We start from the raw sequence: 128,470 nt of genomic DNA, 5'->3' as shown, positions 1-128,470 counted from the left end.
CCCATCCAACTAATGCCCTATTTCCCTACTCCCTCTTGCCTCAAAGCTTCTTGAAAAGCTAGTATATGCACACCTATCCCATTTCCTTACGTTAAACTCCCTCCTAGACTGACTGCAATCTGGATTTTGTCCCCATCACTCCACAGAGACAGCAATCGTTAAGGTTACCAATGACCTACTTACAGCAAAATCAAAACGGCCACTTCTCTCTGCTTATCCTCATTGATCTGTCCACAGCCTTTGATACTGTTGACCATCCTCTTTTGCTCCAAACCCTCCAATCCTTCGGCATTTGTGACACAGCCCTCTCGTGGGTTCTCTTCCTACCTTTCAAACCGTACCTTTAATGTAACCTTGTCTGGGGCCTCCTCTACCCCATCACCACTTTCTGTTGAGGGAGGTACCGCAAGGCTTTGTCCTCGGTCCCCTTCTCTTAATTCACACATCATCATGTCCCATGGGTTCCAATATCATTTGTATGCTGACAACACCAAAATCTACTTCTCAGCACCAGACCTATCTCCTTCCTTGCTAACCCGTGTCACTAACTGTCTTTTTCACAACTCTTCCTGGATGTCCTCTCACTACCTCAAGCTAAATCTCTCCAAAACTGAGCTCCTTATTTTCCCCCCTTCTTCCAAAATCTCCACCCCCAATCTCTCTATAACTGTCGACAACTCCATCATTACCCCTACCCCACATGCCTGATATCTTGGGGTCACACTTGACTCAGATCTTTTACTCCTCACATTCAATCATTAGCTAAATCCTGCCACTTCCACCTTAAAAACATCTCTAAAATTAGACATTTCCTTACACAAGACACAACTAAGTCTTTAATCCACATGCCTGTTTTATGTGACTTGCTTTACGTGACCAAGGCCTAACTGAGGGGCCGAAAAGTTATGTTTTCTTAACTATTAAATGGTGATATTTATAATCTCTTGTGCTGGTTGTCACTGTTTGGGATGTTGAGGATTGACACCAGATCCTATCCTACAACATTGTCTACTGTTTGGATTTTGTTTGGTGAGTGCTGATCTTTTGTATATATTTTATATATATATATATATATATATATATATATATATATATAAATATATATATATATATATATATATATATATATATATATATATATATATATATATATATAAAAAAGAAAGAAACAAAGGCAGGGCGCATCCCCTCTAAGTGTAATATGTAAGTAACAAACAGGTTTATTATAAAAAACAATTTCACACTCACAAAATCAAACCTCAAACGTGTGAGGTATGTAAAAGTACTGGGAGAACAGCTTTTGGGTCTCTCAAGGCAAATGTGCTGCAGTATCTCAAGTACAGCTCACTCGGTCCGGAGGTCAGATGTAAAATCCTCACTAGTGATCTCCAATCACAGATTTCCAGAGGCTCCTCAAGTCCCAATGTATACCCCAGATTGATTCGAAAGTTCCATATAAATACAGCAAACAGTTTATGGAAAAAACAAACAAAGAAAATTAGCGTATAGCTACCACCACGCTCAGTCCTCAAACAGCTGTAGCGCAAGTTCAAAGCCGGCTAACTTGCGAGTGCTGAAACGGCTGACAAAGGATATCAAGAGAATGAAGCAAATTAGATAATAGAAGTAAATTGTAAAGTTGTTTTAAATTATATTCTCTATCTGAATCATGAACAAATATCTTTGGATTTATGTCCCTTTAACTTAAACTTAACTCAAATGGCCATACAATTGAAAACCGTTATCAAAAATGGATGGAACATTACATACACACACCTAACTGTATGTATTGCAGATATCTCTGTTAATTTACTTTATTTATTTATTGATAGAGGCTCTCAGGACAGGACTTATTCAGCCTCTTGGGGTTACATTTTGTACCCTGGGACCACCCTCACTGATGAGAGTGAAAAAAAACATTTTTGTAGTTTGGGTGAGAAAGAAACGGTTTAAATGAGTGTTTGTTTAGTAATTACTATGCTATGAAGCTGACACTGGTCTCAAAGTTTCCTATAGGAAGAAAAAAAATTGTACATTGTTTTGCAGAAGGAAAAGTGTTTGAATACATTACTCTGTGTAATTTACTCATAGGGGCCGATTTATCAAGCTCCGAATGGAGCCTTATGCCCCTGTTTCTGCGCGACGCCGGAAACAGCAGTTATGTAGCAACGTTCTAAAGGCCGCTGCTCTATGACTTGTCCGCCTGCTCTGAGGCAGCAGACAGAAATCAACCCGATCCTATACGATCGGGCTGATTGACACCCCCTGCAAGCATCCGATTGGCTGCAAATTTGCAGGGGGCGGCATTGCACCAGCAGTTCACAAGAACTGCTGGTGCAATGATAAATGCCGACAGCGTATGCTGACGGCATTTAGCAATGTGCAGCGGACATGATAGGCTACTTCGCACATTGTTAAATATGCCCCAATGTATTCAAACACTTTTCCTTCTGCAAAACAATCAATGTGCGATTTTTTCTTCCTACAGGAAACTTTGAGACCAGTGTCAGCTTCATAGCATAGTAATTTACTCTGAGATAGTGAGATGGATATTCCCAGTTTCCAGACCCTAATATTTTTTTTTACGCTCTGGAAGCCAGAGAAAGGCTGTTTGCACTGTCAGCAGTGCACAAAACTACTAACTTACAGTGAGACTCCATGAGTGTTTAGTGATTGCTATGCTATGAAGCTGACACTGGTCTCAAAGTTTCCTATAGAAAAAAAAATTGCACATTGTTTTGCAGAAGGAAAAGTGTTTGAATACATTACTCTGTGTAATTTACTCAGAGACACTCAGAGTAATGTATTCAAACACTTTTCCTTCTGCAAAACAATGTGCGATTTTTTATTCCTACAGGAAACTTTGAGACCAGGCAGTTACATACTGACTGTCTGTAATCTACAGCATAGAACTACTAACTGTAAAAGTTGCAGAGAGAGTCAGACAGCACCAATTTTCTTGGTCACATGACTCACTACTCAGCAGGCTGCAGACAGGCGACGGCACTCAGGGGCAGGCAGGCGACAGGCTCCGACAGCAGGTACTCTCTGAGGCCGAGGGAGGCAGCTGTGATTACGTGACATGGGCGTGGCGTGAGTGCGATGTCGCCCCAAACAACCCACAATCAATCAGACAGCAAACCATTACCAAACGTAAGTGGTCTGCCTGCATGCGCCGAGTGACTGGACTGGAGTCAGGGTGGGAGGGACAGGGACGAGTGACGACTCTGTCTTACTTAGGGTTGCCAGGTGTCTGGTATTAGACCGGAGTGTCCGGTATTTCAGGCTACTGCCCGGTAATTTTATTTTAAAAAAAACGGACATAGCCTTAGGTAGTTTGCTTTTAATTTTTTTGTTTATTTTTTTTGGCTTATGAACTTTTTAAAATGTATTTATACTTTTTACTTGTAAGGACTATTAGTCTTTATTTAGCCCCCATGGCAGTGACAGGCAGCCGCCCACAGCCCGTGTCCACTTGTTTTCTACTGACTGTCTACAGGCTCAGGCTCCGCTCAGCTGATCGGAGATCCTGATTTGCGGTGCCCCTGCGCTGTGGGTGCTGCCTGCCGCTGTAGTGACTCTCAGACTGTAGGACGTCACGTGATCACGCACGTTGCGTCACAACACCAAGAAGATCCGCGGGCTGCGCTGACACTGTCTACTGACTCCAATCTGTCTATGCTGCAGACAGTGCTGTTGGTGCCATAATTGCCATGCTTGAAGGGAGTATAGTCACAATGAGGTATGTGTGTATTCGGATCCAGCCAGGCTATCCCTATAACATATTGTGAAGTTGCAAGTGACAGCAAATAATTGACAATATAATATATACACACTGTGTATGCATATATATATCTATATATATATACTGTGTGTGTATATATATATATATATATATATATATACACACACACTGTATATATATATATATATATATATATATATATATATATATATATACTGTGTGTGTGTGTGTGTGTGTGTGTATATATATATATATATATATATATACACACAGTATATATATACTGTCTATGTATATATATATATATATATATATATATATACTGTGTGTATATATATATATACAGGGAGTGCAGAATTATTAGGCAAATGAGTATTTTGACCACATCATCCTCTTTATGCATGTTGTCTTACTCCAAGCTGTATAGGCTCGAAAGCCTACTACCAATTAAGCATATTAGGTGATGTGCATCTCTGTAATGAGAAGGGGTGTGGTCTAATGACATCAACACCCTATATCAGGTGTGCATAATTATTAGGAAACTTCCTTTCCTTTGGCAAAATGGGTCAAAAGAAGGACTTGACAGGCTCAGAAAAGTAAAAAATAGTGAGATATCTTGCAGAGGGATGCAGCACTCTTAAAATTGCAAAGCTTCTGAAGCGTGATCATCGAACAATCAAGCGTTTCATTCAAAATAGTCAACAGGGTCGCAAGAAGCGTGTGGAAAAACCAAGGCGCAAAATAACTGAGAAAAGTCAAGCGTGCAGTTGCCAAGATGCCACTTGCCACCAGTTTGGCCATATTTCAGAGCTGCAACATCACTGGAGTGCCCAAAAGCACAAGGTGTGCAATACTCAGAGACATGGCCAAGGTAAGAAAGGCTGAAAGACGACCACCACTGAACAAGACACACAAGCTGAAACGTCAAGACTGGGCCAAGAAATATCTCAAGACTGATTTTTTTAAGGTTTTATGGACTGATGAAATGAGAGTGAGTCTTGATGGGCCAGATGGATGGGCCCGTGGCTGGATTGGTAAAGGGCAGAGAGCTCCAGTCCGACTCAGACGCCAGCAAGGTGGAGGTGGAGTACTGGTTTGGGCTGGTATCATCAAAGATGAGCTTGTGGGGCCTTTTCGGGTTGAGGATGGAGTCATGCTCAACTCCCAGTCCTACTGCCAGTTTCTGGAAGACACCTTCTTCAAGCAGTGGTACAGGAAGAAGTCTGCATCCTTCAAGAAAAACATGATTTTCATGCAGGACAATGCTCCATCACACGCGTTCAAGTACTCCACAGCGTGGCTGTCAAGAAAGGGTATAAAAGAAGAAAATCTAATGACATGGCCTCCTTGTTCACCTGATTTGAACCCCATTGAGAACCTGTGGTCCATCATCAAATGTGAGATTTACAAGGAGGGAAAACAGTACACCTCTCTGAACAGTGTCTGGGAGGCTGTGGTTGCTGCTGCACGCAATGTTGATGGTGAACAGATCAAAACACTGACAGAATCCATGGATGGCAGGCTTTTGAGTGTCCTTGCAAAGAAACGTGGCTATATTGGTCACTGATTTGTTTTTGTTTTGTTTTTGAATGTCAGAAATGTATATTTGTGAATGTTGAGATGTTATATTGGTTTCACTGGTAAAAATAAATAATTGAAATGGGTATATATTTGTTTTTTGTTAAGTTGCCTAATAATTATGCACAGTAATAGTCACCTGCACACACAGATATCCCCCTAAAATAGCTAAAACTAAAAACAAACTAAAAACTACTTCCAAAAATATTCAGCTTTGATATTAATGAGTTTTTTGGGTTCATTGAGAACATGGTTGTTGTTCAATAATAAAATTAATCCTCAAAAATACAACTTGCCTAATAATTCTGCACTCCCTGTATATATATATATATAAAAATCTCAAATAAATGTATGTGTGCCCCCCCCTCCCATTATCTGCTGGCTGTCCAGTATTTTTTTGAAGGACAGCTGGCAACCCTAGTCTTACTTACTTGCTAAGTAAGGTAGTCGCTCCTCGGCTCGACCCACCTGCCCGCCCCCTCCCCAAAACGGGCATAACTAAGTCTAAAGTAAAGTGTATAACAGCTCTGAGCTTCAACAGCCGCCCAGTCAGCCCTAGAGCGACTTGAGCCTGGCTGTGTACTACTACTTCTACAGTGTACTGGTCTGCACCGCCTGCTGATTCAATCTACAGACAGACAGTCAGCAACAGCAATCAGCAAAGTCATAAAAATAAAAAAAGTTCAAAGTCAAAAAAAAAAAAAAAAAAAAAAAAAAAAAAACCACTCTACAGTCAGCGCCATGGCTTCCCTACTGCAATGCGTAGGCACATGCCTACTGTGCCTAATGGCAAATACGGCCCTGGCTCCGTGATGTCGTCATGGAGTAGTGGAAGAGGACTCCAGTGGCAACCTGTGAAGCTCTGGTGAACTCCATGCCCAAGAGGGTTAAGGCAGTGAAGGAAAATAATGGTGGCCACACAAAATATTGACACTTTGGGCCCAATTTGGACATTTCCACTTAGGGGTGTACTTACTTTTGTTGCCAATGGTTTAGCTATTAATGGCTGTGTGTTGAGTTATTTTGAGGGTACAGCAAATTTACACTGTTATACAGGCTGTACACTCACTACTTTACATTATAGCAAAGTGTCATTTCTTCAGTGTTGTCACATGAAAAGATATAATAAAATATTTACAAAAATGTGAGGAGTGTACTCAGTTTTGTGAGATACTGTGTATGTGTGTGTGTGTGTGTGTATATATATATATGATAGCTGTTTAAATTCATCAAGAATGTTCAAATATCTGCACAATCACATGCCTGAAAAATACCTAGCTCCTAGATTTTCAACATTTTTCGAGCACATGTTTAGCATATATGTGAGTTTTCATTTTCTGTTAGGAGCTGTGTGATATTTTTGTACTGTTCCTTCATCACAAGCTCTGCTGTAACAGTAGTAGAAGAAAATTAGAGGGGTGTGTGACTCCATTTAAAAAAGGGTCATTTCCTTTTTTACATGAGGGGTCTTATATCACTCTAATTATATCACAAGGGGAGATAGGGATTCTGTATTAGCCAGGGGCAGACTGAGACCAATCATGGCCCAGGGCAAAAATTAGGGAAGGGCCCCAAACTGTCTCACACTGACCCAAATGTATAAAAATGTATGCAAATGAACATGGTAGCTTCCCTGCCCTGCGCTTCAGGCCCTCCAACCTCCAGGACCCCCAACGTCAAGGACCAGAGACAGGGCCCCCAACCTCCAGGGCTAGATCCCATACTCCATGGCCCTCAGCGACAGACTCCCGACAGGTCCCCCCCCCCCACTTTAGGACCCCCAGAAACAAACCCTACATCCAGGCACAAGGCCCCCATACTGTGGCTTGGGCCCCCACTAAACCCACACTTAACTGCTTAGTAACTGATAGGGCAGCTGTAAGCCCCAACTTAAGCAGCACACCAGGAGCCATGGGATTGCCATTTGTGGGCCCCCTGACATGCTGGCCCCTCAGTGCCTGGCTGATCAGTCCGCTGGTAATAGCCCTCTTTATCCACCACTAGAAATGACCTGGTTTCTGGTTGGGTACATTTTTTAATGGTGATCCACCGCATGCTAGGAAGCAGGTGACCCCTCATTTGAAGAGATCATTCTCTCCTTTAAAATTAGAGGGGTCACATGCAGTGTTCCCTCTAAGGCCAGTTTTGTGAGCGCCCCAGCAGTGAAACTGCTAATAAGGGAACCACACCTTGCAGTCTGCATTGCGTAGTGTTTTCTAATTGCTCTAATTAACTGTTTCACTGCTGGACCGCTCACAAAACTGGCCTTAGAGGGAACACTGGTCACATGATCCTTAAGCACAAGATCTATCACTCTTAAACATTTTCTAAGCATGGGAATATTAGTTTATTGTTGGTATTATTATAATTAAATATAATATATTATTATTATTAATTAAATAGACATAATACCTTTTTAAAATACCCTCTATTAGATGCAAGATATAAACATAATTGCAGGCTTTGTTTCTGTGACCTGAACCTATATAACAATCACAAGTCAGATAATAAATTTGAGCACATAGCAGTTTTAATATTGTTGCATAACCACAAACAACTTTACAATCAAATTTTTGTAATATCTTAAAAGGACCGTAAACACCTATTGTTTTTATGTAAAATTGTGTTTTGTCCCACACTCCCTAGAGAAGCCAAAAAGCTAATTCTTTAACTTAGGGTTTTTAAACTACTGCAAATTGCCTATAACAGCTATGTGATTTGCAGCAATTGCAGGTTACATATTTACTTTTTGGCCTTTATAGGGATAAGCACAATTTTACAAATAAAAAAGGAGGTGTTTAAAGGGACATGAAACCCCCCAAAAATATTTCATGATTCAGATAGAGCATGTAATTGTAAACAACTTTCTAATTTACGTCTGTAATCTAAATTGCTTTGTTCTCTTGGTATCCTTTGTTGAAAAGCATATATATATATATATATATATATATATATATATATATATATATATATATATATATATGTAGTCTCAAGAGCTGGGGGCTAGCTGCTGATTGGTGGCTTTAAATATATGTCTGTTCTCATTGACTTAATTATTGTGTTCAGCCATCTCCCAGTAGTGCATTGCTGCTCCTTCAATAAAGGATACCAAGAGGATTGATAAAAGAAATGCATTGAAAAGTTGCTTAGAAATACACGCTCCTCCTGAATCATGAAAGAAATATTTTGGGTTTCACGTCACTTTAATGTCCTTTTAAGGTCTTTTAGTTAAGGATTTAAATAGTAAAATAGTAAAAGAGTGTAATATAGCAGGATACAGAGAGTTTGGTTACATTGTTTTGCATAAAGCAATCTCAGCAGTAAGGTTATGTACTGAAGCGTCTCCTCATGATGGGAATTCACTCTGTATTGCTAGGTTTGTGGTCGGAACTTCATTTCAGACACCTTCAATGAGTAATTGCTCGGTTTGAGAGATGACCAGTTGACGCCCTCTCCCTTTTGGTTGTTCTCGCCTTCTAGATACAGCCCATTCAGGTTGGAATCATGACATGCCTCGTACCACCAAGCACCATTGTATCTCACTGCACAATTGGTGTTTGAGCCTTTGTCATTGTCCTTGTCTTTAGTGGTAAATGCCATGTTATTGTGCCACTTAAATAACGAGTCACCTGTGGTAGAAAAAGTGTATTTGAGTAACAGAGCAAGAGGATACAACAAGATCAAATACAACAGGTACTGAAGGTACAAGGACATTAGGGGCACATTACCAAATATAGCTTAAAGGGACAGTAGACACCTTGTGATTTTAATATAAATGTTTACATAAACTACTTTGCTGAACACTTTGTTATTTATTTTGCCCCAATTTCGTGTAGTTTAGCTCTGGAAATTGTGACTTTTTTATTCTCAGAACTGCAAAAAATACACACTGCAGATTCCTCAAAGATAACCCTGCTACATATCTGTTCCTAATGGGCTTTAGCAGATAACAACAAAACAATGCCTTGTTTCCTGCAAACTCAAACCCAAAGTGGCTTCTCCCAAGTGGTGGGTGAAGTTTGGCTATAGAAAAACAATTGCAGCAAACAATCGCAGCAAACAATCACCTAGATTACGAGTTTTGCGCTAAACAGGGTGCGAAAATAACGGCAAAAAAATTTGCGTTATTGCACTCTCCATAGCGCTGTCATTACAAGTTACACAAAAACCTCCTTGTGCTGTGCAATATGGTGCGATAAGCTCCATACCGCACAAAAGCCAAGGGCTGAGTTTACATGCTCGTGCACGTTTTCCCCCATAGACACCAATGGGGAGAAAGTGTTTGAAAAAAACTAACACCTACAATCGCAGAATGGAGATCGCTGTAAAGCAACCTCATTGATGTCTATGGGGAAAATAAAGTTACATTAAAACCTAACACCCTAACATAAACCCCAAGTCTAAATACCCCTAATCTGCCACCCGACATCACAGACGCTAAACATATTAACCCCTAATCCGCCGCTCCCCAACATCGCTGACAATAAATACAATTGTTAACCCCTTATCTGGTGTTTCCTGACATTGCCGACGCTAAATAAACATATTAACCCCTAATTCGCCAGTCCCCGACATTGCTGACACTAAATAAACCTATTAACCCCTAAACTGACAGCCCCCCCCCACATCATAACTAATAAACTAAACATATTGTTATGGTATCACCAGATATCAAGGGTTAATACCAGATGAAAGATGTCCTGAATATGGGATCAGCAACACACAACCCAGCTAATTCCCCCTTCAAACATGAGACCAGGCTCCACATTGAAGTTAAAAACAGAATGCACTTTATTGAGGGCTATATGCCCAGTATTTATGCAGGTCTGAGACCAGATGGGGGGTTGGAAGAGTATTTTACATTAGATAGAGGGAAGACGCCCTTTGACATGATACAATAGAATTACATTACTTAACCAAATAAACAATTTAAACACAAGAAAACAATGGAGTCCTTCTTATCACCTGGAAGTCTGCTCTCTCTCTGGAGATGATTAAACAATGTGAATGTTTATCACATAAACCTAATTACAGTACACAATAGATGCTGCCAAAAAACCTGTCTTTAGAAAATAGCTTCTCAAAGCTGAACAAAGTTAACCCTTCCAGTACTGACAGAGGGGTCTGTCACACGGCTCCCTCCTGGTGGGACACTCCGGCAGACCCGGCTTGACCCTTTGGTGGGTCAACTTGGGGATGACCGGACTAGGAGGTGGTAGGCATGTCAGTTTGCCAGGACAATCCATCTGTATTCCCATTATGAGAGAGAATTCCTGTCCATATAAATAAGGGTTCAACTTCTTCAGTGCCCAGACTAGGGCTAAACAGTCCTTCAAAATCTCATCGGCTTCTTTACGAGTTTTTTGTACCTGCTCTTTATAGGTATCCACAAGCCCTTCATGCTGATGTAGGTTGCCCTTGAGCTGCTGCACCTCACTATGAGCCAGCGTCAGCTTCTCCTCCAGTGTCGCTAAGTTTGTCTTGAATGTTTCATGTTCCACTCTCAAGCTGGTGTTTTCTGCAGTCTGTCGGTGCAGCTTGTCTAGCAGAGATTCCCGTTCTAAACGCGCTTTTTCCTCTGCGCTCCTCTTCTCTCCCACTAGCACTGTTACGTGATTGTTTAACGTGACCATTTCATCCTCTACTTGACTTTTCTCCTTCATCAGCGCATTGTAACGGGACTTCCACGTATCAATGGCGGATAGAGATTTACTGAGCTCAGCGTCCTGGGGCTCAGCAGCAGGTGGGTCAGTCTCTGTGGCACGGATCTGGGCACGGGTAGTCACAGGGTTAACATCGGCGGGACACATGGGAGCGTAGGCAGAAACAAGGGGGGCCAAGTCATTTCCAAGGAGAACATCAGCTGGTAAGTCCTTCATGACCCCCACATTCACATGTCTAGAGCCCACTCCCCAATCCAAATGTACCCGGGCAACAGGTAGGCGGAACACAGCGCCCCCTGCTACCCTCACAACCACAGTGTCTCCAGTGTGCTGTTTCTCAGACACCAAGTTCTTTTGAAGCAAGGTCATGGTAGCACCAGTATCCCGTAGACCACTGACCTCCTTCCCATTCACTTTAACCAGTTGCCGGTTATTCCGGTGGGCGGCTTGCACGGGGTCTGCTTCATGTAGGATGCCCCAGCATTCTTGCTCCTCTACGTAGTGGGCCGCAGGCTGAGGGTTACGTGGGATTCCGCCGGCGGGTCTTCTCCAGGACTGTGCTTGGTTCGCTGCGTTTAGGGGACACTCTGGTCTTTTGTGCCCAAGTTGCTTACATCCAAAGCACCGAATAGGTTGTGAGTAGCCCCGTGAATTGAACCAGGCTCTCTGAGGATAGTTCATGGCTGGAGGCCGTGTGGTAGAGCGGTGCGCCGGGGGTTGGTAACTGGTAGCTGCTGGGGTGACAGTGGGTCGGTACTCCACTCTGGCAGGGGGCTTAGTGGTAGCAGTGTCCAGTTTGCGGGCATCCGTATACTCATCTGCCAAGCGAGCTGCTTCATGCAGGGTGGAGGGTTTACGGTCCCGAACCCACTCTCGAACTCCTGCGGGTAACTTGTCGAAGCAATGTTCCAACAGGAATAGCTGCAGCACCTCTTCCCCAGATACAGCTTGGCACCCCGCTATCCAGTGAGCTGCTGTGCGGTGCACCTTACATGCCCACTCAACGTAGGAATCTCCAGCTAGCTTAACAGTGTCTCTGAACCGTCTCCTGTATGCCTCCGGTGTAATCGCATACCTGCAGAGCAGAGCCTCTTTTACAGCATTATAATCCCCGACTTCCTCATCTGGAATGGCCCGAAAAGCCTCGCTGGCCCGGCCGGATAATTTTCCGGATAATATCATGACCCAGTCCTCTGCGGTTACCTTGTGTAGTGCACATTGCCTGTCAAAATCCGCAAGGTACCCATCAATCTCTCCTTCTGTTTCCAGGAAGTTTTTAAAAGCTGCAAAATTTACTTTTCTCTTTTCCACTGGGGTTGCTGTGACTTGGGCTGCTGCAGCGCCGCTTTGGTGAAGTAGGTTGGCCTCCACAGCTGCTATGACCCGGTCGATAATTTCGGCAGATGGGTTGGGGCCATAATGTGCCAGTCTTATTTTAACCGCCTGATCAAAGCTTGCTTCTTCGGGGGTTCTGTCTGATATGCTGGGCCCATTGGTTCCTTCGGTCCCTGGTACTCCTTCCATCTTCGTCAGTATTGTAATAATCCCCCTCTTCCTGAGGTTACTGGCTTGTGTAGTTGCTCTTCTGGGCGATGAGGATCATCCCGTCGCTTGCCACCAATTGTTATGGTATCAACAGATATCAAGGGTTAATACCAGATGAAAGATGTCCTGAATATGGGATCAGCAACACACAACCCAGCTAATTCCCCCCTCAAACATGAGACCAGGCTCCACATTGAAGGTAAAAACAGAATGCACTTTATTGAGGGCTATATGCCCAGTATTTATGCAGGTCTGAGACCAGATGGGGGGTTGGAAGAGTATTTTACATTAGATAGAGGGAAGACGCCCTTTGACATGATACAATAGAATTACATTACTTAACCAAATAAACAATTTAAACACAAGAAAACAATGGAGTCCTTCTTATCACCTGGAAGTCTGCTCTCTCTCTGGAGATGATTAAACAATGTGAATGTTTATCACATAAACCTAATTACAGTACACAATAGATGCTGCCAAAAAACCTGTCTTTAGAAAATAGCTTCTCAAAGCTGAACAAAGTTAACCCTTCCAGTACTGACAGAGGGGTCTGTCACACGGCTCCCTCCTGGTGGGACACTCCGGCAGACCCGGCTTGACCCTTTGGTGGGTCAACTTGGGGATGACCGGACTAGGAGGTGGTAGGCATGTCAGTTTGCCAGGACAATCCATCTGTATTCCCATTATGAGAGAGAATTCCTGTCCATATAAATAAGGGTTCAACTTCTTCAGTGCCCAGACTAGGGCTAAACAGTCCTTCAAAATCTCATCGGCTTCTTTACGAGTTTTTTGTACCTGCTCTTTATAGGTATCCACAAGCCCTTCATGCTGATGTAGGTTGCCCTTGAGCTGCTGCACCTCAATATGAGCCAGCGTCAGCTTCTCCTCCAGTGTCGCTAAGTTTGTCTTGAATGTTTCATGTTCCACTCTCAAGCTGGTGTTTTCTGCAGTCTGTCGGTGCAGCTTGTCTAGCAGAGATTCCCGTTCTAAACGCGCTTTTTCCTCTGCGCTCCTCTTCTCTCCCACTAGCACTGTTACGTGATTGTTTAACGTGACCATTTCATCCTCTACTTGACTTTTCTCCTTCATCAGCGCATTGTAACGGGACTTCCACGTATCAATGGCGGATAGAGATTTACTGAGCTCAGCGTCCTGGGGCTCAGCAGCAGGTGGGTCAGTCTCTGTGGCACGGATCTGGGCACGGGTAGTCACAGGGTTAACATCGGCGGGACCCATGGGAGCGTAGGCAGAAACAAGGGGGGCCAAGTCATTTCCAAGGAGAACATCAGCTGGTAAGTCCTTCATGACCCCCACATTCACATGTCTAGAGCCCACTCCCCAATCCAAATGTACCCGGGCAACAGGTAGGCGGAACACAGCGCCCCCTGCTACCCTCACAACCACAGTGTCTCCAGTGTGCTGTTTCTCAGACACCAAGTTCTTTTGAAGCAAGGTCATGGTAGCACCAGTATCCCGTAGACCACTGACCTCCTTCCCATTCACTTTAACCAGTTGCCGGTTATTCCGGTGGGCAGCTTGCACGGGGTCTGCTTCATGTAGGATGCCCCAGCATTCTTGCTCCTCTACGTAGTGGGCCGCAGGCTGAGGGTTACGTGGGATTCCGCCGGCGGGTCTTCTCCAGGACTGTGCTTGGTTCGCTGCGTTTAGGGGACACTCTGGTCTTTTGTGCCCAAGTTGCTTACATCCAAAGCACCGAATAGGTTGTGAGTAGCCCCGTGAATTGAACCAGGCTCTCTGAGGATAGTTCATGGCTGGAGGCCGTGTGGTAGAGCGGTGCGCCGGGGGTTGGTAACTGGTAGCTGCTGGGGTGACTGTGGGTCGGTACTCCACTCTGGCAGGGGGCTTAGTGGTAGCAGTGTCCAGTTTGCGGGCATCCGTATACTCATCTGCCAAGCGAGCTGCTTCATGCAGGGTGGAGGGTTTACGGTCCCGAACCCACTCTCGAACTCCTGCGGGTAACTTGTCGAAGCAATGTTCCAACAGGAATAGCTGCAGCACCTCTTCCCCAGATACAGCTTGGCACCCCGCTATCCAGTGAGCTGCTGTGCGGTGCACCTTACATGCCCACTCAACGTAGGAATCTCCAGCTAGCTTAACAGTGTCTCTGAACCGTCTCCTGTATGCCTCCGGTGTAATCGCATACCTGCAGAGCAGAGCCTCTTTTACAGCATTATAATCCCCGACTTCCTCATCTGGAATGGCCCGAAAAGCCTCGCTGGCCCGGCCGGATAATTTTCCGGATAATATCATGACCCAGTCCTCTGCGGTTACCTTGTGTAGTGCACATTGCCTGTCAAAATCCGCAAGGTACCCATCAATCTCTCCTTCTGTTTCCAGGAAGTTTTTAAAAGCTGCAAAATTTACTTTTCTCTTTTCCACTGGGGTTGCTGTGACTTGGGCTGCTGCAGCGCCGCTTTGGTGAAGTAGGTTGGCCTCCACAGCTGCTATGACCCAGTCGATAATTTCGGCAGATGGGTTGGGGCCATAATGTGCCAGTCTTATTTTAACCGCCTGATCAAAGCTTGCTTCTTCGGGGGTTCTGTCTGATATGCTGGGCCCATTGGTTCCTTCGGTCCCTGGTACTCCTTCCATCTTCGTCAGTATTGTAATAATCCCCCTCTTCCTGAGGTTACTGGCTTGTGTAGTTGCTCTTCTGGGCGATGAGGATCATCCCATCGCTTGCCACCAATTGTTATGGTATCACCAGATATCAAGGCTTAATACCAGATGAAAGATGTCCTGAATATGGGATCAGCAACACACAACCCAGCTAATTCCCCCCCTCAAACATGAGACCAGTCTCCACATTGAAGGTAAAAACAGAATGCACTTTATTGAGGGCTATATGCCCAGTATTTATGCAGGTCTGAGACCAGATGGGGGGTTGGAAGAGTATTTTACATTAGATAGAGGGAAGACGCCCTTTGACATGATACAATAGAATTACATTACTTAACCAAATAAACAATTTAAACACAAGAAAACAATGGAGTCCTTCTTATCACCTGGAAGTCTGCTCTCTCTCTGGAGATGATTAAACAATGTGAATGTTTATCACATAAACCTAATTACAGTACACAATAGATGCTGCCAAAAAACCTGTCTTTAGAAAATAGCTTCTCAAAGCTGAACAAAGTTAACCCTTCCAGTACTGACAGAGGGGTCTGTCACACGGCTCCCTCCTGGTGGGACACTCCGGCAGACCCGGCTTGACCCTTTGGTGGGTCAACTTGGGGATGACCGGACTAGGAGGTGGTAGGCATGTCAGTTTGCCAGGACAATCCATCTGTATTCCCATTATGAGAGAGAATTCCTGTCCATATAAATAAGGGTTCAACTTCTTCAGTGCCCAGACTAGGGCTAAACAGTCCTTCAAAATCTCATCGGCTTCTTTACGAGTTTTTTGTACCTGCTCTTTATAGGTATCCACAAGCCCTTCATGCTGATGTAGGTTGCCCTTGAGCTGCTGCACCTCACTATGAGCCAGCGTCAGCTTCTCCTCCAGTGTCGCTAAGTTTGTCTTGAATGTTTCATGTTCCACTCTCAAGCTGGTGTTTTCTGCAGTCTGTCGGTGCAGCTTGTCTAGCAGAGATTCCCGTTCTAAACGCGCTTTTTCCTCTGCGCTCCTCTTCTCTCCCACTAGCACTGTTACGTGATTGTTTAACGTGACCATTTCATCCTCTACTTGACTTTTCTCCTTCATCAGCGCATTGTAACGGGACTTCCACGTATCAATGGCGGATAGAGATTTACTGAGCTCAGCGTCCTGGGGCTCAGCAGCAGGTGGGTCAGTCTCTGTGGCACGGATCTGGGCACGGGTAGTCACAGGGTTAACATCGGCGGGACCCATGGGAGCGTAGGCAGAAACAAGGGGGGCCAAGTCATTTCCAAGGAGAACATCAGCTGGTAAGTCCTTCATGACCCCCACATTCACATGTCTAGAGCCCACTCCCCAATCCAAATGTACCCGGGCAACAGGTAGGTGGAACACAGCGCCCCCTGCTACCCTCACAGCCACAGTGTCTCCAGTGTGCTGTTTCTCAGACACCAAGTTCTTTTGAAGCAAGGTCATGGTAGCACCAGTATCCCGTAGACCACTGACCTCCTTCCCATTCACTTTAACCAGTTGCCGGTTATTCCGGTGGGCAGCTTGCACGGGGTCTGCTTCATGTAGGATGCCCCAGCATTCTTGCTCCTCTACGTAGTGGGCCGCAGGCTGAGGGTTACGTGGGATTCCGCCGGCGGGTCTTCTCCAGGACTGTGCTTGGTTCGCTGCGTTTAGGGGACACTCTGGTCTTTTGTGCCCAAGTTGCTTACATCCAAAGCACCGAATAGGTTGTGAGTAGCCCCGTGAATTGAACCAGGCTCTCTGAGGATAGTTCATGGCTGGAGGCCGTGTGGTAGAGCGGTGCGCCGGGGGTTGGTAACTGGTAGCTGCTGGGGTGACTGTGGGTCGGTACTCCACTCTGGCAGGGGGCTTAGTGGTAGCAGTGTCCAGTTTGCGGGCATCCGTATACTCATCTGCCAAGCGAGCTGCTTCATGCAGGGTGGAGGGTTTACGGTCCCGAACCCACTCTCGAACTCCTGCGGGTAACTTGTCGAAGCAATGTTCCAACAGGAATAGCTGCAGCACCTCTTCCCCAGATACAGCTTGGCACCCCGCTATCCAGTGAGCTGCTGTGCGGTGCACCTTACATGCCCACTCAACGTAGGAATCTCCAGCTAGCTTAACAGTGTCTCTGAACCGTCTCCTGTATGCCTCCGGTGTAATCGCATACCTGCAGAGCAGAGCCTCTTTTACAGCATTATAATCCCCGACTTCCTCATCTGGAATGGCCCGAAAAGCCTCGCTGGCCCGGCCGGATAATTTTCCGGATAATATCATGACCCAGTCCTCTGCGGTTACCTTGTGTAGTGCACATTGCCTGTCAAAATCCGCAAGGTACCCATCAATCTCTCCTTCTGTTTCCAGGAAGTTTTTAAAAGCTGCAAAATTTACTTTTCTCTTTTCCACTGGGGTTGCTGTGACTTGGGCTGCTGCAGCGCCGCTTTGGTGAAGTAGGTTGGCCTCCACAGCTGCTATGACCCGGTCGATAATTTCGGCAGATGGGTTGGGGCCATAATGTGCCAGTCTTATTTTAACCGCCTGATCAAAGCTTGCTTCTTCGGGGGTTCTGTCTGATATGCTGGGCCCATTGGTTCCTTCGGTCCCTGGTACTCCTTCCATCTTCGTCAGTATTGTAATAATCCCCCTCTTCCTGAGGTTACTGGCTTGTGTAGTTGCTCTTCTGGGCGATGAGGATCATCCCGTCGCTTGCCACCAATTGTTATGGTATCACCAGATATCAAGGGTTAATACCAGATGAAAGATGTCCTGAATATGGGATCAGCAACACACAACCCAGCTAATTCCCCCCTCAAACATGAGACCAGGCTCCACATTGAAGGTAAAAACAGAATGCACTTTATTGAGGGCTATATGCCCAGTATTTATGCAGGTCTGAGACCAGATGGGGGGTTGGAAGAGTATTTTACATTAGATAGAGGGAAGACGCCCTTTGACATGATACAATAGAATTACATTACTTAACCAAATAAACAATTTAAACACAAGAAAACAATGGAGTCCTTCTTATCACCTGGAAGTCTGCTCTCTCTCTGGAGGTGATTAAACAATGTGAATGTTTATCACATAAACCTAATTACAGTACACAATAGATGCTGCCAGAAAACCTGTCTTTTGAAAATACCTTCTCAAAGCTGAACAAAGTTAACCCTTCCAGTACTGACAGAGGGGTCTGTCACACATATTAACCCCTAAACCGATGCCCCCCCACATCGCAAAACACTAAATTAAACTATTAACCCCTAAACCTAACACCCCCCTAAATTAAAATTAAAATATAACTATATTTAAATAAATACAAACTAACCTGTGAAATAAAAAAAAACTAAAATTATACTATAAATTAACCTAACATTACTATTCTAATAAAATAAAATACCAATTAAAAAACCTAAATTACAAATGGAAAAAAATACCTGAACACCCTTTAAAGGGCAATAAAAGAGCTGAATGCTCTTTTAAGGGCAATGCCCATACAAATGCCCCTTTAGGGGCAATGGGTATCTTAGGTTTTTTTTTAGACTTAGGTTTTTTTATTTTGGGGGTTGGTTGGGTGGTGGGTTTTACTGTTGGGGGGACTTTCTATTTTTTTCTAGGTAAAATAGCTGTTTAACTTAGGGCAATGCCCTACAAATTGCCCTTTATTTTCTGTTTTTTTTTTAATTTTTATAGGGCTATTAGATTAGGTATAATTGTGTTATTTTTGATAATTTAGTTTATTATTTTTTTAATCTTAGAGTTTTTTATTTTTCGTAATTTTAGTGTTTATTATTTTTTGTAATCTTAGATTTTTAAATTTTTTGTAATTTAGGTTTTCAATTGTTTCATAGTTTTAGTTTTTTTTTAAATTTGTAATTTAGTTTTTTTTAATTGGTAGTTTATTAGTTACAATGTGGGGGGCTGGAGGTTTAGGGCTTAATATTTTATTATAGTGTTGGCGATGTGGGGGGCCGGCGGTTTAGGGGTTCATAGGTTTATTTAGTGTCAGCGATGTTGGGGGTTGCGGATTAGGGGTTAATAGGTTTATTTAATAGTCGCAATGTGGGTGGTCGGCAGATTAGAGGTTAATACGTTTAATATAGTGTTTGCGATGCGGGAGTGTGGCGGTTTAGGGTCTAATATGTAGTTTTTGGGTGTTATTGTAGTTTGTAACATTTTAATTATGAGTTTTGTGCAAAATCCATAACTACCGGTCTCAGATGGCGTAATGGCTCGTATCAGTATAGGCTGTAAGGCAAGCATTTTAGCCGGACCGCACAACCTGTAATATGGCACTATGGAAAATCCCGCACTCAAACGTCATTTTTTGAGTGCAGAATGGACGTTGTGTTACAGGCTAAAATGCTTACGGTATAGCTATACCGCTGCGACTCGGAATATGCGTTTCCGGCAATTCCAGCGCAATGGACAATTTTTCAGTGGTAATAGCCGTACCGCAACACTTGTAATCTAGCCAAATGTTAATTTATTTTTAAAATGTTTAGACTTGGCTGATATGTTATTAAACAGTACATCTTACACATTCTTTACGCCTAAGACATTTTTTTACATTGGAAATATTTATGCAAACTCTATTTATAATATAGTCCAAAACAAGTCTAATGTTAAACAAGTATATACGTTGTTTTTTTGTTGTTTTTTTATAAATCATTATACCATACAAGTGATGGGATTATTAGTGAAAATAATTAAATTCAGCAAAACTAATGTACTAATGTATACTATCTTCATAACTAGGGAACTTGTAAGTTTTCCCCTGATGAATGAAATAAGCTACATTGTCAATAGCCTCCAACCTTGAAGCGTCCTGAATATTGCACAGGGTTCTAAAACCTTAATAGGGAATTTTGCCTCCTGAGGATACCAAACTCCTTATTCCTTCTGAGACCCTCAGATAGCCCCCAATCCTGAAAAAAAATTGCATCTGTAGAGATTACAGGCCAAGAAGTATGAACAAAAGAAACCCCCTGCATAAAGAGCTAATAGTCAGACACCAAGGGGCCGATTTATCATGTGTCGGGCATACGCTGTCAGCATTTATCATTGCACAAGCATTTTCAAATGCTTGTGCAATATTTCCCCCTGCACATTCGCTAGCAGCTGCTAGCAGGGGGTGTCAATCATCCGGATTGTATCCAATCTTAAAACCGCTACTTCTTATCTTATGTCTCAGGGGAACCTGAAACTACGGGAGTAGATTGTAACATCCGCTGCTTGATAAATCTAACCCCAAGACAGAAACAGTCCTCAGAAACAACTCAGTATAATCCCTGCATCATTGGCAAAAGATACAAAGAAACATAGAATTTGACAACAGAATAGAACCAAAAAGGCACCAAGGCATCATGTCTACCCATATTACAAGGTACTTTTTTCTTAGGATAGCCTTATGCACGTCCCAGGCAATTTTTTTATTCTTTTACAGTCTATGGGGTAGATTTATTAAGCAGCGGTTGCTGCTTTCTACGCCCATCATTTCAGGCTCACCCAATTGGCCACCAGTGAGCAGTGGGCGGCATTACCCAAGCATTTCACTGGAAATGCTTGTGCAATGATAAATGCCAACATTGTAAGACCGCTGCTCCCCTAACTTCTCTGCCACCTTTTAGGTGGCATACTGAAATCATCCCGATCCAATCGGGATGATTGACAGCCCCTGCTAGTGGACAATTGACCGCCAGTGAACAGGGTGCAGCATTGTCTGCTCGACCTTTAATAAATCTACCCCTTTGTGTTTACCACCTGTATTGGAAATTTATTCAATGAATCCACTACCTTTTCTGTAAAAAAAAATGCTTCCTCACATTTCTCCTGAATCTGCTACCCTCTAACATAAGATTGTGACCCCTTGTTTTGGCATTTCTTTTTTTTATGGAAAATGCTTTCAGCTGCCACTTTAATATGTCCCTTCATATATTTGAAGAACGGAAGAGGGCTCATATGGAAGCTAGAAAATGGAATAGCATCTAAGGCTACAATCAGAGGCGTAACTAGAAACTTCAGGGTGCCGGTGCAAGAATCTATGAAGCCCCCCCCAAAAAAAAATAATGATTTTGATACACACACAGGCACTGGGTATTTTTACCAATGTGCGAGCGGACATGATACAAAGTAGCGTATCATGTCTGCTGCACATTGCGGGAAATCGATAAATGCCGACAGCATACGCTATCAGCATGTATCATTGCAACAGCAGTTCAATGCTGCCCCCTGCAGATTTGCAGCTAATCAGCTGCTAGAAGGGGGTGTCAATCAACCCAATCGTATTCGATCAGGTAGATTTCTGTCCGCAGCCTCAGAGCAGGCGGACAAGTTATGGAGCAGCGGTCTTTAGACCACTGCTTCATAACTTCTTCATAACTTCTGTTTCCGGCGAGCCTTCCATACGGAACTTGAAAAATATGCCCCACAGTCTCCTACACAAACACATATACACTCTCTCACACACACACAAAGACACACACAGACAATTGCTTACACGCACAGAAGTAACCCACTAAAACACCCCCTAAGTTACCCCAAATCATTTTGGTCATTTTAACTTCCATTTCCCTTTAGTAATATCATTTTGTTATGCATTAGATGGTAGGCTCAACTAAAAGTCCTCAAAACCAATGGTCCATTAAAAAATGTATTGGGATACTCTAAAAAAAAAAAAAAAAAGCCAAAATGACCAGTTTTGGATTTTATCAACTGCTTTTAGCTGTTTTCAGCCCTTAAATGTGTTAATTTTGGGTTGTGATCACTTTGAACAGGGCTGCCACATGATACTAATAAGGGCATTTATCTGAAATGGTGTATTGTTTTTGTGCCCATAAACAATAGACATTAAAATATACACTTCACCAGCAATTATTTGGCTGATAATTTTTAAAATTTTGGATGTCAAACATAAAATCAATTCCTTTTGTCCTCCAAGCAAACCTGAAATAGGTCAATTTTCCAACTTTGTCATGTCTGACAAATTTTAAATAAATATATATATATATATATATATATATATATATATATATATATAATATTGTCAGAGTATATGAGTATTATGATGAATATTACATATGTATACATATATATGTATATATATATATATATTTTTATATATTTTATACACTGTATGTATTAGATGAGACCTCAGGATTAATTGAACATGAATTTGTTGAACACAGCTTCTAATCCACTGTGGTTCCCAACCCCCTACCAGATGGGTTTAGCTGGGTGAATACATGTTTATCAGGATTGAAAATCAGCATAGCTTTTGAAGCACAAACCCACTGCTGTGTAAAACACTCAAACAAATTTTTCTAAAGGAACTATAACTCAGTGACCCTATTCAATTGACTATACAGGGAGTGCAGAATTATTAGGCAAATGAGTATTTTGACCACATCATCCTCTTTATGCATGTTGTCTTACTCCAAGCTGTATAGGCTCGAAAGCCTACTACCAATTAAGCATATTAGGTGATGTGCATCTCTGTAATGAGAAGGGGTGTGGTCTAATGACATCAACACCCTATATCAGGTGTGCATAATTATTAGGCAACTTCCTTTCCTTTGGCAAAATGGGTCAAAAGAAGGACTTGACAGGCTCAGAAAAGTCAAAAATAGTGAGATATCTTGCAGAGGGATGCAGCACTCTTAAAATTGCAAAGCTTCTGAAGCGTGATCATCGAACAATCAAGCGTTTCATTCAAAATAGTCAACAGGGTCGCAAGAAGCGTGTGGAAAAACCAAGGCGCAAAATAACTGCCCATGAACTGAGAAAAGTCAAGCGTGCAGCTGCCAAGATGCCACTTGCCACCAGTTTGGCCATATTTCAAAGCTGCAACATCACTGGAGTGCCCAAAAGCACAAGGTGTGCAATACTCAGAGACATGGCCAAGGTAAGAAAGGCTGAAAGACGACCACCACTGAACAAGACACACAAGCTGAAACGTCAAGACTGGGCCAAGAAATATCTCAAGACTGATTTTTCTAAGGTTTTATGGACTGATGAAATGAGAGTGAGTCTTGATGGGCCAGATGGATGGGCCTGTGGCTGGATTGGTAAAGGGCAGAGAGCTCCAGTCCGACTCAGACGCCAGCAAGGTGGAGGTGGAGTACTGGTTTGGGCTGGTATCATCAAAGATGAGCTTGTGGGGCCTTTTCGGGTTGAGGATGGAGTCAAGCTCAACTCCCAGTCCTACTGCCAGTTTCTGGAAGACATCTTCTTCAAGCAGTGGTACAGGAAGAAGTCTGCATCCTTCAAGAAAAACATGATTTTCATGCAGGACAATGCTCCGTCACACGCGTCCAAGTACTCCACAGCGTGGCTGGCAAGAAAGGGTATAAAAGAAGAAACTCTAATGACATGGCCTCCTTGTTCACCTGATCTGAACCCCATTGAGAACCTGTGGTCCATCATCAAATGTGAGATTTACAAGGAGGGAAAACAGTACACCTCTCTGAACAGTGTCTGGGAGGCTGTGGTTGCTGCTGCACGCAATGTTGATGGTGAACAGATCAAAACACTGACAGAATCCATGGATGGCAGGCTTTGAGTGTCCTTGCAAAGAAAGGTGGCTATATTGGTCACTGATTTGTTTTTGTTTTGTTTTTGAATGTCAGAAATGTATATTTGTGAATGTTGAGATGTTATATTGGTTTCACTGGTAAAAATAAATAATTGAAATGGGTATATATTTGTTTTTTGTTAAGTTGCCTAATAATTATGCACAGTAATAGTCACCTGCACACACAGATATCCCCCTAAAATAGCTATAACTAAAAACAAACTAAAAACTACTTCCAAAACTATTCAGCTTTGATATTAATGAGTTTTTTGGGTTCATTGAGAACATGGTTGTTGTTCAATAATAAAATTAATCCTCAAAAATACAACTTGCCTAATAATTCTGCACTCCCTGTATATGCAGAGTTTTATAACTCCAAGACATTTGGTGATGAGAGAAAAGAATGTGTTCAAGGACCCCTTTGAAATTTGTCGCCTAGATCCTAGACATATTGCAGACATGCAGCTGGGGAGGAGCAGTGTGGGTTGAAGAATTAACATTTACAACCCCTGTGTAACTCAACTAGAATTAAATACATTTTGCAAAGGGAACAATGCCAGTTTTCCATGTATGTTTAAAATAATTCAAATAACCAATATATGTATATATAACGTGCTTTCCTGTTTTCCAGGTGGAACTAAGAGATGACACACACAGGACGATACATAGGATGCAATAAGTCATATCATATGAATGTGAAATAAATGTTTATAAAGTTTTAAATACATCCCTTGAAATATAGTGAGATGGATATATGGAAGTTACTTTGATGTGATATGACTATGCAATATTGACAGCTGATATTGAAATAAAAATTTTCTGTTAGGCTAAATAAAATATAATATGTTTAATACAAAAAATTGCCGGTCTCTAGCCTTTGATAACTAAGGTGAATCAGCCTCGCCACAAATACGCTGCGTAATTCCAGCGTATTTGAGGTTGACGGCTTGATAACTAAGGCCCCAATATGTTTAATACGAAAAATTGAATAGTTAGCAATATAAATTATTCAATATAAATAATGTTAGACACATGTTTCATATCAAAATGACCAGAGAGGTAATGTGATCTTACCCTTCTGTGATTGGTATTGCGAACTTATTAATATGAAGAAAATTATGGTAGTTATTACACATTTTAAAGAAAGATGTTTAAATGTATAGCTGTATTTGTTTGTCATGCTGCATTTGTTTTGTGCTGTCTGTTTGTAATACTGCCACCCGATGGACAAGGTACGGTGTTGCGACACAGGTATTACAGCCAGGAGACAATTGATTGTTGCAAGGATGCATCTCCTTAGCAACGCACACTCACAAGGTGAACCAATAGCAGGGACAAGGTTTCGAAGGGCCGCCCATTTTCCACACCTATGATTACACTATAAAGTTGTATGCAGGAGAGGGTAGAGGACACTGGCTGCTGAGTTTGTAACTGACTGAAACTGTTTGCGTGGGACACCGTCAAACTATAAAACAAAGTGGGCCATACTTCTCCTTTTCCATTGCAATTATACTTATTTTATATGAGGTGGGACAAGTCTTGAAGCTGAATATCATTTTGGTAATGTATTAAGAGATTGCTATAGAAATTAAATTTAAGAGCACTCAGTATTTTAACTGTGCTCATAATCTGATATAAGGCTAAGTTTGTATCTTGCATGCTAAATAATTCATCTGTGTAAAATATAGGATATATATATAGTTATCTTAGAATTGGTCTTAATTATAAGCAATTGTTCCAATCTTTTTAAGCACTGTTTAGAATCGTGCCAGTCTGAATGTTTAGTGGTTTATATTTAGCCTCATTGTGTTAACTGAATGAAATTCAATTGTGAGTAAGGCTGATTTTTAAAGATAAATTTGCATGAGCTTTGCATAGCATATTTTAAATAGTTTTTGTTTTAACGCATATAATATGGACTCATAATCTATTACAAATATTTATGTATCAACATGTTCATAGTTATTTACTAATAATAAAGAATTCAGATATTTAGATTAATTTTATTGTCTTAGCAAATGTATGTTTGACTGCGGGTTTAGTTTAAAGAAAGATTGTTAAATACATCAGTTATAACCCTGCTATATATTAACATATTATTTGGAAAGTACTGCTAGGATTCTTATAAATATACTGACATATTAAATGGAGGCACGGCTGAGATATTATAAATAATTATCATATTGATATAGTATATTTGTGGTAAATAGAAATTATTATAGAAGAGAATTTTTTTTCATATTTTGAATTGATATTTTGAAAATATAAAAGTTTTTTTTTTAAAATTGAAATATTGATTTTTGTGTTCAAGATTTATATTAATATTTTGAAATATTATTAAAAATTAATTTTTGAAAAATTGTTAAAAGTATTAATTTTTCATATTTTAAAAATTCATTAAAATATAAATTTTTCATATTTCAAAAATAATCAAAAATATAAATTTTTCATATTTCAAAATTCATAAAAATATTAATTTTTCATATTTCAAAATTAATCAAAAATATTAATTTTTCATATTTCAAAATTCATAAAAATATAGATTTTTCATATTTCAAGATTAATAAAAATATTAATTTTGTCATATTTCAAAACTGATGTTGATATTTTGAAGATATCATTTTTTTTCTTTCTCTCTCTCTTATTGGTCAAAATTGTATTAGCATTTTATCTTATTAAGTACAACACTCAAATAACGATGTCTTCAGCAAAAAGTAATGCTAGCGTTTCTGTGCAAGATGAAATTGTGTTCTCCCCAAGGTCCTCCGTCAATGAAGTGATTCAGAAAAAAACGCTCAAATTAGACGCCATGAATCACATCATGACTAGACTTGATATTGGGGACAATGTCTCCAGGTATATTAATGAGTGTAAAGATAAGGCCAAAGATTTAGTTAAAGATATGTGGTTTGAAGATGGGGAATTATACCAAATGTTACTGCAACTTAATAGATGCACGGAACTTAGGGGGCGTGATGAATTAATTTTCGAAACTTGGCCGATCCTAATGTATTTGAGCTGTGAGATGTCTAACCAAATGGCAGGACAGAACAGACAATTAGGCTGGCTAAGGGATGAAAATAATTCATTACGAGAATTTCAAGATGCCTTTATTCAGGCAAAGACAGAGGTTTTCCATGCTAGCCAAAAGGCTTCTGACTTAGATAAATATAGGAATTAATGGCTGATTTTAAAACTTTCGAAGAAGAATATAAAAAGTGCCAAGATGAAAATAAAACTTTAAAAGCTAGATATCATGAGGCTGAAAAAGCATACGAGCAGGCAATAAATAAATTACAGAGACAAATTAGCAGCTATAAGGACTGGGACAGAAATGAGTTTCAAGATCCCAGGCGGGAGGATAGACAAAGATACCCAAACTATAGCCCTAATTCAGGCCCAGAGGTAACTTTTTCCCCTAGGCAACTACATAACTCTGGGAGACCAGAAAAGTGTTACGCTTCAGATGAAGGGCACTCTAGCTCAAACAATAAGTCCCCAGTAAGATCCAGTGATGTACCAAATAAAGTGTATGACACCCCCACAATAATTAAATTCCTAAAGAATACAATACGCCCATTTTCTAAAGGGGGGGCCACTTCCATAATTGACAACTTAGAGGCCTTTGAAAACGCATTATCTATAATGAGTGTTACAAGTGAGCAGTTAAAAATTGAATTTCTACCCTGGGTATTTGAAAGTAAGCATCACAAATTCTTTGCTTCACTAAAGGATATGAATATTCGTTCCTGGAGTGAAACAAAACGACAATGCAGAAAAGAATTCGGACAACATCACACTAAAATGGCAGCGAGAATAGCTGTATATGGTTTAAAATGTAGTGCGAATCAAAGTCCAATCGAATTCCTTTCTATATTGAAGAATGCGCACAGCATGGCTGAAGATGATCCCATATTTGAAGGTTCAGAGTTTGTGAATATATTTTTTGAAGCGCTACCCACACCCATCAAAATCAACTTAGCTAGAGATTTTGAGGAGAACTGTTCATTGGAATGGCTGATCAAAGAGAGTGCGAAATTATACTCTAGCAGTCCAGTGAACAGGGGGATAAAAGGGAGAAAAAGCCCAATCCTAAAATAGTGGCCGAAACTAGGGTGTCAACATGCCCATGATGCCCCCACGTCTGGTCATCATGGTGCCAAACTCACGTATGAAATATTGCGTGATTATGCTTTTTGGCCACACATGTTGAAAGATGTTCAAACCTACTGTCAAGGTTGTTTAATCTGTCCACAGTTCCAAATCACTGCGCCAACGCAAAGAGCGCCATTGCAGAAGAGGGGGATGGTAATGCCATGGTCAGATATACAAATTGATTTTATTGGTCCAGTAACAAGGTCATCAAGAGGTAACAAATACATGTTAACAGTGACATGCCTGTTCACTAAATGGGTAGAGTGCATCAGTGCGCCTAACAATAGTGCTGAAACATGCGCAGCATTGCTCATCAACCATGTGTTTTCCAGATTTGGTTTGCCCCAAAGAATCGAATCAGATCGGGGAACACAATTCACTAGCAATGTGATGACCAAAATATGGAAAATACTAGGAGTTAAAAGAAAGCTCCATATTGCTTATAGAGCTGCCTCAAGTAGTGGTGTAGAGCGTTACAACCAGTCCATTGTTAAAATCCTCAAAAAGTTTGTGAGTGAAACGGGTAAAGACTGGGATGTAAAACTACCTCTAGTCTTAATGGCATTAAGAGCAACTCCAAGTAATGCTACCAAGATGTCACCTTTTGAACTGATGACTGGTAGAAGAATGGTTCTACCTCAGCATCTACTGTACCGTACATCAGACCAAAACTTGATAAACGCTGCCAATACACATCAATATGTGGAGAACCTAAGAAAGCACCTGCAGATGGACTTCCGGTGGGAGGAGCAACGGGAGAGCAGCAAGAAATGTGAGCTCTGCTAACATCTTTAACAAACCTAACATTTAGCTGCTTTCCCTCACTCCCACGCAACTCCATTGTGGAATCCTGCCTTGGGGACATCACCAAGCTCGGATATCGACCTGGCACGACAGCGTGAGGGCGCAGAAACTGCCCTGACCACGGAGGCTGAACCGGAGGAGAACGGACCTGCAGGCGCCATCTTGGCTGCCTCGCGACGACACACATCACATAAGCTGGCGAATACCAAGAAAGAAAAAGTCACCCACATCACGCATCAAGCTCTTGCCGTACTTACACATATCCTGACAAGACCCTCAGGAGAAACACAGCTACTGCCTAATACATGCTGCGGGAGTTGGAGACTAAGAGAGGGTAACGTAACTCAGCACCTGCACCCACCAAGCACACCCGCATAGCCAGACATCACCCTTAACTTAACAAACCTTTATTAAGACTGTATCCTCATGTAACTACACTCACTCAAAGGGGAAAAGGAGACAAGCTACCCCGCATACAGTGATGTCTGTTGGGAAGGATGAGGGCCATGTTGGTGAAAGACTGTGACATACTATGATTTAAACCGGGCTTGCTATTTTTTGTACTCCTCCTCCCCTAACCGCCGGCTTATGTGAGGGGCCTGCTCTGTGGCCACGCTTAGCCTCAATAGCCACAGTGCTGCAACGCTTGAAAAGGCTCTGCCCTGCAGCTGTTAAGTTTATCAAGGTTTCATACATACAAGGCTGAATTGAATACACATCACTGAGGGCAACATAGGGCCGAAAGCCAGACGGACAGCGCATGCATAAATACTACAGCAGTTTTCATAAAACCACTAACAAAATGGCGTCAAAGAATAAGACCGCCGACAGGCGCACTAAACATTATGCAGAGGTACACTCTTTACCCTTGGCTCCTTCCGACTCTGAGGACCTACCTAACCAAGACACACACCCCATTGTGGCCCAGATTTCGGCCTTGTTTCTACCTAAAATTGAACAGCTACAAATGGGAGTGGAATTGCTCTCTACAGACTTTAAACAATTCTCCAGAAGGCTGACACACGTAGAACATAGAGTCTCTGAACATGAAGATCGACATAGAGAAATATCAAACTCTGTATCTAACCTCCAGAAGCAAAACTCGCAGGAATAATTTGCGAGTGGTGGGACTACCAGAGTTGGTACAGAGCGCCTCCCTGCTTCATTTTGCAGAAAACCAGCTGCCACAACTGCTTAAAATACCCGACTCGGCACGGCCATGTTTTGCCGAAAGAGCGCACAGAGTGGGACAGCCGAGATCAGAGCAGCAAAACAGAGAAACACCACGACACGTCCTTATCAAGTACCTAAACTTCAAAGATAAGGTGGAACTCCTCAGAGCATACCGCAAGATGGGCCCTATCCCTTTCGAAGGGAAAAGATTGCTCATATTTCAGGACTATTCAACAGAGGTCACCAGGAGGTGAAGGGAATTCTCACCCTACTGTCAGAGGCTAATTGAAAAGGGAAGGACGGTTGCTTTGCTGTTTCCAGCCAAGCTACGATTACAGACATCAGGAGTTCTGTGAGAGCCATGATCGCATTTCGTATAAGGGTTCCTTCACCTTCAGTCAGTTAATATCTTCCTGTAGGGGAGGGGAGTTTTAGTTTAAGTCTGAGTTTGAGTTAGAGTATAATTTTGAGTCTAAGCTTAGGCTAGGACCAGTTTCAAAAATTAAAGGAAAAACAGTGGGCAAATGCTATCTATCTTACTTAGCTATGACCATATTGTTGATTGTGATGACTGTTATTATTGTTGTATTTGTTGTATTTGTTTTTTTACTCTTGTTTTGTTCCGATATTTTGCAGTCCTTGTCACATACAGTGAACACAGAGAAAAGTTTCTGACCATGTCTCCGAGCCACGGCAGGAAGGAGCTACGGACAGAGGGATACACCGACAGGGAAGTGAGATGGCTCCTCTTACCTAGCCCAGAATCACGTCAGGATCAGGTACCCAACACTCATACACTACACTCTAGATCTCCCGGGTTCTATAATTGGATAACATACAAGGTTTATCTCTTACACACAAGGGTTCATAATGACTAACACAAAAGCAAACATAACAACATGGAATGTGGGAGGGATCACCTCCCCTATTAAAAGAAAGTGTATTCTAAAGTTACTTAGGCAAAAGGGAACAGACATTGCAATATTGACAGAGACACATCTTAATGCTGATGAACATCCCAAGCTAAAACAGGGTTGGGTACAGGAGGTCATTAGCTCATCTTTTCCAGGGAGTCGGGCCAGAGGAATAGCTATTCTGTTTAAGAAAGGACTAGCTTACAAAATAGCACAAAGAGAGGTAGATGCTGAAGGTCGCTATGTGATATTACATCTAGACTTAGGAGACATATCCTTTGCTTTAGTGGGAGTGTATGGCCCGATAAGTAAAAAAGAACCCTTTTGGACAAAGCTACAGGCACAACTTTTGAAGTCCATGCACCTTCCTATAATAATTGGGGGAGATTTCATCATAGCACCACATGTCCCGCTCGATAGGTTTAAAAACCCAGACCATGCTACGACTAAAGTAACGGTTAACACTAACTCTAACAGGGAGACAAGAACACTCAAGAAGTTCCAGAAGGGGCTAGGTGTAGTGGACATTTGGCGCTTGCGCAACCCAGAGGCAAGGGACTACACCTGTATATCTCCCTCTAAACACACTCTATCCCGAATAGATTACTTCCTAGTCACCAAAACCCTAACCACTTATATTACGGAGGTGATAAATGATGTAGTCACTCTCTCGGACCATGCCCCAGTTAAACTCACGGTTAATACTAAAAAAGATTTGCCAAGAGACAATAGATGGTTTTTCCCCAACTATCTGTCCAAAGACCCCAATCTTCTAAATTACCTTATTGGGGAATGGAATGCATATCGCAATATCAATACACAGCACTTATCGAACCCTCTGCTGTTCTGGGAAACAGCAAAGGCAGTGCTGAGAGGGGTGATTTCAAACTACGCTGCAGGTATTAGGAAGAGAGGCAGGGCACGCAAAGAACTTATGTTCAAGCAGTTGATGAACGCACAGAACAAATACCTTAGAACCCCTAACATGGAGAATAGAAATGCCTTTAGACTCCTCAAGGCAACCAGAGATAGTCTACTACTACAAAACACGCTAAAAGCTAACACTAAATTACAGGCTAAGTTTTACCGGTTCGGGAACAAGACCAGTAGATCGCTTGCACTTCTGACTAAACTGACTCAACCCCCTAATGTTATACAGGCTATTAGGAAAGCAGACAAAATACACACACGAACTGACGAGATACAAAAAATATTCACGGACTATTATACAACACTATACAGCCCACAAGAAATAGAGTGCACTAAGGTTCAGACATTTCTATAAACACTACATCTACCTAAACTTACGGAGGAACAATCACAGGTATTAAATGCCCCCGTTTCAGTCACTGAAGTGAGTAGAGCCATACAAGACCTACCGTCAAGCAAGAACCCTGGCCCTGATGGTATGCCAGCAGAGTTCTATAAACTATTAAGAGCTGAAATATCAGATACATTAGCACTCCTATATAACTCCATTCTGACAGGACAGACTACACCCAATAGCAACTTCACTGAAGCCCAGATTAGCATAATATTAAAACCAGGGAGGGACCCACTAGCACCAGAGTCTTATCGTCCGATTTCATTATTGAATACGGACTACAAGCTCCTAACAAAAATTTTAGCAAACAGACTGAGTTCGGTTATGCCATCTTTAATCAACGAAGACCAAACGGGCTTCATACAGGGAAGGTCCTCTGTAAAAAACATTAGAAAGGTTCAACTGGTTCTATCCTACTATTGGAAACACAGAAAAAACCACACCTCACTCCCGGATACTAAAGCATGCATGATTGCCCTTGACGCCGAAAAGGCATTCGATAAAGTAATTTGGGAATACCTTTTTTTAGCCTTAAAAAAATTTGGTATAGCAGGCAGCTACTTGCAAGCAGTACAAAGCTTATATCAAAACCCTATGGCTGCTGTTATTATTAATGGCAGAGTTGCCCCCCCATTTAGACTCTACAGAGGCACGAGACAGGGATGCCCGCTTTCGCCGCTCCTATTCGACTTGGCGATAGAACCCCTCGCCCAAGCAATTCGAGAAACAACTCAGGGACTGAGGATAGGGAGCTCGATCATTCACCTTTCTTTATACGCAGATGATATGATTCTGTTCATCCCAGAACCAAGACAGAATCTCCCCAAGGTTCTTACTCTCATTCACAAGTTTGGTACATTCTCTGGTTACCTTCTCAACCAGGATAAGTCAGAGTTGATATGGCTAACTTCACAAGGTCTCAGAGACCCCCTAGATTATGATTTTAAGGTAGTTCCTAATGACTTCAAATACCTGGGAATAAAACTCTCCCCGAACCCCCATAACTGGTACGAGATCAACTATGCCCCCCTCATTAAAAAATTAGTGAGTCAGTTGGAGGGCTGGAGGGGTTTACCCCTGTCACTTTCAGGTAGAATAAACCTCATTAAAATGATTACCTTCCCCAAATTGTTATACGTCTTCCAGATGCTGCCAGCCATGTTAAGAAAAACAGACTTGAAGCTGATAAACACTAAAATACTAAACTTTATTTGGGTGGGAAAGAAACATCGAATAAGCTCCCAAAAATTATCCTGCTCTGTGTCATATGGCGGACTTGGTCTGCCGAACCTCATGCTCTACAATTGGGCGGCTGTCTCCAAGATAGCAATAGATTGGCTGAGCCAAAAAGACCATTTCACTTTTAAAAACTTAGAGGAAGAATTAGTAGCACCTTACTCATTGTCAGTACTACCACATTTGACTAGGCAACAGGTTCAACAACATGTAGGAGACCTGCTTCCAATGACCGAGCCCTTACGCACATGGAGGGCGCTGTGTAATTGGCTCAAGATCCCACAAACATGTACTAGATACCTACCACTATTAGGAAATCCCAACTTCATAGCAGGTCTCACTACACAGCCTTTTAGGGACTGGCGACAACAGGGATTACTAACTATTCAACACTTTTTAGGCGATGCAGATAATGTGATAAAAAGTTTTAGAGCCCTGCAAGCTCAATACTCCCTACCCAACACACATCACTACGCCTACCTTCAGGCGAGGCATTACATCACCAGCATAATCCAAAAAGGGGAGACTTTAAAAAAAACACGACCCATTGAGCAGATGGTCTCACTATTTTCACAAGGGATATTCTCGATCTCCCCAATATACAGAATGCTACTAGAGCCCAACAACACACAAACCTTAGAATGTATTGCACAATCATGGGCCTCCTCTCTAGAAATACCAATTGACAATAAGACAATCCAGTTGTAAGAGTTTGGATTTCCACTGGCGCTTATAAATTAAGCTAGGATTTATGCTACCATTATATGTGTAACTTATCTAAGTGAAATATTATAAGTGATTCTGATTTGTATCAGGTGTAAAAACAAAAGTATCTAAGTGTCTCAGACAACGGATATTTAGGATTTAAGTCCTATGTGTTGACTGGTATAATTTTTTTTTTTTTTTTTTTATGTTTTGAAAAGAATAATATTACTAAATCTGTAATTACAGATGATGTGGATAGTGTTCGTGAATAGATTATGAGGAGTAAATAAGTGTAAGTGAAGCTAGTGACAATCCAATTTACAGTGATAAGAAATGGATATAACTATATCCAAAAAATAAAGAAAGATATAGAAGTGTTAAAACTATTTTATTAAACTAAATTATCTGTCAACAATAAAACTTTAGGATTAACTAAAAGATATATGGCAAATAAAACAAATAAAAGCAAATAAAACAAGGGACGTCTCCCTATGAACTTGTTTCAGTAAGTCGAGTAACTTGACAGTATATGGTCTCTGAATATAACTTGATAAACAAAAAATGCCACCTTGGGATTAAAGCAAGCTGTAAGGTACCTTACAAATGTCTGTTGGGAATCGTGTAAGTGCCGATGTTCTGTGAGCTTCCTTCTCAGTTTTGTTCCTTCGCGGCTTAACGTGAGATAACAAACAAGCCTCCGTTCCTGATTGGTGGTTAGGGGGTCACACCTCTCTTAGGATAGGCTGTGACTGTGCACGCTGGATGTTTAGTGTGTTCAGATGTAATTGATCTTTTTCAAGATGTTTGAACTGCAGCTGTAAAAAACTTTTTTTCTTCTGCACTTTGATGTGCAGTGTTGGGGATCCACTGTTAGAAAGAAAAGCTGTGCTCCACTTTCTCGCTGATCAGATCCTTGGTCCTCCTTGTGGTTTTGGCTCCTAAATCATGAAAATTAGAGAGTCCACTTGAGGGGCTGGATCGCAGCTTCTTGGAGTTTGTAAGACTTTCTTAAAAGGTGGTTGTAGAAAAGTGGTAGTAGAAAAGTCTGGAGTAAAATCTACGCGTTTCACCCTCTGGGGGCTTTATCAAGATGTTGGGTCTTGATAAAGCCCCCAGAGGGTGAAACGCGTAGATTTTACTCCAGACTTTTCTACTACCACTTTTCTACAACCACGTTTAAAGAAAGTCTTACAAACTCCAAGAAGCTGCGATCCAGCCCCTCAAGTGGACTCTCTAATTTTCATGATTTAGGAGCCAAAACCACAAGGAGGACCAAGGATCTGATCAGCGAGAAAGTGGAGCACAGCTTTTCTTTCTAACAGTGGATCCCCAACACTGCACATCAAAGTGCAGAAGAAAAAAAGTTTTTTACAGCTGCAGTTCAAACATCTTGAAAAAGATCAATTACATCTGAACACGCTAAACATCCAGCGTGCACAGTCACAGCCTATCCTAAGAGAGGTGTGACCCCCTAACCACCAATCAGGAACGGAGGCTTGTTTGTTATCTTACGTTAAGCCGCGAAGGAACAAAACTGAGAAGGAAGCTCACAGAACATCGGCACTTACACGATTCCCAACAGACATTTGTAAGGTACCTTACAGCTTGCTTTAATCCCAAGGTGGCATTTTTTGTTTATCAAGTTATATTCAGAGACCATATACTGTCAAGTTACTCGACTTACTGAAACAAGTTCATAGGGAGACGTCCCTTGTTTTATTTGCTTTTATTTGTTTTATTTGCCATATATCTTTTAGTTAATCCTAAAGTTTTATTGTTGACAGATAATTTAGTTTAATAAAATAGTTTTAACACTTCTATATCTTTCTTTATTTTTTGGATATAGTTATATCCATTTCTTATCACTGTAAATTGGATCGTCACTAGCTTCACTTACACTTATTTACTCCTCATAATCTATTCACGAACACTATCCACATCATCTGTAATTACAGATTTAGTAATATTATTCTTTTCAAAACATAAAAAAAAAAAAAAAAATTTATACCAGTCAACACATAGGACTTAAATCCTAAATATCCGTTGTCTGAGACACTTAGATACTTTTGTTTTTACACCTGATACAAATCAGAATCACTTATAATATTTCACTTAGATAAGTTACACATATAATGGTAGCATAAATCCTAGCTTAATTTATAAGCACCAGTGGAAATCCAAACTCTTACAATTGTTCTCAACCTAAACTACTGAGGAGGAGTAGTTTCCCCCATCCACCAGGCATACAGGATTTTTTAGTAAGCGCCAACCCTCTATTCACTATATCAATAAGTCAATCCAGACCAGCATAGAAACACTAAGACATAGCACCCTCTCACAGGACCTACGGGATTCACACCTGCGACTTCTACACAAGACTTACATCACGACGAAAATGTTTCAGAAGTGGGCACCACATATAGAGAACATCTGCCCCAAATGTCAAAAATATAACCCAGACCTATCCCACCTGACGTGGCGTTGTCCACGATTAGTACGATATTGGCATTCCATAGCCTACTGGCTTAAAAGTAACTATAAAATCCAACTAGACATTAATGATTAAACTATATTACTGCTAAACTTACCTAAGGGAATGAAACATCTTAGAAAAATGATATGTACTGCCATCTTATTGGCAAGGAGACTAGTTTTTGGAACATGGAATTCAGGGTCTATCCCAACTATCACACAACTTAAAAAATCCCTTCTCCATCAGCTTACAGTGGAATTACATGACTCGGTAAGCGACATGACACTCAGAACCCAAACCTTTATGAGAAAGTGGGAGGGCTATATACAAACTATGCCTACACAGTTGCAAACTCAGCTCCTCTATCCACTGAGAAACACAGAGTATATACTTAATGCAAGATTAAGAGGTGAATGGAACTTAAACTTTGAATGACACCTTTTAAAAAAGGGGTAGGTTTGAAATATGAAATATGATACAGTCTCTTACTATTTCTATTTGTATCACTGCATATCTCTAAACTATGTGTGAGTGATTTGCTTTCTATCGGAATTTTGGTTAATTGTTTGTTTAGTTTAATAGTTAAGTTGATTGTTTTAAAAGGTTTGATATAAAAAAAAAGGAAAAGATCTCGGAGAGACTTTATGAAGGACATTGAAAAATGTCCTTAAATTCAAGGACTCCACGAAATATACCAAAGCTCCAGATAGTCTGTTTATCCCTGATGTTTGGGGATTCTCTGTATTGATATGGTATGTTTATTTCTTGTATGTAAACCTCTGAGATGATAAATAAAATTATTTAAAAAAAAAGAAAGCACCTGCAATATGCCTTTGCATTTGCTCAAAGGAATTTAGAAAGAGCTGCAACTGCCACTAAAACCTATTATGATCTCAAAACGTCCAAAAAGGAATATGAAATAAATGATAAAGTTTATCTTTATAACTTTGGAAGAGATCAGGTTAGGGAGAAGAAATGTATTCCCTCATGGAAAGGTCCTTTCGTCATTACTGACAAAATATCTCCAGTGGCCTATAAAATAAGGATCCCCAAAAATGAAAGTTTCATAGATAAATGGGTCCATATCAATCAGCTGCGGGCATGTCATCCCAGATCCCAACTACAAGTCATAGAGGGAGAATGAAGTGTCATATCCCCAAATGCACTAAAGAAATACTGTAGTTTAAAGATGCCTAACTGATGAGGACAAGGGCTCAAAAATGACGAACCTTCTCCATAGAAGACTGTCTATAAGGCGTACGGTTGATCCTCATCAAATACCACTGACTTTAAGCCAATTCAAATACATGTGTCCTACATCTATTTGAAGTTGGAAGGGGGATTTATGTCAGAGTATATGAGTATTATGATGAATATTACATATGTATACATATATATGTATGTATATATATATATATATATATATATATTTTTTTTATACACTGTATATATTAGATGAGACCTCAGGATTAATGATGGGTTTAGCTGGGTGAATACACGTTTATCAGGATTGAAAATCAGCATAGCTTTTGAAGCACAAACCCCCTGCTGTGTAAAACAGTCAAACAAATTTTTCTAAAGGAACTATAACTCAGTGACCCTATTCAATTGACAATATATGCAGAGTTTTATAACTCCAAGACATTTGGTGATGAGAGAAAAGAATGTGTTCAAGGACCCCTTTGGAATTTGTCACCTAGATCCTAGACGTATTGCAGACATGCAGCTGGGGAGGAGCAGTGTGGGTTGAAGAATTAACATTTACAACCCCTGTGTAACTCAACTAGAATTAAATACATTTTGCAAAGGGAACAATGCCAGTTTTCCATGTATGTTTAAAATAATTCAAATAACCAATATATGTATATATAACATGCTTTCCTGTTTTCCAGGTGGAACTAAGAGATGACACACACAGGACGATACATAGGATGAAATAAGTCATATCATATGAATGTGAAATAAATGTTTATAAAGTTTTAAATACATCCCTTGAAATATAGTGAGATGGATATATGGAAGTTACTTTGATGTGATATGACTATATGACTAGCCCTTAATTAGACACAATTATATGAGATGAGCAAGGTGCTCATTACCATACTACCGTGAAGTTCCAAGAAGTTTGCTGGTGTATAGTTGCGGCGAGGAGAACACTGCCTGTGAGAGAGCAAGCTGGTTGGCTCAGATAACCAGTCCGTGTCCACAAGCACATTGGTGTGCTCAGCCAAAGTGTGAGTACTCTGGATTAGAGTGTGCTGCATGTGTGGGGTCTTTGAGCTGTTGATACACACAATGGTCGTTCCTTTCTATTTGTAATCTTTACAGATCATTCGATTAACATCGGAAGAGAGGATTATTTCCGCTGCGATTTGGAGACCGAATTCACCAATTTGAATTTGTTGTGGACTCCTGGTGACCCAATAGACTATTTGTGATAATTTGGACTATCTCACTATGCAATTTTATTAATGAGATGCCACTTTCTATTATTATTATTATTTCACCTTCCAATTGCACTTAGTTTTTTGTATTTATCTATTTCACTTTTTATTTTTGCTTATTTGCTCCACGGTGGTTATTAGACACATTAGCACTAAATAAAATATAATGGGGGGTAGTTATCAACGCGTCTACTTTTCCTGCCTTCGCCGGCCCAATACGCCCACCTAAGCTCGCCTCACATCGCTGCCACGGACCTGCAAAAATTCGCCTAAGTTATCAAAAAAGCTGTCAAAAAGCCACGCACCAAGTACAGGGCGATGAGCAGCGGACTGTGAGAGTTATCACTCATCCGATCTCGCTGCTCTTCGGCTTTTTTACAGCTTTCTTGCTAGCCTGTCACTAAGCACCCACACTAAACTACACTGTTCTACCCCCTATACCGGCGCCCCCGGAGCCCCCTGCAACTAAATAAAGTTAGTAACCCCTAAACCGCCGCTCCTAAACCCCGCCGCAACTCTTATAAATGTATTAACCCCTAAACCGCCGCTCCCGGACATTGCCGCAACCTACATTATACCTAGTAACCCCTATCCTGCCCCCCCTATACCGTTGCCCTCTATAATAAAGTTATTAACCCCTATCCTGCTGATCCCGCACCTCGCCGCAACTAAATAAATAGTTTAACTCCTAAACCGCCGCTCCCTGACCCCGTCGCAACTATAATATATGTATTAACCCCTAAACCGCTGCTCCCGGACCCCGCTGCAACCTATATTAAATTTATTAACCGCTATCCTGCCCCCCCCTACACCGTCACCACCTATAATACATTTATTAACCCCTATCCTGCCCCCCACTACACCGCTGCCACTGTAATAAAATTATTAACCCCTAAACCTAAGTCTTACACTAACCCTAACACCCCCCTAACTTAAATATTAATTAAATAAATCTAAATAATATTTCTATTATGAACTAAATTAATCCTATTTAAAACTAAATACTTACCTTTAAAATAAACCCTAATATAGCTACAATATAAATAATAATTATATTGTAGCTATGTTAGGATTTAGTTTTATTTTACAGGCAAATTTCAATTTATTTTAACTAGGTACAATAGCTAGTAAATAGTTATTAACTATTTAATAGCTTACCTAGCTAAAATAAAGAGAAATTAACCTGTAAAATAAAAACTAACCTAAGTTACAATTACACCTAACACTACACTATACTTTAATAAATTATTCCTATTTAAAACTAAATACTTACCTGTAAAATAAACCCTAAGATAGCTACAATATAATTAATAATTACATTGTAGCTAGCTTAGGATTTATAATTATTTTACAGGTAACTTTGTATTTATTTTAGCTAGTTAGAATAGTTATTAAATAGTTATTAACTATTTAATAACTACCTAGCTAAAAGAAATACAAAATTACCTGTAAAATAAATCCTAACCTAAGTTACAATTAAACCTAACACTACACTATCATTACATTAATTAAATAAATTAACTACAAATAACTACAATTAAATACAATTACATAAACTAACTAAAGTGCAAAAAATAAAAAAAGCTAAGTTACAAAAAATAAAAAAAATAAGTTACAAACATTTTAAAAATATTACAACAATTTTAAGCTACTTACACCTAATCTAAGCCCCCTAATAAAATAACAAAGCCCCCCAAAATAAAAAAATGCCCTACCCTATTCTAAATTAAAAAAGTTCAAAGCTCTTTTACCTTACCAGCCCTTAAAAGGGCCTTTCGTGGGGCATGCCCCAAAGAATTCAGCTCTTTTGCCTGTAAAAGAAAAATACAACCCCCCCAACATTAAAACCCACCACCCACATACCCCTAATCTAACCCCTTAAAATATCCTAACACTAATCCCCTGAAGATCATCCTACCTTGAGTCGTCTTCACTCAGCCGAGCAGCGATGGAACTGAAGAGGAGATCCTGAGCGGCAGAATTTATCCTCCAAGGGGCGCTGAAGAAATCTTCCATCCGATGAAGTGATCCTCCAGTCGGCGCTGAAGAAGTCTTCCATCCGGGCGATGTCATCTTCCAAGCGGCGCTGAAGAAGTCTTCTATCCGGGCGATATCATCTTCCAAGCGGGGTCTTCAATCTTCATCCCACCGACACGGAACATCCTTCTTTCCCGATGGACTACCGACGAATGTAGGCTCCTTTAAGGGACGTCATCCAAGATGGCGTCCCTTCAATTCTGTTTGGCTGATAGGATTCTATCAGTCAATCGGAATTAAGGTAGGAAAAATCTGATTGGCTGATTGAATCAGCCAATCAGATTGAAGTTCGATCCGATTGGCTGATCCAATCAGATTGAGCTCGAATTCTATTGGCTGATCCGATCAGCCAATAGAATGCGAGCTCAATCTGATTGGCTGATTCAATCAGTCAATCAGATTTTTCCTACCTTAATTCCGATTGGCTGATAGAATCCTATCAGCCAATCGGAATTGAAGGGACCCCATCTTGGATGATGTCCCTTAAAGGAGCCTTCATTCGTCTGTAGTCCGTCGGGAAAGAAGGATGTTCCGCGTCAGCGGGATGAAGATTGAAGATTGAAGACCCCGCTTGGAAGATGACATCGCCCGGATAGAAGACTTCTTCAGCGCCGCTTGGAAGATGACATCGCCCGGATGGAAGACTTCTTCAGTGCCGACTGGAGGATCACTTTATCGGATGGAAGATTTCTTCAGCGCCCCTTGGAGGATCACTTCTGCCGCTCCGGATCTCCTCTTCGGTTCCATCGCTGCTCATCTGAGTGAAGACGACTCAAGGTAGGATGGTCTTCAGGGGATTAGTGTTAGGTTATTTTAAGGGGGGTTTGGGTTAGATTAGGGGTATGTGGGTGGTGGGTTTTAATGTTGGGGGGGGGTTGTATTTTTCTTTTACCGGCAAAAGAGCAGTTTTCTTTGGGGCATGCCCCACAAAAGGCCCTTTTAAGGGCTGGTAAGGTAAAAGAGCTTTGAACTTTTTAAATGTAGAATAGGGTAGGGAATTTTTTTATTTTGGGGGGCTTTGTTATTTTATTAGGGGGCTTAGATTAGGTGTAATTAGCTTAAAATTGTTGTAATATTTTTTAAATGTTTGTAACTTATTTTTTTTTTGTAACTTAGCTTTTTTTATTTTTTGTACTTTAGTTAGTTTATGTAATTGTATTTAATTGTAGTTATTTGTAGTTAATTTATTTAATTAATTTAATGATAGTGTAGTGTTAGGTTTAATTGTAACTTAGGTTAGGATTTATTTTACAGGTAATTTTGTATTTCTTTTAGCTAGGTAGTTATTAAATAATTAATAACTATTTAATAACTATTCTAACTAGCTAAAATAAATACAAAGTTACCTGTAAAATAAATATAATTCCTAAAATAGCTACAATGTAATTATTAATTACATTGTCGCTATCTTAGGGTTTATTTTACAGGTAAGTATTTAGTTTTGAATAGGAATAATTTATTTAAGTATAGTGTAGTGTTAGGTGTAATTGTAACTTAGGTTAGTTTTTATTTTACAGGTAAATTTCTCTTTATTTTAGCTAGGTAGCTATTAAATAGTTAATAACTATTTAATAGCTATTGTACCTAGTTAAAATAAATTGAAAGTTACCTGTAAAATAAAAATAAATCCTAAGATAGCTACAATATAATTATTATTTATATTGTAGCTATATTAGGGTTTATTTTAAAGGTAAGTATTTAGTTTTAAATAGGATTAATTTAGTTAATAATAGAAATATTATTTAGATTTATTTAATTAATATTTAAGTTAGGGGGGTGTTAGGGTTAGTGTTAGACTTACTTTTAGGGGTTAATAAATTTATTACAGTGGCGGCGGTGTAGTGGGGGGCAGGATATGGGTTAATAAGTGTATTATAGGTGGCGACGGTGTAGGGGGGGCAGATTAGGGGTTAATAAATTTAATATAGGTTGCGGCAGGGTCCGGGAGCGGCGGTTTAGGGATTAAACTATTTATTTAGTTGCGGCAAGGTGCGGGATCAGCAGGATAGGGGTTAATAACTTTATTATAGAGTGCGGCGGTATTGGGGGGGCAGTATGGGGTTACTAGGTATAATGTAGGTTGCGGCGGTGTCCGGGAGCGGCGGTTTAGGGGTTAATACATTTATTATAGTTGCGGCGGGCTCAGGGTGCGGCGGTTTAGGGGTTAATATGTATAGAGTAGCTTGCGGTGGGCTCCGGGAGCGGCGGTTTAGGGGGTAATAACTTTATTTAGTTGCGGCAGTGTAGGGGGGGACAGATTAGGGGTGTTTAGACTTGGGGTACATGTGTGATATTCCTTTTAGGTATATCCCCTCCCACCTAATTAACTTTCCTTTATAGGGCAGTAACTTCTAACACTCATTGCCTGAATATTGAAGCTCACTGTTACATTTGCTTCCTTGTGCTTGTCCTACTTGCTAATTCTTGCTACAGCTGATTACCTTGAGGATTTCCTACCTGACTTCGTCTACAGATTCATACGCATCCGGATCTACATCCTCAGCGTTCCGGAAACCAAGCCGCGCACACACAGCTTCTCACCGCCATCGGCGGTCACTGCTTAGTTCTGCTCAGACCGGATCCTGGTGGGGTATTGTATGTTAAACTATCCGGATAATACTTACCTTGCTTTGTATCCACATACTGCCTTACGTACTTGAACTGATTTGCTCCATCACTTTATGCAGCATTGTTATACTTAGCTTCCTTATTCAGTATAAGTTGTGCTATATAAAATCGCATCAAGTTCTGCTTACTACTATCAGCAAGGATTGAAATATCCAAATATCCTATTTCGAGTGTCTGTTTCTGAATTGCTTGGAACTGTATATATTTTAGAATGACTGTGTGTGTGCGTGAAGACAGGTTTTTGACTCAATACTTATGAATTACTTTCTCAATCTGAATATATTAATTCTACCTGACTAAAAGTTATTCCATCTCAGTTAACTCAAACTTATATCTCAATATTTCATAAAAGATTTCAAAAGTAACAATCTCACAGTAACTATTCAGGTAATTTAAACTACCATTACCTGCTTAGTTTACAAAAGAGAAACACATCCCTTATTTATTAAGGGATTTTTTGTTATATTTCTAACCCTTACTACAAAAGTATACCAGTTACTACAACATGTTAGGGGGACAGCTCCCATAGAATCAATGGGATGTCTGGCAGCAGCGAACTTGTACTTTCGCTATGGTCAGATTCCCATTGATTCCTATGGGATCCGCTGCCTCCAGGGCGGCGGATTGAAAACCAGGTACGCTGGGCCGGAAAAGTGCCGAGCGTACCTGCTAGTTTTTTGATAACTAGCAAAAGTAGTCAGATTGTGCCGCACTTGTGTGCGGAACATCTGGAGTGACATAAGAATCGATCTGTGTCGGACTGAGTCCGGCGGATCGAAGCTTACGTCACAAAATTCTACTTTTGCTGGTCTCTAGCCTTTGATAACTAAGGCGAATCAGCCTCGCCACAAATACGCTGCGGAATTCCAGCGTATTTGAGGTTGACGGCTTGATAACTAGGCCCCAATATGTTTAATACGAAAAATTGAATAGTTAGCAATATAAATTATTCAATATAAATAATAGACACATGTTTCATATTAAAATGACCAGAGAGGTAATGTGATCTTACCCGTCTGTGATTGGTATTGCGAACTTATTAATATGAAGAAAATTATGGTAGTTATTACACATTTTAAAGAAAGATGTTTAAATGTATAGCTGTATTTGTTTGTCATGCTGCATTTGTTTTGTGCTGTCTGTTTGTAATACTGCCACCCGATGGACAAGGTACGGTGTTGCAACACAGGTATTACAGCCAGGAGACAATTGATTGTTGCAAGGATGCATCTCCTTAGCAACGCACACTCACAAGGTGAACCAATAGCAGGGACAAGGTTTCGAAGGGCCGCCCATATTCCACACCTATGATTACACTATAAAGTTGTATGCAGGAGAGGGTAGAGGACACTGGCTGCTGAGTTTGTAACTGACTGAAACTGTTTGCGTGGGACACCGTCAAACTATAAAACAAAGTGGGCCATACTTCTCCTTTTTCCATTGCAATTACACTTATTTTATATGAGGTGGGACAAGTCTTGAAGCTGAATATCATTTTGGTAATGTATTAAGAGATTGCTATAGAAATTAAATTTAAGAGCACTCAGTATTTTAACTGTGCTCATAATCTGATATAAGGCTAAGTTTGTATCTTGCATGCTAAATAATTCATCTGTGTAAAATATAGGATATATATATATAGTTATCTTAGAATTGGTCTTAATTATAAGCAATTAAGAATTGTTCCAATCTTTTTAAGCACTGTTTAGAATTGTGCCAGTCTGAATGTTTAGTGGTTTATATTTAGCCTCATTGTGTTAATTGAATGAAATTCAATTGTGAGTAAGGCTGATTTTTAAAGATAAATTTGCATGAGCTTTGCATAGCATATTTTAAATAGTTTTTGTTTTAACGCATATAATATTGACTCATATTCTAATTTTTACAAATATTTATGTATCAACATGTTCATAGTTATTTACTAATAATAAAGATTTCAGATATTTATATTAATTCTATTGTCTTAGCAAATGTATGTTTGACTGCGGGTTTAGTTTAAAGAAAGATTGTTAAATACATCAGTTATAACCCTACCATATACTCACACATTGTTTGGAGAATACTGCTAAGATTCTTATAAATATACTGACAATATATATATAGATATATATAATATATAGATATAATAGATGTAATATTTTAAAATCATGCAAAGTCTAAACTTTTTTGTAAGTTCTGTACAACTAGTAAAATTTTTAAGTGAGGTCAAAGGACCAGAATTTTTTTTTTTTAAATATTTAGGACATAATACATAAACACAATCATACACACATATACACACACACACACACATATACACACACACACACATATACACTCAGACTTACACATACACACACACACACACACATATACACACATATTCAAGCAGACTTACACATACACACACATACATATACACACACACATATTGTCGCGATCGCTCAGCTGATTGCTCTTCCGACTTTTCTCTTTGGCGCTTTTGCGCTATGTTCCGTTGCCTAGCAACTTGGTTGAAGCCGTCCCTCTCTTCTGACGTCAGAATGGCTTCTTATTCCGGCGTCTTCTCTCCTCCGGTGCCTGTTTGTTTTACTTGGTGGCTAAGTGAGTACTGTTTTGAATCTTTGTTATTCTGAACCTTTGCTTGTTTAATCTCGACCCTGGTTAACCCCTACCTGCCTGATTACACCTTGCTGGACATTGCTTGCTTGATTACTCTATTGGTTAACCCCTACCTGCCTGATTACACTTTGCTGGACATTGCTTGCTTGATTACTCTATTGGTTAACCCCTACCTGCCTGATTACATGTTGCTGGACATTGCTTGTTTGATTACTCTATTGGTTAACCCCTACCTGCCTGATTACACGTTGCTGGACATTGCTTGTTTGATTACTCTATTGGTTAACCCCTACCTGCCTGATTACACGTTGCTGGACATTGCTTGCTTGATTACTCTATTGGTTAACCCCTACCTGCCTGATTACACGTTGCTGGACATTGCTTGCTTGATTACTCTATTGGTTAACCCCTACCTGCCTGATTACACGTTGCTGGACATTGCTTGTTTAATTACTCTATTGGTTAACCCCTACCTGCCTGATTACACGTTGCTGGACATTGCTTGCTTGATTACTCTATTGGTTAACCCCTACCTGCCTGATTACACGTTGCTGGACATTGCTTGCTTGATTACTCTATTGGTTAGCCCCTACCTGCCTGATTACACGTTGCTGGACATTGCTTGCTTGATTACTCTATTGGTTAATCCTATCTTCACGAAGTCTCATCACCTGACCCTGCTGTGCCAACTTCCATTCTATTTCAGTGAGTATTTTATACTGTAGCTGTCGTAGGATCAGGTCCTGGTATACACTCACAGTGCTAGGGTGTAATTATCCTCATTCTAGCATTTGGGTCTAACTCTGGACTTTACCTATCCTGACATTACAAACAGGCCATATAATGGACCCTGGTGAGTTATCCAGAGCTGTGGCTCTACAGGGACATTTCTTGGAACCCACTCTGCACACCTGCAATCCCTGGATTCTAAATTGGATCAAATTACTGCTCTTTTGCATAATCTCTCTCCTCCTTCGCAAGTCTCAGCAGCCCCTGTTGTACCTGCGGCCAGTCCTAACCCCGCATATAATCCGCCACAACCTGCAAAACAGTTAATTCCCAGAATTCCACTACCTGATAAATATGACGGCAATCCTGAAGACTGTCAAGGATTCCTTAATCAATGCCGTCTTCACTTCAGAAATAATCCTCTAATGTTTGTTTCCTCCTCTTCCAAGATCACCTTTTTGATTTCTCTTATGAAAGGTAAAGTCTTGGCTTGGATTTCTCCTCTGTTGGAAAAGGATGATCCTTTGCTCAATGATATTGATACTTTTGTATCCATTTTTTCTTCCGTGTTTGATAAACCTGGAAGGTCTGCGGCAGCCGAAGCTGGACTATTAGACTTAAGACAGGGTTCTCTTTCTGTAGCACAATACGCTATAGAATTCCGGACTTTAGCTGCTAAAACTATGTGGAATCATGGGGCCCTGCGTGCAGCCTTCCGCAAAGGTCTTTGTGATCGGTTGAAAGATGAACTTATATATAGGGATCTTCCTGATTCTCTAGAAGAACTTATCAATTTATGTATTAAATTAGATGCTCGCTATTCTGAGCGTCTTCATGAACGAGACCGTAACAGAAGATCCTTAATCAAGCCTACTTTCCGTCCTATGACCCATTCACCTAATCTTCCTGGTCCTAGTTCTTCTGTTTCTGAATCAGTAGAACCCATGGAGGTTGGAGGCATTAAGTTATCTGAAGCTGAACACCTCAGAAGGCGTAATCTTGGACTATGTCTTTACTGTGGTATTAAGGGACATTTGTTGCAGGATTGCCCAACTCGTCCAGTAAAAGCCAGGGCTTAACTCCTGAAAGAGGGACTGAGTTAAGCCAAAAACATTTGTCTACCCTCAATCCTAAACTTTTTGTTCCAGTCAATACCAAGTTCCAAGCTCAAGCACTTATCGATTCCGGAGCTGCAGGAATGTTTATGGATTCTGATTTTGTCAATTCTCTCCGGATTCCTTTACTTTCCAAAAGTCAAGTGATCAAAGTCACTACTGTCAGTGGTCAACCCTTGGGTTCTGGAATCATTCAATATTCTACGATACCACTTCTTATGTCTGTAGGAGTACTCCACTCTGAAACCATCAGTTTTGACATCATCTCCTCTCCTCAGTTTCCTTTGATTTTGGGACTTCCTTGGTTACAACTACATGATCCGTTTTTTTTCCTGGTCTAAGGGGGAACTTGTTGCTTGGGGAACTTCCTGTTTCAAACACTGTCTTCAAAATACTAATAAGCCTTCAAGTACGGTTGTGGCAGTTTTGGACATTCCTGATTCTTTACCAGTTCAATATCATTCTTTTTGTGATGTTTTTTCTAAAAAAGATGCTGAAATACTACCTCCACATCGGACTTTTGATTGTCCCATTGATCTGTTACCTGAAGCACCTCTCCCTAGAGGCAAAACATACCCTCTTTCTCGTCAAGAAAATGTTTCTCTCGAGGAATACATCAAGGATAACTTGGCCCAAGGTTTTATTCATCCTTCATCCTCTCCTGTAGGAGCAGGTTTTTTCTTTGTTGAAAAGAAAGATGGTGGTCTTCGACCATGCATCGACTACCGTGCTCTTAATAAGATTACAATCAAGAATTGCTATCCCCTTCCTCTTATTCCTGAATTGTTCGATCGTCTCCAAGGTGCTTCCATTTTCACCAAATTGGATCTTCGTGGGGCATACAATTTAGTCAGAATTCGTAAAGGGGATAAGTGGAAGACTGCCATCAACACTAGATTCGAACACTATGATTATTTAGTTATGCCTTTTGGGTTATGCAATGCCCCTGCGGTTTTTCAACATTTTGTTAATGAAATCTTCAGAGACTACCTTAATCAGTTTGTCATAATTTATCTTGATGATATTCTGATATATTCTCGGACGTCACAGGATCATCTTCACCATGTCAAGCTGGTACTCCAGAGATTACGTGAGAATTCTCTTTTTGCCAAACTTGAAAAGTGCTCTTTTCATCAAGACTCTATTCCTTTTTTGGGTTACATCATTTCACAGTCTGGATTTGAGATGGATCCCGATAAACTGTCAGCTATTAAAGATTGGCCTAGACCAACGTCCTTAAAATTTCTTCAGAGATTTCTTGGCTTTGCCAATTACTATCGTAAATTTATAAAGGACTTTGCTAACATCACAGCTCCTCTTACTGCTCTTACAAAGAAGGGCCAGGATTGCAAACTTTGGTCTGATAAAGCCTTACAAGCCTTTGAATCTTTGAAATCAGCATTTACTTCAGCTCCTATTCTTTGTCATCCAGTACCTGATCATCAATTCATCCTGGAAGTGGATGCTTCTTTAATAGCTGCAGGAGCTGTGTTATCTCAACGAAATCCAGTCACTAGTAAAATCCTTCCAGTGGGCTTCTTCTCCAAAAAGTTTAATCCTGCAGAACTGAACTATGACGTTGGCAACAAAGAATTGCTAGCCATTAAGATGGCCTTGGAAGAATGGAGACATTTGCTTGAAGGCACGGTTCAACCATTTCTTATTCTAACGGATCATAAAAATCTTCTGTACCTCCATACTGCTAAACGCCTCAACTCATGTCAAGCCCGATGGGCTTTGTTCTTTTCCAGATTTAATTTTGTTCTTTCTTACATTCCTGGTTCAAAAAACTCCAAAGTGGATGTTTTGTCCAGACAATTTCAGGCTTCTGATTCAGCATTATTGGATTCTGAACCCATTCTCCATCCAGCTCGAGTTCTAGCTCAGTTATCTGCTTTTCCTTTCCAAGCCTTACAGTCTGCTCAAGCCACAATTCCTTCCTCCTATAAATTACCCCCTGGAATCCTATACGTACCTCCTGAACACCGTCTCAAACTTCTTCATTGGGCACATGATAATATTTTGGCAGGACATCCTGGAGTGCGTAATACGTTATGGAGTCTCAAACAACATGTCTGGTGGCCTTCTATGATCAAAGATGTCAAGGATTATGTTGCTGCCTGTAATTCCTGTGCCTTAAATAAGCAGTCTTCTAGTTTACCTTTTGGACTCTTACAACCTCTTCCAGTACCATATTACCCCTGGTCTCATATTTCCATGGACTTTATTACTGATCTTCCTAATTCTGCTGGAAACAAGACCATATGGGTAGTGGCTGACAGGTTTTCCAAAGCAGCCCATTTTGTTCCTTTACCTGGATTGCCGTCTGCCCAGAAACTCGCTGAACTTTTTATACTCCATATTACCAGATTACATGGATTTCCTTTGGACATTGTTTCCGATCGTGGAGTTCAATTTGTCTCAAGATTCTGGAAATCTCTTTGCAAACAATTCGGAGTTACCATTTCCCTATCTACTGCCCATCACCCTCAATCCAACGACCAAACTGAACGAGTAAACCAATCTCTTGAATCCTATCTCAGACACTAAATCGATCATCAGCACTCCAATTGGTCTCAACTTCTTCCTTTAGCTGAACGTGCCTACAATGCTCGCTTCAATTCTTCATTACAGACTTCTCCTTTCAAGGCGGCCTATGGATTCGAACCTAGAACTTTTCCTATGTCTTCTAGTACTTCTGGAGTTCCTGGAGCTGATCGTACTGTGAAGAATCTCTGTAAACACTGGAAGAAGATAAGGGAGATCCTTCTCCTCTCTTCTCAAAAGTAGAAACGCTTTGCTGACCGCAAACGCCGTAAGGCACCTTCTTTCCGCACTGGAGACAAAGTTTGGATTTCTACCAGATTTATTCATCTCAAGCAAACTTATACTAAATTAGGTCCTAAATACATTGGAGTATTTAGGATTGTTTCCAAGGTCTCTTCTTCTGCTTATCGGGTGGCTTTACCTAACAACCTGAAGATTCATCCTGTATTTCACGTATCCCTTCTTAAACCAGTGGTTTCTAATCGATTTTCCACCAAATTTAAAGTCCCTTCGCCGTTTCTGGTGGATGGTACTTCTGAATTCGAGATCAGTCAAATTCTTGATTCTAAGTTGCGGGGCAACCATTTATACTATTTGGTTCATTGGAAGGGATATCCCATTACTGAACGTTCCTGGGAACCTGCTTCCGTGCCTCTGATTTGATCAAACAATTTCACATCCAGATTCCTTCTAAGCATGTTCGAGTCCCCCGGAGGGGTCCTTGAGGAGGGGGCATTGTCGCGATCACTCAGCTGATCGCTCTTCCGACTTTTCTCTTCAGCGCTTTTGCGCTATGTTCCATTGCCTAGCAACTTGGTTGTAGCCGTCCCTCTCTTCTGACGTTAGAATGGCTTCTTATTCCGGCGTCTTCTCTCCTCCGGTGCCTGTTTGTTTTACTCGGTGGCTAAGTGAGTACTATTTTGAAACTTTGTTATTCTGAACCTTTGCTTGTTTACTCTTGACCCTGGTTAACCCCTACCTGCCTGATTACACATTGCTGGACATTGCTTGCTTGATTACTCTATTGGTTAACCCCTACCTGCCTGATTACACGTTGCTGGACATTGCTTGTTTTATTACTCTATTGGTTAACCCCTACCTGCCTGATTACACGTTGCTGGACATTGCTTGCTTGATTACTCTATTGGTTAACCCCTACCTGCCTGATTACACGTTGCTGGACATTGCTTGCTTGATTATTCTATTGGTTAACCCCTACCTGCCTGATTACACGTTGCTGGACATTGCTTGCTTGATTACTCTATTGGTTAATCCTATCTTCACGAAGTCTCATCACCTGACCCTGCTGTGCCAACTTCCATTCTATTTCAGTGAGTATTTTATACTGTAGCTGTCATAGGGTCAGGTCCTGGTATACACTCACAGTGCTAGGGTGTAATTATCCTCATTCTAGCATTTGGGTCTAACTCTGGACTTTACCTATCCTGACACATATACACACACTGCAGAGGTAGGTTGGAACAATGAAGCCCTTGTTGCCGCCTTCTTTCATGGGCTCTCTGATGCGATTAAAGACAAAGTTGCTGCCAGAGATTTACCAGAGGATCTCGAGGCATTGGTGTCTTTTTTGATCCTAATTGACATCAGACTCAGAGAGAGGCCCTCTTTCAAGGAGCGCTTGCGGAATCCTCCTGTTCTGTTGTCTCCTACGTGTTCGTTCCCACCCATGCCTCCCTCTCCTCCCATGCCTCCTGGTCCCGAGTCACCATTTACTGCTGAGCTGATGCAGCTGGGATTCACGCGTCTCTCCCCAGCAGAGAGGGCCTTTAGGAGGAGGGTTGGGCTCTGCCTCTATTGTGGGTTACAGGGTCACCTTTTGAAGTCTTGTCCTACACGGCCGGGAAACTTTCACACCTAAGGTCCTGTCAGGGGCAGACCTTGGGTGGTTTATCCTCATCCCCGGAACCGCTTAAGGAGAAACCTTTGGTCATGGTTGTCCTTTCCTGGGTGGACTCCTCCATAGTCACTCAGGCTCTTGTTGACTCCGGTGCTGCGGGCTATTTCATTGACAGTGCTTTTGTATCAAAGCACTCCATTCCTGTTTTGCCTCGGTCCGTACCGCTTGCCATTGAGGCCATTGATGGCAGGTCCCTTCAGCCCGCACTCGTCACTCACGAAACTGCTCCGTTGTCCATGGCTGTTGGGGCTCTCCATTTTGAAACCCTCCAGTTCCAGGTGATAAACTCTCTGCATTTTCCGGTTGTTCTGGGTTATCCCTGGCTCCAAAAGCACAATCCCAGTCTTGACTGGCCCAGGTCCGCAATGGTCGTGGTCCCCGCATTGTATTTCCACTTGTCTTCGGAAACCAGTTAAAGTCTTGTGCACTTCTTTGGTATCTCAATTGCCAGAGGAGTACCGAGAATTCCTAGACGTGTTTGACAAGGTGCATGCTGGAAAGTTGCCTCCTCACCGGTCTTTCGATTGTGCCATATACCTGCAACCCGGAGCTATTCCTCCTCGGGGCGGGTGTACCCTCTGTCTGTTGCAGAGAATTGTGCTATGGAGGAGTATGTTGCCGATGCTCTGTCACGGGGGATCATCCACAAATCCTGCTCTCCTGCAGGGGCTGGTTTCTTCTTTGTGAAGAAAAAGAGTGGCGAGTTAAGACCATGTATCGATTATAGGGGTCTTAATCGTCATTAAGAATGCTTACCCTATTCCACTTATTACAGAACTCTTTGACTGCCTCAAGGGAGCTACGGTCTTTACTAATCTTGATTTGAGAGGAGCGTACAATCTCGTTAGGATTAAGAAGGGCCACGAATGGAAAACCGCATTTAACACCAGGAGCGGGCATTATGAGTATCTTGTAATGCCCTTTGGCCTATGTAATGCTCCTGCTGTTTTTCAGGAATTTATTAATGATGTCCTACGAGATATGTTGCATACAAAGAGAGAAGCGCTCTACCAGGAACGAACAACAGCTCAGTGGCTTGTTCTATGGCGATTTACCACCCGGAAGCAGCCTCTTTTAGACCAGTGTGCTTTTCACAGAAGAAAACTTTCCTGAAGTATATCAGTCTGATCCCGCCAAGTAAGGTCAGTCCAGCCCCGAAATACCAGGCAATTCTCCTCTGAACAAGGAACATGACAACCCCAGACGATCGTTTCGGCCTTCTATGGGCCTCGTCAGTGAGGTGCAGCCACATTCCTCTAAGCACACTGGGCAAGGAGTCCACGTCTGGTTTCCCCCATCACCCATAGGGAGACTTCCCCAGGGTCATAATAATTTGCATACAAAGAGAGAAGCGCTCTACCAGGAACGAACAACAGCTCAGTGGCTTGTTCTATGGCGATTTACCACCCGGAAGCAGCCTCTTTTAGACCAGTGTGCTTTTCACAGAAGAAAACTTTCCTGAAGTATATCAGTCTGATCCCGCCAAGTAAGGTCAGTCCAGCCCCGAAATACCAGGCAATTCTCCTCTGAACAAGGAACATGACAACCCCAGACGATCGTTTCGGCCTTCTATGGGCCTCGTCAGTGAGGTGCAGCCACATTCCTCTAAGCACACTGGGCAAGGAGTCCACGTCTGGTTTCCCCCATCACCCATAGGGAGACTTCCCCAGGGTCATAATAATTTGCATACAAAGAGAGAAGCGCTCTACCAGGAACGAACAACAGCTCAGTGGCTTGTTCTATGGCGATTTACCACCCGGAAGCAGCCTCTTTTAGACCAGTGTGCTTTTCACAGAAGAAAACTTTCCTGAAGTATATCAGTCTGATCCCGCCAAGTAAGGTCAGTCCAGCCCCGAAATACCAGGCAATTCTCCTCTGAACAAGGAACATGACAACCCCAGACGATCGTTTCGGCCTTCTATGGGCCTCGTCAGTGAGGTGCAGCCACATTCCTCTAAGCACACTGGGCAAGGAGTCCACGTCTGGTTTCCCCCATCACCCATAGGGAGACTTCCCCAGGGTCATAATAATTTGCATACAAAGAGAGAAGCGCTCTACCAGGAACGAACAACAGCTCAGTGGCTTGTTCTATGGCGATTTACCACCCGGAAGCAGCCTCTTTTAGACCAGTGTGCTTTTCACAGAAGAAAACTTTCCTGAAGTATATCAGTCTGATCCCGCCAAGTAAGGTCAGTCCAGCCCCGAAATACCAGGCAATTCTCCTCTGAACAAGGAACATGACAACCCCAGACGATCGTTTCGGCCTTCTATGGGCCTCGTCAGTGAGGTGCAGCCACATTCCTCTAAGCACACTGGGCAAGGAGTCCACGTCTGGTTTCCCCCATCACCCATAGGGAGACTTCCCCAGGGTCATAATAATTTGCATACAAAGAGAGAAGCGCTCTACCAGGAATGAACAACAGCTCAGTGGCTTGTTCTATGGCGATTTACCACCCGGAAGCAGCCTCTTTTAGACCAGTGTGCTTTTCACAGAAGAAAACTTTCCTGAAGTATATCAGTCTGATCCCGCCAAGTAAGGTCAGTCCAGCCCCGAAATACCAGGCAATTCTCCTCTGAACAAGGAACATGACAACCCCAGACGATCGTTTCGGCCTTCTATGGGCCTCGTCAGTGAGGTGCAGCCACATTCCTCTAAGCACACTGGGCAAGGAGTCCACGTCTGGTTTCCCCCATCACCCATAGGGAGACTTCCCCAGGGTCATAATAATTTGCATACAAAGAGAGAAGCGCTCTACCAGGAACGAACAACAGCTCAGTGGCTTGTTCTATGGCGATTTACCACCCGGAAGCAGCCTCTTTTAGACCAGTGTGCTTTTCACAGAAGAAAACTTTCCTGAAGTATATCAGTCTGATCCCGCCAAGTAAGGTCAGTCCAGCCCCGAAATACCAGGCAATTCTCCTCTGAACAAGGAACATGACAACCCCAGACGATCGTTTCGGCCTTCTATGGGCCTCGTCAGTGAGGTGCAGCCACATTCCTCTAAGCACACTGGGCAAGGAGTCCACGTCTGGTTTCCCCCATCACCCATAGGGAGACTTCCCCAGGGTCATAATAATTTGCATACGAGATATGTTGCAACAGTGTGTTGTGGTGTACTTAGACGACATCCTCATGCACTCACGCACACTTGAGGCTCATCGTTCTGATGTTACACTGGTTCTTCAGAGACTACGTGAGACTCGAGAAATGTGAGTTCCATCAGACTCAAGTAACCTTCCTAGGTTATGTTATCTCCATTGCAGGGTTCTCCATGGATCCTGACAAGTTATCCGCAGTTCTGCAGTGGCCTCGCCCAGTTGGTCTTTGGTCTATTCAACGTTTTTTGGGGTTTGCCAATTACTATAGAAAGTTTATTAAAAACTTTTCTTCCTTGGTCAAACCTATCACAGACATGACCCGTAAAGAGAATGATCCACTCCATTGGTCACCTACTGCCATTAAGGCCTTTGATAGTCTTAAAGGGACAGTATACTGTAAAATAGTGTTTCCCTTAATGTGTTTACAATTGCTTTTTTTACCAACTGCAGAGTAAAAAATATATGAAAATTAGATTTTTAAGGTTTATTTGTTTATATTAAAGCTCTGATTTTGTGTTTTGAAGCCACAACCTAATAAAATTGGTTGAGCTTGTAGGTATAATCAGATCTCATTACTGTATCACATTGTGTCCATAAAACAATCACCAGTACTTGGAGAGAACAATTGAAAATCAATATTTTATTACCTTATCTCTGCTATAGCCCACTGGGAGTGTAATTTCTTCTGCTGGCTGTGTTTACAAAGCTTATCTATAGCTTGGACCTGCGGCCACAAACTTTCAGAATAGGTGGGGATACTACATGCTAAATCAACTATTTCAAATGCCAATATAAGGGTAAAGGAGCTACTTGTAAACAATTTAATACACTCCAGCAGGTAAAGTGGATCATTGGGAACAAATTAAAGGGGAGAATTTTTTTTTTTTTTTTGATTTTCAAAAATGTTTTATTGAAACAAAAATGTTATACAAGGTATTCAATAGTATTTTGTAACAATATACATTCATAGTTATTTTAACATTTATATCATCTAAAGTCTCTCAATTTTACCACACTGGTGACACACACTTTCCAAAACAGTGCTTGTTCCATATCTCTGGCAAAGTCTATTGGAGAGAACAACAAGTTAAATGAAATTGATCTAGCAACTTGTATAAATCTCTTTCCCACAATAGGGTAGAGAAAAGGGATTTTTAGACACAGTACATACTTGTTCTAGGAACACAAAGTGCCATTTATCTATAAAGGGGGGAGAAATTTTTTGAGTAAACTGTCCCTTTAAGACTGCCTTTGCTGCCGCTCCAGTTCTGGCTCATCCTAACCCTGTCATGCCTGTCGTTCTTGAGGTTGATGCGTCTGAGACTGGAGTAGGTGCCCTCTTGTCTCAACGCCCCACGCCTGACGGTTCCTTGCATCCGTGTGGTTTCTTCTCTAAGAAATTGTCTCCAGCGGAGTGCAATTATGAAATTGGCGACAGGGAATTACTGGCCATAATTTTGGCACTTAAGGAATGGAGGCATCTTCTCGAGGGAACTAGTGTGCCAGTGCTCATTCTTACTGACCACAAGAATTTAACTTATCTATCTGAAGCAAAACGTTTGTCTCCCCGACAGGCCAGATGGGCGCTATTTTTTGTCTCGGTTTAATTATGTGGTCTCCTACCTGCCTGGTAGTAAGAATGTTAGGGCTGATGCCCTCTCTCGACAATTTTCGCCTCTGTCTAAGGAGGAGTCTGTACCTACTCTTGTTATACCTCCTGACCATATTTTGGCTACCATACGTACTAATTTGACTTCTCCCTTGGGGGAGGAGATCCTGGCTGCACAAACCAATGCACCTCCTGAGAAACCTAGTGGTAAGTGTTTTGTTCCTGAGAATCTTCAAACTAAACTTTTGCACACTTACCACTATCCTAAAGCCGCAGGTCACCCAGGCAAGAACCAAAAGATTTGGTCTGTCACTCGACAATTCTGGTGGCCAGGTCTTTGTTCTGATGTTGCTGCGTATGTTGCCTCCTGCTCAGTTTGTGCACAAAATAAGACCCTCGAGCTCCCTGTTTCCAATGGCAATACTGTTATCCTTATGGTGGTTGACCGTTTTTCTAAAATGTCACATTGCATTCCCTTGATGAAGCTGCCTACCGCTCACGAGCTTGCTTCAATTTTTGCCCGGGAGGTCTTCCGTTTACATGGGTTACCCAAGGAGATAATGTCGGACCGGGGTAGCCAGTTTGTCTCCAGATTTTGGCATTCCTTCTGTGCTCAAATGGGGATCCAGCTTTCCTTCTCCTCGGCATATCACCCTCAATCCAATGGGGCTGCGGAACGGTCTAATCAAGCTCTGGAGCAGTTTCTCCGTTGCTATGTCTCAGATCACCACAATAATTGGTCTGAACTGTTACCTTGGGCAGAGTTTGCTCGTAATAGTGCTATTAAAGCTTCCTCCAAGGGCGAATTATAGGTTTCAACCATCCTTGTTGCCCGATTCATTCATGTCTCAGGGTATTCCGGCTTTGGAGGAGCATCTCCGGGAACTCGGTTCCACGTGGGTGCAGATTCAGGATTGCCTTCATCGTTCTATGCAGCGCCAAAAGTTCCAGGCTGATTGTAGGCATCTGCCCGCACCTTCCTACCAGGTTGGTGAGAGAGTTTGGCTGTCCTCCCACAACTTGAACCTTCGTGTGCCTTCCAATAACTTGGCTCCCCGTTATGTTGGTCCTTTTCGAATACTCCGACGGGTTAATCCTGTGGCCTACGCTCTTGACCTTCCTCCTGCTATGTGCATCTCCAATGTTTTTCATATCTCCCTCTTGAAACCATTGGCTTGTAAGCAGTTTACCACTGTGTTGCCTCGTCCCCGTCCTATCTTTGTTGACAACCATGAGGAGTATGAGGTCAGCAGCATTATTGACTCTCGTATGTCCAGGGGCTGTGTACAGTATTTGGTTCACTGGAGGGGCTACGGTGCGGAGGAACGTTCTTGGGTTCCCTCCTTTGATGTTCATGCTCCCGCCCTCCTCCGTGCCTTCCATGCCTGTTTCCCCAATAAGCCTTTTGTCCTCCCGCGGGGGAGGGGTCGTTGAGGGGGGGGTACTGTCATGGTTTTTCCCTGTTGTGTTTGCCATGCGCTGCTGGCAGCCATTTTACTCACCTCTCTTCCTGACTATGGTGCATTGTGGGGGATGCTGCTCACTTCCTGCACTTCCTTTTATGTCCAGACTGGTGTGCATCATCCATGTGAGACAGGATGCAGTCTCAGAATTGTGATGTCATCACTTATTATTTAAAGGGCCTCTGTTCAGTATGCTTTGCCTTTGCGTTGTCTCAGACCTGTTTGTGAGAGTTCCTGTGTATTACCTTGCTGTATGATGTCCCTCCTGGTTCCTGATCCCTGGCTTGTTCCTGACTTTGCTGTTTTCCTTGTTCCTGATTCCGGCTTGTCTGACTATTTGCTTTGGCTCCTGACTCGGTTCGTCTGACTACCAGCTCTGGTTTTGACTCCTGGCTTGTTATTTTACTTGTGGACTTTTTATTATTTTTTGCTATTAATAGGTGTGATTATTTTTGCACTTCTCGTCTCAGTCTGATTCCTGGCACACTGACAGGCGTCCCTTCAATTCCGATTGGCTGATAGAATACTATCAGCCAATCAGAATTAATGTAGGAAAAATCCTATTGGCTGATGCAATCAGCCAATCGGATTGACCTCACATTCTATTGGCTGTTCCAATCAGCCAATAGAATGCGAGGTCAATCCTATTGGCTGATTGGATCAGCCAATCGGATTGAACTTCTATCCGATTGGCTGATTACATCAGCCAATAGGAATTTTCCTACCTTAATTCCGATTGGCTGATAGGATCCTATCAGCCAATCGGAATTCAAGGGACGCCATCTTGGATGACGTCATTTAAAGGAACCCTTATTCTTCATTAGGACTTCGTTTGAAAAGGGAGTATGTCTCTGCGTCAGCTGAATTGAAGATGGACCCGCTCCTCTCCGGAAGGATGAAGATAGAAGATGCAGCCTGGATGAAGCCTTCTGCCGTCTGGAGGACCTCTTCTGCCCCGATCGGATGAAGACTTCTGCCGTATGGAGGACCACTTGTGCCCGTCTGGATGAAGACGGCTCAAGGTAGGGTGATCTTCAGGGGGTTAGTGTTAGGTTTTTTTAAGGGGGGATTGGGTGGGTTTTAGAGTAGGGGTGTGTGGGTGGTGGGTTGTAATGTTGGGGGGGTATTGTATCTTTTTTTACAGGTAAAAGAGCTGATTACTTTGGGGCAATGCCCCGCAAAAGGCCCTTTTAAGGGCTATTTGTAATTTAGTATAGGGTAGGGAAATTTTATTATTTTGGGGGGCTTTTTTATTTTATTAGGGAGATTAGATTAGGTGTAATTAGTTTAAAATTCTTGTAATTCTTTTTTTTTATCTGTAATTTAGTGGGGGTTTTTTCTTGTAATTTAGTTTTTTTGAATTTAATTGTAATTAATTGTAGGTAGTTTAGGTAATTAGTTTAATGATAGTGTAGTGTTAGGTGTAATTGTAACTTAGGTTAGGATTCATTTTACAGGTAATTTTTAACTTATTTTAGCTAGGTAGTTATTAAATAGTTAATAACTATTTAATAACTATTGTACCTAGTTAAAATAAATACAAAGTTGCCTGTAAAATAAATATAAATCCTAAGATAGCTACAATGTAACTATTAGTTATATTGTAGCTATCTTAGGGTTTATTTTATAGGTAAGTATTTAGTTTTAAATAGGATTAATTTATTTAATTATGTTAAATTAATTTCGTTTAATTTAAATTATATTTAAGTTAGGGGGGTGTTAGGGTTAGGGTTAGACTTAGGTTTAGGGGTTAATAACTTTATTATAGTGGTCGACGACGTTGGCGGTGGCAGATTAGGGGTTAATACATTTAATATAGTTGTGGCGACGTTGGGGGCGGCAGATTAGGGGTTAATAACTATAATGTAGGGTTCGGCGATATTAGGGGCAGCAGATTAGGTGTTCATTAGTATAATGTAGGTGGCGGCAGAGTCCGGAGCGGCAGATTAGGGATTAATAGTATAATGGAGGTGGTGACGATGTCAGGGGCGGCAGATTAGGGGTTAATAAGTGTAAGATTAGGGGTGTTTAGACTCGGGGGTTCATGTTAGGGTGTTAGGTGCAGGCATATTTTTTATTTCCCCATAGGAAACAATGGAGCTGCGTTAGGAGCTGAACGCTGCTTTTTTGCAGGTGTTAGTTTTTCTTCACCCATCTCAGCCCCATTGTTTCGTATGGGGAAATCTCGCACAAGCACGTTTTGACTGCTTACCGCTACCATAAGCAACACTGGTATCGAGGTGAGATGTGGAGCTAAATTTTGCTCAATGCTCACTTTCCTGAGGCTAACGCCGGCTTGCAGAAAACTCGTAATACCAGCGTTGTTTAAAGGGAGCGGTAAGAAAAAAAGGAGCGTTAGCACCGCACAGCCTTACCAACAAAACTCGTAATCTAGGCGAGAGTATTTTACCTCTAAGGAATTGGAGTCAGCAATTGTTAGTCCATACTTTCTAAAAGCACTTTTACATGTAGACTTAAAATTAATCCCTAAGGACTGTAAAAGGTTTAAAGTCGTGTATACAATTATAAGAGCCTGGCAATTATTATGCAAAAAAACGGGTATTGAATTTAATAAATCTAGTTATCTTGAAATTACGGGAAACCCACTTTTCTCACAATGTTTAAGGTTGGAAGTATTTTACAGATGGAAAAGATTGGGTTTGGTATATGCTGTACAAGCAATATAGGATTATCTGAGACAATAAAGTTATTTGAAGATTTAAGGAAAGAGTATAATATACCACCAAAAGATTTATTTGCATATTTACAATTTAGACATTTGTTAACCAAAACTAGGAAAGAACATAAAGTAGACTGGAATTGGAACCAAATAGAATCATGCCTTAGTTTATGCAGATCAGGGAATTATTCTATAAATAAGTGGTAGAGTTGGCTTTTGGATACAGAAGGTAAAGTAATGAGCAAGAATCTCCTTCTCAAGTGGCATCTGAAGGGTTTGTGTCTAGTAGAAGAAGAGATCATTAAAGACAGTATAATAAGCCATAGTAAAGCTTGTCGAGCGATTAACTTTAGGGGGACACACTTAAACATAATAAATCAGATTTATCTTACACCCTCACTTCTTCATAGATGGAGAGTAGATATCAGCAATAAATGTATTAAATGTTAGCATAAATCAGCTGAATTACTCCATTATCTGTGGGATTGTCCCAAGATAAACCAATTCTGGAGGAAGATAAATTATTGGTATCAAATATTCTCCATGAAAACTATAATCTACATCTTATGACGCTCATGTTTCTCCTCCCAAAAACAAAATAGATATAAGAACAAAGAACTTGTAAATTTTTCGATTTTATTAGGGAGGAATTTAATCCTTAAAAAATGAATCTCGAAAAAAATCCCTACTATAGCTGAATTTGTGAAAAGAATTTATAACGAGTTGATTCTGGAACAGTGTGCAGTAGATCTAGGCAAGGAGAATGAAATTAAATCTTTTTTTCAAATAATGGGAGGATAATAAATGGGAATGGGAGGTAATAAAATCCTTCTCAATAGGAATTCAAAAGATGATAACCTATCCCTTTCGACATTCTATTTATTTTCAAGAGGCAACATTAAGAGGGGATTTCCCCTTATTTTAGGTATATGGGAATGATGGGGGGAGGGAGTATGAGGAAGAAGGGGGAATCCAATTTTTATTTATTTATTTATTTTCTTTTTTTTCTCTTCTTTTTTTAATTTTTTTCTGTGGGATGGGGGAATTCGAAAAATTCAAAGAGTCCTTTTCAGTTTTGAAATGCAATGCCAAAGGAAAAGATTACTGTGTAGTCTTCCATATATGTTAGACTCTGTTAACTATTATTTTACGCAACTGGCATATTATTTACGGAAACATGATTTGTTTTTCTGTTTTTTTCCTTTGTTTATGACTGTATCTGGGCATGATAAATAAATGATAAAAAAAGAAATGCTTGTGCAATGATAAATGCCGACAGTGTATGCAGATCATGTCCACCCGCGTCTTAATAAATCGGCCCCTTGGACTTGCCGTGAGGAAGAAAAGCTCCTTAACCCCCAGACAACATAGAAATACTGGAAACCAAACCAGAACCAAATAAAATCTTTCCCTATAGAGAAAGAGATAAAAGTATAGAATTAGAAGTCATGTCAGCAGACATGGTACGTCACAGTCATTAAGGGGTTAAAACATTACTACATTTATTGCATAAGATTGCTGAAGGAAATAGCTTAGCATTTTACAATATAAACATTTAACAAAGATCCAGCTTCAAAGGCAGATTTAGTGACAGAATTAGAAGGTTCTATAACTGCAGAAAAACTAATAATTAAGCTAAATGCAGAAAACATAAAATTAAATGATAATATCCACATAAAAAGAGCTCTAGAAGAAAGGGAAACACTTACCCCCTCTGAAAGAAACTCTTAAAAACATACAATTTATTAAATCACAAATACAAAACAAGTAATGGAAAAGGGGGCAAAAAAGTGCACTCACTATCACACCGACCCATGCAGACCCAAAGGTCAGAGTACATAAAGAAGAAGGATGCAAGCTTGGTGATTAGCACAGTTGATGACCCGGGGTGAGCTGTACATATTCCAATGTTGGATATAACTGCAGAGGAGTGCTCTAAGTTTAGCACAGAAGGAACTCATGCTTTCTCTAATAATAATTATTATTATTATACTTTATTTATGAAGCGCCAACATATTCCGCAGCGCTGTCCATGGATACAATTCATTTAAATAAAACAATACAAGACTTGTAAAAAACAGGACAGAATTTACAAACACATACAGGAGGGATTGAGGGCCCTATTACCGTGGGAACTTACAATCTAGAAGGGTAGGAGGTTAAGAAACAGGAGGTGAGGACTGCAAGATTTGGAAAGATGTTAATACAGAGTTAGATGAGGGAAATGTTAGGTAAGTGAAGTTAATTTATTATTGAGTTGGGTGGTAGGCTTCCCTGAACAGAAAAGTCTTCAGGGAACATTTAAAGGAAGACAGATTAGGGCAAAGCCTGACAGCACGAGGGAGAGTGTTCCAGAGGGTAGGTGCTGCACGACAGAATTCCTGCAGTCTAGCATGAGAAGAGGTGATAGTTGCGGATGCAAGGAGCAGGTCATTGTTGGATCTTAGTGGATGGGCTGGAGTATACTTGTGTATTAGAGAGGATAGGTAGAGGGGAGCAGCTTTGGTGAGAGCTTTGTATGTAAGAGTGAGAATTTTGAATTTAATTCTGCTGTGAATTGGGAGCCAATGAAGGGACTCGCAGAGAGGTGCAGCAGATGCAGATCGACGGGAAAGGCGGAACAGGCTGGCGGAGGCATTTAGGATGGATTGAAGGAGGGAGAGGCGGGAAAGAGGAAGGCCAGCGAGTAGGTTATTGCAGTAGTCGAGTCGGGAGATAACAAGGGAGTGGATTATATGCTTTGCGGTGTCAGTGCTCAGAAAACGGCGAATTTTGGAAATATTGCGTAGATGGTTGCGGCAGGATGTAGAAAGCGATTGGATATGGGGGATGAAGGATAGATTTGAGTCAAGTGTGACTCCGAGGCAGCGGACTTGGGGCGATGGGGAAATGGTGATGCCGTCAACAGGGATAGAGAAGTCAGAAGTTGGCGTAGAACTTGAGGGGGGATAAGAAGGAGCTCAGTCTTGGACATGTTAATCTTTAGGTGGTGAGAAGGCATCCAGGAAGAAATACAAGATAAGCAGTCGCTGACATGAGAAAGGACAGAGGGAGAGAGAGCAGGGGTGGAGAGGTAGATCTGGGTGTCATCAGCATAGAGGTGATATTTGAAGCCATAACTGTTGATAAGTTTACCCAGCGAAGAAGTATAGATGGAGAAGAGTAGAGGACCCAGAACAGATCCTTGAGGTACTCCAACAGACAGAGACATAGGAGAGGAGGAGTCGCCGGCAAGTGACACAGAAAAAGACCTGTGGGAAAGATAGGAGTGAATCCAGGAAAGAGCAGTGTCACAGAGGCCAAAAGATAATAGCCTGGGCTGTGTGACTTGCTCTAAGGGTAGCGTTATTTGAACTCTTAGGGCTAGATAATGAGTTGAGTGCTTGTGATGGAACTTACCATCACTGGGGCCTCTGGGGGGGAGTGTGGGCATGCCTCCTGCCCACTGATTATGGCCCATGGAAGAGACCAGGGCTTTTGCCCTATATGCCAGGGACAGGGCATGGAAGGGAGCCCGGACTGGAGACCCACTTACTGGCCGGGGGTGATTAGCGGGGAGATGCGGCCAGGCAGTACTCAGGCGGGAGGAGCATCTGCGGGAACAACCGCACAAAGAGTGGACCACCATGTTGAGTAGGCTGGTCCGGGAAGAGATGCGGCTGGATGAGAGCTACAGAACCCTTCGCTGGTATGTAGCCCAACTGTGCCCCTGGACAGCGGACGACAGCCTGACAGAAGGCTTTCGCTATGGCGGATTGGGGCTGTTGTATGGAAAGCTGTCCGCTGACCCTGACTTTGGGAGCAACCTGGAGTGGCGGTGGGAGGAAATCATGGATTACAGAGACAGGCTGCTGGGCATTTCAGAAGTGTTCTGGGCTCAGGAAAATTTGGAAGCTCTGGCAATTCAGGAATGGGAGCTGGAGATCACCTACCGATGGCTGCTAGACTCTGCTCAGCAGCCAGACAAGGCTCCCTTTGTCTGGGATTATCGGGAAGTACCAGCTGACAGCTCTGAAGTCCTGGTTGAAGTGTCAGCAATAGGGCTGAGTGACAATTTGCTCTGCCCCCCCGGTACCCCCAGCTACAGAAGAAGAGCTCCTATTGCGAATGCAGCAAATATTGGCCCATCTCGACGAACCTGTTTCTGCACAGGGCAAGATGGGATGGAGGGATGCAGCTGCCCAGCAGTTGGTCGGGGTCCCTGGGATGGGGAAATCATCTCATTCCTCCAATCACGCTCGATCACGTTTAAAATGTGACCCCATAGACTTCAATGGATCCTCCTTTTCATGCCAACAGTTTAACAGCCACAGTTTACATAACCTCAATCACAACTACATATTAATATATATTTATATGAATGTATACATATATATATACAATATATTTATGTGTTCAAATGCGGCCACATTTACTGTCTGCTTATAAGTAATTTTTGGTTGCGCATTTTTGCCCCAACGTGAGTGCATGGGAGCATTGCGCTCCAACTGTAATCTAGCCCTTAGCATTGGAAGTGACCTTGTGGCAGAATTGTCTTCAAGACCTGCAGATGAAGTGTTAAAAGGCATTGATGGCATCGCTCTCTGCTTGGTAATTCTGTTTTCTGCCCTGATGTTCTTGTTTCTGCTCTGCCCTCTTGGTTTTGACCTCAGCTTGTGTCTTGCTGACATCTGGAACTGTATTTTGGATCTCCTTTTTGCATGCTTCTTCTGCTTTGATGTCAGGTTATTGCTGATAATACTGGTTCCTTTGTCTGTTCCTCAACCAATCTCCTGCCTTCTTTCTAAACTTTTTCATACTTCCCTGACTTTTGACTGAAGTTTATCTCCTGCAATATCTTATCTAGCGAATCTACTAAATACCTTATACAATCCTAACTCAGCCTATGGGGTCCATTTATCATTGTGGAATGGACATGATCCGCTATAGCTGCTGGTGAAATGCCGCCCCCTGCAGATTTGCGGCCAATCGGCCGCTAGCAGGGGGTCAGCCCGATCATACATGATTGGGCGGATTGCTATACGCCGCCTTTAAAGGCAGCGTATGAGTTAAGGAGCAGCGGCCCTTGTTAAATAGACCCCTTTGAGTCATCCTCATAGACAGATATTTACTACTAAGCATTAAAGGGACAGTCTACTCCAAAATTTGTATTACCCATTCTCCAGTTTTGCATACCCAACACTTTTTACTTCTGTGATTACCTTGTATCATAGAGGCCTATTTATCATAGGTCTTGCAGGCCTGATCCGACAGTGCGGCTCAGGTCTGCAAGACCTTGCTGAATGCGGAGAGCAATACGCTCTCCGTATTCAGCATTGCACCAGCAGCTCACAAGAGCTGCTGGTGCAACGCCGCCCCCTACAGACTCGCGGCCGCCAGCAGGGGGTTGTCAATCGTACTCGATCGGGTTGAATTCCGGCGATTCCTGTCCGCCTCATCAGAGTAGGCATACAGAGTTATGTAGCAGCGGTTTTTGTGACCGCTGCTTCATAACTGCTGTTTCTGGCGAGTCCGGCATCTTTATCTCAGTTCATTTGACAGACTTGCATTTTAGCTAGTCAGTGCTGACTCCACTGGAGTGAGCACAATGATATCTTATTGGCACGCATGAACTAGCACTGTCTAACTGTGTAAAAATGTCAAAATGCACAGTTTAGAAATCAGTTTGAACCTACCTAGGTTTAGTTTTCAGCAAAAAATACCAAAAAAACAAAGCAACTTTGATGATAAAAGTAAATTGGAACGTTGTTTAAAATTGCATGCCCTATCTGACTCATAAAAGTTTACTTTTGACTAGACTGTCTCTTTAAAACCAACCTTCACAGATTAGGCTTGATTAATATATAAAGATAATACAGAGACTGACAATTACCTGCATTTCCTCCTTTAAATGATCCCAAATGTAAAGTGTAGTTCTGAGACTCTCCAGTAATGCTGAAATTTGTATACAGGGCATGAGCTGTAATATTATCAAAATCTGCAAGATCAACGCGTAGCTCAAATGTACCTTCAATGACAGAATGGGAAGAATAACACTCAGAACTGGAAAATGAATTCAAACATTTCTAGGCAATTAGTGTCATTTCCAGGGTCATATACGTTGTCAATGAGTCATCAAAAGGCTTAGGAACAATGTCCTTCAGCTTCCAAGATTCTTTAAAATAATCCATTATTTAGCTTAACATGGGTCCAATTCAGCAAACAGCAACGTTTCAGGCTACAACTTGCCCTTACTCATGCTTCATAGCATGTTGTAGCCCGAAACGTTGCTGTTTGCTGTATTGGTCCCATGTTTTGCTGAATAAAGGTCTATATTAAAGAATCTTGGAAGCTGAAGGACATTGTTCGGGGTTTGGTAAACCACCTCTGTTTGCTCATAATAAGTGCTGTGCCCGGCTAACACATTACTCTCATTCCTTATAATCGTTTCACACCAAAATACTAAAATTCAATCTAATTGTGGAGAAAAGTAGATTTGTAAGGAAAAGGAAAATGTAGAGTTTGAGGAATTAGTTAAAAAAGAGCATATTTGTTGTCTGTATGGGGGAAAGGTATGGGGGCCCCAGAAGTTGCAATTATTAAAAGGGACATGAAACCAAAACTTTTTCTTTCATGATTCAGGTAGAGCAAACATTTTTAAACAACATTCCAATTTACTTCTATTATCTAAATTAGCTTCATTCTCTATGTATCCTTTGTTGAAAATCATATGTAGATAGGTTCAGGAGCTTAGAGCTAGCTGCTGATTGGTGGCAGAACTTGTATGCCCATTTTCAGTGGCTTACAAATGTGTTCAGCTATCTCCCAAGAGTGCATTGCTGCTTCTTCAATAAAAGATACCATGAAAAATTAAAAACAGAAGTAAATTGCAAATTGTTTAAGAATGTATAATCTATCTGAATCATGAAAGAAAATTTTTGGGGTTTCATGTCCCTTTAACATAGAGGATTAGCCAAGATTTTCATCAAAATAAACAATTATGCTGAGACCTTGTTATGATATAAAATAGATCAGGTAATATCCAGTGCAACTTGTTTGGGACCTGAATGCATTTATTCAAGTAAGAAATTGCATCAACCACATTATCCAATCAGATGAAAAGATGGACACAGTTTTTACCTCCTAAAACTGCCTAATTAAGTCATACGGGAGATAAAATATGTAGCTGCTGAAAAAGGATCTCTAGTACCATTATAGCCTCCCTCATATAAAACAACAGTCATCAGATACTTTCATTGTTATGTTACTGTGCATACTAATGCTATTACATGGGACCATAATTGGGGATCTATATTACATAGCTGCTGTAGTGCTAGGTCTTCTTAAAGGGACAGTCTACTCCAAAAAAAAATATTGTTTAAAAAGATAGATAGTTAGATGGATAGATGGTGTAATGAAATATACTAAAATGGGACTAGATCAATACTTTTGGTTGTTTACTTTAAACGCATGTATAGTTTATGGGGTCAATTTTACTATAGCAGATAGGAGTTACCCCTTTGCATCATTTTAGAACATGGCATATATAGCTGCAGATAAAAACCTTGAAATGATCAAACATAATGCAAAATATATATACGTGTGTTTTTAGCTGAATCAGCGGATGCCAATTAACAAATTTTAGTTTATTTGCTACAGATTTTTGAGGAACGTGATAATATTTTTTTTTTTTTTTTTTTTTTTTTTTTTCAAAAGAGCTTTATTGAAGAGAAAGAAAAAATAACAGGTAACAATAAGCTGCAAAGATCATATACTCAAAAAAGAAATACATTCATATGTGTCACATCAGCTTTAGATTAACATCTATTACAATCTCCAATCATGAGCATAAACGTACGGCCTTCCCAACTCTCATGGTGGGAAAACCTAACAAATAAAAATTTTCAAACATTTTCTTGTTGTTAAGATCAAATATAGAAAATATACAGCTTTCAGGGAAGGGGTAGAGAGGTAAACCAATAAGAGAACTTAGGAACCCTTGATTCATGGGATCCCAAAGTGTGAAGAGGGTAGAAAAGGAAAGAGGGAGAGAGAAAAAAAAAAAAAAAAAAAAAAAAAAGGGGTGGGGTGGGGGGGGGGGAGGGAAAGGGGGACTGGGATAGGATGTATCCAATGCTACAGTACCACAGGCGTTCCGTGATTATATGGTTCCACGCCAGAGAGCTAAGATAAACTCATATTTGTCCAACTTATGGTTCTTCAGGTAAAAATATCTTTCCATAAGAAGCATCTCTTCCACCTGTGAGTACCACTCACCCATTGTAGGGCGACTTTGTGATTTCCATTTTTTGGGTATTAATTTCTTGGCGCTAGTTATCATGATTAACATAAGTGTCAGATGGGCCTGGCTTTGAGCCTTTGGTAACTCTAAGAAGAGTAAGAACTCAGGAGTATTCGGGATCGAAATGCTCAGGACCCCTGAAATTTTAGTCCTAACTTCCCTCCAAAAAAGTTCAAGGGCCGGGCAAGACCACCAGATGTGAATTAAGGAACCATGACCTCCACATCCTCTCCAGCACAAAGGGCTAACAGTTGGGAATATTTTATTCAGCCTAGTAGGGGTCAGATACCACCTACTCAAAAACTTTATTTGAGTCTCTTGTATGTTTGCAGAGACGGAGGATCTCTTAACCAGCCTGAATGCCCTAAGCCAGGATTCAGAGACCGGGTCTAAACCCAGATCTTCGCTCCATTTCTTTATATAGGACGGAAGTATATCTGTTCCCTGCTGAACAACCAATCTGTACAACAGAGAAATCAAGTGCTGCGGAACGTTTTCCGCTACACACAACCCCTCAAATGGAGTGAGTGTCCTTCCCAGGTCTTGTCTGTGTTTATGCCTAGTGATAAAATGTAACAACTGGCTGTAGTGCAGCCAAGAGGTAAATAACATGGGTTGCTTTTCTTGGAGAGTGGATTGCGGGACCACCCTCCCTTCAGCTATAGCTCCGTATATGGATCCTGCCTTCATTTTATAGGGTTTAATTCTGTTGTGACCCATCTTACAGTACGGGAGCTCAGGGTGTTCAAAAATTGGTGTTAGTGGGGAGTGTGGTGTGGAAATATGTGTAGATGTGGCGACGATTGCGTCCCAGTTAGTCAAGATTTCCTCCGTTAGGTGGTAATGTAAAACCTTTTTAGGGCGTTGAGAAGGAGGAAGCCAAGCCAGTGAGCCCATATTGTGTATTTTAAAGATCTGCCTGTCTAGGGTGATCCAAGCTTTATGCTCCGAGTTCTGGGCCCACTCGACCACTCTCTGAAGGCCGATCGCTCTCTTATATGATGATAGTTCTGGGAGACCCAGTCCGCCTCTATCCCTGGGGAGATACATAGTGCGTTTAGTGATCCTAGGCCTAGTGCTAGCCCAAATTAATTGCTCAAGTAATCTCTGCATCTGATTTAAATACCCCCTGGGAAGTGCGATCGGCAGGGTTTGAAGGAGATATAGAATTCGGGGCAAGATATTCATCTTAACGACCCCTATTCTTCCAAGCCATGATATGTATTTGTTCTTCCAAGAGGAGAGATCAGCTGCAATAGCACTTCTCAGTGGGGTATAGTTGTATTTAAAGAGGTCTGCCGGGTCAGGTGTCAAGTTTATACCGAGGTATTTTATACTGTTATTTGCTAGGGGAAGCTCAAAATCTTGGTGTAAAATTTGTATAATTTGGGGGTCTGTATTAATATTGAGTAGCTCAGATTTATTTAAATTGAGCAAAAAATTTGAAGCCCTCCCGAACGCTCTAATTTCGTTCAGGAGCTCAGGAATGGAATCTGCTGCGTTAGTCAGTGTATAGGACATCATCCGCATAAAGCGCCTGTTTGTATTCCTCGGTACCTACCCTAATGCCTGAGATAAGCTGGTTAGAGCGGACTTTATGGGCCAGGACTTCTATTGACAACGCGAACAGTAACGGCGACAGAGGACAGCCCTGTCTGGTGCCGTTGCTGATGTCAAATGTATCTGATAGAGTGCCGTTGATTCTAATTTTCGCGTTGGGGTTAGAGTACAGCGCAAAGATTGTATGTAGGAATGTTTGTCCAAACCCCATTTTTTCCAGAACCCGACGCAGAAAAAGCCAGCTAACCCTATCAAAGGCCTTCTCTGCGTCGGTGGAAAAGAGTACTGATGGGGTACCTGTAAACCTGGCATGATTGATCAGTTGTGTGACCTTTATCGTGTTGTCCCTGGCTTCACGTCCAGGGACAAAACCCACCTGGTCATTGTCAATTAGTTCGGGAAGGTATTTGTTAATTCTATTCGCCAGAATTTTTGCCAGTAACTTCATGTCTGCATTTATTAAAGAGATGGGTCTAAAATGACCGGGGGAGTCTGCAGCTTTGCCTGGTTTGGGTAGGACTGTTACATGAGCTTCCAAGAGTACCCGGGACAGTACGGGGTTATCCCGGAGACCATTAAACAAATCCAGTAGGGGACTTGCCAATACCATTTTAAATTTTTTATAGTATGCTGAGGAGAACCCATCTGGGCCTGGGCTTTTACCTCCGGGGCAATTTTTTATAGCGTTGAGGAGTTCTTCCAATGTTATTGGAGAGTCCAAACACTCTGAAGCGTCCTTAGACAAAACGGGGAGGTCAATGTCTTCCAAATAGGAAGTGAGAAAGGTCTCTTGCTGGGATATCTCATCTGCAGAGGAGAGTGTTGCTGACTGATCATGTATATTATATAGAGCATGATAGTATCTTTGAAACTCGGAAGCAATTTGAGCACTGCTATGTAAAGTGCGGCCGTCCGACGTTTTAATATAATGAATGTAAGACTGAAGCCGACGTTTTTTGAGGGTCTTGGCTAAAATTTTGCCCGGCTTGTTTCCCCCTTGGTAGTAATGTTGCTTTAGGTGGAGGGCCATTTTTTGGTGAGCTTCGTTTAAGTGTTTTTGGAATTCTAGTCTTACTTCTTTTAATTGAGTAATAGTGTCATTGCATGAGGGATCTGCTTTATGTTTCTTCTCCAGTAAGCTTATTCTGGACTGTAGGTCACTATATTTAATTCTGTACTGTCTGTTAAGAAATGCCTTATGTTTAATTAGTGCTCCTCTGATAACGGCCTTGTGCGCCTCCCAGATTGTAGTCTTAGATGATGACGGGTATGTATTAAGGTTAAAATATTCCTGCAAAGTTTTGTTAATATCATTAAAGACTAGGGGGTTATCAAGGATAGTTTCGTCTAACCTCCATGTTTGTTGTGTGATGGGAATATCTGGCCAAAGTATGGAGCAAGTGACTGGAGCATGATCGGACCAGGTTATGTGTCCTATGGTACAATGATGGGTGAGCGAGAGGCCACAGGAATCGGTATAGATGTGATCAATTCTAGAGTAGCTATTGTGGGGTATCGAATAAAAAGAATAGTCCCTAGAAGTAGGATGGAGTGTGCGCCAAACATCATGTAGAGTCGCTTTTTTTAGAGTGTCATTTACCTGGTTGATTGTGGATAAAGGTGTACACGTGGTATCTCGTGAGGTGTCTACTAGTGGGTCAGCAACCAAGTTAAAGTCCCCAGCTAGATATATAATTCCACGTGAATGTTCCAGCAGTAGATCAGAGATCCTGTTCATAAAGGGCGCTTGGCCCTGGCTAGGTGAGTAGATAGAGGCTAGTGTAATATAGTGTCCATATAGTGTACCCACAACTATAGCATATCTTCCGTCTGGGTCTTTTACGGTATGAGTTGTGATGAATGGGATTGATCTATGAAATAGGACACCCACTCCTCCTTTCTTATTCTGACCTGAGGCAAAATAAGCAGTTGGAAATTGAGAGTTATGCCATTTAGGCTCTTTGCCCTTTTTGAAGTGCGTTTCTTGTACTAAAATTATATGGCTATGGGATTTGTTTAGTTCTTTAAAGGCTATGGAGCGCTTGCCTGGGTTATTTAACCCTTTAGCATTGATAGTGGTAAGGTTAATGGAGTGGTCTCTGAATTTACTTGATTTAGACTGCATTATCCTAATTTAAGTAAGGGGAGAGGGACAAAGGATAGGGGGAGGGCGGGAAAAAGGGGAAAAAGGGAGAAGGGAAAAAAAAAACAAAAAAAAAACACCAAAATAAAAACAGAGTAAGGAAACAAGGAAGTGGTAATATGACAGAGAAATAGAAGAGAGAATAAACACTTATTCACGAGAAAGATCTAGTCCAGCTAGAGAGCAGTAATATTCCTTCTGTCTAAAACAGGCTGGAAAAACTAATGTAGGTGAAAGTACAGGGAAAAGCCCCATAACTGACGTGAGTTATAAACTTAAACATATAATAGTAACATATATAAAACTGTAAAACATATTAACCTTGTGACAATGTCCGGGTTCGTGTGGAAGCCAGGGGCCAAAATATCGATGTTATCTAAGATCTTGTTGCAAGCCTTATGGGCCTTGGCAAAGGAGGGGGCTGAGGGGGAGACCTGCTTTTCATAGAGATTCATCTCTGATATCTATTAGTGTGCATAGATTGCCATTACAGATGTTGTTTATACAGGACAATTTAAGTATGGGAGTCGGGGACATGACTAAGGCTATGGGTTGGTCTTATGCATTATTACTTAATTTTAATGGCCTGGGTTGCTGTTCATAACAGGGGGGATCTGGAAACGTTAGATTTACCCTTTTTTTGTAGCAGTACACTTTCTGTGGCAATAGCACTCTAGTTGGTAGGATGGGCCGTCTAACCAGGCCAAACCTCTCTCATCTGTTATAAGAATCTATGTGGCATTATGTGTCGTAGCAGAAACAAAAGTACCTCAGGGGGGCTAAACGTATATGGCAGTGTAACAGTTCTTTATCTCACCAGTATATAGCGTTATATATCAAACATCAGACTATACAGAATCTTTATATGAGATATTCAAAATTAAACAGTGCACATGGATAGATTAAAACACAGAAGTATATTATCAATATCGCCTTGATGGTCCGGCCCCACCCTACAGTAATCACATTAGCAGAGCATTGTCAAAATCTAATGCATTGAAGGAGATAATTCGTACCTCTACCTTACTATATGTCATGTTCCCACCAGCTACGAAAGAAACATTATGCCTAATCGCCCTAACCTAAATGACAGGGGCTGAGTGGAGCTAACCCATAACCATTAAAATATAGAGGGTTTGTAAGATAGATGGCTTACTGTATATTAGCAATTTCTCCCCTTTGGACTATTCCTCTCCCTCCGCAGTGTCCCCCACTAAACATTTTCAGACCTTGAAGTAATAAGAGATATACCGACCATCTCTCCCATATATTGTTACATGTCATCTGAATCTATCTGTGGAGTATCCCCCCCCTTTAACACAAATTAACGACCAATAGTTGGGTAGGGCCAACCTGTAATGAAGAAGCAATGTTATAATTATTGTACATATAAAACATTCTAAAGAGATATATAAGATTTTAAACATTAACCTGGACCAGGCCGGCGGCTATCCGCCACCCCCAGGTCAAGGCAAAACTATGCAATTTAACTAGGAAGTCTTTGAACAGTATTAAAGTCCAAGTATAAGTCCATGGACCTCTTGCCATATCTAGTAGAGATTTGAAATCAGCACAAGTGCTTAAATGTACATTACCCAATGGGCTGTTCACGAGGACGGTCCTTTCTCAGGGGAGCAGGGGACCCCGCTCTCCCCATCTGTATTTCTTCATCTGTGGGGGCTTGTAGTGAAAGAGTTTCAAAAAAGAGCTGTTGGTCCATTCCGGGCCTGAAAATGGCTGTTTTATTTTTGTTGGTAGCAATGATTGATACTGGAAATCCCCATCTGTATGGAACCATATGATTCCTTAGGAAAGAAGTGATATGACTCAACTCCCTACGTTTTTGCAGGGTCAGCGGTGACAGGTCTGTAAAAACTTGTATCTCCTCTCCTGCGTGCATGATGGGATGTTTTTTCCTAGCTCCCTGAAGAATTTCCTCTTTATCCTTGAAGCTGAGGAACCGGACAATGACATCCCTGGCAGTGACGTGCGGTGAGCTCAGATGCTGGTGAGGCACTGACTGTGATACCCTCAAGAAACACACACACACACACACATATATATATATATATATATATATATATATATCACCATATTTAGAAATTAAAGGGACATTATAATTTAAAAACGACATACTCTTTTTCTGTAGAGCATGCAGTATTAAGACTAGTGACCTGCACCTCTATGTGTTTAACCCTCACAAATGGGTTAAATACATAGTATAAGTACTGCACTGCTGGTCCTGAGTGGAAACTGCCGCTAATACATTCAGCAGAACTAGTTAACCCACTGAATCTTGCCACTAGTGCTGATATTTGTATCAGTGTAAGTTTCCACTCAGGACCAGTGGTGTTGTGTGAGGCCTGAGTGGTACTTCTACTATGTGTTTAACACCTTTTGCAGGGGGGTAAAGATATAGTGGAGCAGAGTCTTAAAATAGCATGCTTTAATGAATTAGAATATGTCATTTTCTTTTTTACTATCTGCACCTGTCGTTCCACCCCTGGCAGCGCCCCCACTAGAAATGTTTGGGCCCCTTACTATACCATTGATTGGGCCCCCCCAACCACAGAAATACACATATAAACACACTCAGACACACTCTCACACACACACACACACACACAGATACACTCATACACTCACACAAACACAGACACACACCCATATGCACTCTTATACACTCACACAAGCACACACACACACAGATACACTCTTCTACACTCACACACACACAAATACACTCTTATACACTCACACAAACACAGACACATACACACAGATACACTCACACACACACAAATACACTCTTATACACTCACACAAACACAGACACACACACAGATACACTCTTATACACTCACACAGACACACACACACAGAGATACACTCTTCTACACTCACACACACACAAATACACTCTTATACACTCACACAAACACAGACACACACACAGATACACTCTTATACACTCACACAAACACAGACACATACACACAGATACACTCACACAAACACAGACACACACACAAATACATTAACACAAACACACACACACACACAGATACACTCTTATACACTCACACATACACACACAGATACATTTTTATGCACACACAAACACAGATACACTCATACGCTCACACACACACTTTTATACACTCACTCACACACACACAGTTTCAAGCATGGCATATACAGTGTAAAATTATTAAAACCAAAGAACAACATTGGAGAGTGTGAGAGAGAGATACTCATTAGGATCTGAACCTCTGTACCCTGGCAAATGGTTGACCACTAAATTACAGTAGTTGTTATGTCTGCTAGCTTTTTTTAAATGTATTACTCACTATGCCCCAAAAATATTTTAACACTTTGGAACTAAATATCTCCAAAGCTACTGAATACATGCACATAGGCTGAATTTTTTTCAAGAAACCCTAGAAGGTTGATAGGTTTTACCTCAGAAAGTTTTTTTGGCTACAAATGACATATTGATCATGTTACCCAGAGTTTTCTAGGGATTTTGAAAAGTTGGCTTACAGTAATTTGTTTTACAAGAAAACCTTATGCTATTTTTAGCAGAAGACCAGCTCCTGACATATAGCTTCTTATAATCCTCAGTTTCATATATTTTAAAATACAAATTAAATTAAAAGCAAAAACAAACAAAACTTAAATGCATAAGTTTCAAACAATACACAGATTTTTTTTTTTTTTACTACTATGCAGGTTATGGCACAATAAGTAAATTATTACAGTGCTAGATCCACATCTCTGACAGTGGGCAAGAGTTATCAGAGAAGTTAAAGCAGATTTACTGTTTGACCAACTATATGCTGGGACTTAACATGCACCCTCTTTATTACATTGTCATGTGTGTAAATCTGACCTCATGACACTATAAGTGCAAAGTCCAGAGTCGCTGGATAAAAGCATATTTTACTGGCTGACAGGTTGGGGAAAAAAACACAGAAGCTGGCTTACCCTTCTCTCCGGAACCCTTCCATCTGCAACAGATGTCACATGATCGCACATAAATTAAGTTATGCAGGGAGAGAAGAATTTGCACTAGAATAAGATTTGTAGTTGTAGAACTGTTTTAACTGTTAGTGACTAATAGGTTAAAACAGTTCTACAACAACAACTACAAATCATATTATAGCGTAAATTCTTCTCTCCCTGCATAACTTAATTGTGAGCTGCTTTAGACCAAATGTTTAATTAGCAACTCTCTCAGGGACACCTTACCCCCCTCCATCTGTCCTGGCAGGTTTCAAAGAGTTACATATGTACAGGGCTAGCTGTCTGGACGAGGATAGAAGCTTTGGTTTTGTTTTTTTACTGTCCTGTGCTATTTCTAAATAAGCAGACAAGTAGTGTTACTGACAATGGAGGGTGGGGGGTCAAACACCACTGACACTGATACTAATCAGCCTGCTTTTACACTGCACGGTGCTGGGCAGAGAGAGACTGTAGATTAGATGCACAGGGACTGTGCTGCTAACTCTCACTGTGGGCTGACAAATGTAATGAGCATAGGAGTAGGACAAATAAAAATCATGTGACCGGGCTACTTGTTAACACTCACAGTTTCAGCAGCTAGAAGTTCAATCTGTTCAGGCAACGCATCTACCTGCATTAAACATCTACTTCTCGTTCTCTGGGCCAGTTCACACAATTCTAACTGCAGCTACACAAGGCATCCTAGCGGCAAGCTCCCCCCCCCTCTTTCAAAGCCCTCTCATACAATTTAATACTGCTTGAGCGCGGGAATTAAAATGTAAAAATAAATAAAATGGGGAGAATAGATTAAAAAAAATCAAACCATCTTAAGCTCATTTTTCCTATGCTTTGTAATGGGTCATGGGTGAAGGGCAGTTGGATGGCTTACCTTACCATGCGGCAGCTCCACAATCTAGCCCACTGTCTCCCACACAATCCCAGGATGCACAGTCTCAGAGTCTCAAAGACACAGTCACAGTGTCACACGTTACCTTCCCGCCAGTCTGAGGCTCCGGCAGCCGCAGTACTAGGAAGGAAGTGGAACACGCCTCCAGGCCAGTCAGTCCAGAGTGCACCAATCACTTCTCTTCATGTGCTGACACTCTGGACCTGATTGGCTCCCCAAGTCCCGAGGCTGCTTGAAGAAAAGCCTCCGGGAGCATAATGGGACGGGCGAGGAGCTAGCTATAAGCAGTAACACTGGGTGGCGCTAGTTCCCTCTGCTCACTGATATGCAAATCCATATAGCGCGATGGAGGGCAGCTGAACGTCTCACAGCCTCTCCATTGCGCAACATGGTGTGTAAATTTATGCAACTTTCCCAAAAAATATGAGATTTTCTTTATTTTTATTTTTATTATTATTAAAAATCTTTTCCTCTTACATTTGCAGGTGCGGCACTGCCTCACCTGCCTCCTATGAGGGCACGTCACTGATCCCTGGGGGGAGCCTTGCCCGGCGGCTTGGGTCTAAGGGCCCTGTGAGCCCTTTCTATCGGGATTTCCTGAGAAGAAGGAGAGTCTTTAATGATCCTAAACAGGGCTTGTAAGTAGCCCTCAATATTTTGTGGTGCTATTGCCTCGGATATGCCTCGGAAACGCAGATTGTTCCTGCGTCCCCTATTGTCCAAGTCCTCCAACTTGTCGTTAAGGTACTGTAGGTTTTCTGAGTGATTTTGAATATCTGCTGATTGTTGTTTCATGGATGAGGCGTTGTCTGTAATGGCCTTTTCTACTGAAGAAACTCTCCCTTCCAGAGCAGAGAAGTCCTTTCTTAAATCTCCAAATAAGCTCCTCATTTCGCTCATAACCCCTTTTATGTCTTCTTTTGAGGAAAGGTGGAGAATATCATCTTTTGTAACAAATTGAGATAAATCTTTACTGCCAGATGGTTTAGCAGAAACTGGGTTCTCAAGATGGCTTTCCATTTGTTTTTCTTCTGTTTCTTTGGCTGTATCTATGGGCTTAAGGTAGTGGCTCATGGGCTTAGAAACGCCAGATTTTTCTGCTCTGCTGGTTCTTTTATTAGGCATACACTATATCCAATATCACTGCAAAGGCCCGGATACAGGGCTAGCAGTCCGCCTTGTTGAGGATCTTATATATGTTGTTAAGAGTGCTGTGTCAAAATAGCAAGGACGTGCCCAAAATATAGGCCTAGGCTCCCTTAACTGTCTTATATCTTCCTTGTCAGAGCCTGTAATAATGTAAACCCCTAGAGAGCAACAAGTCCCTTTTGTCTTTTCATTAAACAAGGATATGTGTGAGCGACTTGTCTGGTGGTTATGTTTCTGACCTCTTTATAGATATCCCTCTTTGATACCTCCGGTGTTTAACAAAAGAGAGGTGGTGATTACTGTGATATGGGAAGCTGGGGTAGTTGATGCAAATATCGCAGCTCCGGCATGTATTTTGCCTATTGTGTGAGGGTTATCTCTTTTGTATATCTGCCTCTGAACTATAGGCCTTAACTTTGTCCCCCTCCGTAACTTGTATGCCGCTCCTGGCCGCTTACCTTCCGGTATACTTCTTTCCTCTAGATGTTCGTGGTGAGATGTTATATCCCGGTACCAGATATAGGGGATATCTCTGCCCACCTGCCTTAAGCGATCAGGGTTAGCTTCGGGTGTTTCCTCGATCTCTCTTCACATGAGTCCCAGCGGCCTTGCATGGCAACAGGATTTGTCGCTTCCTCACACCTCATATACCATTGCCAAAGTAGGGGAGAAGCCCCACCAGATTGCGAGCCTGCTGTTATTTTCTCGTTCCGAAAGCTGCCGTATTAGCGTTACTTATGTTAGGAAGATAAGCCCACCACGTGGGATCAGTAGCTCCGTTGCCGTAAGCTTGTGTGAGTTATGTTATAGAGCAGCTTCCCCCGGCAGAGTTGAATATTATATTAGGAGATCCATACTCCCAGTCGATTGTACAGGTCAAATATCATAATTAAAGAGCTTCTTTAGTTACTTTAAGCACAATTGTCAGCTTTTGGTGGCAGGAGCCTTCTTAGTGTGCGACCATCTTCCTGCGTGGTCAGGCTCCGCCCCCCGAACGTGATAATATTTTATATACTTTTTGAACTTTTCTCTGGTCCTTTGAGAAAGTTTTTCTCTAAAATTCTCTGTCCTTAAGGGGTTAAATACATAGGTACAATCCTGCTCGGGAATTGCAATACAGCTACTGTGCAACAGACAGACATTAATGTAAAAAACAAAAAGAGACAAGAGCGCACAGCACTCTCTAAGAGTATACGTTTTTACTAGGAGATATAAGGTCATAATTTAAGGTTGGAGGAAAGGAGATTTAATCTCCTGCAACGGAAACGTTTTTTCACTGTAAGAGCAATAAAATTGTGGAACTCATTACCAAAGGAGGTAGTGAATGCCAATACCATTGATACATTTAAAAATAGTCTGGATAAATTTCTGTATATAAACAAAATTCATGGATATGATTGCTAGTATTAAATGGGTCACATTTTAATGGGGTTATTTAAGCTTAACTGGAGCTTTTTGTAAGTATTTTAGATTTGTATAGGTTGAACTCGATGGACTTCAGTCTTTTTTCAATCTTATCTACTATGTTACTATGTTATGTTATGTTACAATTAAAAGTAAAGTACAGGATTAAAAACAAATTATGCAGTGAGTGAAAATATCACCGTAGATATCTCCCCCACGATGAAGGTGAAATCAATGCTGCCGGAAACACTGGGATCTTGCGGCATGTAATGAGTTAGTTCTTCAGCTTATCAGCTGTTGTCAAGCCTTCAGCGTGTAGTCCGTTCATGTTGCAGCCGGTCAGCTGTTTCTAAGCCTTTGCGGGGGGAGAGAAATGATGCCTCAACGCGTTTCCTCTGGTCTCCACCAGACTTTTTCATCATTACTCTCCGCCCGCAAAGGCTCAGAAACAGCTGAGCCTTTGCGGCTCACAGACTGTGTTATACTCAAATGAGACTTTACCTATGTGTTTAACAAAACAAATCATAGTTCTTACAAATTGGGGCACACAATTTTTGCATTAGAATGTTCCTTTAAACCTGGACTGGAATAGCCCCAAAATTTGATAACCCCCCATGACATCTTGCCAAGCACTCTGCAAAGCTCTTATGATGGATTGAAAGATAACCTTTTAATACAGCAAAGCAATTATAGGTCTATTAACCCTTAGCCAAAATGCAAAAAAATACTGTTATCCACTGGGGTAGGGGGTTGTATAAAGGTTGTAGGAAAATGAAAGGTGTAATATGGAAAAGCATGAAAAAAAAGAGGAAAGTGTAAGGGGTTGCATCACTGTCTAAATAAATAAATGGAGAAAACAGGGAACATCATAGAGGGGATAGATCAATAGAATTAGTGAGTAAAGAACAATATTCAATCTTTATTTCTTGCATCTTTCTCATGAAAGAGTAGTAATCAGTCTTGATAGAACTCTCACTGCCTTTCATTTCCCCTCTAAAAATATCAAAATTAATTATTCATGGTAAAAAAAGATGATTTCTGAAAAATGAAATATTAGATTTACCATTAGAAGTCAGCACATGAATCTTATCATTCCCCAGCCAGAACTCACTCCACTGATTGCCAAACCCTCTCTTGTAGGAATTCCAGTCTCGATAAAAATCCACTGATCCATCCATACGTCTCTGAAATACCTAATAGAAAACAGCAGATGGAGTATTTTCCAAGTTATAGTTCTGGTGTCCTGGTTGGTTGTATTTTTTACATTCCTTTATTTTAAAGGGACAGTCTACACCTTAGTCATCTTAAACTCTTACCTAAGATTAAGCTGCAAATAGCCTCTTACACCTTTTCTATATCATGCAGCAGGAATAGTAAAAAGTTATTTAAAATTAATAGTTTCTGGATACTATGAATGGCTGCCAAGCTCCACCCACTGATGACATCACAATCGGGGCTGCATCTAGGCACTCTGATGAATAGCATTGACAGTCTGTTGAATCCCACTAGTGAGCCTTTTGTGATTGGATGCCATCTTGCAGCCCAGTCATTTCAAAGTTTCCAGAAACAATATTCATTTTAAAATATCATTTTTACCATTCCTGTTGCATGATAAAGAAAAGGTGCAGGAGGCTACGTGCAGCTTAATCTAAGGTAAAACTTTAAGATGACTAAAGTGTAGACTGCCCCTTTAATCCCATCCCATATGTGTATGGTTACATTACACAAAAAGTTAATTATACTTCCAAAATAATATTGCTGAAAGCTCCTTATTTAGTATTAATATTATTATTATTATTATTATTATTATCAGGTATTTGTAGAGCGCCAACAGATTCCGCAGCGCTGTAAACATAGTCGGTGTACAGGATAGCTTTTGTAGGGGTCAGGTGGGTAGAGGGCCCTGCCGAGAGTTTCACTGTTGTAGTCGGCTCTTATGAAGCGATCTGTAAACAGCTGGGCCCATAGGCTTACAATCTAAGGGGTTCAAGGGGAAAGCAATGGCATTAGGAAAGGTTAGTGTTGGTTGTATGCATCCCTGAATAGTAGAGTTTTTAGGGAGTGATTGAAGTTGTTAAAACTAGGTAGTAGCCAATGAATCTTCTTCAGTACAAATGATTGGTATAAACAAAATTTATATTAGTGAAGAAGTTCTAACAAAAGCTACATCTATGTCTAATTTTCTGTGAAAATTCCAAATAGGATGTCTGTAGTAGAACAAAGATGGCGCAAGTTCTTGAAAATACTTCCATTGCAGCCACACTGCAGAAATCCTGCTCACTTATGTATAGGAAAATATTCCACAGAGAAGCAACCACTTCCTTCAAAAGCTTTAGTAAAAAGGGACATAGCTTGTTTCTGCATTTCTTCCTTATTTGGGAGCTTCCCCAAACCTGTCTTTTATATGTTGTAGTTATGTAGTAAACACTTTTATTACTCAGACTTACTATCCAACCACCTCCATCAGTTTCCATATCACACAGCACCGTCATTGGGTAATTCTGCGGTGGATATATTGTGTACCAGCCATTCTGATACGCACCCTGGTCCAGAAGCTCCTTACAGTTTTTTGCAGCTGAAGATAGGAACAGAATGAAGATGATGCCTTTACTTGATGCTAATAAAACATTTATGTATTTATTTATTTATTGGTGAGAACGAGCTTCAGCCAACACCATACTTACTTCCAAGAGCCGACACACCAGGGAGTCCTGTGTCTCCTGCCCAGAAAACAATAGGATGTAACATTTTAAACTTGTAATGATCAAACCACATAGTCATCGTGTACAGCTGATATATGTGGGTTTGGTATGAATACATCTAGTGTATTTACTGATAACTGTGATCATAAAACTTATTGCTTTTATCTACAATGTCAGAAGCTATTTACTAGATTATTGCTAAGAAAAGGTGAGTGTCTAGTTTTTGGCATTCAAGTGGTAGAACAAATGTTCTCCTTGAGTAGTGTGACCAGGAATATAAAAGGGTGAGTAACACATGTGATGGCTTCAACAAATGGAAATGGCAGTTTGTGTTATGACTAGGGATGCACCGAAATTTCGGCCACAGAATGTTTCAGCAGAAAATGGCATTTTTGGTTAGTTCGGTTTTCGGGTTTTTATGCCTTTTATTTTCGGTAAAATTATTGTGTAGCATATTTCAAATTTGATGCCAGCTTAGAGCTGCTGTTTGAGTTCATTACTTGACTTACTGTTTTGCATATAATAATAGTTTTCTAGGACTATACTTTATTTTGATAATTGGTAAAAAAAATAATAAAAAAAATTAAATCTGATTCTGTTACACAGAACTAAAAAAAGAATAATACTTGCGATGCACCAAAATTTGGGCCGCCGAAAATGTGCAATGTCAATTTTGGCCCAAAGAGGACCAAAATGGCTAAAAATTTACAGCCCTCCCCTGTTCTATTGAGTTAAATGTCTCAATGTTTTGGTTTTTTTTTAGAAGGAAACCAAAGTTCTCAATACAGTTTTCAAAGGAGGATAAGTAACATGTTTATAAACACTTGATATTATCAGACACAGCCCTAAGCACATACAGTGAATATGTATAAGCCTTATATACAGTGCTCATACATCAGCCTCTTGTGTGTAGACATTCTATTCGCCTGAGGCAAATATGCGTGCACACTATATATGCATAAGCCCCAAGCTCGCACACAGTTGGTACAAATTAGCACCCACCAGACAGTAATCTTCTATAACCACCTTGCACGTAAGGTCGTAGCTAAGTCCGGTGGTCCTGGTGATAGTGACAGGCAGACTCCATTTGGGGCTCCGGACATATAATCTGACGGGTCAGTGTGAGACCCAAACCAGGAACTAGGCGGAGATACGATGAGAGACTATCAGGTGCAGCCACGCCTATCGCACGGATAACTACACCCAAAAACAAAACACATGTCCACCTTGTATTGTTGTCTGGCTATAACCACGCTCTACCCTGTAAAGGTCCACCAGTTTCACTGCAGATCACTCCCTACGGTACAAGTGACCACGCCCATTTGTTGGAGCTTTCCCGCCTACAAGCTTTCTCAGCTAAACACACACTGTAGTTAAAAAAAGAAAAAAATAATTTCGGTTTCGGTTTTCGGCCAGGGGCATCCTGGATTTTCGGTATTGGTTTCGGTCCAGAATTTTCAGTTCGGTGCATCCCTAGTTATGACCCCTTCCCTAGGGAATTTATTTAAAGGGACAGTCTACACCGGACAAACACTTACTGGAACTTGTTGACCCATCCCCAACATATCTCTTGCATCATATTCAACTTCTTAAAACTCTGTGGAATGTACTGAAAATTTAAAATTGTATGACCACCTGTTTCTTTTACATTTCTATTTAAGTTTTAGAGTTTTAGATGTTGTGATACAATATTGTAAATTAAATTTAAGTTTAAATGGAAATATAGAGAAATTAGTTATGTTGATGAATATTTAGGGGCCAATTTATCAATGTCTGGCGGACATGATACTCTGTAGCGTATCATGTCGACCAGACATCGCTGAATGCAGACAGCATATGCTGTCTGCATTTAACATTGCACAAGCTGTTCTGGTCAACTGCTTGTGCAATGCCATCCCCTGCAGATTTGCGGGCCTATCGGCCACTAGCAGGGGGTGTCAATCAACCCGATTGTCTAGCATCGGGTGGATTGATGACCGCAGCCTCAGAGGCAGCGGACGAGTTAAGGAGCAGTGGTCTTAACTCCTGTTTCCTTACAAGCCTGAAGGCTTGCGCGGAAACAGGGGCATCAGGGGCCATTCGGACCTTGATAAGTTGGGCCCTTAGCCTCTACAATCTAATTTTTTTTCTATTGCTTGTATTTTTATGTAAGTTAAGTGGTCTTTAAGGGGTTTCCTTGGGCAGCATTGCTGGAAGCAGCGAAACTTTGCTAGTACTGTATGTCTCACTTCTGGAGACATGCAGATACACTGTGGTCTTGTTGACATTGGTAAAGCTCTTTCGACAGAACACCGGTCCTGTAAGCAATCCCTATAAGAGGGCTTGTTAGCGACCTCAAGGGGTTGTGTTATACTGTGTCAGGAGGCCGTCTGAACAGTTTTAGAGAAAATGCTAAATAAATTATTGAGCTAACTTTTGTTGAATCACAACTGCAGATATATATGGATATGTTAATCACAGTACAATGGAGTTGGTAACAAACATAGATCTTAACAGTAAATAACTTGACTATGACTACTAATACTATGAGGCCTATCAATCAAAGTGTAAACCGCAAATACTCTGAAATTCTGCATCGTATTTGTTGCAAGATTGAACCGACCTAGTTATCAAAGCCTCAAGACCGGCAAAAGTTGAAATTTGTGACGTAACATACGATCCACCAGTCTCAATCTGACGCAGATCGATGCTTACCTCATTAAAAAATTTCCGAATACACCTTCGGCTCTATTTGAAATTTTTTCCCATTTATCAAACTTCTAACAGGTACGCTCAAGGCTTTTCAATCCGCCACCCTTGAGGCTGCAGATGCCATAGAAATCAATGGCAGTATGAAAGCACCGAAAGCTTATGTTCGATGCTGCAAGAGAGTGAAGCATATCCCATTGATTTCTATGGTAGAAAAAAAGTTACGTTTACACCTAACACCCTAACATAAACCCTGAGTCAAAACACCCCTAATCTGCCGCCCCCGACATCGCCGCCACCTACATAATGTTATTAACCCCTATTCCGCAGTTCCCCAACACCGCCACCACTAAATAAACATATTAACCCCTAAACCTCTGGCCTCCCACATCACCACCACTAACTAAACCTATTAACCCCCTAAACCGTCAGCCCCCCACATCGCAAAAAAACTAAATTAAGCTATTAACCCCTAAACCTAACAACCCCTTAACTTTAAATTAAAATTACAACATCTCTATCTTAATATAAATTAAAACTTACCTGTAGAATTAAAAGAAACTAATTTAAAACTATTAATTAACCTACCCTAACTATTATACTAAAATTACATTAAACTACCAATTAAATAAAATAAATTACATATTAAAAACCTAACCCTACTAGAATTATTTAAACCTACAATTAAACATTATTACAAAGTCCTAAAGTACAAAAAACCCCCACTAACGGCTAGATTACGAGTTTTGCATTATGAGCGGCTCGGTGCTAACTTGCAAGTTATTACCACCGCTCACCTCCCTATAGCGCGGCTATTACAGGTTTGCAGAAACCCGGCGTTAGCAGACAATATGGCAGCGTTAGGCAAAATTGAGCTCCATACCGCACCCAAATACCAGCGCTGCTTTGAGCTGGTTTTACGTGCTTGTGCACAATTTCACCATAAATATCAATGGGGAGAGCTGGCTAAAAAAAAGCCTAACACCTGCAATAAAGGAGCGTAAAGCTCCGTAACGCAGCCCCATTGATTCCTATGGGGAAAGAAAAGTTATGTTTACACCTAACACCCTAACATAAACCCCAAGTCTAAACATCCCTAATCTGCCGCCCCCGACATCACCGACACCTACATTATACTTATTAACCCCTAATCTGCCGACCCTGACACCGCCGACACCTAGCTATACTACACAGGAGGATTCTAGAGCGCTGAAACAAACAGAATGCCACAGAATAGTGTGAGATCCGACAGACAAATCTTTAATAAACACTAGCTGGAACTACTCACAAACAGAAGTATAATGCACATTTCACAAGAAAAAACTTGTAGCTGAGGCTACACAAACACTCAGAGCCTCAGCTACAAGTTTTTTCTTGTGAAATGTGCATTATACTTCTATGTTTGTGAGTAGTTCCAGCTAGTGTTTATTAAAGATTTGTTTGTCGGATCTCACACTATTCTGTGGCATTCTGTTTATTTCAGTGCTTCAGATTCCTCCTGTGTTGTGCATTTGCCGACTGTAAGAACAAACAGTCACCTCTTCAAGGAGCTGTAGGTTAAAGTTTGCTATAAGGATCAGTACAATTTCTGACAGCAATAAGGAAGAAAGTATCCTATATATATGGACATTGGACTGAACCTAATCACATTATACTGTTACAAGTTAGATTGCTTCAATCTGAAATTGTTATATTGTGTCTATTTTAAGTGTTATATTGTGTTTACTGGATCAGAGATAGCATCTTGAATTTTGGTAGAGTGAAGCGCTTCTTTAAATTTGTGGTTTTGTTGTACCTAGCTACACTTATTAATCCCTTATCTCCCGCCCCTAACATCGCCGCCACCTACATTACACTTATTAACCCCTAATATGCCGCCCCCAATGTCGCCGCCACCTACATTACAGTTATTAACTCATAATCTGCCGCCCCCGACATCACCGCCACCTACCTACACTTATTAACCCCTAATCTGCCGCCCCAATGTCGCCACCACCTACATTACAGTTATTAGCCCCTAATCTGCCTCCCCCGACATCGCCGCCACCTACCTACACTTATTAACCCCTAATCTGCCGCCCCCAACGTCGCCACCACTATACTAAAGTTATTAAACCCTTAACCTAACCTTAACGTAACCCTAACCCTAACATCCACTAGCTTTAACATAATTAAATCTAAATAAAAATTACTATTAATACCTAAATAATTCCTATTTGAAACTAAATAAATACCTGTAAAATAAAACCTAAGCTAGTAGCTACAATATAACTAGTAGTTATATTGTAGCTATCTTAGGTTTTATTTTTATTTCACAGCTAAGTTTGTATTTATTTTAACTAGGTAGACTAGTTAGTAAATAGTTATTAACTATTTACTAACTACCTAGTTAAAATAAATACAAATTTACCTGTAAAATAAAACCTAACCTGTTTTACACTAACACCTAACCTTACACTACAATTAAATCAATTACATGAATTAAATACAATTAACTAAATTACAAAAAATAATAAACACTAAATTACACAAAATAAAAAATAAATGATCAAATATTTAAACTAATTACACCTAATCTAATAGCCCTATCAAAATAAAAAAGCCCCCCCCCCCCAAAATAAAAAAAAACCCTAGCCTAAACTAAACGGCCAATAGCCCTTAAAAGGGCCTTTTGCGGGGCATTGCCCCAAAGAAATCAGCTCTTTTACCTGTAAAAAAAATACAAACAACCTCCCAACAGTAAAACCCACCACCCACACAACCAAACCCCCCAAATAAAATCCTATCTAAAAAAACCTAAGCTCCCCATTGCCCTGAAAAGGGCATTTAGCTCTTTTTCAGCCCAAACCCTAAGCTAAAAATAAAACCCACCCAATAAACCCTTAATAAAACTTAACACTAACCCCCGAAGATCCACTTTACAGTTTTTGAAGACCGGACATCCATCCTCAATGAACCGGAAGAAGTCTTCATCCAAGCGGGCAGAAGTCCTCAACGAAGCCGGGAGAAGTCTTCATCCAATCGGCAAGAAGTGGTCCACCAGGGGGGCAGAAGTCTTCATCCAGACGGCATCTTCTATCTTCATCCTTCCGACGCAGAGCGGCTCCATCTTCAAGACATCCGGCACGGAGCATCCTCTTCTTTCAAATCCTCTTGAAGAATGAAGGTTCCTTTACATGACGTCATCCAAGATGGCGTCCCTTAAATTCCGATTGGCTATCAGCCAATCGGAATTAAAGGTGAAAAACTCCTATTGGCTGATGCAATCAGCCAATAGGATTGAGCTTCAATCCTATTGGCTGATCCAATCAGCCAATAGGATTGAGCTCGCATTCTATTGGCTGTTACAATCAATTATATACTATGGTATCTCACAGCGCTTACACAATGTTCCTACTAGCTCCTGGGTACTAGAAGGGTACCTAGCTAACCCTTAAATGAGAGTCTGAAGAATAGGAAAGAGACCTAGGAGCGCCAAAATAGGCAGAGGAACTAAAATGACATATGGCGGGTGGGGTTAAACCATATATACAAAGGAAAAAAAAGGTGGATAAATGGCGTGCTAGAATGTTATAAAGATTCTCACATATGATAAATAATTACTGATTATTCAGTATCTTTAAAGATATGTGCAAATTAAATACAATTTATTACAATTAAAACACATAGGTAAAATCATGGATCCATGGTACAATAAGCACAAAATATATGAAACATTATCATATAATGAAAACAAATGGTAATAGATTAAATGAAAGATGATGGTTGGACAATTATATCTGTTAATGGGAACAGTATTCCCTATATAAAGTGCAAATGTGCTTAGAAAAATGCACAAAAAATTCCACAAAAAAATAGTGGCAATAGAAGAAAGAAAGGGGGGTACCCCCTCAAAATATGAACAGTGTAAAATGTGACCGTGACTGTCCAAACAGAAAAATCCAAAAAATAAAATAAAAAGTGAAAAAAGGGAAAAATGGAAAAAAGCTGTATGCAAAAGTGTCCCTGGTAAAAGTCAGTGATAAAAAATAGTGATAAACAATATCAGTGATACAAAGTTCCAAATGATATATGTATTGTAAGTAAAGCTTCCTTAAGTCTCCTCAAGAGAAGGTTCCAAACAATGTGAAGGTGGTGGGTAAGGGAGTGTCTGGTAAACCCTGGGTGTAATCCCTATATCCAACCTGTAAAAGAAATATACAATAGTGCAATAAAGCTAACAAATGAACATATATTGTAGGAAAAAAGCTCACCAATTCTGCCAACGCGTTTCGGCCCAAATCTGGGCCTTTTTCAAGACTATGGGTGGTGTGTGATGGTGGCTCTATTTAAGATTATTGTTAACCAATCAGTGTTTTGGCGCTGATTATTTGGCGCCAAATTTTTTTTTTTTTTTTTAACCCGGAAGAGGATATGAGTATAATTATAAATAAATAAATAAATAAAGTATTCCTTCATGGATTTCTACATTGTGACTGAATATCAGTGTTGTTCGATAGTACCCTTAAAGATAATATCTTGAGTGTTTCCTGCTGATCGATTTAACCGGAAGTGCCTAGAGCGTACCTTACTTCGATTCTGTTTCCGGTTTCGCTCTTTGTTTTGTTTCCGGTAAAGTTATTATCACTTCCGGTTATACTATTTGGCGGTATTGGTCACATGACCTTCTTTTGGCGGGTGCCCTTACAAAAAAGATATATCATGGAATGGCTAAATATTAAAGCTTAGTGCATATTCTTAAATTTAATATGCTGAACGGCTATAGAAAATATGATCTAAAATGATCTAAAAATGCATAGAACGGCTGGTTATAAAAACAAGTGGACTAGAATCGCTTTGATACATAAACATACATGGATTATATAGATTATAAGTATATAGACATAATAAAATACAGTATAAAGATTATATCATAGTATATAAACATAATAAAATACAGTATAAAATATAAAACAAATAGAGTATCGGCAAAAGTAATTAAAATATTCAAACGTTCAAATTAATGTCGTTAAGAGAAGAGGTACAAGATTTCTTAGGGAAATCAGACATGTAAAAACAAATTGCGAAGGGACAATTGAATGTAATAATTGGATAGTGTGCTTCTGAAGTCCTATACCTGGTAGATTAGATTATGATAGCGATCAACTGATACTAGTGACTAATATTGACTCTAAAACCTACTAAAAACTATCTAAAACAGTTGGAATACATAAAAAAACATTAAAATGTGATATTAAAATATTGAAATATTAAAATGGGAGTGCCAGGTTAATGAATAAATCGGAAGAGGATAACATCAGGGCCCTCGTACCTAGGGGATATCTATTCATAATCCTAATAAAGTTCCTTGGAAGAATCAAAAATAACTACAAGTCTAGCTAGTATGAAAATACATGCTGGGTGGTTAAGTGATCCCCCAAACAAACTGTTTCCAAAAATTTTTCATTTTAGGCTTAATAGATGTGATAAGTCTTCTCTGTTGTTTAAACCCCTGGGATGTAGGCAGTCTATGTTAAAAATCCATCTTGATTCTGCTATTAGTAGCCTTTTTTCTTGGTCTCCACCCCTCCAATTAGGTGTGACTAGCTGGATACCGATATAGCTAAAATCTTTTTGTTTTGTCTGAAATTGACAGCCTCTATACCACCTTCATGCGGTATACAGGTGTACAGGGAGGTAACATCACACGTTACTAGTATATAGTTTTCTTCCCATTTTATACCTTCCAAAACGTTTAATATTTGAGTGGAGTCTCTCACATATGATGGTAACTGTACCACATATTTCTGTAATTGTTTATCCACGTATTCGGATAAGTTGCTAGACAAACCGCCAATGCCTGATATAATTGGTCGGCTTGGCGGTTTCGTTAGTGATTTGTGGACTTTAGGGAGATAGTAAAACACCGGCGTAATGGGGTGTTTAATGCTCATGTATCGGAATTCTTTGTCGTTCAAGATTCCAATCTCCCTAGCTCCTCTTAGAGTTTCGTCCAATTCTTTCTTGAAATCATCTATAGGGTTCCCTCTGAGTATTTCATATGTTTGTCTGTCGGACAAAATTCTGTTGCACTCTTGGTCATAGTCCACCTTATTGAGGATAACAATACCCCCACCTTTGTCCGCAGGTTTGATTACAAGATTATGGTTGTTTTCAAGGGTTTTGATGGTATTGAGTTGTTCCTTCGAAAGATTGTGCTTGTGTTTGTTCAGTCTATTTTGTTTAAGGTCTCTAATCTCATTACACACTACCGTGTCAAAGGTTTCAATGGCATTACCTTTGCTAGTAACCGGAAAGAAGGAGGATTTTGGTTTCAGGTCGGTGTGCCGGTAGATCCCTTCATCACTCGTTGTGTTATTTTGATACGATCTACCTTGCATTTCTAATGGAGACTTCATAAAATGTCTCTTTAATGTCAGTTTCCTAACAAATTCTTTAGCGTTCACAAACGTGTCGAATTTGTTGAGGCCCTTGGATGGGGCAAAAGATAGCCCATAGTTCAGTACTGAAGATTCTTTTTCTGTCAATTCTTTCGAACTCAGGTTGAATATTCCTTTAGTCGAGGGATTGGCAATATTAATGGGAGGGGTTGATCTCTTATTTATTTTCCTTCCCCCTCTCTTGCCTCTGTGAGTATTCTTTTTTCTATAGGAGTTTGGAATTCTTCTGGACAAGAATTTTTCCTTTTTGTAGAAGTTCTCTCTAATTCTTTGGTTGCTTGTTGTGGTTTCCCTAAAAAAGAGTGCCCCGATGTGGATGATTGGTGTTGTTCATTTCTATCATGAATGGGAGTATTCTGATTTGTATATCTCTCCCTTTGTTCATTGGGAGGCTTTGTTTTCAGTGTTTCTTGGTTCATTTTAGACTCTGATTGGTTATAGTTGTTATGTGCATTACGGTATTGGGGGTGATTGGTTGGGTAGTCCCAATACCCTCTTCTATCGTTCCGATCGTAATATCTCTGTTGTCTATCTGGTCTCCAATTGCTATATTGCTCTTTTTCATAATTATCGTAATACCATCTGTTTTGTCTTGGTTGATGGTCATGATAAGAGACATGAACCCACATATCACTAACGAAACCGCCAGGCCGACCAATTATATCGGACATTGGCGGTTTGTCTAGCAACTTATCCGAATACGTGGATAAACAATTACAGAAATATGTGGTACAGTTACCATCATATGTGAGAGACTCCACTCAAATATTAAACGTTTTGGAAGGTATAAAATGGGAAGAAAACTATATACTAGTAACGTGTGATGTTACCTCCCTGTACACCTGTATACCACATGAAGGTGGTATAGAGGCTGTCAATTTCTTTCTAAATAAAGATCCAGAACTACCAGAACTACAAAGATATTTCATCATCGATGGGATACAATATATCATAACCCACAATTCCTTTAATAATAGAGGGACATATTATAGACAAGTATGTGGGACAGCTATGGGGACCAGGTTCGCGCCCAGTTACGCTAACTTATATATGGGTTACTGGGAACGTATCTTCTGGGACTCATGCCCAGCGAGCGCGGACCTGGTCCTCTACAACAGATACATTGATGATATTATCATGATTTGGAAAGGCTCAATAGATGACTTAGAGTATACCATCCAAGTAATGAACACCAATATGTATAATCTCAGATTCACCCACGAATTTAGTAAACATGAGATTACATATTTAGATCTAAAGATCGAAATCAAGAATGGCAAATTAGAAACGTCTACATTCTTCAAAGAAGTAGACTGTAACAATTACATTCACAAAGACAGTTGCCATCTTAACAGATGGAAGTCCAACATACCCAAGGGACAAATGTTGAGATTAAAGAAGAATTGCTCAGATCCCAAAAAATGGGAAGAACAAACCATTATTTTAAAAAACAGATTTCTGGAACGGGGATATGAAGAAGGAGCCCTCGAAAACGACATAGAAGAAGTAAGACAGAGAGATAGGAAGGATCTCCTGTCATACAAACCAAAAAAAGTCTACAATAATCTTGATGGAGACCAATTGAATATCCCTTTTATCATGGAATACAGCGAAAACAGGCACATCGTGGAAAAGATCGTAGAGAAACACTGGCCACTACTAAGAAATGACAATATTATTGGGGATAAACTAACACCCCGCCCAATATTTATATACAGAAAGACTAATAACTTGAAAAACAAACTTTCTCCAAGTATACCCAGAAACACGATGACTAATACAAGAGATGTGTATGGCAGAGAAGTCAAAGGCTTCTACCCGTGTGTGAGCTGCAAGGCCTGTCAAAGGGGAGTGAAAACAAAGGAGTTTACCTCGTTCAACACAAAGGTTAAATACAAAATCAAGGACCTTATCAAATGTAGCAGCAAAGGAGTGATTTATATGATATGGTGCAGTTGTGGTTTCCAATATATAGGGCAAACATCTAGAACCCTGAGGGATCGGATCAGGGAACACCTATTAAAGATCAAACACAAAAACACAGAAACAGCACTATACAGACATTTCTTAACCCAACACCAGGCAAAACAAAAAGATTTTAGCTATATCGGTATCCAGCTAGTCACACCTAATTGGAGGGGTGGAGACCAAGAAAAAAGGCTACTAATAGCAGAATCAAGATGGATTTTTAACATAGACTGCCTACATCCCAGGGGTTTAAACAACAGAGAAGACTTATCACATCTATTAAGCCTAAAATGAAAATTTTTTGGAAACAGTTTGTTTGGGGGATCACTTAACCACCAAGCATTTATTTTCATACTAGCTAGACTTGTAGTTATTTTTGATTCTTCCAAGGAACTTTATTAGGATTATGAATAGATATCCCCTAGGTACGAGGGCCCTGATGTTATCCTCTTCCGATTTATTCATTAACCTGGCACTCCCATTTTAATATTTCAATATTTTAATACCACATTTTAATGTTTTTTATGTATTCCAGCTGTTTTAGATAGTTTTTAGTAGGTTTTAGAGTCAATATTAGTCACTAGTATCAGTTGATCGCTATCATAATCTAATCTACCAGGTATAGGACTTCAGAAGCACACTATCCAATTATTACATTCAATTGTCCCTTCGCAATTTGTTTTTACATGTCTGATTTCCCTAAGAAATCTTGTACCTCTTCTCTTAACGACATTAATTTGAACGTTTGAATATTTTAATTACTTTTGCCGATACTCTATTTGTTTTATATTTTATACTGTATTTTATTATGTTTATATACTATGATATAATCTTTATACTGTATTTTATTATGTCTATATACTTATAATCTATATAATCCATGTATGTTTATGTATCAAAGCGATTCTAGTCCACTTGTTTTTATAACCAGCCATTCTATGCATTTTTAGATCATTTTAGATCATATTTTCTATAGCCGTTCAGCATATTAAATTTTAGAATATGCACTAAGCTTTAATATTTAGCCATTCCATGATATATCTTTTTTGTAAGGGCACCCGCCAAAAGAAGGTCATGTGACCAATACCGCCAAATAGTATAACCGGAAGTGATAATAACTTTACCGGAAACAAAACAAAGAGCGAAACCAGAAACAGAATCGAAGTAAGGTACGCTCTAGGCACTTCCGGTTATATCGATCAGCAGGAAACACTCAAGATATTTCCGGTATTACCAATTTCTAATTTTTAATGGAGAGAATGACAAAATCTTTAAGGGTACTATCGAACAACACTGATATTCAGTTACAATGTAGAAATCCATGAAGGAATACTTTATTTATTTATAATTATACTCATATCCTCTTCCGGGTTAAAAAAAAATAAAAATTTGGCGCCAAATAATCAGCGGCAAAACACCGATTGGTTAACAATAATCTTAAATAGAGCCACCATCACACACCACCCATAGTCTTGAAAAAGGCCCAGATTTGGGCCGAAACGCGTTGGCAGAATTGGTGAGCTTTTTTCCTACAATATATGTTCATTTGTTAGCTTTATTGCACTATTGTATATTTCTTTTACAGGTTGGATATAGGGATTACACCCAGGGTTTACCGGACACTCCCTTACCCACCACCTTCACATTGTTTGGAACCTTCTCTTGAGGAGACTTAAGGAAGCTTTACTTACAATACATATATCATTTGGAACTTTGTATCACTGATATTGTTTATCACTATTTTTTATCACTGACTTTTACCAGGGACACTTTTGCATACAGCTTTTTTCCATTTTTCCCTTTTTTCACTTTTTATTTTATTTTTTGGATTTTTCTGTTTGGACAGTCACGGTCACATTTTACACTGTTCATATTTTGAGGGGGTACCCCCCTTTCTTTCTTCTATTGCCACTAATTTTTTGTGGAATTTTTTGTGCATTTTTCTAAGCACATTTGCACTTTATATAGGGAATACTGTTCCCATTAACAGATATAATTGTCCAACCATCATCTTTCATTTAATCTATTACCATTTGTTTTCATTATATGATAATGTTTTATATATTTTGTGCTTATTGTACCATGGATCCATTATTTTACCTATGTGTTTTAATTGTAATAAATTGTATTTAATTTGCACATATCTTTAAAGATACTGAATAATCAGTAATTATTTATCATATGTGAGAATCTTTATAACATTCTAGTACGCCATTTATCCACCTTTTTTTTTTCCTTTGTATATATGGTTTAACCCCACCCGCCATATGTCATTTTAGTTGCTCTGCCTATTTTGGCGCTCCTAGGTCTCTTTCCTATTCTTCATGTTCCAATCAATTAGGGCAGTCTTTGACTGTATGGTTGTCCCCAACACAGTATAAGCATAGATTATACTGTCTTCTCCTGTTTTTCTCCACTTGGCTGAGTGGCCCCTTTAGGAATCCTATCTCCATAGGTTCTGTTGTGCTTTTGGTAATAGGCTGAGACTGCACATTATAAGATGGTTTTCTTACTGAACTTTGTTAGGATCGTCATATAGTTGTGACATGGCATCAAAAAATAACGATAGGGATCCCAATATAGGATTGTTTGCTTCATAGAATATATTTGCCCAGGCTCTTGCTTCTCCTTTAAGAAAGGATATGACTGTGAGGACTTTTATGCGCTCAGAAGGATATGTTTTTCACTTTAAATCAAATAATAAAGTACAAACATTCTTAAATTCTCTGTATAAGGTTCTGTCTCCACTGAATTTCTCAGAGACTCCTACTATAGGTTCTGGAGAACTATCTGTTATGGGTTTTACATTATCACTAACATATTTTTTTAGAGCATTATTTTCTATTTGTAAATCCCTAATTTGTTGGGACATGATTTCAATCTTTTGTGACATGTTTACAACATGTCCTGGTATATCTGCTGGATTCATGTTTAATTTGACTTGGTATTACTTTCAGGAGGCCGTCTGAACTGTTTTAGAGAAAATGCTAAATAAATTATTAAGCTAACTCTTGTTGAATCACAACTGCAGATATATATGGATATGTTGCTCACAGTACAATGGAGTTGGTAACAAACATACGGCTAGATTACGAGTTGTGCTGTAAGCTAAAAAAGCAGCGTTAACAGGTCCTAATGCTGCTTTTTTATGCCCGCTGGTATTACGAGTCTTGCAGGTTTAGGGGCACTGCACACTTTTTTGGCCTTACCGCAAACAGACTTACGTAAACTTCGTAAAGTCTTTTTTCTATTGGACTTCCTTTAAATGATGTCATCCAAGATGGCGTCCCTTAGATTCCGATTGGCTGATAGAATTCTATCAGCCAATCGGAATTAAGGTAGTTAATCCTTAATTGGTTGATCCAATCAGCCAATAGGATTGACCTTGCATTCTATTGGTTGTTCCAATCAGCAAATAGAATGCAAGCTCAATCCTATTGGCTGATTGCATCAGCCAAAAGGATTTTTTCTACCTTAATTCCGATTGGCTGATAGAATTCTTGGATGACGTAATTTAAAGGAACCGTCATTCAGTAAGATGACTCCGGATGAAGAGAATGCTCCGCGTCGGATGTCTTGAAGATGGAGCTGCTCCGTGTTGGATGGATGAAGACTTCTGCTCGCCTGGAGGACCATTTCGCCCGGCTTGGATGAAGACTTCTGGCCGTCTGGAGGACCACTTCACCCGGCTTGGATGAAGACTTCTCCCGGCTTCGTTGAGAGCTTCGGCCCAGTTGGATGAAGACTTCTGCCGCTTCCTTGAGGATGGATGTCCGGTCTTCAGAACAGTAAGTCGATCTTCAGGGGGTTAGTGTTAGGTTAGTGTGGGGGGGGTGTACTTTAGCTAATTTAATTTAGTTAATTAATTTAATTGTAGTGTAGTGTTAGGTGTTATTTTAACTTAGGTTAGGTTTTATTTTACAGGTCAATTTGTATTTATATTAGCTAGGTAGTTATTAAATAGTTAATAACTATTTAGTAACTATTCTACCTAGTTAAAATAAATACAAACTTGCCTGTAAAATAAAAATAAACCCTAAACTAGATACATATAGCACGTACAACCAGCTCACCGCTGACTTAAGCAGCGCTGGTATTGGAGTGACGTGTGGAGCAAAATTTGCTCTATGCTCACTTTTTGTCTGTTAACGCCGGGTTTGTAAAAACCAATAATACCAGCGCTGTATGTAAGTGAGCGTTGAGAAAAAACTGCACGTTAGCACCGCACCCCTGTTATCGCAAAACTCGTAATTTCGCAGATAGATCTTAAAAGTAAATAACTTGCACATACTACTGTATGTATCTATACTTAAGATATAAGTATGACAGAGTGAGCGTTTGTTATACCTAAATACTGCCACGCTATATAATATGGTTCCGGATGCTTAAGCTAATTTAACAGGAGGCAGTTAGACAGGATAACTGTTAACAGTGAAATATTAAGTACCTTGCCTGCAGATAAGATTCACCTTGGATGTCAGCAAGAGGACAAGGAACAAGCCGAGTGGAAGTCAGCATTTCAGGAACTGACGAGAAGCTGTGCACGCTGATCCTCTATGGGAGCTGTGTGATGCGACCGATGACGTCTGCTTAGCCGTGCGGCTGCTTCCAGCTGACAAGTGGAGCAGCTGAGGGACTGTGTGCAGGAACAAGCGTCTGATGATCGAAAGTGGAGAAGGGAGGATCCAGAATTCAGAGATCATCAAGCGGAAGTTCAGGAAACAGCAAAGATAGCTTGACGAAATACCAAGCAATGTGAATTGTAATTCCTGAGGTTAAATAGCGTATAAAGGGGCGGATCTAAATGAATGGTATAGGTGAAAGGAGGAAGATTGTGACATTATGATACCAAATGTGTTAAAGATATAAGAAACAATTTGAAGGTGTATTATTAAAGATGATAATAATAATAATAATGTGAATATTTGCTGGCGGCAGAAATGTTGTTTTGAATGCTTGTCTAGGCACTGATAAACATGGCATAGGTTAAACTTGTTACATGAAACACAAAGGGGCTGACATCAAATGTCGGACAGACATGATTGCCGACAGCATTTGCTGGTAAAATGCTTGTGCAATGCCACCCCCTGTACAGTCACTAGCAAGGGGTGTCAATCATCCCGATCGTATCTGATCGGGATGATTGCAGTCCGTCACCTCAGAGGTAGCGGATGAGTTAAGAAGCAGCGGTCTTAAGAGCGCTGCTTCTTAAATCCTGTTTCCAGCGAGGCGGAAGGCTTGCACGGAATAAGCAGCATCTGCTGCTTGATAAATAGGCCCCAAAATGTCAAAACTCAAGACAATATTACCTCTTTATTAAAGCAAGGATCCCATCCAGAGAACCTGTCCACACCTATTTAGGGCTAGCAAGAAGCAAGTGTTTGTGCAAACCCTCCTCAATGATCATGCACAACCTATTCCACAAGAGCAGAGCTTGCCAATCACCCCAGACTAAACAGCCTGGGTTGTTTTACATTTACCACCTATTTGGTGGTGGTCTTAAAGGAACACTAAATTCAAAATTAAACTTTGATGATTCAGACAGAGCACACAATTTTAAACAAATTTCCAATTCACTTCCATTATCTATATGTGCACAATCTTTTTTATATACAATCTTTCTGAGGCCTCATCTCCTACTGACCATGTGCAAGAATTCTCATTATTTATACATATATGCATTTTGTGATTGGCTGATGGCTGTCACATGATGCAGGGGGAGGAAAATGGAACTCTCTTTAAAATTTGTCATAGAAAAATCCACACCTCATTTGAAATTTAGACAGGGGTATATTTAACAAACAGTATAGTAAGACCACTGCTCCTTAACTCATGTGGCGGATTGCAATCATTCTGATCAATTGGCCGAAGAATGTGCAGGGGGCGGCATTGCACAAGCATTTCATCCAAAATGCTTGTGCAATGATAAATGCAGACAGCTTACACTACAGTGGATCATGTCCGCATGACATTTAATAAATCGGCTTCAAATTGCTTTTACATTGTTTAAATTGAACCCCATAATCATAGAAGCTAGAAGACAATTGCTCTTACCTCTTTCTCCTTTCAATCCTTGATCCCCCTTTTCTCCTATAGAAATAAATTACAGTATGTTATATTATCCATAGTTAGACAGATCCTGCAAGCTTTGGTCTTAAGACAGTCCCCAACAATACAAAGGTTTATCTTATTTTGCAGTCTTTACAAAACAAACCAGACACATTTGGAAAAAAGGAGCAAATTTATCTTTAGTTAAGTAAAATCCTAAGAACATGTTATTATACATTTCAAAGTGATTCATAAAAAGTCAAAGTCGACATTAACCTATTAATTTAATAGCGAAGTATCTTTGCAAATGTTTTTCCCATATCAACATTTATTTTAATTTAACTATATTAAATCCCCCTATATAAAGTACAAAAATAAACAATTTTTACAGTAATTTTTCACTTTATTGCTTTTTAAATCTTTATAGCAATGCCATTCAACTTGTAAACATATTGCTATATTTTATGTATTATAATTATAATATTGCAATTTAGATAAGATAAATACAGCTCTAATCTGTTCAAATGTTTTATAATAAAACCAAACAATAATTATATCAACCTTCATCGCCCTAATCAGTCATATTGGATAAGTCTTTAATTATGAATTTATTATTTCTTATATAAAACGACGTGGATAAAACTCTTATTACTTGTACTTGTTTAATATTCATTTTTTTTCTCTCTAGACAAATAACATCTCTAAATATATAAGGATTTATATTTTCCTTAATTAGAGGTTAATGCTTTTGATGTTCTTATTTGGTATATAGCTAGGAACTCCTTTTATGGCAAAGGTTATGAAATAATTTTGTAAGCGTCTCTAAATTAAACATCTTAAAACATCTGTTCACTATCACCAGACTGACGGACCAGTAGAATGGTTCAATAGAAAAGTGATTGACAAGGAAGTGAAAGAAAGATCTCCATACAGAAGGTGCCCCAAGCACCTGTTTTTATATATACAACATCCTTGAGGGCTACTAGATATAATCAAAGAAATGTGGCAACAAAAATCTAACCAATACCACAGTGTTATTGACATAGGACAGAAAGCCTGGGAGGCCCAGAAGACTAGCTATAATGGAAATGCAAGACTTAGGGTTTTACAACCAGGAGACAGGGTGTTGGTCCTATTTCCTACAGTAAAGAACAAGTTCCATAGTTCTTGGCATGGCCTCCATAAGATTAAGATTTTTGAACAAGTAAGAGAGGTAATTGTATAGTGATACAACCAGGCAGAAGACCTAACATTCTGAAGACTTAGGAGGACAAAGAGGTTTTTAACCTCAATAACAATTACTGACCAGGGATCCTGAAGTGAATATTGCAGAAACACTATCTCCTCATCAGAAATAGGTAGTTTGGGATTCTATCAGAAGGAATATGGATGTGCTTTCTGTAGTGCTGGGTAGGACCAATATTCTTTAAAACGGTATTGTTACTGAACCAGGTATAAAATAAACATTACACTTTAGGTAATCCCAGAAGCCAGGAAGGAAGCTATATGTTCTAAAATCTATGGAACTTGATGTTATTGTGTAGTCACAAAGTGAGTGGAATATTCCTAGAGTATTGGTGTTAAAACCTGATTGTTCATTAAGATTTTGTATGACTACTGTTAATTGAGTAGTGTGTCAAAACAGTATTATTTTCCAGTGCCCAGGATTGATTAACACATAGAGAGATAGAGGAAAGCTTGCTACCTGATGACTGTAGCCTCATAAAAGGCTATTGGCTGGTGCCCCTGACTGACTGAGGAAAGGAGAATACTGCTTTTTCTACATTAGAGGAATTGTTCCCTGCTAATTTTCAGCAAATAATAATAATAATAATAATAATAATAATAATAATAATAATAATAATAGATAGGATTCTGAAACCCCACAGACAATATGCCACAGCTTATTTGGATAATGTGGCCACTCACTGTACAGATAAGAACTCACATGTTCTCAAATATCCGACAGTTTTTTAATTTTTTTCTGCTTAGGTTAGGTTTTTCTTTACAATAGGTTTGGGTTACTCAATTGGTAGGGGTCAGGGAATACCCCAAACAGCAAAAGTGAAGGATTTTCAAAACTGACCACACCCCCTCACTAAGAAACAAGTCAGGATATTTTTAGGGTTAATTGGATATTATAGAATATTTATTACATATTTTTCTAAAATTGCTGCCCCCTGACTGACCTTATAAATGTGAATGCTTCATTGATGGTAAAGTAGTCTTGAGTGTGAACAGGCCTTTGTTAACTGAGGTAATTCATTGTGAAGAACACCCTGTGTTCTGTGTAAGCAGTGTGTTCCCATCAAGTGGGCAATAGACTCTCTAAAATATTATCTCCTGTGCCATAAATTCAAGTTGGCTACTGATCATGATGCCTTAACCTGAATAAAAATAAAGCTAAGAATGCAATGGTGAACAGATAGTTCCTTAGCTTGCAATTTTTACAGATGAACATAGGGCTGTGACTAAACATGAAAATGCTGACAACCTGTTCTGACTTAATTCATTTATGTCCATGGGGGTTCATCCCACAAGGTCTGAGCTGGTGGGGAGGATATGTGACAAAGTGCTGGGCAGGGTTGTGAATGGGTGTATTTAAGACCGGTAGCCATAGGGAAAGACTGTATTTGAACCTATTTATTTATTGTGCATTATGGGTCCTCCGGGGAGGGAGTATCTTGAAGAGTAGGGTGGGACAGTTCTCCACCCCACTTGATTACATGTCAAAGATCTAGTCAATTGTACTGGATTCTTTCTCTCTGTGGTAATGATCCTGTTTAAAGGGCCATAATAGTAAAACAATGGAATAATGAATTTGTTAATAATAGATAAATACATTTCTAGTATACTTGACACTATTTTTACATCAGTCTGAATGACTGAGATGTATTCTAAGGGGACATATTATGTAGAAGTTGGGGGGTTTCTCTGGGTGATTGATGTGGTTGCTATGGCAACCAGTTTGGCTTTTTTCCTATGGAGGAGTATTATACTATCTATTGCACACTATTGATCTTGTTCTCGTTGGTTTGAGAAAGGGGAACTATGTCCCTGAAACTTCAGTGGATAAAAAAAAACATATGCACTTTATTAAGCCCTGCGAGAGCAGATTTTCATACTTATGTTAAACATGAGAGTAAAGCAAATAGGTTTACATGAGTTACCTTTCATTCCAGCTGGTCCTGGCGGTCCCTGTGGTCCTTGCAGTCCTGGTACTCCAGGTTTCCCTGGGCATCCTATCAGAACTGCTGTCTTTTCGGAGGAGTTCCCAACTCCTACAAACTTCACCTCTAAAGTAAAGAGTAAAATAATAAACGTATAGCCTTAAAAAACAGCAACCTACATTAATAATCATGTAAGTGCTTATTGTATTTGAGTATTGACTAACCCCACTTCTAAGAAAGCTAATGGTGCAGGATAAACCTATAAATTATACACTGGTTGAAACTAAGGAGGCTATGGGGTAGATTTATCATACTTCGAGTGGCATACGATGTCCTCACTTAACATTGCACAAGCATTTCTGGTGAAATGCTTGTGCAATGACGCCCCCTGCTCACTGGCAACCAATCGGCCGCTAGCAGGGGCTGTCAATCATCTTGATCGGATCGGGATTATTTCAGGTTAAGGAGCAGCGGTCTTAAACTATGGGCCTTCGAAGCATCCGCTGCTTAATAAATGGAGCCCAATATCACTTAAAGGGACACAACCCAAAATATAGAGCATGCAATTTTAAAACTTTCTAATTTACTCCTATTATCAAAGTTTCTTCATTCTCTTAGTATCTTTATTTGAAAAGCAAGAATGTAAGTTGGTGAACAACCTGGGTTGTTCTTGTTGATTGGCGGATAAATTCACCCAGCAATAAATAAGTGCTGTCCATGGTTTATAGAAGTAAATTTGAAAGTTTTCTAAAATGTCATGCTCTGTCTGAATCATTAAAAAAAAAATAATAATAATAATTTTGACCTTACTTTCCATTTGACACTGTTATATTTAGTATGTTTGGCTTTGTTTATCTGATTTCTAGATGCTTGTTATATTATATGTTTTATAAAAAAAAAAACCCAAGTAGCATCACACACTAACTGTATTAATTAATGCTTCTAATTACCAGCTATAAATAAATAGATTTCATCCAGAAACATCAAATACATTTTTTTAGCTTTTCCTTAAATGTTTCAGAGATATTTGCATAACTCACCTGGACAGGTGGCCCCAGCAGAACAACCAATTAGTGTAACCCAAATGGTCAGAGCCAATAGTGTCTGTGCAGTAGGTCCCCTCATAGCCGGATGATGTATGTGGTACTGGAGCTGTAAAGCTTTTAAATCTACTTATTCTGTATTCTCTGTAGTTCTTACTAATAATGTAACTGTATGTCTTATAGTTCAGCTAAAAATATGCACGTTCTGCAGTTTTGTCTTATATGTTGCGCTATCAGCAACAGTTCACTATCAGTTTTCTTTTTAAATACAGAAGTAATACAAGTTCACACTGTAGATATACAGCACTGTGCAAGTTTTAGTTAGGTGTGAAAAAAGCTCTAAAGTAAGAAAGATTTCCAAATAGAAAAGTTAATAGTTTATTTGTATTGATTAACAAAATGCAAAGTGAGTGGAATAAAAATCTAATTCAAATCAATATTTGGTGTGACCATCCTTTGCCTTCAAAAGAGCATCGATTCTTCTAGGCAGACTTGTGCAATGTCAGGGATTTTGTAGGCATAAAGTCAGGTGCATGATTAAACAATTATACCAAACAGGTGCTTATGATCATCAATTTAATATGTAGCTTGAAACACATTCATTAACTGAAACAGAAACAGCTGTGTAGGAGGAATAAAACTGGATGAGGAACAGTCATGGAATGTTGCATGGAATGTTAATGTTAGGGACATTACCTCCCTGATTAAACCATTCCTTTAGTAAACAGGGTGGAAATCACCTCCCCGAACCAACTATGGGCTAGATTATGAGTGGCGTGTTATTTAATGCTCCCGCTTGTGTGCTATCTCTGCTAGAAGTAGTTTTTTTGCATGTGTTGAGTAGCATGCATATTACAAGCTTTGCACTAGCACTAACCCAAAGTGCGCAGAAAGCTGAATTTACAATACTGCAACTACAATAACGTATTCCCTCATAGAAGTCAATGGAGCAAGAAAAGTAGAAAAAGTTGAAAAAAAATCTAACATCTAACACCCTATTCACACGCAAACCGATTGCATTTTCTCAAGCAGGGCCGGATTGGCCTACCAGGATACCAGGAGATTTCCCGGTGGGCTGCAGTAGATTGGGCTGGAAAGCTACAATTTAAAGGGGTGATTAATGGATGCAATTGAGTTGTAGGGTTGCTATATAACATCAATCTGACATTTTTATTTAATACTAAGTAATATAATTTAATTCTGAAAAAAATATTGGAGGAGTGTCCCAGTAATCCCCTTTGACAAAAATGGGTCATGTGCATTCTACAGACTCAATGGTAAATAGGGCTGGTCTTCATATTTTTCCAGGGCTGCTTTTTATTTCCAGTCCAGCCCTGTTCTCAAGTGCGCTAACCGGATATGAAAATATTAATATTTCACATTCCACTGTCTTCACTTAGAAAAATCTGTATCCCTATGTTAAAACCTGTTTGAGTCTCTTTTTTCTAACACCTGGAACCTCATATCTTTGAGCCCTTATAAATTTTTTGTGAAATATTTTTTCTTAATAGTTTTTATTAGACAGTGTTATTATGAGTGTACCTGTACTTTTACATGTATTTCTTATGTGTTTTGTGACACATTTTGGACTCGCATAACAGTTAACCAGGGCTATATCCAGACGCGCGTTAAACTAAATTGCGCTCAAGCGATCGTGTTTACTTTCAACCTTCCAACGCGCGCAAGCAGCTGCGAAAATTCCTTTTTGCATGTGTGATACAGTTAGCGCACCGCTTGTAATCTTAGCCCTATGTTTGAGATTACTTATCTCTGATTCTTTTATGTGAGTTTTTTTTGCAAAAGTGCAATGTCTGGCTTTTGGTGTTTAAAGGGACAGTCAAGTCCAAAAAAACTTTCATGGTCCAAATAGAGCATGTCATTTTAAACAACTTTCAAATTTACTTTTATCACCAATTTTGCTTTGTTCTCTTGATATTCTTAGTTGAAAGCTAAACCTAGGAGGTTCATATGCTAATTTCTTAGACCTTAAAGGCCGCCTCTAATCTAAATGCATTTTGACAGTTTTTCACCACTAGAGGGCGTTAGTTCATGTATTTCATATAGATAACATTGAGCTCATGCACATGAATTTACAGAGGAGTGAGCACTGATTGACTAAAATGCAAGTCTGTCAAGAGAACTGAAATAAGGGGGCAGTCTGCAGATACTTAGATACAAGGTAATTACAGAGGTAAAATGTGTATTATTATAACTGTGTTGGTTATGCAAAACTAGGGAATGGGTAAATAAGGGATTATCTATCTTTTAAAACAACAACAATTCTGGTGTTGACTGTCCCTTTAAGTAGTCTTAAAATATTTTACATTCCATTCAAGTAGATTTAACGACTTACAGTAGATGAATTTATATGCAATTAGTCTACTGTATTGCCAGGGGCTGGGGAAGAGAAAAAAAGAGATAAACCTATATACTTAACACAACCGAACACCACAATTACTCTTTTTATTATTATTATCAGGTATTTGTAGAGCGCCAACAGATTCCGCAGCGCTCTTAAGAAAGTACCGATCGGTTTCCATTCTAACGTAATACCAAGGGGTCAATGTATTAAACCCCAGGCGGACATGATTCACTATAGCATGGTCTAAGACTGCCATCTTTGTTACGGAGCCAACTCTGGGGTATATCTCGTTGAAAGTTGAAATTGAATACGTGTCAGGTTAACGCAACTTCAGAGCTTGGTTAACTGTTACGTTCAACTAAAACTAATCGAAAATACACTGTACAGTTACACTTATATTAACATTGTCTAATAAAATTATTTTAAAAATATTGCATTAAAAAGGGCTCAAAGATATGAGGTCTCAAGTGTTTGAAAACAAAAAGGTACAAGGGGCTTTAGCATAAAGCTACATACATACACATGTATAAATATGCACTGTATATGTATTTTCCCCCCTTCTTCCAAAACCTCAACCCCCCAGCTATTTATAACTCTTGATAATAACATTAATAATCCAACCCTGCATGCCTGATGTCTTGGGGTCACACTTGACTCAGATCTTTCTTTCACTCCTCACATCCAAACCTCTCCACTCAAGTTCTAAAATGATCCTCCAGCACTGCAAGATCCCTTCTCCAAGGGGTGTTCCCTACTTTTCTGTAGGTGAAAGACAAGTCCAGTGCAATCTAGCACTGCATGACATGAGAGGGCTGCTGCATTTACACTTGGGGGCCAATTTATTATGGCCCATATTGTGCCTAATGCACCTGTTTCCGCACGAGCCCTTAGGCTTGCCAGAAACAGGAGTTAAGAAGCAGCGGTCTTAAGACCACTGCTCCTTATCTTGTCCGCCGCCTCTGAGGCGGTGGGCAGCAATCCGCCCGATCGCATACGATCGGGTTGATTGACACCCCCTGCTAGCTGCCGATTGGTCACAAATCTGCAGGGGGCGGCTTTGCACAAGCAGTTTACCAGAACTGCTTGTGCCATGTTAAATGCCAACAGCGTATGCTGTTGGCATTTAGTGATGTCGTGCGGACATGATCCGCTACAGATCCGCTTTAGTGTCCCTTTAAGATTACATTTTATTACATTTAAACGTTACACTATTTTGTATTCTATTTTGTATGCATCAGTTTATTTAAGATTGTGATTTTACAAATTCTAATTATGCCTTCACAGTTTCTGTGTAACAGAGCAACAACAAATTAGTCTCATACTTTGTATATTTATGTGTATCTTTTACAAATTAGATTGCACTTTTCATTTCTTTTTTTTAATTAAAACTGGAAAATGTCAGCTTCAATTTCCCAGAGAGTCTCATTACTTCCTATGGGCCAGATAATCAAACATACTCTAGTTTGGAGACAGATTATATTGCAGACTTCACAGGGGCAGAACTCACTAAATTTTCTAAGAAAAGGGGAGGAACCCAGAAATCTCTGAGAGATAAGAGATGCCTTCCATAGAAAGTACTGAGGCGATCTGGGATACAAAATGTCACATGGGAGAGAGAAAGTAACTGGAAAACCCCTGGGACTGATATAAAGGCTTAGTTTGCATCAATTATAAATTAAACTCAAATGTTTTCACTTGAGTTTAACTTGCTTTTGTCTATATTTTAATATATATTACTTTTCTGTTAGTTAAAATAGGTGTATTGGGAATTTTGAGCAAACTTCACCTACTTACAGCTGGCTAGATAATACAGTGAGACCAATTTGTTTAAAATGCTTACAAAATTTCACAAGGCTTGTGATAGAGCTTCAGGCATACCCTGGAAAATCCACTGTTCAGCCCAGGGAACTGCCCTGTCTGTCCTTCCCACTTTCTGAAGTTTTTAGTTTACAATGGAGCAAATACAAATACAAAGCTTAAATGCAATAATACTGAAAGGACCAAAACTGAAATGTATAGTAATAAAAATACAATGTACAAAGTGTAAGTGTAAAAAAATATTATGCCGTTCTATATTGCATACGTAAATGAAAGAGTTCTGCCCTTTATCTTTTTATTATTCAGTGAGTTCAGCCCCTGTAATCTCTGAACTACAGTTTCTCTCCAAGCTGGAGAATCTTTGAATATCAGGGCTCCAGTCTTTGGCCAACTCTTGCTGCTTCTTACTTAAAAAACATCTCCCGGGGGGCAGAGTTAACTGCCATGCTGAGCAGAAGCACATTTTCAAAGCTCCAAGCTTACACCCTACAAAACCTTGCAAAAAAAACCCTTAAACTGGGCAAACCTCAATCAAAGTGGGGTACACATCTTGCTCACACCCCACACACTCACCTTCTGTGGCTGAAAGGTGTATTTTTGTGAAATTAGCTGAGAAAACTAAACCCAACCACTGCGAGATCAGTGATGCAGCTGCTCATACTGCTGGGACTCTTCCCACCAGGCTCCGGAGGGTCGGGGATCTGCTCCGGAGCTGAAGAAACAAGCTATACTTGAAGTGTGGCTGGAGTAGAGGGGACCACAGCTGCCTGCATGCCTGGTGGGGTCGCGGAGATCTCAGTTCAACTTAAGTGACCTAGTTACGGGCCAGAGCCAGACGGGGGGTCTGTGAGGCCCCATAGTGTCAAGCGGAGCACCGGAGGAGTGAATGAGGAGAACGGGGGCTGATAAGAGAGCCCAGAGAAGGCAGATTGACCGCGGAGATCCCAGCACTAACCGGCAGCCCTTTTGGGGCGAACCGCAGCCATCTTGCGGCCTCCTGAAATAGAAGGTGTCATCGCCAGCAGTGCCCACGGGATTACCAGAGGAGGAAGTAACCTTTTAATCCCTTTCAACATCAAGCGACTAGCCACCCTTGAGGCACCTAGGGGTATTCCAGTGCGTTGGTTAGTGACTACAGAGGAACCGGCAGTACTTTCTACCACCTGCGTGAGTCCGGTGAGGCATGTCTGGGCCTATATTCTCCACGAGAGCTATAAATCCAGAGACACTAGCATCCTAGTAGACCCGGGTGAGATCTGTGCCTTTTTTATTTATTGCACTCCCTCATTCTATTATACTATAGAGTACCCTCAGGGACGGCCCCCATTTAAGTGCTCAGGCTTCATCACATAGTTACTGCAGCCACCATTAGTGTAGCGCCATAGAAATACTTGCTGGGATTTACTTATACCTGGGCCTTACCCCCCCCATGCTACAACATAGGGGGGGAGTTATCAAGCCGTCAACCTCAAATACGCTGGAATTCTGCAGCGTATTTGTGGCGAGGCTGATACGCCTTAGTTATCAAAGGCTCGAGACCGGCAAAAGTAGAATTTTGTGACGTAAACTTCGATCCGCCGGACTCAGTCCGACACAGATCGATTCTTACGTCACGCCAGATGTTCCGCACACAAGTGCGACACAATCTCACTACTTTTGCTAGTTATCAAATGACTAGCAGGTACGCTCGGCACTTTTACGGCCCAGCGTACCTTGTTTTCAATCCGCCGCCCCTGGAGGTGGCGGATCCCATAGGAATCAATGGGAGTCTGACCATAGCGAAAGTACAAGTTCGCTGCTGCCAGACATCCCATTGATTTCTATGGGAGCTGTCTGCACCTAGCACCTTAACACACTTCTTGAAAAAGCCCCAGGAAGGGGAGAAATGCGTTGAAGTTGTTTACTACCATCCACCTTTGAGACATTTACATCACCCTCTATTTCTATCTAAAAAGAGGAGTGCTGCTACTTTCCATTAAGAAGAGTTCGCCCTCAGCTGTAAGCCTGGAAGGAGGAACTTCCAACACACCAATTCTGAATATACCGACTTAGCTTTCACTGAAAGCAGAGAGTGCGCGGACACCGGTAAAAATAGCTGATACGGCTACACGCTACCTGACAGCTGACACAGCATCACGTGACCGGCCGTGCAGAAACAGAAGACGCCAGCAAAGCCTAAGCTGGCTACTGGATACACTGCTCTTGTGATTTTGAAGAGGCGGTTATCGGACACAGACCGACTACTGAATAGAGATGGAAAAGATCGATCCACTCTACTACAAACAGCTGCCTTCTCTCTTCTTAACAAAGCTTAAGGTACCACTCTCAAATGTGTTTAAGTTTGATCCAATACTCGATGAGCAAGATCAACTACATTTGAGAGCATAAAGTGAATAGACTAAGCTCCAATAGACATACTGGTGATATACAATACCATCGTTGCTTACTGAGCCTATATATATATATTTGCTCTTACGGGACAATTTATTCTGATCATTTTTATTCTGATCATTGTTTATATTTAACCCTTTTAGATTATTTTCTTTTGCACGTTTATCCCTATTATTTTAATACTGGACGTCCAGATTCTATATTTGAGTGTTTTATTATTGAGTGTTTTATTATTGAGTGTTTTATTATCGAGTGCTATATTTACATTACGGAGGCCATCTCCTATCCACGTGTGTATTTTAGCTTACTATTTAGTAATAGGGAATCGTTCTGCTTGACATTGTACATCTCTATTGTAATCTGCTTGTTTGAGCTAGTCTTTAGAGTTAGGTTTTACTGCCCTGCATACCCCTTCCCTTTAAATTTTATATTGTAATTGTGCTTGATATTTTAGACATTGTTCTTTATCAATTGTATTTATTAATCTACTAATATTAAATTCTTGATATCTTTTCTAGAGTGTTGTATCATTTTAAGCAATCTCTTAGAAGCCCCATAATATATCCTATATTATCTCTTGCTCTTATATATATATATATATATATATATTGTATTATTTATACGTATTTTCATATAAATATAGATCTATCCTAGCTGTAAGCGCCAATACTTCCACTTTTCTGTAGCTACACACCCAAGGGATTTCTTGAGAGGGTCCCTACTTGTATTTGGCTTTAGGTTATAACTAGCGCTGATTCTTCCCCTACTCCAAAATTGCACCTAACACCCTAACATGTACCCTGAGTCTAAACACCACTAATCTGTCCCCCCTACACCGCCGCAACTAAATAAATGTATTACCCCCTAAACCGCCGCTCCCTGAACCCGCCGCAACCTATATTAAATGTATTAACCCCTATCCTGCCCCCCCTACACAGTCGCCACCTATAATAAATGTATTAACCCCTAATCTGCCCCCCTACACCGTCGCCACCTATAATAAATTTATTAACCCCTATCCTGCCCCCCACTACGCCGCCGCCACTGTAATTAAATTATTAACCCCTAAACCTAAGTCTAACCCTAACGCCCCCCTAACTTAAATATTAATTAAATAAATCTAAATAATATTTTTATTATTAACTAAATTAATCCTATTTCAAACTAAATACTTACCTTTAAAATAAACCCTAATATAGCTACAATATAAATAATAATTATATTGTAGCTATCTTAGTATTTATTTTTATTTTACAGGTAACTTTCAATTTATTTTAACTAGGTACAATAGCTATTAAATAGTTATTAACTATTTAATAGCTTACCTAGCTAAAATAAAGAGAAATTTACCTGTAAAATAAATCCTAACCTAAGTTATAATTACACCTAACACTACACTATACTTTAATAAATTATTCCTATTTAAAACTAAATACTTACCTGTAAAATAAACCCTAATATAGCTACAATGTAAATAATAATTATATTGTAGCTATCTTAGGATTTATATTTATTTTACAGGTAACTTTGTATTTATTTTAGCTAGTTAGAATAGTATTAAATAGTTATTAACTATTTAATAACTACCTAGCTAAAAGAAATACAAAATTACCTGTAAAATAAATCCTAACCTAAGTTACAATTAAACCTAATACTACACTATCATTAAATTAATTAAACTACCTACAAATAACTACAATTAAATACAATTACATAAACTAACTAAAGTACAAAAAATAAAAAAAGCTAAGTTACAAAAAATAAAAAAATAAGTTACAAACATTTTACAAATATTACAACAATTTTAAGCTACTTACACCTAATCTAAGCCCCCTAATAAAAGAACAAACCCCCCCAAAATAAAAAAAGGCCCTACCCTATTCTAAATTAAATAAAGTTCAAAGCTCTTTTACCTTACCAGCCCTTAAAAGGGCCTTTTGTGGGGGCATGCCCCAAAGTTCAGCTCTTTTGCCTGTAAAAGAAAATACAACCCCCCCAACATTAAAACCCACCACCCACATACCCCTAATCTAACCCAAACCCCCCTTAAAATAACCTAACACTAATCCCCTGAAGATCATCCTACCTTTAGTTGTCTTCACTCAGCCGAGCCACCGATGGTTGGATCAGCCAATCGGATTGAACTTGAATCTGATTGGCTGATTCCATCAGCCAATCAGATTTTTCCTAACTTAATTCCGATTGGCTGATAGAATCCTATCAGCCAATCGGAATTGAAGGGACGCCATCTTGGATGACGTCCCTTAAAGGAGCCTTCATTCGTCGGTAGTTCGTCGGGAAAGGAGGATGTTCCGCATCGGCGGGATGAACATTCAAGACCCGGCTTCGACGATGACCTCGCCCGGATAGAAGACTTCTTCAGCGCCTCTTGGAAGATGACCTCGCCCGGATGGAAGATTTCTTCAGCGCCGCTTGGAGAATCACTTCATCGGATGGAAGATTTCTTCAGCGCCCCATGGAGGATAACTTCTGCCGGTCCGGATGTCCTCTTCAGTTCCATCGGTGGCTCGGCTGAGTGAAGACAACTAAAGGTAGGATGATCTTCAGGGGATTAGTGTTAGGTTATTTTAAGGGAGGTTTGGGTTAGATTAGGGGTATGTGGGTGGTGGGTTTTAATGTTGGGGGAGGGGCTTGTATTTTCTTTTACAGGCAAAAGAGCCGAACTTTGGGGCATGCCCCCACAAAAGGCCCTTTTAAGGGCTGGTAAGGTAAAAGAGCTTTGAACTTTATTTAATTTAGAATAGGGTAGGGCATTTTTTTTATTTTGGGGGGGTTTGTTATTTTATTAGGGGGCTTAGATTAGGTGTAAGTAGCTTAAAATTGTTGTAATATTTGTAAAATGTTTGTAACTTATTTTTTTATTTTTTGTAACTTAGCTTTTTTTATTTTTTGTACTTTAGTTAGTTTATGTAATTGTATTTAATTGTAGTTATTTGTAGGTAGTTTATTTAATTAATTTAATGATAGTGTAGTATTAGGTTTAATTGTAACTTAGGTTAGGATTTATTTTACAGGTAATTTTGTATTTCTTTTAGCTAGGTAGTTATTAAATAGTTAATAACTATTTAATAACTATTCTAACTAGCTAAAATACATACAAAGTTACCTGTAAAATAAATATAAATCCTAAGATAGCTACAATATAATTATTATTTATATTGTAGCTATATTAGGGTTTATTTTACAGGTAAGTATTTAGTTTTAAATAGGAATAATTTATTAAAGTATAGTGTAGTGTTAGGTGTAATTGTAACTTAGGTTAGTTTTTATTTTACAGGTAAATTTCAGTTTATTTTAGCTAGGTAAGCTATTAAATAGTTAATAACTATTTAATAGCTATTGTACCTAGTTAAAATAAATTGAAAGGTGCCTGTAAAATAAAAATAAATCCTAAGATAGCTACAATATAATTATTATTTATATTGTAGCTAGATTAGGGCTTATTTTAAAGGTAAGTATTTAGTTTTAAATAGGATTAACTTAGTTCATAAAAGAAATATTATTTAGATTTATTTAATTAATATTTAAGTTAGGGGGGTGTTAGGGTTAGTGTTAGACTTAGGTTTAGGGGTTAATAATTTTATTACAGTGGCGACGGTGTAGTGGGGGGCAGGATAGGGGTTAATAAATTTATTATAGGTTGCGGGGGTCCGGGAGCGGCGGTTTAGGGGTTAAACTATTTATTTATTTGCAGCGAGGTGCGGGATCAGCAGGATAGTGGTTAATAACTTTATTATAGAGGGCGACGGTATAGGGGGGGGGCAAGATAGGGGTTACTAGGTATAATGTAGGTGGCAGCGGTGTCCGGGAGCGGCGGTTTAGGGGTTAATACATTTATAAGACTTGCGGCAGGGTCTAGTTAGGGGTTAATAACTTTATTTAGTTGCGGGGGGCTCCGGGTGCGCCGGTATAGGGGTTAGAGCAGTGTAGTTTAGTGTGAGTGCTTAGTGACAGGCTAGCAAGAAAGCTGTCAAACAGCCGAAGAGCAGCGAGATCGGATGAGTGATAACTCTCACAGTCCGCTGCTCATCGCCCCACGGCTTTTTGACAGCTTTTTTTGATAACTTAGGCGTATTTTTTCAGGTCCGCGGCGGCGAAGGTAGGCGAGCTTAGGCGGGCGTATTGGGCCGGCGAAGGCAGGAAAGTAGACACTTTGATAACTACCCCCCCAAGTGCATTGGATCCCTTACAAGCCTATACCATATTCATCATCACAGCCCCTCTGAGAATACTATACTCAACGCTGCACAGTACCTGCTTGAAAGTTCCATAACCCACTCATTATAAACATATGGGTCTCAGTTGGAGCATTGCTCTCCCCTCATAGTTAACCAACTCTTGTAGCGGAGAGCTTCTTGTCCCCTCCCATAGTGAGGGAGACTATAACCTTACACCTATTCCCAACATGGACTTCCTCTACTTTTACTTGGGTCCCCTGGAAGGCCCTCATATATAGTGCTGCTCTTCTTTGGAACTTTTAGTGGTGATTCTTAAAGCGACCATTTACGTTTTGTCAGTAGTATTAGTTCCTTCCCGCGGAGCTATCAGAAGTAATTTCTACATAGGTTGCCCTGGATTCAATATAGCTTTTATAAGCTACCTCATATTCTAATAGCTGCTGCGCCAGCTTAATTGCCTTTGGGACATTATTCCAAAGTGTAGTGTCATTTTACTGCATAATCTAAAACCTTGCTTTCACAGGGCTTCAGTTCTATGTTATGTACCTCCATGCCGGTTATCATATGATTGGTTCCCATTATATTATATGCTGAAATCTCATATTGTGTACTGTATTTTGTGAGATCCCCTCAAGACTCTCCCTTTCCGGCTCTCCTAGTCTGAGCTGGTCACTTCCCCCTCCCTTTTTCCCTTCCTTCGGGTCATATCCCATTGTCCCCGAGTCAAGAAAGGGTCTTCAGGCCCTTATTGAGTGGTGACTTTTGCGAGCTGATAGGTGACTGGCGGACTGAGTCCTTGGCGGCATAATTTTTCCAGCACCTATCAGCTCACTCACTAAGCTACTTTGGTTTATGTACCTCTCCAAAGCGAATAGTAGGAAATAGATAATAGGATGTAGCCCTGCTTGCGACATGCTCCGCTCTAAAGGTATATGTGTAATTCCAGTTATGTCAATACATTTGCTCACTTAACCCCATTATTACTCAACAGTGGTGTGTATATCTTTTATTTGCATAGCGGCCCATTGCAAGGTTACTGTACTGATTACTGAGTGTTATCCACAAAGCCTCATTCTGCCAGGAAGCACCCTAAGTCAACTTCTAAATCCAAGAAAATGGTGTATTATCATTTCGCACAGTCGACTAAAGATTCAGCCATAGAGACCCACAGAGAATTAAGTGACTCTGACTCTCAGGATGAGGAATCTCTGTCTAGCTCACATATGTCTTGTTGCATCTCAGCACTTTATTATGGAATCTACACTCAAAAAGCTGCTGGCCACACAGACAGATTCAACGAAGATCTCTGAAATAGGCGAGAGAGTTGATGCGCTAGAGCGCAAACAGGATGATATAGTTATGGACCAATTTAGCCTACTTGCCTACTCAGAAAACCTGGCTGAGCAAATCTCACAATTGGAATTCAAGCTGTCAGACGTTGAAGACAGGTCCAGGCGCAACAACATAAGATTTTGGGGAATCCCAGAATCTGTCTCGCAGGCTGATCTGCATGAGAACCTACAAGCTCTGTTTCAGGAACTGGTGGGCTCCCCAAGGGGTTAACAAGCAGTATGGAACAAGCTCACAGGGCCCTCCATTCTAGGATGGTGGCACCGGACAAGCCAAGAGATGAGCCTGCTTTCACAGCTTTTTATATAAAGATCAGTTGATGCAAGCTGCTTTTAAGAAGCCAACAGTGGGTGAAAGAGTCTGAGATGTCCAACTCCTCCCTGACCTGTCTGCCCACACCCTCCAGCAACGTTGACAGTTCCAACCTGTTACTACTACACTACTCAAAGCCAACCTCAGATACAGATGGGGCTACCCCACTAGACATATCATCACCAAGGATAACCAAATATTTGTGGCCACTACTGTCTCTCAGGGACTTTCTCTCCTTACGTCCTGGGGTCTTATGCAGAAACCTCCTCCATTGCAAAGTGTCTTCACATCCTAAACTGCGCGCCTCGGCACCAGAATGGTCCGTAAACGATCAAAGATTGAAGCACCTTAAGTTACAACAACCACAGGACTCTGTCAGACTTCCTGGAGTCACTACCTGATTTATTGGATGGGTGGTTAGGTCCTGGGTGAATACTCTACTGCCTCTTTAGCAAGCCTTCATGACCTGGCAGCTTTGTACTCATTCTGGACTTGTACTATTTGTCCACACCTCATTGTCTGGATATACTCCTTTAACAATGTTAATTCTGATCTGTTATTTTTTGTTCATAGTTATTTATGCTCAGAATTGCACTTTTTTCAATGTTCCTTGCACTATTCTTCACTGTTTAACACAGGTTTTACTGTTTACTAGTTATTGACATAAAGATGTTTATTTTAGAGGTGGGCTGGCGTTCTGGCCCTTTCTCATCTGCTCTCGAGCATAGTGTTCTCCCCCCCACACTTAGAAGCCCACTCTAAGGTTCCTTTGAGGTGGACTATTTCCACCACACTTTTAGACACTTCACCAATGTCTACTCCCCCTAATACTTCTTCCTTGCCACTCCCCTCCATCTACCCCATATTGAGAGGTTATCATACATCACCTTAATTGTCCCTACACCCTGATGCATGGCTAACTCTACTTTAAGAATTCTCACTCATAATGATAGAGGACTCAACTCTCCTCACAAACGTAGTCTTTTACTGTGTTTGTTAAAACACCATAACCCTGACATCGTCTTCCTACAGGAAATATACTGGTTGGAGAACAAGCCTACTAGACTCTCCTCCAAGTCATATACTCACATTGAATATGCCCCTTTCACTAAGAAAGCCAGAGGTACTGCCATTCTACTACACAAAAGACTCACACTCTAGCCTATCCAGGTCATTAAGGACCCTCAATCTAGATATGTCATTCTGATCTGTAAACTAAATCATGTGGTTTATACGCTGGCCTCTGTTTACCTCCCAATACCCACCTGCCCAAATATTTGAAACATATCCTTCATGTAATTGACCAAGTCAAACAGGGTAGAGTCATTTTAGCCGTGGACTTTAACATGGTCTGGGACCCAAGAGCTGATAGGATAACTGTTGACACAGACAAGACACACTCATCTTCTGAACTCTTGGCCAGCAGGTTCCGTAGTTTAATGTCCTGCTCAGGCTACTATGATGTTTGGAGAGCTGTCCACCCTAAAGAAAAGGACTGCATGCATTTCTCACATCCACACAAGCAATATACCAGGCTAGATTTCATTTTTTCCACAGTCGACTCATTAGACCTCATTACGTGAGTCTCTTTGTGCCTGGTCTGATCATGATCACGTTCTTGCTGACATACGCTTGGTGAATACCCGCATAATAGAGCCCTTGGCGCATGCCCCACCATCTTCTAGGGGATGTCCCATTTAGAGAGGAGCTAGTCCGTAAGGAACTCATACATTTCATACAGACTAATGATAATGCATTAGTCCGAGATGACACTCTTTGGGGAGACGCAAAAGCGACTATAAGATTTCTCATGATCGGCAAACATGCACATCTTAGGAAGCAAGCTGGACTCACCCTGTCACAAGCCCATATCAAGTTAAGAGATTTAGAAACACAAAATAGAGACTCTCCATCATCAGCCCTAACACTTCAAATTATTGAAATAAAGAATCATATTTCTCAAATTGACTAAATCTAACTAAATTGAAACAGCTCTTCTATTATAAAAGTAATAAAGCGGACAACCATCTGGCTAACAAAATCAGAAACAGGGTTGGTGCCTCGCATATTCACGGTATACGGTCTCCACACTCCCTCCTCAAAATCCCATCTCAAATAGGTGAAGAGTTTGCCAAATACTACTCAAATCTTTACAACATAAATAGCTCTGAAAGGCCTCAGGTGACTTCTCTGGAAAACATACACACCTATTTGGAGTCCTTAAACTTCCCCACACTCTCTCCAGAACAGAGCGATCTTTTGAGTTCCCTTTTTTCCCTTATGGAAATACAGAAAGTAATTAAAAACTCGAAATCCTTCAAATCCCTTGGTCAAGATGGCTTCCCAGCCCACTTTTATAAAATTTATATTCGAGAACTCTCCCCCCTATTACTCAGGCTCTATAATCTTGCTAGAGAAGAGGACTGCTTTAATAAAGAATTCCTAACTGGGCTAAAATCTGTAGCTCCATGGCATATATATACACCATGGAGAAGGATATTTTTTATAAACTTGGCAACTCAGACCTCTTTGAATTGACCTGGGCAGACTGGAAACATAACTATGACACGTACTGGAAGTCCAATCTGTTGACCTCGGACTGACTTAATAATGGTGTAAGATGAGGTTGACCCACTTTGAAACCCCATGCACAAGTCAGTATTACCCCACCCTTCCTACCCTCCTCCCCCCTCCATACCCCTACTCTCCAAACCAGATATACCGGGGACTGTTAGTCTCCGGTGGAATCTAGTCTCTTTAATTTTAAGTGTTCAATAGAAGGAAATTTGTTATTTGTCGGATAGCAATGTGCTGATCTGATTATCTATTAGGTCCTTGGTCCTTGATACCTCTTGTTGATTTTCTTTCTTTTTGTAACTCTCATTGAACGTTCAATAAAGCTTTTGAAAAAAAAAAACTCAAAAATTTGCCACTTCCTCATACAAGACACAACTAAGATTCTATTCTACTCTCTCATAATGTCCTGTCTTGACTATTGCAATTCCATCATCTCTGGTCTCCTTAGCAGCTGTCTATCTCCTTTGCAATCCATAATGAATGCCTTTGCCAGGCTGATCTTCCTTACACGTCGCTCTTCATCTGCTGTACTTCTCTGCCAGTCACTTCACTGGCTTCCCCTTGCCTCCAGAATTAAACCCTCAATAGCTCCCCTCCTCCCTATATCTCAGTCCTTGTCTCCAGATACTCTCCATCCCCTTTGCTCTACTCATGACCTCCTCCTCCCCACTTGTTACCGCCTTACATTCCCATCTACAGGACTTCTCCAGACTGGCCCCTATTTTGTGCAATTCTCTACACAAGACTCTCCCCTAGTTTTCATAGTGTCAAGCTCTGTTTAAAGACTCTACAGTTCAGGGATGCATACAATATATGCTAAACCCTTTTCTAACCTCAGTTCCTTTCCTCCTTTGTTATCCCCTTTATCCCCCTTAGCATATAAGCCTATGAACCAAGCTGTTTGTTCATCACCTTAATGAGAGCTGATTTACAACAGTGCAACCCTTGGCAGGGCCCTCTACCATTTGTTCCCTATAAATACTACCTTGCACATCATACCTAGGTTTAAGTGCTGCAAAATCTGTTGGCAATCAACAAATAACGTATAATAATAAAGTGTGTGTTTGAAATATTTAGGAACTGATGACTCCCATGCCCTTGTTTAACATATATCCTATAGAAAATGAAACAAAAAATGTAACTTTTTTGCATTTCATATAGTGGCATTTTCCTGTATTTATGCATTTATGCAAACTAACGTTATTTTCTAAAAGAGCTTGTTCTGCAAAAAAAATAAAAAAAAGTTGGAATGAGTAACCTACAGAAAAATCACTGAAATTGATGAGTAAATGTAATGTGTGCAAATGACTAAATAGTTCAGTTGTTAAAGATTTAAATATACATATTCATGCAGTTTATTAATACAAATTGATATATGATGTCTCTAGCTTAGCCTATGGGGGGCCTATTACCTTTTCTCTGTGCCTAAAACAATCCCAAACAATTTACACATTATGGCCCCTAGTTATCAAGCCGTCAACCTCAAATACGCTGGAATTCCGCAGCGTATTTGTGGCGAGGCTGATTCGCCTTAGTTATCAAGCCCTAGACACCGGCAAAAGTAGAATTTTGTGACGTAAGCTTCGATCCGCCGGACTCAGTCCGACACAGATCGATGCTTACGTCACTACAGATGTTCCGCACACAAGTGTGGCACAATCTGACTACTTTTGCTAGTTATCAAAAAACTAGCAGGTACGCTCGGCACTTTTCCGACCCAGCGTACCTGGTTTTCAAACCGTCGCCCTGGAGGCGGCGGATCCCATAGGAATCAATGGGAGTCTGACCATAGCGAACGTTCATGTTCGTTGCTGCCAGACATCCCATTGATTCCTATGGTAGTTTCTACACCTTACACCCTAACATGTACCCCGAGTCTAAACACCCCTAATCTGTCCTCCCTACACCGCCGCAACTAAATAAATGTATTACCCCCTAAACCGCCGCTCCCAGAGCCCACCGCAAGCTATAATAAATATGTTAACCCCTAAACCGCCGCTCCCGGTCCCTGCCGCAACTATAATATATTTATTAACCCCTAAACCGCCGCTCCCGGACCCCGCCGCCACCTACATTATAACTATTAACCCCTATCCTGCCCCCCTACACCACCGCCACCTATAATAAAGTTATTAACCCCTATCCTGCCCCCCCTACACTGTCACCACCTATAATAAAGTTATTAACCCCTATCCTGCCCCCCCTACACTGTCGCCACCTATAATAAAGTTATTAACCCCATCCTGCCCCCCCTACACCGTCGCCACCTATAATAAATTTATTAACCCCTATCCTGCCCCCCCTACACCGCCGCCACTGTAATAAAATGATTAACCCCTAAACCTAAGTCTAACACTAACCTTAACACCCCCCTAACTTAAATATTAATTAAATAAATCTAAATAATATTTTGCTTATTAACTAAATTAATCCTATTCAAAACTAAATACTTTCCTTTAAAATAAACCCAAATATAGCTACAATATAAATAATAATTATATTGTAGCTATCTTAGGATTTATTTTTATTTTACAGGCAACTTTCAATTTATTTTAACTAGGTACAATAGCTATTAAATAGTTATGAACTATTTAATAGCTACCTAGTTAAAATAAAGAGAAATTTACCTGTAAAATAAAAACTAACCTAAGTTACAATTACACCTAACACTACACTATACTTAAATAAATTATCCCTATTTAAAACTAAATACTTACCTGTAAAATAAACCCTAAGATAGCTACAATGTAATTAATAATTACATTGTAGCTATCTTAGGATTTAAATTTATTTTACAGGTAACTTTGTATTTATTTTAGCTAGTTAGAATAGTTATTAAATAGTTAGTAACTATTTAATAACTACCTAGCTAAAAGAAATACAAAATTACCTGTAAAATAAATCCTAACCTAAGTTACAATTAAACCTAACACTACACTATCATTAAATTAATTAAATAAATTACCTACAAATAACTACAATTAAATTAAATTAAATAAACTAACTAAAGTACAAAAAAAAAAAATCTAAGTTACAAAAAAAAGTTACAAACATTTTAAAAATATTACAACAATTTTAAGCTACTTACACCTAATCTAAGCCCCCTAATAAAATAACAAAGCCCCCAAAATAAAAAAATTCCCTACCCTATTCTACATTAAAAAGTTACCAGCTCTATTACCTTACCAGCCCTTAAATGGGCCTTTTGCGGGGCATGCCCCAAAGAAAACAGCTCTTTTGCCTGTAAAATAAAAATACAACCCCCCCCAACATTAAAACCCACCACCCACATACCTCTAATCTAACCCAAACCATCATCCAAGGGGTGCTGAAGAAGTCTTCCATCCGATGAAGTCATCATCCAGGCGGCGCTGAAGAGGTCTTCCATCCGATAGAAGTCTTCATCCATGCGGCGTCTTCAATCTTCATCCATCCGGAGTGGAGCGGAGCCATCTTCAGACGAGCCGACGCGGAGCCATCCTCTTCTTCCCAACGACTAACGATGAATGAAGGTTCCTTTAAGGGACGTCATCCAAGATGGAGTCCCTTCAATTCCGATTAGCTGATTCTATCAGCCAATCGGAATTAAGGTAGGGAAAATCTGATTGGCTGATTGAATCAGCCAATCAGATTGAAGTTCAATCCGATTGGCTGATCCAATCAGCCAATCAGATTGAGCTCACATTCTATTGGCTGATCGGAACAGCCAATAGAATGCGAGCTCAATCTGATTGGCTGATTGGATCAGCCAATCGGATTGAACTTCAATCTGATTGGCTGATTCAATCAGCCAATCAGATTTTTCCTACCTTAATTCCGATTGGCTGATAGAATCCTATCAGCCAATCAGAATTGAAGGGACGCCATCTTGGATGACGTCCCTTAAAGGAACCTTCATTCGTCGTTAGTCGTCGGGAAGAAGAGGATGGCTCCGCGTCGGCTCATCTGAAGATGGCTCCGCTCCGGATGGATGAAGATTGAAGACGCCGCATGGATGAAGACTTCTATCGGATGGAAGACCTCTTCAGCGCCGCCTGGATGATGACTTCATCGGATGGAAGACTTCTTCAGCACCCCTTGGATGATGGTTTGGGTTAGATTAGAGGTATGTGGGTGGTGGGTTTTAATGTTGGGGGGGGGTTGTATTTTTATTTTACAGGCAAAAGAGCTGTTTTCTTTGGGGCATGCCCCGCAAAAGGCCCTTTTAAGTGCTGGTAAGGTAATAGAGCTGGTAACTTTTTAATGTAGAATAGGGTAGGGAATTTTTTTATTTTGGGGGGCTTTGTTATTTTATTAGGGGGCTTAGATTAGGTGTAAGTAGCTTAAAATTGTTATAATATTTTTAAAATGTTTGTAACTTATTTTTTTTATTTTTTGTAACTTAGCTTTTTTATTTTTTGTACTTTAGCTAGTTTATTTAATTTAATTTAATTTTAGTTATTTGTAGGTAATTTATTTAATTAATTTAATGATAGTGTAGTGTTAGGTTTAATTGTAACTTAGGTTAGAATTTATTTTACAGGTAATTTTGTATTTCTTTTAGCTAGGTAGTTATTAAATAGTTACTAACTATTTAATAACTATTCTAACTAGCTAAAATAAATACAAAGTTACCTGTAAAATAAATATAAATCCTAAGATAGCTACAATGTAATTATTAATTACATTGTAGCTATCTTAGGGTTTATTTTACAGGGAAGTATTTAGTTTTAAATAGGAATAATTTATTTAATTACAGTGTAGTGATAGGTGTAATTGTAACTTAGGTTAGTTTTTATTTTACAGGTAAATTTCTCTTTATTTTAACTAGGTAGCTATTAAATAGTTAATAACTATTTAATAGCTATTGTACCTAGTTAAAATAAATTGAAAGTTGCCTGTAAAATAAAAATAAATCCTAAAATAGCTACAATATAATTATTATTTATATTGTAGCTATATTTGGTTTATTTTAAAGGTAAGTATTTAGTTTTAAATAGGATTAATTTAGTTAATAAGCGAAATATTATTTAGATTTATTTAATTAATATTTAAGTTAGGGGGGTGTTAGGGTTAGTGTTAGACTTAGGTTTAGGGGTTAATAATTTTATTACAGTTGCGGCGGTGTAGGGGGGGCAGGATAGGGGTTAGTGAATTTATTATAGGTGGCGACGGTGTAGGGGGGGCAGATTAGGGGTTAATAAGTTTAAGATAGGCTGTGGCGGGGTCCGGGAGCGGCGGTTTAGGGGTTAAACTATTTATTTTGTTGTGGCGAGGTCCGGGATCCGCAGGATAGGGGTTAATAACTTTATTATAGGTGGCGGCGGTATAGGGGGGGCAGGATAGGGGTTACTAGGTATAATGTAGGTGGCGGCGGGGTCCGGGAGCAGCGGTTTAGGGGTTAATACATTTATTATAGTTGCGGCGGGGTCTAGGAGCAGCGGTTTAGGGGTTAATAACTTTATTTAGTTGCTGGGGGCTCCGGGGCGCCGGTATAGGGGGTAGAACAGTGTAGTTAGTGTGGATGCTTAGTGACAGGGGTATCAATAAAGCTGTCAAAAAGCCGAAGAGCAGTGAGATCGGATGAGTGATAACTCTCACAGTCCGCTGCTCATCGCCCCGTACTTGGTGCGCGGCTTTTTGATAGCTTTTTTGATAACTTAGGCAAAATTTTGCAGGTCCGCGGCGGCGATGGTAGGCGAGCTTAGGCAGGCGTATTGAACCGGAGAAGGCAGGTAAAGTAGACACGTTGATAACTAGAGGCCTAAGGCCTGGGGGCCCATTTATCAAAGGGCTTGCGGACCTGATCCGACACTGCGGATCAGGTCCGCAAGACCTCGCTAAATGCGGAGAGCAATACGCTCTCCACATTTAACATTGCACCAGCAGCTCACAAGAGCTGCTGGTGCAACGCCGCCCCCTGCTGACTCGCGGCCAATCGGCCGCCAGCAGGGAGCTGTCAATCAACCCGATCGTATTCGATCGGGTTGATTTCCGGCGGTTCCTGTCCGCCTGCTCAGAGCAGGCGGACAGGGTTATGAAGCAGCGGTCTTTAGACCGCTGCTTCATAACTTGTGTTTCTGGCGAGTCTGAAGACTCGCCAGAAACACGGCCCTTCAAGCTCCATACGGAGCTTGATAAATGGGCCTGTTAGTGTTAGAAAAGTGTTGTTTTTTTCAAATATTTGACAAGGGTCTTAATTTTAGTCGTGAAGATACAGATACTACATTTAAGTTGTAATAAGCAAACTGCCAGTTAGGATCAGAATACATTTTGTTTAAAGAAGAAATAAGACTGGAAGAATGACCTCTTGAGAGGCTAATTTAGTGAACTTCAAGAATATGTAAATCTTAATGTAAAATCTACGGTAATTGCTTGTGCAATTTTAAATGCAGACAGCGTATGCTACAGCGAATCATGTCCGCTCGATTATTGTTAAATCTACCCTAATGTCTTAAGTCTTTGTTTAAAAAAGTCAAGGGAAGAATCTTCTTTCACAGTTCTGGGGAAAGTGTTCCATAGAGATAGAGTGGCATGACTAAAAGCTTAAACAGCTCATTTTTGGTGAATTCTTGACATATTGCTGATCAAAGTCTCCGAGTTGAGACATGGGGCGCCAGTAATTCTTTTAGATAGCTTGGTCCCAGATTGTGCAAAGCTTTGTAAGAAAGCACGCCTATCTTTAATTGTATGCATAATGCAACACATTGTCAATATCAATTAATACATTTTCATGTTTTAATTTTGCTTTGGATGAATATCTTTTTCTGGCATGAAGGTCTGTAAACGTCCTTTTAAAAGTTCAGTTGAAAAGCTCGTGTCTTATAGGGATATGAAACCCAAATGATTTCTTTCAAGATTTAGATAGATCAAAGTGTCAATCTAAACGCATTTGCTGTGGTCAATACGCTCGCCAGACATCGCTGATGCGAATCTACATTCGACAGTCTTGGTTATCAACGTGTCTGTCAAACTCACGTGCTTCAAGTTTATAGGAGGAATATCAGCAATAGGCGATCATCTGAGAAATACAATGAAATTAATAGCTTAGCGGTATGGCAGGTGTAAAAATGGGGGGGGGAGAGGGAAGGGAAGAGGGAAGGGGGAGGGAGAAGAAAGAAAGAAAGAAAAGAAAAAGGAGGGGAGGGAGGAGTAAGGAGGTAAAATAGTAACATTGAGTAAGATGTTGCTTACTAGGTCATAACATGGTGTAGTCTATCCCAGGTATTAGTGTTGTATTTTAGGATGGGCCATACTACCAGACTAAATGTTGTAAGTCTACTGAGCTGTTAACTTGGGAGACGTAGGCTTCCATGATTTTGAGGTATATTAAGATCTCTTCTACCTGTGCCCAGGTGGGGGGGGGGGCTGTTTCGAGCCAAGGTCAACTTTACTGCCAGAAACAAATAAATACAGAATTTATTTTTTGGAATTGGTAGATTTGTTATAACTACAACGTATCAATTTATCATCTAATTTGATGCGGAATTACATCGTATTCACAGTTGATGGTTTGATTAATCTACCCCAGAGAATGCGATTTTAAGCAACGTTCTAATTTACTATATTATCTACACTATTATCAATTTTTCTTTGTTTTCTTGGTATCTTTATTTGAAAAAAGCATGAATGTAAGCTTAGGAGTCGGCCCATTTTTTATTCAGCACCTGGGTAGTGCTTGCTGATTGGTGTCTAAATGTAACCACTAATCAGCAAGCGCTACCCAGATTTTGAGTGATTTCTCTCCATACCGGAGAGTTTTTGATCATCAGAACTTAATGTTATATATTTGTTTTGTGAACTATATTTTCCCGTTATATATTTTAGTAGATGTGCAATATTTTTGGATTTTGTTATTTGTTTGCAAAATATATTATGTGCTATTAACCAAATGCCGGAAAAAAAGAGAGCGATTGTGTTATTCACTTGCAAAACGAATAACAAAGTCTGAAATATTGCTTGAATATAATTTAGTTATTTGCTCAAGCAATCATTTTCACTGTAATTTTGATAGATTGAAACAAGGACCAATATACACATCTGAAAGAGCTACAGACCATGAATATTGTTTAATTTTCTTCATATTGTATATTTAGGATAAGATTACAGTTGGAGCGCAATGCTCCCATAGTCTCGCATTGGGGGACAAATGCACCTTTTTGTACGGTCCCTGAAAACTACTCATATTACAAGTGGGTAGTAAATGCGGCTTCAAGGTTGCAATTGTGTTTTGCGCATTGGTAAACACTGCAAATTTAGACCACTGGTTAAGTGATAAAAGATGCACAAAACACTTCAAAAAATATATTATAAATTACTGTGACACTCATATTATCACAGTTTGATAAAATAAAGGGACAGTAAACCTACCAAATAATGTTATATAATTCTGCACATAGTGCAAAATTATATAACATTAGCTTAGCGGCAACTTTCTAAAGCAAAGTATTACAGAGCTATTTTACTACGAAAATTTAATTTTACAGAACGCCGCTCCTGACTCTACTGAGCGGGTCTGTGTTTTTTTTGTAAGCGCATCGCAGCACGCTGTCTATTCACAGCCGGCCCGATCGCGCCATTAAACTCAATGT

At 40.3% G+C, this 128,470-nt stretch overlaps 1 protein-coding gene across 2 annotated transcripts; it reads right to left on the bottom strand.

Moving 5' to 3' along the window:
• Positions 1-7,831: 7,831 nt before the first annotated feature.
• Positions 7,832-105,072, bottom strand: LOC128642607 (ficolin-1-B). Of its 2 annotated transcripts, XM_053695377.1 has the most exons (8): positions 104,889-105,067; positions 103,849-103,974; positions 100,685-100,720; positions 83,517-83,552; positions 83,280-83,407; positions 81,896-82,025; positions 67,256-67,390; positions 7,832-8,952 (listed from the first exon to the last, which is right to left on the bottom strand). In XM_053695377.1, the coding sequence occupies exons 1-8, from the start codon at positions 104,971-104,973 to the stop codon at positions 8,696-8,698; spliced, it is 933 nt and encodes a 310-aa protein (XP_053551352.1). In that variant the 5' UTR covers positions 104,974-105,067; the 3' UTR covers positions 7,832-8,695. The 2 variants fall into 2 exon arrangements, with proteins under 2 accessions (XP_053551352.1, XP_053551353.1); XM_053695378.1 differs by lacking the exon at positions 67,256-67,390 and having other exon boundaries at positions 104,889-105,072.
• Between the last annotated feature and the right edge of the window lie 23,398 nt (positions 105,073-128,470).

The sequence above is a fragment of the Bombina bombina genome, chromosome 12 (assembly GCF_027579735.1).
Source record: "Bombina bombina isolate aBomBom1 chromosome 12, aBomBom1.pri, whole genome shotgun sequence".
NCBI classification, from domain to species: Eukaryota; Metazoa; Chordata; class Amphibia; order Anura; family Bombinatoridae; genus Bombina; species Bombina bombina.
This window is presented reverse-complemented; position numbering and strand designations above follow the sequence as displayed.

What these genes read in the sequence shown, in the direction of transcription:
- LOC128642607 (XM_053695377.1), bottom strand. Translation starts at nt 104,973, where the DNA reads ATGAGGGGACCTACTGCACAGACACTATTGGCTCTGACCATTTGGGTT. An exon ending in AGGACCAGCTGGAATGAAAG is followed by an intron (nt 100,721 to 103,848) that starts GTAACTCATGTA and finishes TTATTTCTATAG; the next exon opens with GAGAAAAGGGGGATCAAGGA. An exon ending in TCATGTGCTGACTTCTAATG is followed by an intron (nt 67,391 to 81,895) that starts GTAAATCTAATA and finishes CTGTCATTGAAG; the next exon opens with GTACATTTGAGCTACGCGTT.